The sequence below is a fragment of the Pleurodeles waltl genome, chromosome 3_1, assembly GCF_031143425.1.
Source record: "Pleurodeles waltl isolate 20211129_DDA chromosome 3_1, aPleWal1.hap1.20221129, whole genome shotgun sequence".
Classification (NCBI taxonomy): Eukaryota; Metazoa; Chordata; class Amphibia; order Caudata; family Salamandridae; genus Pleurodeles; species Pleurodeles waltl.
The window spans coordinates 1,536,724,939-1,536,869,117 of NC_090440.1; positions in this window are offsets into that span (position 1 = coordinate 1,536,724,939).

Consider the following 144,179-nt stretch of genomic DNA (forward strand, 5'->3'; position numbering starts at 1 on the left):
TGGGTAAGAATGGAGGTTAATGTATTTACTGAGCAAATACTGGCACAACAGCATGACTTGCTGAGTGACATGCATAGCTAAGAAGTTTACAAAATGCCTTGCAAACCTAATCAAATACCCAATTACAATGGCAATGTAATATGACAATAAACAAATAACTGAGAATCTGATTTAGAGTTCGGCAGACTGGTTACTCTGTCACAAATGTGACAGATACACAGCTGCCATATTCCAAGTGCGTTATATGCTATGGCTCTTAAAACATGGAGGTCGGGAAATCTGTCACATTTGTGACAGAGTAACCCATCCACCAAAATCTAAATCAGGCCCTGAAAGTGGATTACAAGTTGAGCAGAGCACACACCTTGTGTGATACCACTCCACTGGATTGTAACCGGTTAGTGTTCCCACACCTGGTTTTCCTGGGTTTGGCAACACAAATCTGATTTGGTGGCTGCAAATCAGTCAAGTGAAATTGCTTCATGCTTGGACCACAAGAGCACACTGATCCCTGCCTGAACCCTCTTATTTTTTGAGGAGCATGTCATGCTACCCTAGGCTAGGACGTGTAATACCTGTAGCATTTCACCAGAAGTACAGCCTGATTAAGGTCTGTTATACTAACCTCTGAATCAAGCTGAAGACTGTCATTCAGATGAAAATGATAACAGGGTATACTATTCATGAGTGTGACATACAATTGCATTTCACAGCCTAACATAAAGTAGGTTGAGATTTCCCCAACGGGGTTGTGGTGGGGTGACTGAAAAGTATTATGAATGAGTGATCATACTGACAATGACGTCACAGAATGCAGTGAAGCAAGTAAAGTTGCTGCACTGCAGTTCTTTTCTCTTCCTGCTCTAGTGCCCTTGTGGCTGCCATGCACTAATGTAGGCACCCTTACGCCACAGGTCAAGACTGTGCATGTTGTACTCAGCATAGTTTTTGTGCAGGAAGGGTACTCTTTCCACATAAAAACTATGCTTTAACAAATTCTCCTCTTTGTATCTCTTCTGCAGAATACTGCACACATGTAAAGAGTAGATGCCTGCCTCCGGGTATAATATAACTCAATTACAGGATATTGGTCAAAAGCAGGTAATCGGTTGGAACGGTCATAATGTTAAATCTCAGCATTACAGCATGGAACTGAGTAGCTTAATTATTCCTATATCTTAAATGTGCGCATTCAGAGTGGCTCTAAACTTATACAAGCACCAAAAGGGAATTTGAGGGAGCTATAAATGTATTTTGTAACAGCATAACTCCTTAAACTGATTTGGTATAGCAATGAGTGGCTAAATATGAAAATACATTTCAATATGGATACCTAAAACGGCTGTTTAAAAACATGAGCGGTATCATGGTTATGACAATTTGACTATTTCATTTATGGTCAAACCAGATGTTGACAGATTGATATACATCAAATGTTTTGGTTTATTAGCTAGGACCCTCATTATAATATAGACAATGTAATATACAAGATTGGCATATAAACTATTGGTGTTTTAGACAAATGGAGCAGAATCTATGGTCAATTATGGTGGCTTATCAACTATGAACTAAGAATTCATGACAGCATAAGGTTTATAATTTCAAAACAAGGGATCCAATGAGTAATGAAGGTCAGTCTACATTTTAAACATGGCAATATTCACAGGTGTGTGCATGTACACAGGGTGAACAATAATTGGGAAACAGGAAAATTCAGAATTTGAAAATTAACATAAGTACCACACACTATAATCAAGCTAATAGGCATAAAACCATTTTCAGTACTTGTTATCTTACAATTTAATATAGAGTCTACACAGAGGGTATTTTTTCACAGATCTATTTACAATAAGAATTTGATTGTCACCCACTGAACACCGCATGGTTAGTGCAATTAGTAACATTATAAATTGGTTATACTAATTGAGCTCTATGTTATATATTATCACAGCCCTGATGAAGTCTAGTGGGAGATTTCCCTGACGAAACACGTGTTTGCTGTTTTGATGAACATGAGGCTGATGTAACATGGAGATTTAACGTGCAATTTATATGATTTGAATGGATACCTAAAGGACTTATGTTGGACTTTGGAAATAAATTGCAAGGATCAATGTGGATGCCATATGGGCATGTATATGGATTGTGGGAAACTAATAAAATGTATATGAAACAAATTTGACAGTAGGGATGATATCATAGGAAAAAATTACTGTGAACAGTAATTTAATAGTATACACTGTCAGAGAGGATAGAATAATGAGATGGCTTACAATGAATACTGACGAGGTACTGTGAATTATATGAACTGTTACATTATTAGCTGGACGAGTGCCTGGAATTAATTTATTGTGTGTGACTTACCCTGACTAGGATTGTGGTCCCTACTTGGACAAGGGTGTATGCTTCTGCCAACTAGAGACCCAATTTCTAACACTAACCAATACAAATCACGATTTGCAATCGTTTGTAAATCCTATTTGAAGATTTTGCATTGGTTGCAATAAAAATGTGGCACAAACTCAAGGTCAACTTTTGTAAATCTGGACTGAAGTTTGTAAGTTCTAGTACTATGATAATAGCTCTTGAGGACCTAGTTGCTGAGTTCTCAGTATAACACAGGTTGAACAGAAGGCAAAAACACCCACTCCAAGAATACACAGCAGGCTCCGCCAGCACAGAGTGCATAGGGGAAATGCGCATGAAGCTCATTTATAAATATGGTCCTCAAATTTGCCTAGAGGGATGATAACTTGACCAGATCTTCCTCAATTAATCTCTGTCATAGTTATTCTTTGGGTTTCCTCCTGTTCTACATGGGTACCTTACTCTCGTCAAACAGAGGTGAGACCCACTTGTGCAAATTAATATCTGTGCAGTAGGGGACACCACTTGTACATCAATGACCTCGCGCTTCGCTAGGGATCTCTCATCCTGTAAAGCACATTGCAATGTTTGTATTCCTTCCTCCTCCAACCGCCACATGTGCCTCCTCTCATTAAATCCACTGCAATCCACAGCATCACATTTTTTCATCTAGCTAACCAGCTTAGGTGCTGTACCTTCTCAATGCTCTATTCAGCTGAATTTGTCAACACCTTAATGAACTTTAAAGGTTTAGAAACAATACACTATCTGTAAATGGGTTCGTTATCGGAAGGATGTAAGATATTGGAAGAATGCGACTGGCACCACTATTTGACGGAATAATAACTGTTTTATTTAAAGTTGGCCAATTCTCTCTTGTTTCTTTCCACAAGATTAGCCCTATTTTCTGTTTCCCCAAAGCCCTTCTTGGGTTTTACAGTCTCTGGTGGTGTCTTGGTTCCGTCTTGAGGCGGTCTGGTTTTTCCGTCCTCCGATCTCCCGTGTTCCCAAAAGAAAAAAAGAAAAAATAAAAGTAATCAGGTAAGTGAATAAAGTAGGGGCAAGACAAGGGTTCAAACAGGGGTTAGTAGGGTGGTGTGGGCGAGGTAGGGCTGGTGCTGGTGGTGGGTATCACTCTGTGGTTATTGTGCCCTTATTTCCTTTTTACTCCAAGAAAACCCCTTTCTTTTCCTTTTCTTAGGGTTTCTCGGGTGGTGTCCCTGTCCGTGGGTTAAAGCAGTTTAGGTCCCCCTCTCCTTTTCTGCTAAGTCCCCTTCTTTCACGAGGTCTTCCCGTCCTCCCTTTCTTCCCCCCCCCTCCCTCTTTTCCCTGTCAGCCAGCCTGACAGGGTCTGCCAGGCAGGGTATAGACGTACCTGGGAGGGCCACGTCCCTCCCGGGGCGCGGCCGGCACTTGGGTGGTCTCTCGATTTCTCTTCGTCTGGGCCGGGAGTTGCCCAGTGGTTCCTCCTTCCCCCGAGGCGTCCTGACTTCTGGGTCTCTTCCTCCGTCCCGGGCACTCGGATGGCGCTGCTTCCCCTCGCTGTAACCGACTCTCCGGCCTCGACGGTGTCCTTCTCTTCCTCCGGCCCCCTGGTGATGGCGGTTTCCCCTTCCGTTGTCGGCTCTCCGGTCACGGCGGTCTCTCTCTCTTCTTCCGATGCTCCGATGGCGATCTCCTCACTCCGGCTTCCTCGCGTTCTCGGCTCCTCCTTCTTTTTCCCCGATCTCTCTCGTCCGTCTTCTCTTCTGATGTTTATGACGCCCTCAGCGTCATACGTCATGGCAGGGAGGTTCCCGCTCGTGCCCCCGGGCCATTGTGTTCCTCCCCCGACAGGTGTTTGGGAGCTGTGTTCGGCGGCACTCCCGTTACACATCCCCTCCCTTGGATGGGGCTGTTCGAGCCCCCCAGGTCCCGGAAATCGAGACAAATAGTCTGCTTGTCCCATAAGGTCTCCAGGGAGATGGCAAACCTGGAAGGAGAAAGGTTGGAGCTCCATAAACCATCTTAAAATGCGAACGTTGGTGTCCTTATACCTCGAGAGCCAGGTAAGAGGGGCGTGGTCGGTATATAAAAGGAAGGACCTCCCTAGGAGATAATATTGAAGGCTTTCAACAGCCCATTTAATGGCCAGGCACTCACGCTCTATTATGGGATAGTTCTGTTCCCGTGGAAATAGCTTACGACTAATGAAGACCACCGGATGGCTTATCTCATTTTCATCTTTTTGGAACAGTACTGCACCCAGGCCTACGTCCGAGGCATCCGTTTGGAGATGGAAGGGACGACTGAATTCAGGGCATTTTAATACGGGTTGCGTGGTTAGACACCGTTGCAAGGTACGGTAGCTATGTGATTGTGGACCGGTTAGACTTGTGATGTTCTTGGGTTGACCCTTCCTCAAGAGGTCAGTGAGGGGGGCGGCCACTGTAGAGTAGTGGGGTATGAATCTTCGATAATACCCCACTAGTCCGAGGAAGGATCGGATCTCTTTCTTTGTGGTGGGTGCGCTTATACGTAAAATGGCTTCTATTTTACTCATTTGGGGCCTGATATTCCCCTTCCCAATATGATAACCCAGGTAGGGAATTTCATTGAAAGCCAGTCGGCTCTTGGAAGGATTGGCGGTCAATCCGGCCGCCGACAGTGCTTTAAAGATCTGTCCTACATGGTTTAAATGGTCTTCCCAGGTTTCGCTATGAATAACGATGTCATCCAGATAGGCGGCCGCGTATCTGGTATGTGGTCGTAATATAGTATCGATGAGTCTCTGAAAAGTGGCGGGGGCTCCATGCAGTCCAAAAGGGAGTACCTTAAAGTGATATAGACCGGAAGAGGTGGAGAACGCCGTTTTTTCTTTATCGGCTTTAGCTAAAGGAATCTGCCAGTATCCTTTTGTTAGGTCCAGGGTAGACATGTATTTGGCTTTACCGAGCCGTTCTATAAGTTCGTCTACCCTGGGAAGAGGATATGTATCAAATTGGGACACGGCATTGACTTGTCTAAAGTCGATACAAAAGCGTATGGATCCGTCCGGTTTTGGCACTAACACCACCGGGGAGCACCAGGGGCTTTGGGACGGCTCTATAATATCCAAATCTAACATCCTTTTTACCTCCTCTTCAACTATGACCTTCATCGCTTCGGGAATGCGATAGGGACGTAACCGGATTATTTTACCCGGTTGGGTTATAATCTGGTGGTGGATTAGCTCTGTTTTACCTGGAACAGGGGAAAACACGTGGGGGTGCGCATTAAGGAGTTGGTTTAGTTGTTGGTTCTGTTGCACTGTTAACTCTGCATTTCGGAGGGGTATATCGCCCTTTGAGGGGGGGTCTGTGGGGCACCACCCTATTTCTAGCTCTTTTACTGTGTTAACTAAACAGTTTATATTTTGGTCTACTTGAGATTCCTCCCATCTTTTTAGTAAGTTAACATGAAAGATTTGAAATCGGTTGGGATTAGTCGCGAGTTGTAGTTTATAGGTAACCGGAGTTACTGCTTTTATTATTTTATATGGGCCTTGCCATTTTGCCAAAAGTTTATTGTCTGAACTGGGTAAAAGCACTAATACTTGGTCTCCCTCTACAAAAGATCTCATTTGAGTGTTCCTATCGTAATAACGCTTCTGTTTCTCCTGAGCTTTTTCCATGTGCCCTCTCACATCTTCCCATATCGTTTGTAGTCGGGACTTTAACTCACTGGTGTACTCTAGGAGAGGTTTCTCCCCGCTTTCGTCTTCCTCCCATAACTCAGCTGCCATGTCTAATAGGGTCCTAGGCTGTCGCCCAAACAGCAGTTCGAATGGACTATGTCCTGTAGATGCTTGTTCATGGGTTCTGACGGCATATAACACTAGGGGAAGTTTCTTGTCCCAATCTTTACCTGACTCGGAGATCGCTTTCCTCAGAAGGGTTTTCAGGGTGTGATTATACCTTTCTACTAGTCCGTCTGTCTGGGGATGATAAACCGCTGTCCTTATCTGTCGTATCCCTAATAATTGACAAATCTGAGCCATCAAGTTGGACATAAACTGGGTCCCTTGGTCCGTCAATATTTCTTGGGGAAACCCTTTTCGTGAGAAGAAACCTATCATGGCGTTGGCGACACTTTTAGTGCTAATACTAGTTAGGGGGATAGCTTCCGGATACCTAGAGGCGTAATCGACCAATACTAGAATGTAACGGTATCCCTTGGAAGACGGTAGGAGGGGCCCGACTAGATCCATTCCTACTCTAGAGAACGGTACGTCAATAATGGGAAGAGGATGTAGGGGGGCTTTTTTCCTGGGTCCGGGATCTATCAACTGACATCTAGGACATTGCTGACAGAACTTTCTGATATGGGAAAAAACCCCAGGCCAGTAGAATTTCCTTAATAGGTATTCCTCTGTTTTTTCTCTCCCGTAATGACCCCCCCCGGCTGATTATGGGCTAGATGCAACACCTGCTGCCTATAGGGTTCGGGAATCAGTAACTGTTTCTTTTCCCCTCTCTCGTTACTGGTGATCCGATATAACAGATTTTTATTGATCACAAAGGAGGGACCCTTATCATCTATGGTTCGAGGTTTGGCACTTCTCCAGGCGTGGATCAAACTGGGATCGTCCCTTTGACTACATCGGAAGGGCGGAAGACCAACGAGGGCGAATACCTGTGCGTTATCTCTGTCGTGGTTTGTATCCTCTCTTCTATAGGACTTCCTGGCTTCTCGTTTTTCTCTTTTAGTGGGTTTATAGCGGATCGCCGGGGCTGGTATGGGTAATTCAGAAAAAGGGGCGCTTCCCAACCAGGCATCCAGGTCTTTCTTGCTCTGTGTGCTGTCCAAAAGGATCGGAAAGTCTTTAAAGTCTGTTCCTATGATGGCCTCTTCCACCAACCGTTCAACTACCCCCAGCCGTATGGGGGTATTTGTACCTTCCCAAAAAAGGGTAGTCCATATTAGGGGATATTCTCTTGTTTCCCCGTGAATACAACATATGGATACTGTGAAACCTGGGTCAAGCGTATGCTCGGCAATCAGATCCGCTCTGATTACGGACTGACTACATCCGGAGTCGATGAGCGCTACGGTGTCCCTCCCATTAATGGACAGTATCTTTTTGTATTGGGTATCTTTCCCCCCGGTGTAGAAAACCCGGCCTCTCGTAACCCCTATTTCCATGGGTTCGGGTTTTCCGGACTTCAGCGGGCAAAATCGGGCAATGTGTCCCCATTCCCCACAACTAAAACACTGGGGCTGCTGTCCATAGGGCTTCTCTATCCCTCGTAACCTTCCCGGTTCCTCTATCGGCCTTTTCCCCGAGGCTGCGGATTGTCCCGTGTTTTGCCTAACTGGTTGAGGTAACAACCGCGGAAGGGGTGTTTTGAATTCGAGGGAGCGGTGGAAAGCACAGGCCAGCTCAATAGTAGTATTCGTGTCGGGGTTCGGGTGCTGCTTGATCCAATGGCGAGTATTGGCGGGTAGGGCGTCTAGATACTGTTCTAGGAGAACGGCCTCAATAACATCTTCCCTATTCGTCCCTATGGGTCCAAGCCATTTGAGACCTAAATCTTTGACCCTAAAATATAAAGCTCGAGGGTTCTCAGAGGGGCCCCACTTGGCCTTCCTGAAGCGAACCCGATAGTGTTCTGTATCAAAGCCGACCCTTTCTAGGATGCTCTTCTTGATGTCCGGATAGGGTGTTGTCCCACCCGGGTTAACTGCTTGGTATGCTGCTTGGAGGGTCCCGGTTAATAAGGGAGCGATATATTGACCCCATCTTTCCTGCGGCCAGGTGGCAGAAATGGCGACGCGTTCAAAGTTAGTAAAGAAGGCGTCGGGGTCTTCGCCTTCCTGATATCTCTGCAAAACAGAACTAGGTACATTTGGATGTACCCGAGTTGCTGCAATGGTATCCGTCAAAGTCTTTATCGCGTTGTCATGTACCAACTGATTGTTGGCCATGATAGTAGCCTGACTTTTAAGCGCGTTTTGCGGAGCCTCCCTTTCCACCTTGGCTGCCTTCTGTTGCTCCTCCCATACAATTTGCAGATGGCGTTGCCCCTCAGCTAGTTGCTGCATCATCTCCGCCATTGTGGGCGTACCCTCCATTTTCTAGGGTTCTCCTGTCGCCTGTTCCAATATCCCACTTCTGACACCACTGTAAATGGGTTCGTTATCGGAAGGATGTAAGATATTGGAAGAATGCGACTGGCACCACTATTTGACGGAATAATAACTGTTTTATTTAAAGTTGGCCAATTCTCTCTTGTTTCTTTCCACAAGATTAGCCCTATTTTCTGTTTCCCCAAAGCCCTTCTTGGGTTTTACAGTCTCTGGTGGTGTCTTGGTTCCGTCTTGAGGCGGTCTGGTTTTTCCGTCCTCCGATCTCCCGTGTTCCCAAAAGAAAAAAAGAAAAAATAAAAGTAATCAGGTAAGTGAATAAAGTAGGGGCAAGACAAGGGTTCAAACAGGGGTTAGTAGGGTGGTGTGGACGAGGTAGGGCTGGTGCTGGTGGTGGGTATCACTCTGTGGTTATTGTGCCCTTATTTCCTTTTTACTCCAAGAAAACCCCTTTCTTTTCCTTTTCTTAGGGTTTCTCGGGTGGTGTCCCTGTCCGTGGGTTAAAGCAGTTTAGGTCCCCCTCTCCTTTTCTGCTAAGTCCCCTTCTTTCACGAGGTCTTCCCGTCCTCCCTTTCTTCCCCCCCCCTCCCTCTTTTCCCTGTCAGCCAGCCTGACAGAGTCTGCCAGGCAGGGTATAGACGTACCTGGGACGGCCACGTCCCTCCCGGGGCGCGGCCGGCACTTGGGTGGTCTCCCGATTTCTCTTCGTCTGGGCCGGGAGTTGCCCAGTGGTTCCTCCTTCCCTCGAGGCGTCCTGACTTCTGGGTCTCTTCCTCCGTCCCGGGCACTCGGATGGCGCTGCTTCCCCTCGCTGTAACCGACTCTCCGGCCTCGACGGTGTCCTTCTCTTCCTCCGGCCCCCTGGTGATGGCGGTTTCCCCTTCCGTTGTCGGCTCTCCGGTCACGGCGGTCTCTCTCTCTTCTTCCGATGCTCCGATGGCGATCTCCTCACTCCGGCTTCCTCGCGTTCTCGGCTCCTCCTTCTTTTTCCCCGATCTCTCTCGTCCGTCTTCTCTTCTGATGTTTATGACGCCCTCAGCGTCATACGTCATGGCAGGGAGGTTCCCGCTCGTGCCCCCGGGCCATTGTGTTCCTCCCCCGACAGGTGTTTGGGAGCTGTGTTCGGCGGCACTCCCGTTACACTATCCCTTGCTCAACTTGATAGCACTTTTAACACACCAGTTCTCCTTCCTTCAAAACCACATTTTTGACACCGTGTCTGCAGGTATAGTAGTCCTTGTAAATCTGTGTGCCTTCTTGATGGATTCTTTTACCACTTCAGTTGACCACTCTATGCGGCATATTTATACTCTGTTTGCGCGAATGTGCGTCCAAACTTTTGACGCACATTCAGCGCAAACCTTACCCCATATTTATATACGCCCGACCCCGCGAATGTCAAAATCCCTCTGTGTGCATCATGTTCTGGATGCAGGAAACCACCTTGCGTTAATGACATGCAAGGTAGGTGTTCCCATCCAAAAAATGACTTTAAGGCCTGTGCGCCTTATTTGTACTCCTGTGTCATTTTGACGCACAGGAGGGGGCGGGCCTTAAAAACAGCACACATCCTGATGTGCGCCGTTTTTTAACGCCTGGGTGAGGGCGGGCATTAAGGGACATGTGAGCCCACTTCCATGGTCTCTGACCATGTAAGCAGTCCAGAGTTGCCCTTCCGTGCCCCCAGGGACACCACCTACCACCCTTGCCCACCCCTAGAGGACACCCATGGACGGGGGGACCCATCCCAGGTAGGGACAGGTAAGTTGAGGTAAGTAATTATTATTATTTTTTTTAAGTTTAACTTGCGCCCCCCTACATGCCACTGCGCGCAATGGCCATGCCCAGGGGACAGAGTCCCCTGGGCATGGCCATGAATTCCCCTGGGCATGCCCATTGGGCAAGTGGGTATGATGCCTGTCTTTGCTAAGACAGGAGTAATTTCAATGGGGGCTGTGCGCCAAAAAATGTCGCAAGTCCAGTTTGAGGAACGATTTTTGACTCAAACCTGACTTGCACCATTTTTTGACGCACAACCCCCATTTTCCTCTGCGCCGGCGCTGCCTGGTTTGAGTAATTTGTTGTTCACTCTGACCAGCCTGCAGCGTTGCCTAATGTCAATCCTTAAAGAAGGCACCCGCTAGCCGGCGGTACATTTTTTTACACAAACCAGCGCCGGCGCTGATTTGCGTAAAAAAGTATAAATATTAGCCTATGTGTTTAATTCTTGACATGCAGACTAGATTGTCCTTGATAGACAGTGTTCTGCTTCAAAAAATGAAAAACAGGCTGCATTTTTCCACGACATGTGTAATGCAGTATGCCCATGTCGCAATCGTCATCTCAATCTCTAAACTTTATCACTGATTCTAGACAACTGTATGCCCCCTGTATGACCTTACTGAATCTCTCAATGGTTCCTATTAGACTTTTCATCCTTGGCGTGGTCACCCTTAACTTTTTGCCTCTGTTTCCCAGGTTGTTGATGTGTGCTGGTCTCTGTTTTTGCTGTTTTTGTTACTCTGGGCACTTTACCACTGCTAACCAGTGCTGAAGTGCAAGTGCTCCTTTCCAAAATGTGTATGTAATTGGTTCATCAATGATTGGCATATTTGATTTACTAGTAAGTCCCTAGTACAGTGCACTAGAGGTGCCAAGGGCCTGTAAACCAAATGCTACTAGTGGGCCTGCAGCACTTGTTGTGCCACCCACATAAGTAGCTCTGTAATCATGTCTCAGACCTGCCACTGCAATGCCTGTGTGTGCAAGTTTAACTGTAAATTCGACTTGGCAAATGTACCCACTTGCCAGGCCTAAACCTTCCCTTTTCTTACATGTAAGGCACCCCTATGGTAGGCCCTAGGTAGCCCCAAGGGCGGGGTGCAGTGTATGGTTAATGTAGGACATATAGGTGGTCATTACAACCATGGCGGTCGGTGTTAAAGCGGCGCTAAGACCGCCAACAGGCCGGCGGCAAAAAAAAATGGAATCATGACCATGGCGGAAGCCGCCAACAAAGACAGCCACTTTAACACTCCGACCGCCACGGCAGTACAAACAAACAGTGCGGCGGTCACCGCCAACAGACAGACGGGAGACAATGTACCGCCCACAGTATCACAACCTACCAATCCGCCACCTTTTCCGGGGCGGATTCACCGCGATCAAAAACACGGCGGAAACTGGACTTCGAGGAAGCCATGGAACCAGAGCTTCACATTTTTCCAGCCTTTATCTTCTTGCTCCTCTATCAGGAGCACGAACGCCGGCGGCGAAGACCACGGTGAGTACTGCACCTACGACACAGGGGAGGGGGGAGGGAAAAAACAGGCACACACACACGCAACACGCAACACCCCCACCCTCACCTACGACAACACACACACTACTACAGCATGATACATTAACATTACAGTTACACCCCTCAACCCCCCCAGAAGAATACAAAGACAAAAGAAAATTAGTGTAACCATTGTAATCTATTAAAATCCAGTACAGAAAAAAATATATACACTATAAACAAATATATACACCAAGAGTAGAAGTTCAGGCATTGCACCGTTTAAGTCAGTGGAACACTGGGCCCACACTGCATGGGCGAGGCCCACACAAGATACCCGAACATGACGGAGAGAACACTGCAGGGGCATGAGATAGAAATAAAACAGGCACCTCAGGGGGAAGGGAAAAGGGGTCACCTCAGCCAGTTGAGTGCACGACGCCAAATCCACAAGGGGGCCACATGCCCACTGTTCAATCCTGGGGAGTGCAAAGCCACAGTATCACAAGTCTCTACAGTGGGTGGTTTGCCCACTGTACAAACCTGGGGAGTGCAAAGCCACAGTCTCACAAGTCTCTACAGTGGGTGGTTTGCCCACTGTACAATCCAGGGGAGTGCAAACCCACAGTCTCTCAAGTCTCTACAATGGGTGGTTTGCCCACTGTACAATCCTGGGGAGTGCAAAGCCACAGTCTCTCAAGTGGATAACAGTCTCCACTGGTTTTGGAGTAAGTTTTGTGCCCAGAGTGCTTCATCCTGCCAAGGACAGAGGTAGTGGATGCCTTTCTCCACTGGTTCTGGAGGGGGCTTGGTGCCCAGAGTGCTTCATCCTGCCAAGGACAGAGGTAGTGGATGTAAATCTCCACTGGTTCTGGAGGGGGCTTTGTGCTCAGAGTGCTTCATCCTGCTAAGGACAGAGGTAGTGGATGCCTTTCTCCCCTGGTTCTGGAGGGGGCTTGGTGTCCAGAGTGCTCCATCCTGCCAAGGACAGAGGTAGTGGAAGTAAATCTCTACTGGTTCTGGAGGGGGCCTGGTGCCCAGAGTGCTTCATCCTGCTCGTGGCGGACTCAGTAGCGTCAGTGCTCTTGGCGCTCATGGGCCAGCGGTGCTGGTGGCGGCAGGTGTCCTTGGCAGCGGTGCTTGCGGTGACAGTGTCCTGTTCAGCGGTGCTTGTTGCAGCGGTGTCCTGTTCAGCGGTGCTTGTGGCGGTGGTGTCCTGTTCAGCAGTGCTTGTGGCGGTGGTGTCCTGTTCAGCGGTGCTTGTGGCAGCGGTGTCCTGTTCAGCAGTGCTGGTGGGGGCGGTGTCCTGTTCAGCGGTGCTTGTGGCGGCGGTGTCCTGTTCAGCGGTGCTGGTGGTGGCGGTGTCCTGTTCAGCGGTGCTGGTGGCGGCAGGTATCCATGGCAGCGGTGCTTGTGGCGGCAGTGTCCTGTTCAGCGTAGCTTGTGGTGGCGGTGTCCTGTTCAGCGGTGCTTGTGGCGGCGGTGTCCTTGGCAGCGAGTCAGCTGCTGGCGGTCCTGTCTGGGCCTGCGGGGCTGGTGCTGGCGGTTGCCTCCTGGCCAGCGGGGCTGGTGCTGGCGGTCCTGTCTGGGACAGCGGCGCTGGTGCTGGCGGTCCTGTCTGGGCCAGCGGGGCTGGTGCTGGCAGTCGCCTCCTAACCAGCAGGGCTGGTGCTGGCGGTCCTGTCTGGGCCTGCGGGGCTGGTGCTGGCCGGATACTGGGCAGCGGGGCTGATGGCGGTCTTCTCCGCCGTGCTGATCTTCCCAGACTTGCCGGGTTTCTTGTGCCCCTTCCCCACCTTAGAAGGTGTAGCAACTGAATCCACACTCCCACCTGTACCCCTGGGAGTGGCTTTGCTGGCTGTTGTCTCCCCCCTCTCCCGCCGGGCACTGGACAACTTTTGATACTTGACAGGTGGGGTATTGTCCGTGGTGTGGCTCCTTGCCACACTGGCTGCCCTGCTGCCTGGCGCACTCCAGAATCCGGTGACTATTGGCACCACTGATCCCGCCGTTGTTGTGGCTGAGGTGCTAGGTTGGGACCTGGGGAGTCGGGTCCTAGGAGACTGGGTGGGGGAGGTGAGGGAAAGAGGTCAAGTGTGGCCAGGAAAAGTTTTTTAGGAACACTGGGACGGGTAGCTGGAAGGGGTTTGGGAGTGGAGGAAGCGGTTGTGGTTGTAGGAGGTGTCCGTTTGGTGACTTTGGGTGAAGGTGCATGCGCTGGAGGCTGTCATGAGGTGGATGGCTGTTGGGTGGGTGTGTGGCTGCGTTTGTGTACCTTGGGAGGTGGCGTCACAGACACACTGGGAGAGGACACAGGGGATGTGTGAATGGTAGTGGGGGTGGTGAGTGCACGTGAGCGGGGTGTGGTGGTGGGTGTGCTGGTGATGGAAGTAGTGGCTGTAGATGTAGTGCATGCAGGTGTGAGTGGAGATGAAACTGGGAGGGAGGAGGGAGACGAGGAGGAGCGGGACACAGTGGAGGCAGTGGACGTTGCTATGTCTGCATGTGTGGGATGCTTGTGTGAGTGCCTGTGGGATGTGTGGTGCTTTTGTTTGCCTGAGCTTCCTTTGTGTGTTGCATGCTGATCTGATGGTGTGCTTGGGATAGGCTGAAGTACAGGGGATTGGGTCTGTGTGGAGGAAGTTGGAGGGGGAGGCTAGACCCAGGGACAATGGCTGCCATCAGTGCTGAGGCCAGAGTTATGAAAAGCTCACTGAAGGGCTGCCTGACCAGAATGTATGCCCTCCAGGAATGCATTGGTTTGTTGCAACTGCCTCTCTACACCCTGGATGGCATTCAAAATGGTAGACTGCCCAACAGTGAGGGACCTGAGGAGGTCAATGGCCTCCTCACTGAGGGCAGCAGGGGTGACTGGGGCAGGGCCTGAGGTGGCTGGGGTGAAGGAGAGGCCCACCCTCCTGGGAGAGCGGGCACGGGGTAAAGGCTGAGGGGCTGCTGGGAGGGCGGTGCTTGAGAAGGGGGTGGCGGCTGTACCTGTCGATGTGGGGGGCACAGATGGGGCCGCCACCACAAGGGAGCTCCCAACAGAGGACGAGTCCGTATCACTGGTGTCAGCTCCTGTCCCCGCTTTGGAGCTCCCCTCGCCCTCCGTCCCACTGCTGGCTTCAGACTCCATTGTTAGGGCCATGTGGGATGCAGCTCCCTCCTGCTCCGGTGCCACTGCTCCTCCGCCTCATGATGCTAATGCACACATGTACAGGGAGACCACAAAAAGGTGGGGGGGAGACAGAAGAAAGACATGTTCAGTGCATGCATTACCGCTACCGTTGGCGGACACGACAGACACAGAAGCCCCCTGCACTACGCCGCGCACTTGGGGTCCACTATACAATCCCTGGGACATGGCCAACAAGGCTATGGCTGACATCTGCACACATGGATGTCACAGGATCCTGAGTAGGTGTAGTTGACACTGTACCCAGGTGGGGTGGGGTGCCACAGGGTCTGCCTGAAAAAGGGGACTTAACTAGCACACTCGCCCTGGCCTAGGGAAACACACAGCCCACCTCCCCCACCCAGACACCTCCACTGTGCGCTGAATCAGCAGAATGAATGTGTACTCACCCCCTTGTTGCTGCTGTGATGCCCTCAAGTGCCCATCCAACTCCGGGTACGCCACCGCCAGGATCCTTAACATCAGGGGGGTCATGGTGCGACGGGCACCCCTCACACGTTGGGAGGCCATCCCCAGCTGGGCCTCCGCCATCTTCTTGCTCCAGCGGCGAATGTCCTCCCATCTCTTCCGGCAGTGGGTGCTCCGTCTGTGACAGACCCCCAGGGTCCTTACGTCCTTGGCGATGGCACGCCAAGTATCCTTCTTCTGGTGGGCGCTGACCTACATGAATTGTACAGGGGAAAAAGAGAAGTTATTACCAACTGCACCGTCACAGTCATTGGCCCGCATCATTATCCTTGCCATGTGGCACATGCACTCTCCGTCATTTCATGCACGCATCATTCTCCCCACCCCTATCTTTCATCCGCACCACTCCACACAGGCATTGCCCATACAGCATGCTCCCAGTGTACTTACCTGTTTGTCTGGAGGACCGTAGAGTAGCGTGTACTGGGGGAGGACCCCATCCACGAGTTTCTCCAACTCCTCCGTGCTGACGCACAAACCATTGTCTCTTTCAGACTGAGGTCACAGCAGCACTTGCAGTGTAGGTCCTCTCCTGTCGAAGATCAGGTATTGAGTGATTCAACAGATAGAAAATGGCGGTCACGTCCGCGGCGGTGCGTACCGTCACCGCTGGCGTACATCCTCATTGGCTCCTTTGACCCATAGGGTCCAATGTTAACCAATGCAGAATTGCACCACGGTCTTCGACCGCCTACCGCAGCGGTGTACAGCGCCAGCGCAGTTACCTCACATCCCATTGTCCCACTTTACAGGTCAGGCAGCAACCATTTCAGGGGCCCACATGGCTTTATTTTAACTGTGTTACACATACCTAGGCCTTGCCTCAACACTCATACAGGCAATATTCGGGTTATAAATGGTTTTCTGAGTAAGCTGTGTTTACGTAACTCTGAGTTGGTTGACTCTGTGTTCGCTGTTGTCCTTCATAGGCATCGTCTGCTGGGACATGTGAGGAGATGGCGGCATCCTCCGGTAAACAGACCGCTGGTGGACCTGTTGACAATGGAGGAAAGACATGTGATCATCACTTACAGGCTTGATCGTGCCACAATCCTAGAACTGTGTGCTCAGTTGGAGCCAGACCTGATGTCAGCTATCCGCCATCCCACAAGAATCCCCCTTCAAGTGTAGATGCTGTCAGTACTCCGTTTCCTTGCAAGTGGGTCTTTTCAAACTACAGTGGCCATAGCATCAGGGATGTCCCAGCCTATGTTTTCCTACGTGTTGTCCAGAGTGGTGTCTGCCCTGCAGAAACACATGCAGAGCTACATTGTTTTCCCTCAGGTGGAGGATTTGCCTACAGTGAAAAGTGACTTCTATGCCCTGGGACATATCACCAACATCATAGGTGCCATTTATGGGACACATGTGGCCTTGGTCCCCCCCGCAGGAGTGAACAGGTGTACAGAAAGCGGAAGAGTTATCATTCGATGAATGGGCAGATGGTGTGTTTGGCCGACCAGTACATCTCCCATGTTAATGCCAAATTCCCTGGCTCAGTGCATGACATTTACACCTTGCGGAATAGCAGCATCCCTTATGTGATGGGTGAACTCCAGAGGCACCGTGTGTGGCTATTAGGTGAGCACCTGGAAGCAAGTCAGTGGGAATAGTTGTCTGGGTCTGGGGATATCCCTACAGGTTAGTGTGTGTCTAACAGTTGTCCCTCGCCATTTTCAGCTGACTCTGGTTACCCCAACCTGTCATGGCTACTGACCCCAGGGAGGAATCCCAGGACAAGGGCAGAGGAACGCTACAATGAGGCCCATGGGCGAACTATGAGGATTATAGAGCGGACCTTCGGCCTCCTGAAGGCCAGGTTACGGTGCCTACATATGACAGGTGGTTCCCTATTCTACTCACCAAAGAAGGTGTGCCAGATCATCGTGGTCTGCTGTATGCTTCCCAACTTAGCTTTGCGATGACAGGTGCCTTTTCTGCAGGAGGATGGTCCAGATGGAGGTGTTGTGGCAGCTGTGGAGCCTGTGGACAGTGAAGATGAGGAAGCAGAAGAAGAGGACATCGGCAACAGGAACTCTGTGATCCTGCAATACTTCCAGTGAGACACAGGTAAGAAGACAAACCTGCCTACTACATGTCCTTTAACACTACTACCTCTCTACTGTCTGTCCTTTTCACCCAGTGTATGGTCACTGAGTTGTCACTATCCCTTACGATTTCACAGATGTGGGTCCCACTGTGTGACATCTGCTTTGTTTCCTCATGGACTAGAGCTGTGTGACATAGGTATATTGACATTACATTTGAAAGTGCATTTTGTCACTGTAATTGCTAATACACTATTTCGAAATCACAGACAGACTCCAGCTTGTTTTGTGCTTCAAGGGTGTTTATTTAAGTGCTCAATATTGGTGGGTGCTGTACCATGGTGAGGGGTGATGGTGGAGGAATGTCCATGGCATAGTCCAGTCTATTAGTCTCACAGGTGCATTGCCCAAAGGGGCATAGGAAGTGGAGCTGGGGCAGTTTGAGGATGGATAGGGTGACAAGGTGGGACAAAAGGATTGCATTCAAGGCGGTCTCATTTCTTGGCAGGGGTCTTGGCATTGTTCTCTGTCTTTGTCCTGGACCTCAGGGGCCGTTTGCGGGGTGGTTCTCCATCTGCAGGGAGTGGGGTGCTGGTGTGGTGGTCCTGTGGCGGGGCGTCCTGTCCACTAGCGCCGGCGGAGGTGGTGGGCAGTTCATCGTCCAGGCTAGGGTCAGGGGCCCTTTGTTGTGCCACAGTGTCCCTCCTGGTGTTGAGGACTTCCTTCAGCGCCCCTACGATGGTGCCCAGGGTGGAATTGATGGATCTGAGTTCCTCCCTGAAGCCCAAATACTGTTCCTCCTGCAGCCGCTGGGTCTCCTGAAACCTGGCCAGTACTGTTGCCATCATCTCCTGGGAATGATGGTATGCTCCCATGATGTTGGAGAAGGCCTCGTGGAGAGTGGGTTCCCTGGGCCTGTCCTCCCACTGTCGCACAGCAGCCCTCCCAGTTCCCCTGTTTCCCTGGGCCTCTGTCCCCTGAACGGTGTGCCCACTGCCACTGCCCCCAGGTCCCTGTTGTTGTTGGGGTGGTGGGTTAACCTGGGTTCCCTGTAGTGGTGGACACACTGTTGATTGACGTGTCCTGGGAACAGAGGTATGGGCCCGCTGGGTGGGTGCTTTGCTGGTGTTTCCAGAGGGGGAAGCTCTGTGGTGGCCTGTGACTGTGTGAGGGGAACCGACTGTCCTGAGGTCCCAGATGGGCCGGGCTGGTCATCTAGATCCAGTTGGACAGAGCTGCTGTCATTACTGTGGGCCTCTTCTGTTGTTGGTGTGGACATTTCTGGACCCTCCTGTGCGGTGACGTTGGGTAGGGGTCCTGCAGGGGTGTAAAAGCATGATTATTGCATCTGTATGTGCCATGGTGTGCAATGGGTGGGTGACCGTGTACCCCAGTGCTTTCATTCCTGTGTGGGACCTTGTGTGATGATGGTTTAGGGGGGTGTATGGGTATGTGCAGTAGCCATGCATTGGTGATGGGTGTCCATGCTTTGGTGTTGCATGCAGGGCTTGGTGTTGGGATGTGTGGTTTGTGATATTGGGACATTTGTGAGGAGTAGGAGTGATGGGGTGAGGGCGAGGGTGGGCGTATGTGATGGCATGCAGGTAGGATGGGGGATATAGTAGTTAAGGTTTGACTTACCAGAGTCCATTCCTCCAGTTACTCCTTTGAGGCCCTCAGGATACAGAATCGCCAAGACTTGCTCCTCCCATGTTGTTAGTTGTGGGGGAGGAGGTGGGGGTCCGCCGCCAGTCCTCTGTACCGCAAGGTGGTGTCTGGAAACCACGGAACGTACCTTCCCCAGTAGGTCGTTCCACCTCTTCCTGATGTCATCCCTATTTCTTGGGTGCTGTCCCACTGCGTTGACCCTGTCCACTATTCTGCGCCATAGCTCCATCTTCCTAGCTATGGAGGTGTGCTGCACCTGTGATCCGAATAGCTGTGGCTCTACCCGGATGATTTCCTCCACCATGGCCCTGAGCTCCTCCTCAGAGAACCTGGGGTGACTTTGCCGTGCCATGGGGTGGTGTGGGTAATGTGCGGGTGGTGTGTGTTGTGATATGTGGGGTGATATTTAGTGGTGTGTTGTGTGGGGTGCGTGGATGTTATGTGGGTGATGGTGTTGTGTGCCTGTGGATGCTTGGTTGTAGATTCTAGTCTCTCTCTCTGGCCTTCTTTCGGGATTTTGGTCAAAGGGGTTTGTGGGTGATGTGGGTGTGTGTTTTATATTGTATTGGGTGTGTGGGAGTGGTTTGTGTATGTGTATCAGGTGTGTGTATTTGGAATTGTCCAATGTGGATGTGTTTTGTAGGAGTGTGTGTATTTTGAGTGCGGCGGTGGTTACCGCCAATGGAATACCGCGGTTGAAAGACCGCCGCGTGGATTCGTGGGTCATGATAGTGTGGGCGTATTCCTGTTGGCGTGACGGTGGAGGTTTTGTTTTCGCCAGTTTATCACTGACTTCTGTGGGTGTCTCAATTTTGGCGGATTCGAGCTGTGGGTCATAATGGCCGTGGCAGATTTCCGCGGCGGTGTGTTGGCGGTCTTCTGCACGGCAGTAAGCGGCTTTTACCGCCAATGTTGTAATGACCCCCAAAGTACTGTGTTTTATATGTCCTGATAGTGAAATATTGCTAAATTTGTTTTTCACTGTTGCAAGGCCTGTCCCTCTCTTAGGTTAACATGGGGGCTACCTTCAAATATGATTAAAGTGTAGATTCCCTTTGGGAGCGGATAGAGATGTGGGGTTTGGGGGTCTCTGAGCTCACAATTTAGAAATACATATTTTACTAAACTTGATTTTAAGATTGTGTGTTTGAAAATTCCACTTTTAGAAAGTGAGCATTTTCTTGCTTATACCATTTCTGTGACTCTGCCTGTTTGTGGATTCCCTGTCCGGGTCAGTTTGACAGTTGGGCTGGTTGCACCTCACACTAGACAGTGACACAAAGGGAGCTGGAGTGTAGTCTGCATTTCCTGATGAGCCATCCATGTTAGGAGGGAGGGGAGAAGTGGTCACTGACACCTGAAAGGGCTGTGCCTGTCCTCACACAATGTAGTCTTCAACCCCGTGGTGAGTGTCTGGGGCCTGACCTGGTCAAGGCAGGATTTCAAGTTCAAGAGAGACTTTGCTTTGAAGTAGGCCTACTTCAAAGAAGAAAATGGGTATAAGAAGGGCACCAAAAACCACAGACTTTAGAATACTTCTGCAAACCAAGTGGAACCCCTGCCTGGAGAAGAGCTGAAGAGCTGAGGAAGAAGAGCTACCCTGCCTGTAACTGTGCTTTGTGGAGCTATCCTGCAGATGCTGCTTCTGTCAGACTAAGAGGGCAAAGACTGGACTTTGTGTGCCTTCCATCTTGTGAAGATCTCAAGGGTTTGATTTAGAGCTTGCCTCCTGTTGTTTGAAGTCTCAGGAATGGCAAAGACTTCTCTCTGCCAGCACCTGGAGTTTCTGGAGAGACTCCTAGTCTGCCAAGTGGTGCCCATCCAGTTCCTGGGATCCTGAAAGGAGAAGCTGGCAGCCTAAGAGGAAGAAATCCACACACTGACCGCAGTGTGGGGAAAAGATTGGCGCAACTCCGATCTGCGGCTGAAAAATCTACGCACCGCTGGCTTCACGGCTGAAAATCAACGCTCACCTGCAACGTGACAAGAAGATCGATGCCCGAGGCTGGAGAAATTACGCTCAGCATCGCTGATGGAGGCTGGTGAGATCGCAACCCATGATGTGTGTTTTTTGGATCATCGTGCGGCTGGATTTCCAACGCAAACACTGCTGGGCGTGTAAAAACAACACAAGGCCTGCCCGGATCCGAGAGTGCTGACCGGATCAACCCTTCGCTCTCCTGCAGAGAGAAGAAACAATGCACACCGACCTGACGAAAGGACAAACAACACAAGGTCTCGCTCGTGAGTGAAATCGACGCGTCGCAAGCCATTTTTGATGCACACTCGACTGTGCAGGGTTATTATTGACGTGCCCAAGGAACATGTTCACGCTAACAGTGTTAGTGTGTGTTTAAAACTACATGAAGACTCTTTTTGCATTTTTTGTGATAACTTGACTTGTGTATTGTGGATTTTTGTCATTGTGGTCTTGTTTTGTTTAGATAAATATTTTCTATTTTTCCAAACCTGCGGTGTCTCATTTTGTAGTGTTTCCATTAAGTTACTCTGTGTGTTGGTACAAATACTTTACACCTAGTACTCTGAAGGTAAGCCTACTGCTCGTGCCAAGCTACCAAGGGGGAAAGCAGGGGTTAGCTGAGGGTGATTCTCTTTTACCCTGACTAGGGTAAGGGTCCTTGCTTGGACAGGGGGTAACCTGAACTACCAACCAAAGACCCCATTTCTAACATTGGTGATCAGCGGTTGGGAGTGGACTTGTATTTTTCCTTGACATACAGTGATTAAGTGTACACTACTGTTTGAGTTCAGACCACAACGTGAACACATATCACTTGTATTGTGATTTTTGCTTTTCTCTTTGGGACTTCTTATTGTTCTACTTCTTGCTGATCCCTTCATTGACTTTTTTTTAAACTTCATTTGGGAACTTGTTTTTCTGCCTTTGGAACTTTGCACTTGTTTTAAATCTTCATCATGTCTCAGTCTGGAGATGCATCAGCTGGAGTTGCCTTTGACATAGAGAAAGTGGAGAGCTACACAGTAGCTCAGTTAAAGCAATTTTGCAAGGATTTGGCCTGTCCCATTAAGAGCTCATCCAAGAAGGAGGAGCTGCTAAAGGCACTGAGGGCCTGAGTGACAGCCAAACAAGCTGAGGGGCACAAAGAGGTTGAGCAGTAATGGGAGGAAGAGGTGCACGTCCATCACAGTGATGTAGTGGGTGGGCCTGGTCTGTCTAGGGAGAGAGTCTCTAAGGCAGGTAGCAGTGTGTCCTCCAAGGGTCTGACACCTGAAGAGTTGCAGGACAGACAGGCAGAAAGTGAGTACCAATCTAGAGATGGAAGAGAGAAGGAAGGCCATTGAGAAAGGAAGATGCTGCTGGCTCATGAGCTTAGCTTTTTAAAGGAGTTAGATCATAGGAGCCAGTCCAGTAGAGATGGTGGCAGCAACAGTACAGTGCAGCCTGAAAGAAGGGTACACATCCCAAAAGAATTAGTGAAGGATTACAAGAGGAAGGATGACATATACTTGTGGTTCAAGGGGTATGAGTATGCTCTCCACATGAATCCGGTCCCTGAAGCTCATCTGTGAAAGCACTTTGAGGTAGAGGGGAGGGATACACTGACAGCCTTAGGGGATGCTCAGAGTCTCACCTACACTATCATGAAGGATGCCCTACTCACAAGATATGGTCTCACTCCTGAACAGTATAAGGACAAGTTTTGGTCCTCTAAGAAGAAGGAATCCCAAACATGGTTGGAATGTGTTGATTCTTATTGCAGGTCACTGGATGGTTGGGTGAAGGGCAGTAAGGTAACTACGTATGAGGGGGCTTTACAATCTGATTGCTTGGGAACTCTTGTACAGTTTATGTTTTCCAAAGCTGCTCCAGCACCTGATTGACAGCAAGCTGACTGATACCAGGAAGCTTGCGCCAGAAACAGACTGCTGGGAGAGCACCAGGGTCCAAAAGAGGTATGAGGAGATCACGCCAAGGGTGGGCAGGGTCCCTCTCAGAAGAAAAGGGGGTGAGGGTAAACAGGGGGAGTTCTCTAAAGGGCCCCAAACTGATTCCCAGGGTAAGGATTCCCAACCCCCCAGAGAGAAGAATCCATGGTTCTCCAAAAGGAAGCCAGTGGCAGGGGGCCCCCACGTAAGTGCTATGCATGTGACCTGGTGGTTCAGGTGAGGGGGACCCCAAATGCCCCAAAAGTACACTGGCACCTACTGGTGCGCTGTCCATGGGTTCGGCCAGTGTAGTGCTTGGGGAGGAGTTGTTTCCAGGTTGGTGGGAGCCAGCTGAGATGACTCTTGTCTCACTAGGGGACAGTGAGATGGTCCAGAGAACCCTTGTGCCTGAGAACACTAAGAAGTACAGGCAGTGGATGACCATCAATGGACAGAGGGTGGAGGCTCTGAGAGACACAGGAGCCATTGTGACTACAGTGAGTAGTCAGCTGGTGTCTGAAGAGCAGATTGACCTCCGGGTACTTCACCAAGTAGTTGCAGTGGACAACTCAGAGCGCCAGTGCAGAGTGGCACAGGTTCCCTTTGAGTGGGGGGCGGTCTCAGGTTCCTTGAAGGTAGCTGTGAGTTCAACTATGCATGTTGATTGTTTGCTAGGCAATGACCTGGAGGATTCCCCATGGAAGGAGGTGGAACACAGGTCTCACTTGGAGATATTGGGTCTGCCTTGGTGGGTATGCGTATCCACCCGGTCAATGGCAGCCCCCCAGGGTGGTCAAGAGCCCCTGGAACCTGAAACAGCGGCCCAGGGGACCACCAAGAAGTGGAAGGGCAGGGGGCATGAGAAACCGGCCCCAGAAGTTCCCAAGGTCCGGGAGGAGGCACAGCCTTTGGGTAACGCCCTCGAGCCTACAGGGGGAACAGGTGGCTGAACTGGGGGAGGTCCCTGAGCTGTCGAAGTGGCAGCAGGAAGGGGGACCCACGAGGGAAGCATTCTGTGAAGCACAGAAAACTTGCCCTACTCTAGAGGGACTGTGGCTGATGAGGAGCCAGGTACTCACCTGATCTATTGGAAGGATGGCCTCCTGTATAGTGAGCCTAAGGTTCCTAAGTATGGGTCAGCTCGTATGCTGGTGGTACCCCAGTGCTTCAGGTCCTTCCCACTGGGGTTGGCTCGTGATGTGCTTTTGGCAGGGTATCTGGGGCAGGCCAAGAGCTATAAGAGCCTTGTCTCCCACTTCTATTGGCCACAGATAAGCAAGCATTCTGCTGCACACTGTAGGTCTTGCCCAACTGGCCAGACAAGTGGCAAGAGAGGGGGGAAATGTAGGGCTCCCCTCCAACCTTTACCTGTGGTTAGTACTCCCTTTGAGAGGGTAGGTATTGACATTGTGGGGCCTCTGGACCCCAAGACAGCCTTGGGCAACGGATTCATCCTGGTCTTGGTGGACTTCGCCACCTGGTACACAGAAGCCATTCCTCTGAGGTCAGTCACTTCCCCTGTGGTGGGTTGTGCACTGATGGAGGTTCTTACCTGTATGGGGTTTCCCAAGGAAGTGGTATATGATAGGGGTACCAATTTCTTATCCACGTATAAGAAGTCTCTGTGTAAAGTGTGTAGGGTGACCTACAAGTTCACCACCCCTTACCACCCCCAAAGTAATGGTCTGGTTGAGAGATTCAACCACACCTTGAAAGGCATGATTCAGGGCGTGTCAGAGCCCTTGAGGCGGAAGTGGGATGTCATCTTGCCATGCCTTCTGTTCGCTTAAAGGAAGGTGCCTCAAAAGGGACTGGGGTTTAGTCCCTTTGAGCTCATCTATGGCCACCCTGTGAGGGGACCTTTGAGTCTGGTGAAGGAAGCTTTGGAGAAAAATCTGGTAAACCCCCCATGATCTATTTAGCTACATGCTGGCTTTGAGATACCAGACTGCCCTCTTCTGGAGTCTTGCACAGGAGAACCTAGAAGCAAGCCAGGAGGATATGAAACGGTGGTATGACCGGAATGCCACTCTGGTTGAGTTTCAACCTGGATGGAAAGTGTGGGTGATTGCGCCAGTGGAATCTAGGGAACTCCAGGATAAGTGGACTGGGCCATTTGAGGTGGTGAAGCACAAGAGTGAAGGCACCTACTTGGTGGACTTGCAGTCTCCAAGGAACCCTTTAAGGGTCCTGCAAGTCAACCACCTCAAGCCACACTTTGAGCAGACTGAACTGTCCATGCTCCTTGCAACAGATGATGGGGTGAAGGAGGAGAGTGAGCCTCTTCCTCACCTCCTGTCTGCAGGAGAGAAAGATGGGTCTGTGGAGGGAGTGATCCTATCCCCTCCCTGACTGAGGAGCAGCAGAGTGACTGTCGCCACGTGTTGGGACAGTTCGCCTCACTGTTTTCCCTGATCCCTGGGGTCACACACTTGTGCAAACATGATGTGGACACTGGGGACAGTACACCCATTAAACCAAAAGTTTACAGGGTGACTGGCAGGGTCAGGGCTTGCATTAAGGATGTAGTATCCAAAATGCTAACCCTAGGGGTTATTGAGCACTTCAGCAGTCCTTGGGCCATCCCAGTGGTATTGGTCCCAAAGACTGCTGCACCTGGAGCCACTCCAGAACTCAGGTTCTGTGTGGACTACCGGGGACTCAATTTGGTCAGCAAGACTGATGCACACCCCATCCCCTGAGCTGATGAGCTCATTGACTGGTTAGGAGCTGCCAAGTACCTCAGTACGTTTGACTTAACATCTGGGTACTGGCAGATTGCCTTAACTGAGGGGGCCAAAGAGAGGTCAGCATACCCCATATGGACACTTTCAATTTAAAGTCATGCCATTTGAAATTAAGAATGCCCCTGCCACCTTTCAGAGGTTGGTCAACCAGGTGTTGGCTTGGCTGGATGAGTTCAGTGCCGCCTTCCTGGATGACATTGCTGTGTTTAGTTCAACCTGGGAGGGACACCTGCAACACCTATGGACAGTGTTAGAGGCCCTGCAGAAGGCAGGCCTCACTAATAAGGCAAGCAAGTGCCAAATAGGGCAGGGTTCGGTGGTGTACTTGGGACACGAGGTGGGGAGTGGCCAGGTGGCACCCCTACAGCCTAAGATTGATACCATTCTGGCTTGAGAGCCTCCCAAGACCCAGATTGAAGTGAGAGCTTTCTTAGGTCTCACAGAATAAAACAGGAGGTTTGTCAAGGGGTATGGTACAATTGTTACCCCCTTGATTGAGTTGACTTCTAAGAAGCAACCCAGGAATGTGATCTGGACAGAGGCTTGCCAGAACACTTTTGATGCCCTAAAGGCTGCCATGTGCACATCACCTGTGCTGAAGGCACCTGACTACTCCAAGGAGTTTGTTGTGCAAAATAGACACCTCAGAGCATTGTATTGGAGCAGCATAATGAAGAGGGCCTAGATCAACCTGTAGCCTTCATTAGCAGGAGGTTATTTCCCAGTGAATGGCAGTGGAGTCCCATAGAACATGAAGCGTTTGCTGTGGTCTGGGCACTGAAGAAGCTAAGACCCTACTTGTTTGGGACTCACTTCTGAGTTCAGACCGACCACAGGCCCCTCAGATGGTTAATGCAGATGAGGTATGCGAATCCAAAATTGTTGAGGTGGTCCATTTCCCTACAGGAGATGGACTTTACGGTGGAACACTGTCCTGGTACAGCACACGCCAATGCTGATGGTCTGTCCAGGTTCTTCTGCCTTAGTGATGAGAACTCCCATGAGGTTGGGTAGTTGCTCCCCACTTTCAGCGGGGGGAGGGACACGTGCTAGACTTTTCATCCTTGGCGTGGTCACCCTTAACATTTTGCCTTTGTTTCCCAGGTTGTGGATGTGTGTTGGACTCTGTTTTTGCTGTTTTTGTTACTCTGGGCACTTTACCACTGCTAACCAGTGCTAAAGTGCAAGTGGTCCTTTAAGAAGTGTGTATGAAATTGGTTCATCCATGATTGGCATTTTTGATTTACTAGTAAGTCCCTAGTACAGTGCACTAGAGGTGCCAAGGGCCTGTAAACCAAATGCTACTGGTGGGCCTGCAGCACTGGTTGTGCCACCCACATAAGTAGCTCTGTAATCATGTCTCAGACCTGCCAGTGTCTGTGTGTGTGCAGTTTTAACTGTAAATTAGACTTGGCAAGTGTACCCACTTGCCAGGCCTAAACCTTCCCTTTTCTTACATGTAAGGCACCCCTAAGGTAAGCCCTAGGTAGCCCCATGGGCAGGGTGCAGTGTATAGTTAAGGTAGACATACAGTAATGTGTTTATATGTCATGAGAGTGAAATATTGCTAAATTCGTTTTTCACTGTTGCAAGGCCTGTCCCTCTCATAGGTTAACATGGGGGCTACCTTCAAATATGATTAAAGTGTAGATTCCCTTTGGGAGCGGATAGACATGTGGAGTTTAGGGTCTCTGAGCTCACAATTTAGAAATACATCTTTTAGTAAAGTTGATTTTAAGATTGTGTGTTTGAAAATGCCATTTTGTGAGCATTTTCTTGGTCATACCATTTCTGTGACTCTGCCTGTTTGTGGATTCCCTGTCTGGGTCAGTTTGAAAGTTGGGCTGGCTGCACCTCACACTGGACAGTGACACAAAGGGAGCTGGGGTGTAGTCTGCATTTTCTGATGAGCCGTCTGTGTTAGGAGGGAGGGGAGGAGTGGTCTCTCACACCTGAAAGGGCTGTGCCTGCCCTCACACAGTGCAGTCTCCAACCCCCTGGTGAGTGTCTGGGGCCTGGCCTGGGCAAGACAGGATTTCACATTCAAGAGAGACTTTGCTTTGAAGTAGGCCTACTTCAAAGAAGAAAATGGGTATAAGAAGGGAACCCAAAACCATAGGCATTTAGAACACTTCTGGAAACCAAGCGGAACCTCTGCCTGGAAAAGAGCTGAGGAAGAAGAGCTGCCCTGCCTGTGACTGTGCTTTGTGGAGCTATCCTGCCGTTGCTGCTTCTGCCAGAGTAAGGCGGCAAAGACTGGACTTTGTGTGCCTTCCTGCTTGTGAAGATCTCCAAGGGCTTGATTTAGAGCTTGCCTCCTGCTGTTTGAAGTCTCAGGGACAGCAAGGACTTCTCTCTGCCAGCACCTGGAGTCTCTAGAGAGACTCCTATTCTGCCAAGTTGTGCCTATCCAGTTCCTGGGACCCTGAAAGTAGAAGCTGGCAGCCTAAGAGGAAGAAATCCACGCACTGACCGCCGTGCGGGGAAAAGATCGATGCAACTCTGATCTGTGGCTGAAAAATTGACACGCCGCCAGCTTTGCGGCTGGAAATCAACGCTTGCCTGCAACACGACCGAAAGATCGATGCATGCAGCTGGAGAAATAATGCGCAGCATCACTGACGGAGGCTGGCAACCCGTGCTATGTAGTTTTCGGATCATCGTGCGACTGGATTTCCGACGCAAACACCGCGGGGCGTGTAAAAAGTACACAAGGTCTGCCCGGACCCAAGAGTGCTGACCGGACCGACGCATCGCTTGCGTGCAGAGAGAAGAAACGACACACACTGACCGCCGAAAGGAGAAACGACGCAAGGTCTCGCTTGTGAGTGAAATTGACACATCGCAAGCCCTTTTTGATGCACATTCACCCGTGCTGGGATATTTTTGACGCGCCCAAGGTACATTTTCACGCTAACAGTGTTAGTGTGTGTTTAAAATTACGTGAAGACTCTGTGCATTTTTAGTGAGAACTTCACTTGTGCATTGTGGATTTTTGTAGTTTTGGTCTTGTTTTGTTTAGATACAGATTTTCTGTTTTTCCAAGCCTGTGTTGTGTCATTTTGTAGTGTTTCCATTAAGTTACTGTGTGTGTTGGTACATATACTTTACATCTAGCACTCTGAAGTTAAGCCTACTGCTCGTGCCAAGCTACCAAGGGGATAAGCAGGCGTTAGCTGAGGGTGATTCTCTTTTTACCCTGACTAGAGTGAGGGTCCTTGCTTGGACAGGGGGGTAACCTGACTGCCAACCAAAGACCCCATTTCTAACAGTTCCATTACCAGTAGGGTAACATAAAGAAGTGGTGTTACACTTGTGCCATTACAAGAGAAAACATCTCAAAGCACCCTGGCTTGAACTATGCTTCATTATTCCTTATTATTTGCTTAAGTAACACCTCTCTTTTGAAAGATTTTCCTAAAACTCTCTGTCTCTGCAACTGTCATTTTCACTATCTCTAAGTCAAGTCATTTAGAAAAGTAATCTAACATCACAATAATATATTTCACATAGATTTCACTGTCCCGTCAGTTCCTGAAATAGGGCATATGATGTCCACCCCTGCAGTGTCCCATGGCATACAGGGCATGTAGTGGGGCACAAACGAGGTTTAAGCATAGCCTGTGATTTATGAGATCTTTCTCACTGTCGTTTACACATCTTCCAATTATGGCATCCTTAGCTGGCCACCCTTACACCCCTTTCTCTTTCATTAGACAATGTCTAAAAGGCCCTCATGACATTAAAGAAAACTTTCTCCTTCAACAAGAATCCATCTTTTTCTTATTGCTCTCATCTTCCTCAAGAAGAATTCAACTTCTACTATCAACTACATTTATCATCCCAATATACTATGAAATCCTTCTCCAATACTCTTCAGAAAGGCCACTCGTTTCATAAACACATCACTACATTCTGAAGCAGGTCATCCATACTGCATGCATATTCCTGCTCTTTTTAGGTCGAGCCTCCATTGTATGATGTCTTCATTTTGTGGTTGCTAAAGACCTATTGTCAGTTTACCTATAGTTTACAAAGGGCTTGAAGCCTGCCCATTGCTTACCATTGTTTCGATTTATTGTCAGTCTAGCTTGCTTGCTTTTTATTACATGGCTTGCCTTGTTCTTTATGCTTTTTCCCTCCAATGGAGTATAGCCTCTTTATTTGTCTCCTCACATTGCTAATTTTTAGAAAGTTATTTTTTTCTTTTTGCTTAAACAGAGTTTGAAAGTGCATATGTTTCCAGCTGTCTCTTTCATGTGCTTTTCCACTCTGTGTTAATCTCTCTTTCCCATGTGCTTCTCCCTTTGTGATCTATGCTGCTCTTGCCTATGTGCTTTTCCCATTGCCCCTGTGTTCTTCTCTTCCTCGTGTGCATTTCACCATCCACTTCATTGCTTCATCCCTTGTTCATTTTTCTCTTACTCCCCCACTGACTACAAATACATGCTATACCATTGCCCTGTCTTCGTTTTGAAATATAGGCCCGTATTTATACTCCGTTTGCGCCGAATTAGCGTCGTTTTTTTCGACGCAAATTCGGCGCAAAACTAACGCCATATTTATACTTTGGCGTTAGACGCGTCTAGCGCCAAAGTATGGGCAAATAGCGCCATTTTTTTGCGTGAACGCCTTCCTTGCGTTAATGAGATGCAAGGAAGGCGTTCCCGTCTAAAAAAATAACGGCGACGCAAATGCGTCGTATTTATACTCCCGGGCAAAAATCACGCCCGGGAGTGGTCGGGTCAAAAAACCCCGCATTTGCGCCACTTTTTAACGCCTGGGTCAGGGTAGGCGTTAAGGGGCCTGTGGGCTCAAAATGAGCCCACAGGTGCCCTCCCATGCCCCCAGGGACCCCCCTGCCACCCTTGCCCACCCCAGGAGGACACCCAAGGATGGAGGGACCCATCCCAGGGACATTCAGGTAAGTTCAGGTAAGTATAATTTTTTATTTTTTGTAATTTTTTTTGGTGGCATAGGGGGGCCTTATTTGTGCCCCCCTACATGCCACTATGCCCAATGACCATGCCCAGGGGACATAGGTCCCCTGGGCATGGCCATTGGGCAAGGGGGCATGACTCCTGTCTTTACTAAGACAGGAGTCATTTAAATGGCGTCTGGGCGTCGAAAAAAATGGCGCAAATCGGGTTGAGGCGATTTTTTTGCCTCAACCTGACTTGCCCCATTTTAAGACGCCCTAACGCCATTTTCCCCCTACGCCGGCGCTGCCTGGTCTACGTGGTTTTTTTCCACGCACACCAGGCAGCGCCGGTCTGCTAGCGCCGGCTAACGCCATTCCATAAATACGGCGCCCGCATGGCGCTTCAGAATGGCGTTAGACGGCGCTAAATTTTTTGACGCTAAACTGCGTTAGCGCAGTTTAGCGTCAAAAAGTATAAATATGGGCCATAGCCTCTTTATTTGTGTCATTTAGGCCCGTATTTATACTCCGTTTGCGCCGAATTAGCGTCGTTTTTTTCGACGCAAATTCGGCGCAAAACTAACGCCATATTTATACTTTGGCGTTAGACGCGTCTAGCGCCAAAGTATGGGCAAATAGCGTCATTTTTTTGCGTGAACGCCTTCCTTGCGTTAATGAGATGCAAGGAAGGCGTTCCCGTCTAAAAAAATGACGGCGACGCAAATGCGTCGTATTTATACTCCCGGGCAAAAATCACGCCCGGGAGTGGTCGGGTCAAAAAACCCCGCATTTGCGCCACTTTTTAACGCCTGGGTCAGGGTAGGCGTTAAGGGGCCTGTGGGCTCAAAATGAGCCCACAGGTGCCCTCCCATGCCCCCAGGGACCCCCCCTGCCACCCTTGCCCACCCCAGGAGGACACCCAAGGATGGAGGGACCCATCCCAGGGACATTCAGGTAAGTTCAGGTAAGTATAATTTTTTATTTTTAAAAAAAAAAATTGGTGGCATAGGGGGGCCTTATTTGTGCCCCCCTACATGCCACTATGCCCAATGACCATGCCCAGGGGACATAGGTCCCCTGGGCATGGCCATTGGGCAAGGGGGCATGACTCCTGTCTTTACTAAGACAGGAGTCATTTAAATGGCGTCTGGGCGTCGAAAAAAATGGCGCAAATCGGGTTGAGGCGATTTTTTTGCCTCAACCTGACTTGCCCCATTTTAAGACGCCCTAACGCCATTTTCCCCCTACGCCGGCGCTGCCTGGTCTACGTGGTTTTTTTCCACGCACACCAGGCAGCGCCGGTCTGCTAGCGCCAGCTAACGCCATTCCATAAATACGGCGCCCGCATGGCGCTTCAGAATGGCGTTAGACGGCGCTAAATTTTTTGACGCTATACTGCGTTAGCGCAGTTTAGCGTCAAAAAGTATAAATATGGGCCTTAATGCTCAATTTTAGGGAAATACTTTTTTTTATTGAGTCCTCTATGGGAGTGCTTGTGTTTTTAGTGCTATTTCCCTCATGTGCCTTTTCTATCTGCACTCTGTGTTAATCTCTCTTGTCAATGTGCTTCTCTTCCCGATGATACATGTTGCTCTCTCTCACCCATGTGCCTCTCTCTCTGCACTCTGTATTGCTCCCACCTATGTTCTTATCCCTTTGCCCTGTGTTGTTTTCTCCCTCATCTGCATCTCCCTCACCCTACTTGTTGCACTCTTCCTCATGCACTCATTTCCCTTGTGAGGAAATGGGCAATTAGTTATGCTGCCTGAACAAGTATTAACTCCACATTCGCCCTCAACTGGAAACCAAACACCCTGTTGTATTGCTTGTCTCGCTCAGGGTAGCGGAGCAGAGCAGTCCAAGACCTAATCAACCAAGGTGGTGTGGGCTAGTAATCACCATTCGCTGGCATGCAATAATAACACTCAGTAAATAATTGTTCAGTCTATGATTTTCTTTGAAAAAGAAGATGTACATTTATTACAAACACACACACAGACAGACACATGCACACACATACTCCTCAATACTATACATTTATTTCCAAAAATATACATGAGGCTGGTGGAAATACCTTCAGCAACATTATATTTGACCGCTAAAGGATCATAACACCAAAGTTCACAGTATACCCCCATTCCCGTATAATATGATGCATAACCATATACGGGGTGTCAGTGGCATTAGGTCAATGCTGTCACGTTCAAGGCCAGAATCACAGGTAGCTGTAATACCTCATTCCATCACTGACTTCAGTAACCATAATTCCTCTGCACTTATCATGTATAATCAGGCATTGTAATAAGGCACTTGCATCAGCAATAATTAAATGTTACGCCCTCTCAGGAATATGAGCTACTGTTAGGATTTACAACCCTTTCAAGAAAGCATTGTAAATATTATGTTTAGATGTAGAATTACCTACGTTTGTTGTGAATAACACTTTTAAATGGGGTATGTCTAAATCATAGTGAATAACACTTTTCAAAAAAGTATTGTTCCCACCATACAAACACATATAAATATAGTATTTTCAAAGATGAACCATATGTCTGTGTCCTTTTTTAACAGTCATTAGGCCACAGAAACTGCAGCCATACTCCTAGCCTCTACAGAGCACTGCACTCTCAGCTATAGAGCTGAAGCTCTAGCTCTGGGAGTGTTTAAAATGGTAAGGAAATCATGGGCTTGTCCTTCCTTGCTTTACCCTTCAAACTTAGGGTCACTACTTTTAGTAAATTCCTTTGGGTGATGACTTTGGGGTCATTGGTGGTGACCCTGCCATCCTGGGTTACCACATCAACAAAACCTTGTGCTCACACCCACTCTGTAGAGCATTACGGGACACTCCCTTGCTGGGAAACATGCATAGCTGATGAGCTGCTCCAGCTACTTGTTTAGATGTGCTGTGCACCTTAGCACTACACAGTTTCCATTTTTCTTCTCTTTTTTCCTTTTGGGAGCGCCCGTTCCCACACGGGCACCTGTGTGTGCTTCATTCATTAATATTTTCTTTGCAGTCCGTGGGAGATGGCAGCTCTCCTCTCTCCCTGCCTCTCCTGCAGACAGGAGGTGATTGCTGTAGTGGCCATTCGCTCCAGGCAAACATGGGCATTGGGAGAGGGCATGCCCACCACTGTTTTGAGGAGTGCAGTGGCAATCACCGTCCATTCTTGTGGCTGCTGGAGTTGAGGCTCCTGAGACCCTCCTTCACCATTCGGGGAAGCACAATAATGCTTCCCAGATATCAGGCACATCAGGGCCTGGAGTTGGGGGTTCTCAGGCCCCCTAAATTAAAAATCTGATCTAGACGTTTGGAGCCCATGTCTCTGTTAGCTCTGGGTAGGGGGTCCCATGCATGCTCCACCCGTCATTTAATGGTGGAGATAGTTCATTGTGGTGAACCCTGGGCCCTGTCCCACCCCAGGGGCATGAATCACTCTGGCAGCAGAGCCTCAAGCACATCAGGCTTTGTTGGGAGGGGGGCAAAATTCAAAAGTTCCTCCAGAAGATATCACAGGCCCTGTTGGGCCATTTTACATATGTTTGGGACCATTTTGCTTTTATGGCAAGGCCTAGTTACCAAGATCCCGCTGCTCAGACCTCCTGGTTTCTTAGGTGGTGAACTTTGCAGGGAGCTGAGTCCACTGGTTCCCTGCCCCATCCTTTCTCCTTTGTATCTTCTGGCACTTCTCCTTGGCATAGAAGTACAGTTCCATTCCTGAACTTGTCCCTGGAGGGATAAACAGAGAAATGGTAGCAATGGTAAATTAACAAAATGCACTTCCCATTAGGGCTCCCAACTTACAAAGGTGGTAACCTCTTACTTCCGAAGTCCACCTAAGGTGCTAAATTGCTGTCTGCCCTGCTACAAACAAGTAGAGATAGGCATAAAAATACATAATAAATTCAAGGACAATACAACCGTAGCACACTGTAGATTGATAGAAGTCCACAAATATATCTCTTTGATCGATCCCAATGGTATTGTCAAGTCTTCTGTGTTTCAAGAAGTTTATACCATACGTAGTCAATACATATGTAGCTATCTTCTTTTATTCTGAGGAAAAGTATGTAAAACGTCATTGCTAAAAGCAGCCATACTAACATGAGTAAAATATGAAAACTAAAGTGAAGCTAAACGGAGCTAAAAATCGAGGGGACCCCAAAACCTCCAAGAGGTTCTCACAGCAGTATGAGTGGTTGTGACACTGTCTGCATGGGTGTGTGAATCACTGTTAAGTGGATGTATAGGTGATAAATGGGTGTGAATGGTTTCATGGGTGTGTTACTGAGTGTGTCTGTGACTGCCAGTGTATTTGAATGGTGAGTACATAAGTGCTTTTGTAGGAGTGTAACGGGGTGTGTAGGCGCCTGCCTGACTGAGTGAGCAAGTGCAAATGACATACTATTAAATTACAAACTTTAAGCAAGCAGTCACATCTAATTTCAAACACATTCATTCATGCTGGTTAATAAAATAACTCTATTTTTTGCATAGCAAATCCTCTTTCTCTTTTGATGCCCATTATATTTTTACCTAATGGTCTAATCCAACCATTTTATTTTGCTTTTTTACTGTAGTGTCTAGAAGCCACACATTTTCTTTCAGCTTATATACAGTTGTAGGTTTTTTAAATATACTTATTTTATAGTACAATCCAATTAACATACCAGCAAAATCTCTTTGCTCTGGTCCAACTTTTATTTTAATATCTGTTAACATCTGTTTCCACTGCAAATCTCAAGTCAGAAATATAGCAATCCTCCTACACTCTCAGTACAAAAGTACCAATAATCTCTACTCTTCCTAATGTGCTCTCACTCATACTGATTTAATTAACAAACCACAGACTTCCTTTCGTCTTTTATTTTTTATGCTACTTCTAATTGGTTACTATTTTTTAACCCTTTCCATGTTTTGTGTAAAGAAGCCCAATTTGGTAGGTTTTTGCAGATCCACTGATCCTCCGCAGGGCTCAGCGAGGCTCCTGTGTTGTCTGCGGTGGATTAACAGATCCCCACAAAGCCCTTAAAATCATTCAACAATCTGCTGTCAATGCTTTTCATTTAGATTTTACTTTGTGAAATATTGTTAATTTCAAGACAAGCACTCCCTACTGAGCAATTTTTGGACGCCCGTCTGCTTTTCAGATTTACACTTCAGTCTCTTTAGTTCCTACCTCTCCACACTCTTTTAGCTCTATTTCCCTAGTAACTATGTTTCAGAGAGTCTCTACCTACCAGTAGGTCAAACGTTTTCAAGACTTTCTCTCAACAGCATAGTAGTTTCACATTAACTTTGGCAGGTGTGGTTGACTGTTTGTAATTCCAAGCATATCTCAAATAACATACTTTTTTCATTTTCCCAAAGCCAATGTCAGCTTTGAAACTTTTTTTCTTAAAGTCACTACCTAATTTTAGTTCCTTGCACATCTCCATCATCCAATCATATATCGCAAAGATAGCTGAAAATATTGTCAACCAGCAATTGATGCAGTTTATTGAGACAAATGACCTCCTACATAAGACTCAGTCAGATTTCCGCTCACTTTATAGCACAGAATCTGCTCTATTCTTAGCGTATGAATCCCTTAGACGCATTGCTGATGAGGGAAACACAGCAGCGCTGATCATGTTGGATCTAAGCATAGCATTGATACAGTCTTACATGGCCTATAAATTGACCAAAAAACTTGGCCCTGCTGGATAGGGAGCTGTGTGTGCTGTCTTGCGCATGCTGTTTGGGCATCCGCCACTCATTCCCAGCGATCACGCAATAAGGCCCTCGCTTTTTAACAGAAGCATTTTTGGTGTATTTGTTCGTTTTTTTTTTAGTCATCACTGCCACAGATGATAGGTTTCTGCGGTTCTCTCTACCTCTATGCAAGTTTTTGAAGTTGTCTTTTTTTTTAATTATTCAAACTGCTTGCAGCTGGACTGCTGGACCTGTGGACCCTCTTTGACATGTAAGAAGTGGGGCCACCCACTCCGCGAGGGCTGGGGGGTGTCCTTACGCCCATGTACACAGCTTCTCCCAGCATTTTAACTATTCTCTGTGTGTGCAGGAACTTCCATTGCTGCTACTGACACCTGTCCTGGACCTGTGAACAGTGCTAGAGAAGCTTGCACTGCTCCAGGGCACTCTTTATCTGTGCAAGCAAGACCTGAATTAATTGCCATTGCCAATGCTTGTGTTTCATCGTGTGAATGGTTTTCATTGTCGTTTTGGTGTAGCATTAAAATGAGTGACAGACCAGTGTGTGATATTCTTTCTCCATCCTGCTGCTGTCTGTAAAAAACACACTTTTTTTAATATCACTTGAGTTCAGTTCACCTTCAAACGACAAAATCTTGCTTAGAGAATTGTGCTTTGGCACTGTGAGCTTTCTCTGATATCGCAATAGTCTCAAGGTTTTCTATATCAACCATAGCTCACTGAGGAACACAACCTATAACAAACAAGGGGCCAGATTTAAGATAAGTGGCCACTTTCCTTGCACCCCTTAATGCATCCCTAACGCCACCATGTGTGCGCTGTATCTAAGATACGGTGCACCATGGCAGTATTTAGGGAACTAGTGTCAAAATCTTTGAAAACAGTTCGGAGCTTTGCAGGATTAGTGTAAAAAATGTTGATGCTAATCCTCCAAAGCCCATTGAGGCCCATTGTAAATAATGGTGTGCCTCCCTGAGCAGGCATTAAAAGTGCCGAAAAAAATGACACAAAGAAATCTTTTAAATTTCTTTGCACCATTTTTTCGGCCCTCCTAATGGGGGAACACCCTCTTTGCATATATTATGCCAGGTGCAGGCATAATATAGCACAAAGGGTTACAAAGTGGCACAATGCATGCACTGCACCACTTTGTAAATATGGTGTGGGGAGAAGGCCACCTTTGTGCTGCTTTAGCATTAAAAAAATGACACTAATACGGTGCTAAAGTGGCACTAGGCCCTCTTAAATCAGGACAAATATATGTATGTCCACCTTGATTGAAATTTGTGATACTTGACCTAGCAGGGATGGTCAACGGGACCGAGAACTATATTAGGAGGAGAGGAAATGATTCAGTAATTGAATTGAGAATATGATTCCTGCTTTCCTGCCAAAGGTCAGAGAAAACATGAAAGGTCGTCTTCTACGTTTATTTGAATTGAACTGAATTGTAATTGCATTTATTTTGCACTTATTCACCCTAAGGAAGGGCAGCAGACACAGATAGATGTTCCTCGAACTCGAAGAAGCAGCACATCTCCTTCATAACTGTCACCCACTGGTTATTGGGGGTGGGCAGCACTAAAGGAAAGTACCATCTTGCCTGGCATGTTACCCCCATTTTTCACTGTATATATGTTGTTTTAGTTGTATGTGTCACTGGGACCCTGGCAGCCAGGGCCCCACTGCTCATAAGTGTGCCTGAATGTGTTACCTGTGTAGTGACTAACTGTCTCACTGAGGCTCTGCTAATCAGAACCTCAGTGGTTATGCTCTCTCATTTCTTTCAAATTGTCACTAACAGGCTAGTGACCAATTTTACCAATTTACATTGGCTTACTGGAACACCCTTATAATTCCCTAGTATATGGTACCATTACACGTGTGCACTACATATAGGTCACTACCTATATGTAGCTTCACAATGGTAACTCCGAATATGGCCATGTAACATGTCTATGATCATGGAATTGCCCCCTCTATGCCATCCTGGCATAGTTGGCACAATCCCATGATCCCAGTGGTCTGTAGCACAGACCCTGGTACTGCCAAACTGCCTTTTCAGGGGTTTCACTGCAGCTGCTGCTGCTGCCAACCCCTCAGACAGGCTTCTGCCCTCCTGGGGTCCAGCCAGGCCTGGCCCAGGATGGCAGAACAAAGGACTTCCTCTGAGAGAGGGTGTTACACCCTCTCCCTTTGGAAAATGGTGTGAAGGCAGGGGAGGAGTAGCCTCCCCCAGCCTCTGGAAATGCTTTCATGGGCACATTTGGTGCCCATTTCTGCATAAGCCAGTCTACACCGGTTCAGGGACCCCTTAGCCCTGCTCTGGCGCGAAACTGGACAAAGGAAAGGGGAGTGACCACTCCCCTGACCTGCACCTCCCCTGGGAGGTGTCCAGAGCTCCTCCAGTGTGCTCCAGACCTCTGCCATCTTGGAAACAGAGGTGCTGCTGGCACACTGGACTGCTCTGAGTGGCCAGTGCCACCAGGTGACGTCAGAGACTCCTTCTGATAGGCTCCTTCAGGTGTTGCTAGCCTATCCTCTCTCCTAGGTAGCCAAACCAACCCTCTTTTCTGGCTATTTAGGGTCTCTGTCTCTGGGGAAACTTTAGATAACGAATGCAATAGCTCATCCGAGTTCCTCTGCATCTCTCTCTTCACCTTCTGCCAAGGAATCGACTGCTGACCGCGCTGGAAGCCTGCAAAACTGCAACATAGTAGCAAAGACGACTACTGCAACTCTGTAACGCTGATCCAGCCGCCTTCTCGACTGCTTTCCTGGTGGTGCATGCTGTGGGGGTAGTCTGCCTCCTCTCTGCACTAGAAGCTCCGAAGAAATCTTCCGTGGGTCGACGGAATCGTCCCCCTGCAACCGCAGGCACCAAAGAACTGCATCACCGGTACCTTGGGTCTCCTCTCAGCACGACGAGTGAGGTCCCTTGAATCCAGCAACTCTGTCCAAGTGACTCCCACAGTCCAGTGACTATTCAGTCCAAGTTTGGTGGAGGTAAGTTCTTGCCTTCCCACGCCAGACTGCATTGCTGGGAACCGCGACTTTTGCAGCTACTCCGGCCTCCGTGCACTTCCGGCGGAAATCCTTTGTGCACAGTCCAGCCTGGGTCCACGGCACTCTAACCTGCATTGCACGACCTCCTAAGTTGTTCTCCAGCGACGTGGGACTCCTTTGTGCGACTTTGGGTGAGCACCGTTTCACGCATCCTTGTAGTGCCTGTTTCTGGCATTTCTCTGGGTGCTACCTGCTGCTGAGAGGCTCCTTGTCTTGCTCGACGTTCCCTCTGTCTCCTGACGCAATTTGCGACATCCTGGTCCCTCCTGGGCCACAGCAGCGTCCAAAAACCCTTACCGCATGATTTACAGCTATCAAGGCTTGTTGGCAGTCTTTCGGCGGGAAAACACTTCTGCACGACTCTCCAGTGCGTGGGGGATCCGTCCTCCAAAGGGGAAGTCTCTATCCCTTGTCGTTCCTGCAGAAACCTAAGCTTCTACAGTCCAGTAGCAGCTTCTTTGCACCCGCAGCTGGCATTTCCTGGGCATCTGCCCATCTCCGACTTGCTTGTGACTTTTGGACTTGGTCCCCTTGTTCCACAGGTACCCTCGACTGGAAATCCATTGTTGTTGCATTGCTGGTTTGTGTCTTTCCTGCAGAATTCCCCTATCACGACTTCTATGTCCTTTGGGGAACTTTAGTGCACTTTGCACTCACTTTTCAGGGTCTTGGGGTGGGCTATTTTCCTAACCCTTACTATTTTCTAATAGTCCCAGCGACCCTCTACAAGGTCACATAGGTTTGGGGTCCATTCGTGGTTCGCATTCCACTTTTGGAGTATATGGTTTGTGTTGCCCCTATCCCTATGTGTCTCCATTGCATCCTATTGTAACTATACATTGTTTGCACTGTTTTCTAATACTATTACTGCATATTTTGGTATTGTGTATATATATCTTGTGTATATTTGCTATCCTCATACTGAGGGTACACTCTGAGATACTTTGGCATATTGTCATAAAAATAAAGTACCTTTATTTTTAGTATAACTGTGTATTGTGTTTTCTTATGATATTGTGCATATGACACTAAGTGGTACTGTAGGAGCTTCACTCGTCTCCTAGTTCAGCCTAAGCTGCTCTGCTAAGCTACCATTATCTATCAGCCTATGCTGCTAGACACCCTATACACTAATAAGGGATAACTGGGCCTGGTGCAAGGTGCAAGTACCCCTTGGTACTCACTACAAGCCAGTCCAACCATTGGTTGTACAGCGGTGGGATAAGTGCTTTGAGACTACTTACCACTCTTGTCATTGTACTTTTCATAAGAGAAAAATATACAAAACAAGTTCAGTGTATATACACATAACCAAAAAGTTTTGCATTTCCTCTTTTCACTCTTTTCTAAGTGCTGAAAAGTACTTCTAAACTTTCTAAAAAGTTCTTAAAAGTTTAAAAAGTTTTTTTTCTGTCTTTCTAAAAGTTCTGAAAACTTTTTTTCACTTTTTCTATCACTTTAACTCTCTCTAAAAAAATGTCTGGCACAGGCCAAAATGTTGATCCGTCCAAACTTGCATATGATCACCTTAGCTGGAAAGGAGCAAGGAGTCTCTGCATAGAGAGAGGTTTGAGTGTAGGGAAGAATCCTTCCTTGGAATTATTGCTTAACATGCTTAGAGAACAAGATAATGCTAAAAGTGCCCCATCTGTTGAAAAAGTAGCTAATGGTTCCCAATCTGATCCAGGGATTCCCCGAGGAAAAGATTCAGGAAAGAAACTTCCAAGCCTGCCCATTACTAGACAGTCTAGCATAGTTGGTACTGATGTTGAGTCACACCATACAGATAGTGTTGTCTCACATCATAGCAAGAGCATTCATTCTCATCACAGTAGAAATGATGTTTCTGTTAGCCAAGCTGTTAGGGTGCCCTCTGTAAGGGACAGGTCTCCTTCTGTCCATTCTCATCATACTTCTGTTTCAAAACATGTCCCTCCCACCCACCCTGATGACAGATTGTTAGAAAGGGAGCTCAATAGATTGAGAGTGGAACAAACCAGACTGAAGCTCAAGAAGCAACAGCTGGATTTGGAGGGACAGACTTTCGAAGTAGAGAAGGAAAGACAGAAACTGGGTTTAGAAACCCATGGTGGCAGCAGCAGTATTCCCCATAGTCATCCTGCAAAAGAGCATGATTCCAGGAATCTGCACAAGATAGTTCCCCCTTATAAGGAGGGGGATGACATTAACAAGTGGTTTGCTGCACTTGAGAGGGCCTGTGCTGTACAGGATGTCCCTCAAAGGCAGTGGGCTGCTATCCTATGGCTATCATTTAGTGGAAAAGGTAGGGATAGGCTCCTTACTGTGAAAGAAAATGAAGCTAATGATTACAAAGTTCTGAAGAATGCACTCCTGGATGGTTATGGCTTAACCACTGAACAATACAGGATAAAGTTCAGAGAGACCAAAAAGGAGTCTTCACAAGACTGGGTTGATTTCATTGATCATTCAGTGAAGGCCTTGGAGGGGTGGTTACATGGCAGTAAAGTTACTGATTATGACAGCCTGTATAACCTGATCCTGAGAGAGCATATTCTTAATAATTGTGTGTCTGATTTGTTGCACCAGTACTTGGTGGACTCTGATCTGACCTCTCCCCAAGAATTGGGAAAGAAGGCAGACAAATGGGTCAGAACAAGGGTGAACAGAAAAGTTCATACAGGGGGTGACAAAGATGGCAACAAGAAGAAGGATGGTAAGTCTTCTGACAAGGGTGGGGACAAATCTAAAAATGAGTCTTCATCAGGCCCACAAAAACACTCTGGTGGGGGTGGTGGGCCCAAATCCTCTTCTAATCAAAACAAGGAAAATAAACCATGGTGCTATTTATGTAAAATAAAAGGCCATTGGACAACAGATCCCAGTTGTCCAAAGAAAAGCACCAAGCCTCCTACCACTACAACCCCTACTGCTACACCTAGTGTCCCTACTAATAGCAGTGGTGGTGGGAGCAAACCTACTAATAGCCAATCCAAGGGAGTAGCTGGGCTCACTTTTGGTAACTTAGTTGGGGTTGGTCTTGTTAGGGAGACCACAGAGGCTGTGTTAGTCTCTGAGGGGGCTATTGATTTAGCCACCTTAGTTGCTTGTCCCCTTAATATGGAAAAGTACAAGCAGCTACCCCTAATAAATGGTGTTGAGGTTCAGGCCTACAGGGACACTGGTGCCAGTGTGACTATGGTCATAGAGAAACTGGTCCACCCTGAACAACACCTACTTGGTCACCAGTACCAAGTAACCGATGCTCACAACAACACACTTAGCCACCCCATGGCTGTTGTAAATCTCAACTGGGGGGGGTTACTGGTCCAAAGAAAGTTGTGGTAGCCTCAGATTTACCTGTAGACTGTCTACTAGGAAATGATTTGGAGACATCAGCTTGGTCAGATGTGGAGTTGGAGGCCCATGCAGCAATGCTGGGCACCCCAGGGCATATTTTTGCTTTAACCAGGGCTCAGGCCAAAAAGCAAAAAGGACAGGGAAGCTTGGATCCTGGAACAATGGACCAAGTGCTCCCTAAAGCTAGGGCTAGTAGAAGTAAAGCACTTCCTACTATCCCTCCCTCTACAGTAAATTCTACTTCTGAGGAAGAAGAATTTCCACCCTGTGCAGAACCTACACCAGAGGAGCTGGAAGCAGACACTGCTGAGCTTTTGGTTGAAGGGGGGCCTGCCAGGGAGGAACTGAGTGTGGCACAGCAAACCTGCCCCACACTAGAGGGTCTAAGACAGCAAGCTGTCAAACAGGCTAATGGGGATGTCAGTGACTCTCACAGAGTTTACTGGGAGGACAACCTCTTGTACACTGAAGCAAGGGATCCTAAACCTGGAACTGCCAGGAGGTTAGTGATTCCTCAGGAGTACAGAAAGTTCCTCCTAACTCTAGCCCACAACATTCCCCTAGTTGGGCATCTAGGTCAAATGAAAACTTGGGGCAGGCTTGTTTCCTTGTTTCATTGGCCTAGAATGTCTGAGGACACAAAATAATTTTGTAAGTCCTGTGAAACCTGTCAAGCCAGTGGCAAGACAGGTGGCACACCAAAGGCACCCCTTATTCCACTGCCTGTGGTTGGGGTTCCCTTTGAAAGGGTAGGGGTTGACATAGTTGGCCCCCTTGACCCTCCTACTGCTTCAGGCAATAGGTTTATCTTGGTGGTAGTGGACCATGCCACAAGATATCCTGAAGCAATTCCTTTAAGGACCACTACAGCACCTGCAGTGGCAAAGGCCCTCCTGGGAATATTTTCCAGGGTGGGCTTCCCAAAGGAAGTAGTATCAGACAGGGGAAGCAATTTCATGTCTGCTTACTTAAAGGCCATGTGGAAGGAGTGTGGTGTGACTTACAAGTTCACTACACCCTATCATCCACAAACAAATGGACTGGTGGAGAGATTTAACAAAACTCTCAAAGGCATGATTATGGGTCTCCCTGAAAAACTCCGCAGGAGATGGGATATCCTATTACCATGCCTCCTTTTTGCCTACAGGGAGGTACCCCAGAAAGGAGTGGGCTTTAGCCCCTTTGAACTCCTTTTTGGACACCCTGTTAGGGGTCCACTAACACTTGTCAAGGAGGGTTGGGAACAACCTTTAAAAGCTCCAAAACAAGATATTGTGGATTATGTACTTGGCCTCAGATCAAGGATGGCTGAGTATATGAAAAAGGCCAGTAAAAACCTTCAGGCCAGCCAAGAGCTCCAGAAGCAATGGCATGACCAGAAGGCTGTTTTGGTTCAGTACCAACCAGGGCAGAAAGTGTGGGTCTTGGAGCCTGTGGCCCCAAGAGCACTCCAAGATAAATGGAGTGGACCCCACACAATAGTTGAGAAAAAGGGGGAAGTCACCTATTTAGTTGACTTAGGCACTGCCAGGAGTCCCCTTAGGGTGCTCCATGTCAATCGCCTGAAACCCTACTATGACAGGGCTGATCTCACCCTGCTCATGGCAACTGATGAGGGACAGGAAGAAGACAGTGATCCTCTACCTGATCTCTTCTCTTCCACAGAACAAGATGCTCTTGTGGAAGGTGTAGTTTTGGCTGATTGTCTCACTGCTGAGCAGAAAGACCATTGCATAAATCTCCTGGATCAGTTTTCTGAACTCTTCTCTACTGTGCCAGGTACCACTTCTTGGTGTGAGCACACTATAGAAACTGGAGACAGCTTGCCTGTCAAAAGTAAGATCTATAGGCAGCCTGACCATGTCAGAGACTGCATAAAGCAAGAGGTGCAGAAAATGTTAGAACTGGGAGTGGTTGAGCACTCTGAAAGTCCATGGGCTTCTACTGTGGTACTTGTACCAAAACCCCATTCCAAAGATGGAAAGAAGGAAATGCGGTTTTGTGTTGACTACAGAGGTCTCAACCAGGTAACCAAAACTGATGCTCACCCTATACCCAGGGCAGATGAGCTCATAGATACACTGGCATCTGCCAAGTATCTAAGCACTTTTGATTTGACTGCAGGGTATTGGCAGATCAAATTATCAGAAGATGCTAAACCTAAAACTGCATTTTCAACCATTGGAGGACATTACCAGTTCACAGTAATGCCTTTTGGATTGAAAAATGCACCTGCCACTTTTCAGAGGTTGGTGAACACAGTCCTGCAAGGGCTGGAAGCTTTCAGTGCAGCATATTTGGACAATATAGCTGTGTTTAGCTCCAGCTGGGATGATCACCTGGTCCACCTATGGAAAGTTTTGGAGGCCCTGCAAAAGGCAGGCCTCACTATCAAGGCTTCAAAGTGCCAGATAGGGCAGGGGAAGGTGGTTTATCTGGGACACCTTGTTGGTGGGGAACAGATTGCACCACTACAGGGGAAAATCCAAACTATTATAGATTGGGTTCCCCCTACTACTCAGACTCAGATGAGAGCCTTCCTACGCCTCACTGGGTATTACAGGAGGTTCATTAAGAACTATGGCTCCATTGCAGCCCCTCTTAATGACCTCACATCCAAAAAAATGCCTAAAAAGGTATTATGGACAGCAAACTGTCAGAAAGCTTTTGAGGAGCTAAAGCAGGCCATGTGCTCTGCACCTGTCCTGAAAAGCCCTTGTTACTCTAAAAAAATCTATGTCCAAACTGATGCATCTGAATAAGAAGTAGGGGCAGTCCTATCACAACTTAATTCTGAGGGCCAGGATCAACCTGTTGCTTTTATTAGTAGGAGGTTGACCCCTAGAGAAAAGCGTTGGTCTGCCATTGAGAGGGAGGCCTTTGCTGTGGTTTGGGCACTGAAGAAGTTGAGGCCATACCTGTTTGGCACTCACTTCATTGTTCAGACAGACCACAAACCTCTACTTTGGCTAAAACAAATGAAAGGTGAAAATCCTAAATTGTTGAGGTGGTCCATATCCCTACAGGGAATGGACTATACAGTGGAACATAGACCTGGGAGTAGCCACTCCAATGCAGATGGACTCTCCAGATATTTCCACTTAGACAATGAAGACTCATCAGGTCATGGCTAGTCTTATTGTCCTTCGTTTGGGGGGGGGGGGGTTGTGTAGGAAAGTACCATCTTGCCTGGCATGTTACCCCCATTTTTCACTGTATATATGTTGTTTTAGTTGTATGTGTCACTGGGACCCTGGCAGCCAGGGCCCCAGTGCTCATAAGTTTGCCTGAATGTGTTACCTATGTAGTGACTAACTGTCTCACTGAGGCTCTGCTAATCAGAACCTCAGTGGTTATGCTCTCTCATTTCTTTCAAATTGTCACTAACAGGCTAGTGACCAATTTTACCAATTTACATTGGCTTACTGGAACAACCTTATAATTCCCTAGTATATGGTACTGAGGTACCCAGGGTATTGGGGTTCCAGGAGATCCCTATGGGCTGCAGCATTTCTTTTGCCACCCATAGGGAGCTCTGACAATTCTTACACAGGCCTGCCACTGCAGCCTGAGTGAAATAACGTCCACGTTATTTCACAGCCATTTTATACTGCACTTAAGTAACTTATAAGTCACCTATATGTCTAACCTTTACCTGGTAAAGGTTAGGTGCAAAGTTACTTAGTGTGAGGGCACCCTGGCACTAGCCAAGGTGCCCCCACATTGTTCAGGGCCAATTCCCCGGACTTTGTGAGTGCGGGGACACCATTACACGCGTGCACTACATATAGGTCACTACCTATATGTAGCTTCACAATGGTAACTCTGAATATGGCCATGTAACATGTCTATGATCATGGAATTGCCCCCTCTATGCCATCCTGGCATAGTTGGCACAATCCCATGTTCCCAGTGGTCTGTAGCACAGACCCTGGTACTGCCAAACTGCCTTTTCAGGGGTTTCACTGCAGCTGCTGCTGCTGTCAACCCCTCAGACAGGCTTCTGCCCTCCTGGGGTCCAGCCAGGCCTGGCCCAGGATGGCAGAACAAAGGACTTCCTCTGAGAGAGGGTGTTACACCCTCTCCCTTTGGAAAATGGTGTGAAGGCAGGGGAGGAGTAGCCTCCCCCAGCCTCTGGAAATGCTTTCATGGGCACATTTGGTGCCCATTTCTGCATAAGCCAGTCTACACCAGTTCAGGGACCCCTTAGCCCTGCTCTGGCGCGAAACTGGACAAAGGAAAGGGGAGTGACCACTCCCCTGACCTGCACCTCCCCTGGGAGGTGTCCAGAGCTCCTCCAGTGTGCTCCAGACCTCTGCCATCTTGGAAACAGAGGTGCTGCTGGCACACTGGACTGCTCTGAGTGGCCAGTGCCACCAGGTGACGTCAGAGACTCCTTTTGATAGGCTCCTTCAGGTGTTGCTAGCCTATCCTCTCTCCTAGGTAGCCAAACCCTCTTTTCTGGCTATTTAGGGTCTCTGTCTCTGGGGAAAGTTTAGATAACGAATGCAAGAGCTCATCCGAGTTCCTCTGCATCTCTCTCTTCACCTTCTGCCAAGGAATCGACTGCTGACCGCGCTGGAAGCCTGCAAAACTTCTACATAGTAGCAAAGACGACTACTGCAACTCTGTAACGCTGATCCAGCCGCCTTCTCGACTGCTTTCCTGGTGGTGCATGCTGTGGGGGTAGTCTGCCTCCTCTCTGCACTAGAAGCTCCGAAGAAATCTCCCGTGGGTCGACGGAATCGTCCCCCTGCAACCGCAGGCACCAAAGAACTGCATCACCGGTACCTTGGTTCTCCTCTCAGCACAACAAGCGAGGTCCCTTGAATCCAGCAACTCTGTCCAAGTGACTCCCACAGTCCAGTGACTCTTCAGTCATAGTTTGGTGGAGGTAAGTCCTTGCCTCCCCACGCCAAACTGCATTGCGGGGAACCGCGACTTTTGCAGCTACTCCGGCCTCTGTGCACTTCCGGCGGAAATCCTTTGTGCACAGTCCAGCCTGGGTCCACGGCACTCTAACCTGCATTGCACGACCTCCTAAGTTGTTATCCGGCGACGTGGGACTCCTTTGTGCGACTTCGGGTGAGCACCATTTCACGCATCCTCTTAGTGCCTGTTTCTGGCACTTCTCCAGGTGCTACCTGCTGCTGAGAGGGCTCCTTGTCTTGCTCGACGTCCCCTCTGTCTCCTGACGCAATTTGCGACATCGTGGTCCCTCCTGGGCCACAGCAGCATCCAAAAACCTTTACTGCACAATTTGCAACTAGCAAGGCTTGTTGGCAGTCTTTCGGCGGGAAAACACTTCTGCACAACTCTCCACGGCGTGAGGGATCCGTCCTCCAAAGGGGAAGTCTCTAGCCTTTGTCGTTCCTGCAGAAACCTAAGCTTCTACAGTCCAGTAGCAGCTTCTTTGCACCCGCAGCTGGCATTTCCTGGGCATCTGCCCATCTCCGACTTGCTTGTGACTTTTGGACTTGGTCCCCTTGTTCCACAGGTACCCTCGACTGGAAATCCATTGTTGTTGCATTGCTGGTTTGTGTCTTTCCTGCAGAATTCCCCTATCACGACTTCTATGTCCTTTGGGGAACTTTAGTGCACTTTGCACTCACTTTTCAGGGTCTTGGGGTGGGCTATTTTTCTAACCCTTACTATTTTCTAATAGTCCCAGCGACCCTCTACAAGGTCACATGGGTTTGGGGTCCATTCGTGGTTCGCATTCCACTTTTGGAGTATATGGTTTGTGTTGCCCCTATCCCTATGTGTCTCCATTGCATCCTATTGTAACTATACATTGTTTGCACTGTTTTCTAATACTATTACTGCATATTTTGGTATTGTGTATATATATCTTGTGTATATTTGCTATCCTCATACTGAAGGTACACTCTGAGATACTTTGGCATATTGTCATAAAAATAAAGTACCTTTATTTTTAGTATAACTGTGTATTGTGTTTTCTTATGATATTGTGCATATGACACTAAGTGGTACTGTAGGAGCTTCACTCGTCTCCTAGTTCAGCCTAAGCTGCTCTGCTAAGCTACCATTATCTAGCAGCCTATGCTGCTAGACACCCTATACACTTATAAGGGATAACTGGGCCTGGTGCAAGGTGCAAGTACCCCTTGGTACTCACTACAAGCCAGTCCAGCCTCCTACAAGCACCCACACAATGGAAGCTGCCCTAGTATTCTCCAGAACGTCCATCTTGTTGTCCGCAATGCACACAGCACCACACTGTCCGCACTGTCTCCGAAGCTCCTACAGGTCTTCAGCCTCTCCGCCATTCTATTCTCTCGGCTCCAGTCTACAACCCTCCCATTTTGGGTTCCCCTGGTTCTACTTTGGTGCCACTCCACTCGCTCTGGACTCCATTGCCACTAATGTGCACTCTGTGGACATTGCGGACTTCTAGACTTTCTCCAACATCCTCAAAATGGAGTCCAGTGCCTGCCGCATCTCCCTTTGAGTCTTTACCAAGACTCTTTATTGCCCAGTCCCTTGCCTTTAGTGTTGAAGAAATAATTTTCAGGTCTACTCTGCAACCTGCTTACGACGCGTGCAGTGGGGTTTCCATGGCATCATATATGGTATATACACCCTACACAGTGCTCAAAATCCCTCCCCCTCTCTTCCGATCTCTCCCTGCCTTCCCTGTCCCAGCCCAGGTGGCCTGACAGTCTGTTGCCACTCTTGGCAGCCTTGGTTATGAAGGCGTAGTACTCAACTACTGGGCAGAGAGTGCCTGGCTTAGATCCATTCACAGCCGTGCACACGGTACATATTCTCTCGCAGGTTAAGTCCAACGGAACGTCTACCCACACCTCACGTCGCCCAAGTGTGAAAGAAATCTGCACTTCTGCAGAATAAGAAGTCTGAAAATGCTTATTAACGAAATCAAAAATATTCTGTAAATCGCGGAGCCGGGCAACAATGTGATCTCCTATCACCAGCGAGCATAAAAGCTAAAACACACAAGTACAGAGCGCGAGTTAATACGTTTTCATATGCAGGGCTCAAATGGAGATCCTGTGACAAAACGGAAACAAACGAGCTGTTCAGGGGCAGAAATCGAAATCGGTGGATGTTACACCGTCAACTTTCAGACTAATACAAAATAAAAACTTTCATAGCTGCGCAAGCTATTTTGAGAATATTATGTCTACAGTAGCATATGTGAGAGTGAGGATTAACTGTTAGAATTGGCTAGCAATGAGTATAAAATGGCTGCACCTCTCACAGCTACTGTACGGCAATATTTTAATTACACTCTTGGGACTTTGAGTGACTCTACCGTCTTCGTTCACTTTGTTCTGAAGGCTTACACACTGTTTGAGGGCCATTTGCAGGACTCCTTAAGATTTTAATCACTAGCAAAACGACTCTGTGTTGCAACTACCACCACAGTCCCCACCCAAGATGAAGGACAGAACCAGGCATACAAATTTCCAAGGGAGAGCGGCCATCTTGCCTAAATGTAGGCTCTGCCCCAGGACATGTCTTTCGGTTGTAAGAACTTACAGACCGCGCTCCTTCTCTGTAGTCTCCTCTGCCTGCCTCACCCTGTATGAACATCATGGATCTGTGACAGGATCATGGATGCTGCTACCTCTGCTTCTTTTCTGAGGAGCAACACTTAATGGAAGTTACTGGTGCAGATATGAAGACACACTGCCATGCACTCTGGACCAGCTGCATGGGTCAAGGAATACATACCACCTTGGCATGACCTAGAGATAGGCGTGAACCAGAAAAGAGGCAGCTGTGGCATCCATACCACAAGAATGTAGGGTATATGCAGGAAAAGACCTTTCCATCCCAGGAGACAGAGTCAAGTGCAGGGATATAGCCCTGTACCAACAAAGAAAACAAGCATTCACTATTATTCGGGCCCTTGTGTACTTAAATGATGATTGCAAGCGTGGAAATAAACGGAAATCGCGTTAAGTGAGCTGTACTGTGGCAATCGACAGGCTCGTTTTACCCAAACTGAAAGCAATAAACACATCTTCATTGATTCTTTTTGAACTGCATCTCTAAATCCTCCTCCACCTGTAGACATTGCTGAGAAAGAAGTTACATATCTGTGTAGGATAATCTAGATGTAATATAGGTAATATCCCTATCAATGGGACACTGCTTTAATGTATCAAAGACAAACAGTGTGAGGCTTTTTTCCTGCTGGTTATGAACTAACTGCCAGCTTCACATTTGTCTGTTTTTAATCAAGTCATGTGACTGTGGTATATAACTGAGCTGGGCTGTAAATCGGTTGTTTACAGCTTTTATTCATCGTTACCATGTATATAAATGTTGCCCTTTGGAAACATCTGCTGGTGAGATATATTTGCAATATGCATAGATACATGATAGGTATCCCACCGTAATATAAAAAATATGCTACTTTAGCTCCTTTAAGATTTTTTTTTAAAACGTAATATGTGTCCCCTTAATATGCAGTAGTATACTGCAATGTTCAAGAACGCTTCCTTACTTTAACAGACCTCACGATAAAACAATTACCTTTTAAGAAATGTAACAAAGTTTTAGGTCTGATATTAGAAAAGATCTTTCAATTTTCCTAAAAAGAGATAGATAGATAGATAGATAGATAGATCGATACACTTGCTTATAAGGCCTTTGATCCAGCCCTCTTCATCCTTTTTTCTGTTATTTTGCCATTTATAAATTTTTCCTCCCAGCGATGGAGCTATGGGTCAGCCTACTTCAAAGATTGGCTCACATCATTGTGAGTGAAAGTATTCCGCTATTTTACAAGGAGTACACCCACACACAAAATAATCACTCTTAATAGCCAGGGAATTCTATGGTAATGTGTGGGTTTGAGACCACAAAATATTTTTTATTTGAGACATTTAAAAAAAAAATAATGAAGGCCCAGCATCTTCCCCAACAATAAGGTTTTGCAAACACCTTGACAAAACACTAAACAAGCATTGACAAAGTCAAAGGCTCACGCCCATTGCCAGAGCTATTGGCTTTCCCAAAGCTTGTTTTTTTATGTTTTTGGAGGTGAAATACAATGTCTCTGGTAAAGACCAGTATCAAGAGCAGCTCATTGCACTGTGAGCAGGAACATCCAAAATGCTTTATGTAGTGATGGCCACCAAGTGTGAGCGTACACAGAAGATATCTCACTAAGCTACAAATACTGGAGTGCCAGTGACATTAGGGTGTTAGACATAAGCAGTGCTACAAATAGGTGTATAGCTTGGTCAGTAAAATTGTGGGTGGGGTTGGGTTGTGAACTTCACATTTCCTGACAATCAGGCTGGCATATAATGTAAAAATATATTATATGACAAGCAAGGTGCATAAGAGGGATTTAAAAGGCAGTGGAAAGGGAGAGGTATTCGTATTGGTAGGAGTACCAAGTGAGAGAAACACCATACGGTGTAACATAATCAACATTTTTAGAGTTTTCAAAAACAGAGATGAGACAGAGTGTGTGTGTGGTGTTGTCAGTGTGTGCATGCAAAAATCCCAGATGTAATCTGATAGATACCTCACCATACCCGGCCGAAAGCACCTGCACCCAACTATTCACCAGACTATACATTTTTTTGGAGGGGGGTATAACACCCCAAACAAACCCCCTGAAACTACGGCCCTGGCTACAACACAGCAGAAAACCAGATACATTCTGGTTCTGGCAGCTGTTCCTTCATGAGCTTTGTGAATCACGTCTCTTGTGTTTTGTCGTTTTGTTCCGGCACTAGGACTCGTGCACTGGTGCTAGCCCACGTTTACTGCCCTTCTCTGCAAGAATCATCAGATTTCAATTTAACTTTCAAGCATGACCAATTCAATACGCCCCACTTCACAGCCATTCTAATATCTTTTTTGACATAGTAAGGCCTTGACTAGGAACACTTGAAGGTCACACAGAATGCAGCTTGAATGTAATACCTGGTTAGCATACCCAGCAGCCTATAAGAAGAAGCAAATACATAACCTATAGTGGTACGCCACACGTTGCTAAGAGGTCAACGAAGATTTTAAATTGTTTTGGATTTCTCAGAATATGTGTCTATGTAAGATATATATGTCTATGTACACTGCATGAATGTGAGGTTCGTGTCCTTATGTGTAAGTACACAAATAGGAATACTTTATATAGCACACCAAACGAACATAATTAATCACATGTGACTACTATTACCCATTATATTCCTTTCAATCAACTTTAGAATTAGTAAAAAATGTTGAGTTAAATCCCGGAAACGTTCAATGTTATGCTTTTGTAGGTCACATGGAATTTTTTGGTGTGTGTGCACATCTCATTGAGTAATCTTACTAGGACAGTAACTGACCACTGACAGGGCACCCGAGCATTTTTGCAATAAAGCCTTTAATCTACTAAATTTCTTACAACGTTACACACCGTGGTCTGCAATATACAGATTAACTATCTATAGCGAATCACCACATAAAGCGGTCCCCACAAACTTCAGATCAGCTTTTTCCTATGAGCCTAATGTGCAGGGCCGGACTGGAAACCAAGAGCAACCCTGGCAAATTTTGTCAGACCAGCCCCTATAGGGAACATAGCAAGCGAGCCTGACCACTACAATGGGGTTCAAGGGTGTTCTACCCCCAAGAAAATTTGGAAACAAATTGCAAAAACTGTATATTTGACAATACATTTTTAATTATATATTCAATTGTATTAGTTTTTTTAAGCATGCTAAATGACCTGACAGAGCACCAGGATAAGGCAATCTTTATTGTTTAAATCAGTGTATAGAAAATGTTCTATAAGACAAGAGGGGCTACAAGGTGTAGGATTCACCTGTCATCCATATTGGTAGGCATTTTTTTAGAGTGCTTCGTCTGGGGAAGCATAAACTCAGGATTCAGAACGTAACACAGTGGTTAGGTTTGACTTTACTAATAACAACTTATTTCTACCCAAACAAACCTTTTCTTTGTAAAATTAGGGTAATCAAAGACTGGGAAAAGACATAACTTTCTAACCTGGATCATGCAGTTTGCATGCAGCTCTTAGATAGCAGTAGTTCACTCTGCTAGATTATGATTGTAACTTATGACATACACAGTAATAAAAGGATGTCTATGATAAATGCAGTATCCCACTGAGCTATGTACATAAAATACTGTTCTGTAATCTGCAGTACAGGTTCTTTGCAAGAGACACATTAACTTTCTGCGCTACCTTAAATGAGTCAAAACTGCCACTAAACAAATCTCCGATCTCTCTTCAGCAGGTACATTATTCACTACAGTTGTCTTGGCACGTTTTTTGTTGCCTGCAAATGTTCAGATATACAAGGAACTCTGCAGTGCTTTTAAAACTGCTGCTCTGCTACCAAACCCATCACTTCTTTAATACTTTGCAGAAAGGAAGGTATTGGGTCCCTGTTCATCGAACTAAGAGCAGGGGTTCTTTGTACCTTAAAATCGCCATGCCCCTTTCTCTTCTTTTGCCTTCAAGAGGACAGATCTTTAGAGACTGCTTCTCCAATATCATTTGTATTTCTGAGACAGCCATACTGCCAGACCCCTGAGGAACAGCATTAGAACAGTGCCTGGAAACACTCCATCTGGGATCATCAAAATCTTCTTCATAAGAACAAAGCATCAAAATAATGGTGTTAACGTCATTATTTGGATGCGTGAAACCTCCTTGTGTCAATGAGATGCAGGGTAGGCATCCAAAAAATGAATCAAACATCCTAGCGCCATACTTATCCACCCGGGTGAAAAAGACGCACAGGTGGACCCAAAAAATTACGTTAACACCGATTTGCGTCAAAATGTAATGCCTGGGTCAGGGCAGGCTTTAAAATGAGGCAAACACCGGCTACTTAAGGAATTACACAGAAGCAACATTGCAACCCACAGGACAAGATGGAGTTGATACTGATACAGTTTGCTAGACGGCGCAGAGGACAGCAACAACTCCAGCAATCACCACTACAAAGGCAACGCAGAAGGCAGGAGAGGCTCTTCAGAAGCAGGACAACCCTCCTTCGCCTCAGGGACCTGGACCTCATTAGGGATTATAGACTGAATCGGCAAGCCATACTGCACCTGCTACATCACATTGAGCTGCAAATTGCAGCCAGCCTGCAGACCCCACACAACATACCACCTATAACAAAGCTGCTCGCTGTCCTGCACATGTTGGCTAGTGGCTCATTCCACACAACAGATGCACTGGTTGCTGGTGTCTAACAGCTGTCGTTCTCTGTATTCCTGCCAAAGGTCCTAGATGCTATCATCTCCCTGACACCCCACCACATCAGAATCCCCAATACCCTGCAAAAGCAGGAGGAGAACACACAGGGGTTCTATCAAATCCATGGCTTCCCACATGTGCTCGGTGCAATGGACTGCACCCATGTCCGGCTCGTACCACCTGCAGCATCAGAGCACTTATACCGGAATCGCAAGCACACGCATTAGTTTAATGTGTAGGGCATAGTGGACCACTGCGGATTATTCATGAACACTTTGGCCAAGTATCCTGGGAGCATCCTTGACGCCTACATATTCTGGCACAGTACGATCAATGAACAGTTCCAGAATGGACAATTTGGAAATGGCCTACTTGTTGGTAAGTCTACAAATCTAGTAATGTACACACAACAGCCCAACCCTGTCGGACACACAAGACATACACCACTACAGTAACATATGGCCAGGGTTACACACATGTGCAGGTTATAACACATATTCAACATTCTGCAGTACAGCACAATCAGTGCACAACACCAATACACACACCCACATGTATGTAACACACCCAAAACTTGACAGGCACACCACAGGAGGGACAGGTGCAGACATGTCCCCTTTGAAAACAGCAGAACTAAACCCACCACTACAAGTGGCCTCAGTTTGCCCAATATGTACACTTCACACACACTACGCCACACAAACAATAGCACAGGCACATCAAGGGCATACACCATGCCCATGTCATGGAACTTCCAAATAGGCACAGAGGTCTCAAGTCATGTCGTGCTAATCACTGCCAGAACAAATATCAAACACCACACAACTTGTGCCAATACCTACTGCATCTCATCAACACATACCTAACTTACCTGTAGTGTGCAGATACATCTGCCTGACGCAGTAGCTCACACACATAGGAAGAGAAGATCAATCACCAACACATACCATGTGCCAGATGTGTTAGAAGTGGAACCACAGTCACTGTAGTGCAAACTCACATGTAACACTCACTGACTCACAACACCATCATGTCTATACCAGATACAAAAACTGGCCTAACAGGGGGCAGAAACACAGTCATAAAGTGCAGATCATGGATGTCATACTGGGACCCAGTAGGAGACAGCAGGACATTACTGACCTCACATGCACTGTGCCAAGGGACACATTTGCTAAGTAGCTGACCTACATCCCATAGCCTGCACTGTGCACACTAGTTATGTTGATCTTCCAGTGACAATGGTACACAGACACTTGGACACCTCATGGCTGACACAAACATTAGCTGCCACTCTGGAACACCAAGGGAACAATGTAATAGCCCACAGTTCCATAGTCATGGCCTGCACCATACGTACACCTTGGCAGATGACCACCTCTACATTACTTTAAGCCACATTCTAAATTAGCCACCCTCCCATGCTGCATGTAGCATGGAAGGGGTGTGCAATGTTTCTCGCTGAAGGTCTGTCACTACATGATACCTAGCATGAAGGTGCAGAATCACATGTTGCTGTTCCCTAAGACCTGAGGAAGTGCCAACAAAAAAATACCACCCCAGGGGTTCAGTATGCAGTTTTCAAATAGGAGGTAGATGGTGCTCAGATGAATGTGGAACAAATGCATGCTGCTTGTGGCTGCACACACAGAATGAGGCAATTGGCCATCAAAAAAGCATATGTCCAGGGTAGTGTACAGTACAGCACAGATACATCCACCTCCACATGGCATATAGCCAAGTACCCTGGTGTAGGGTAGGTAGCGTTAGTGCATGGCTACACATGTGCAACTGGCACTGTGTACAACAAAGGGTTGCCAAGTAACATGTCTACATGGGGCATCCTTGCACTGTTGAAATTTACACCTGTAATCTTTTGCAGCGGATTGGGTTATGGCATACAGTCATGGATAATGACCCCCATTTCACAACCCAAGCACAGCAGCAGAGCGTGCAGATAATGAGGGACATTGGAGGACACAGACCATTGTGGAGAGGACATTTGGCATCCTGAAGTCCATTCAGGTGCATGGACATCACAGGAGGCAGCCTCCTATGTGCTCCAGAAATGGTCTGCAAGATCATATTGACCTGTGCCATCCTGCACAACATATGTGTACAGCTGAACATATCATTATATGAGCAAGTTGATAACCCGCCTGAGGAGATGGAGGATAATGGTGGAGAAGTAAATGAGGGGGAAGACCACAACACAGCTGCTGGTATACGACGTAGACTGCAAATTGTACAGAACTTCTTCACATAATCATCACGTAACTGAACTTGTAAATTTTGTCAATAAACATCTCACTCATACACACAATCTGGCTTTGGTGTCTTCAATCTCTCCAACATATGCCTTAGGATTATTAGTCTAACCTCAGGGAGCATGTCACAAATACAAATCTGAAGAGTACTGTAGCAACATCACATGTGAAGCGTAAGAGTGAACTGCTACCATCAAACACATCACAATTAGCCCTATCACTTGAATGTGACAACTGAAGGACACAGTTTATGGACCACAACACATAATTTACATCCACGTTACCAACGTGTATAACAATAGCAAATCACACACAACAACATGTCTAAAAATGACCTAAATAAGGGGTCCAGACATGAAACAGCAGATGTCAAAATATGGTGAGACTGTAATGTTTGAACCGACCACTAACACAACTCAGTGTGAGATTTGCAATGGTTACATGGAGCATGTGTGACAAGGTGGGGACATCATGGGTGACAATGCCCAACATGATTATCCCACGGGACAAGCAATGGGAGACATGGAGCATGCACAGTACATCCATGGAAAACACACCTGCCAGTGCCATGGTGCTCAATCCTGTCACAGGGTACACATGACCTGACACTTTGCACGGACATGTCTATGGAATGCACATCAGAACGGATGAGAACACATGAAGCTATGGCTGCAGGTCCATCACAAAGTAATTGTAATTACAAAGCACAATGTTATGATTTTAAACTGGCTATTGTGTTCAATACATGAAAAGGTAGGACTGTAGGCAGAGTGTGTCAATCACAGTATGTAGCAAAGATGTACACATGTCAGACATATGTGAAGCTTACACACAAGTCATCCATATACTCGAGATCAGCATATGGAGACATTTGTCACATAACATTTGCCAATTTGCAAGCATCAGCCATCATCAACAATCCCTGAGCTGTGAATGTCGTCTGAAATGCTCTGTAAGACAACTACACACAGCACATAAGTGAACACAAATCACAATCACATACTATGATGCTTGCATAGTACTGACTGCCATACATATGTGGATACACTGTCACACATACAGACATATGCATGACGTGTATACATTTGCATGTTGTTGATTCTGTAACACACACATTGGTGTAACACAACAATCACACACGAATCACATTATACAATAGACTACCACATGTGGCCATATACAAAATGCCATACTGCAGCCCTGCATATACAATTATTATGTTGATAAAGGGTGCATACATCAACAAGTCTCAAAATCACATAATTACGATTAGAGTAAAAAAAAAAGACACAAATGCGTCAAAAATATCCGCAATCGCAAACTACATGACCCATGGACCCTTAACGTATTTTCCACCTTCACACTCCTCGCAATGCTCATTTACTGTTCAATCGACGCATAAAGGTAATGCGTCAATATAAATAGATGCACAGAAGTAATGCGTCAGATATACTCACGCAAATATTAGATGCGTCAAAAAAATACACACATAACATAAAAACGTGACACAAGGGCACAGGAAGTGATGTAATAAGATATCCTGTTTACAGACATGGTACAGTGGGTGTACTTTCACTTTCTCTTTACAGTTTGTGCCTTTTTGACTGTGTGGTTGTGTTTTGGAGTTGGTGGTGTCTTCTTGCGATTTAGTCTATCTTGTGCTGTCCCTCCTATTGCGTTTACTGTTGTATTTTATTGTCATTTGTCCCAGCTTATGTGAATTTGTTGTGTTTAGTGTATTTTACCTTGTACTTGAGCTGTCGGGTGTCTGTGTGGGTTAGTACAATAGGTAGGTTAGTTGGGTTATTGAATTTTTGGGTGTTAAGTTTCCTTCCATTACTTCTGTTTCTCCATTGTACTGTCTAACATATTTTTCTACCTGTACCCCAGTGCAACGTCTGGCAGGGGGAGGCTGAACAGAATGGGGGAGGAGGAGCTGGGAGGCTTTATTTGGCTGGTAGCCCACTATCTCCCATTGATGCTTGAGATGGGTGGCCGTGTGATCCAGGGCTACCGTACGAAGGCAAGGCGGCTGCATTGGGGAAAGGTGATCCACCACCTGAGGAGGGTGTACCACACAAGTTGCAATAACCATTAGCTAAAGCATCGCTGGGCTGACCTTTTGGGCAAGGAACAGAATCTTCTGGACCATCTTGGTGTGGTGATTAGTAGGCCTGTTAGTGAGTACCCCATTGGCTAACTAATTACTGTTCACTGCACTTGAATGCCTGCAGCAGGCGTGCTAGTATAGACATAGGCTTCACATATCTTAACATTTAACCAATACAAGTCAGAAGTTCGGATAGTCATGCACATCCATCACTAAGGCACACATTTCATGGCCCATGGCAACATCTGTGCCCCAGCACTGTGTCATGCATGATAAGGTTAAACACTGCCAGCATACCATTTGTGAGTGGATTGTGATAACTAAGTACAACAATCCATGTATGGTGGAATAATGTCAGAGTTTCACATACATCAGCCCTGACATTATGTTTATAAAGGGAGAATACCCGCCTTAGGGGGCACTGGCAATGGGCCATTTGATGCCATCAGCCAATTGTGACACATCAATCATGGATTACTCAATGCATGTAAATTGCAGAATAACTATTTAGCCACTTGTCCTGCACAAAGTGCCTCTGTGTGCCTTGCAGGACAAGCCAGAATACCTTAATCAGTTGTCTTGCGAAGCACAAGGGTTGTGTCATTTATCTGTCACCGAACTCCCCCTCATATCATGGAGTTACACCTTCTACAGATTGGCCACACATGGTTATTGCAGGGAGTAGCACTACATGAGTCTCAGGCCCAGTGTAAGAGTACAGATGTATGGCTCTTATACACCAGAGTGATAGTCTCATTATGAGTATGCAGTGGTGTGTCTAGTGCAATGTCCACAACCTGGATGAATACCTCACTCTTCTGAAATAGTACATCCTGCCATCTGTTGTCCACTAGTAATGACAGTGATGATACTAACCATGGTTTTCCATCCATATATTTCAGGTGGACCTCCCCCCTACACCATTGGTGAAGTGGCAAGATTTGAGGACCCAGACGTATCCTGTAAGTATGATTGTGTCTGTCCTGTGTAGTGTTGAAGTGTTTAGTGTGAGTGAGTCATGAGTTCAGCACACAATTCTAAGAGTGATGAGCTGTAAAATGATCAAAAGCAGAGTAGGATGGATGGTGACAATGTGTCACATTTAAGTGGATGCCAGGCACAAATAGAGAGTCATATTTTGTGAGGCTTCTGGTGCTCAATGGCCAGCATTGTGTAAACAATGGTGATGACAAGCCACATTTAGCTCCCTCTGTGACTTAGATGTGCACCGTTGTGTATGTAATGGCACTGGAACACACCGTCATTCAGACAACACAGTGATGCACCATTTTATTGACAAATTGGGGCATCCCTGTACTGTGATGTACATGTAGGAATATGTGGGCATTTGTCCACCAGCATGGTGACAATAATCTTGAAGTCCACCTATGTTACAACTAAATGGAATGTGATAGGTGTGCATGCAGGTCAAGTACAATTGTGTTCTGGCATGGTTATGGGTGTGTGAGGAATAGTATTGACTGATCGGGTATTGATGGGTGTCTACACCTGGACACATGAATGTAGAAGTGAGAGACCTATGGATAGCAGCTTCATATTTTGTCATCACCTAAATTATGGTCTACCCCCTGACTCTATGTATGAGTAGGCATGCATTGGTGGATGTCCTGGACAGTTGAGATGTTGATCTGCATGGCCATACCCCATGGGGTGCAGGGGGTGGGTCAACAAATGTGTGGGTAGATGTGATGCTCACTGTGTAGGTGTCAGTCCTTTAGATCAGGCTTGCATGTGTACCTATCAACACTGACCCCTTATGGTAAACAACCTCATCCCATATTCACAATAACAGCATTAAGTGTCAGGTGATGTATGTTTGAAAATTTGACACTTAAGAAGAGGAATAGTGGCCCTGGTCAATGTGAATTGGACGCTGCCTTAGCATTGTCACACATGGTGCAAAGTCTATGCACATCTGAATTTGTTTGCTACCTAACATTGTTGTGGATGGCTATGGTGTAATAGAAATGGTGCTAAGGCAGCGTTGTCCTTTCATCCATCAGGGCCATTGTATCATCTGGATTTTGAGTAGGAGTGCATGTGCTATTCGATGTTGATAGCAAGCAGATTTACTGTACATACTCCACACTATGCTGACACTGATGGTTGCCTGTCTCATTTTTACAGCTGCCAACACATATGAGAACCAACTCCATGCATTTCAGAAGAGGGCACTGCGTTATAGGCACATTTTGGCAGTGGAATCTGGGTTCAGGAGGATGGCACGCCGCTATCGCTTGGAGCGATTGAATGGTGAGTGGGGGAATTCAGCCAAGGGGGACCCACACTGCCCACACAGGCAGGACCAACCACAACTGCTGTGCAGGGGCCCATAGCTGCCAACATTACCATAGCTCCAGCTGCTGCACCCACAAGTACCATGACACAGCCAACCACATCAGCTGCCATCAACATGAGTACCATAAAAGATCTTCAGAGGGATGTACAACTTGTTCTCCAAAAGTTGGACTCCATTGAGTAGGAGGTGGCCAAGAATAGCAAGGCCCTCAAGAATATAAAAGAAAAGACTCAAAAGGGCCAACCTCTGAAAGACATTATGTCACTCCTCCCCACTTGACTTCCCTCCATCCTCTTTTTCTACCTTTGTTGTGGGTATTAGGGGGTTAGTTGTAGGTTAGAGTAGGTTAGTGGGTTAGTTATCATAAGTAGGTTTGGGGGGTGGGTTTACTACTTTTTATATTTGACTATGTGGGTGGGTGGGCGGGTGTGGGTGATGTTGGGGCTTTTATATGTTTATTAAAAAAATAAAAAAATATATAGATATATTTGTTTAGTCATAGTTAGTAAATGTGTAGTTTAGTGTATGTTGTCCTGCATGTGTCCTGTGATATAAAGGGGGTGGGGGGGTGAATGTTTAGAGTGTGTAGTTAAATATGTAAGGTAAGTGTAGCACAGAGTAGTTAGGGTCTGTTGTGGGTTGTGTATAGTTAGGATAGGTTAGATTAGGATAGGTGTTAATTACTATTGTTTAATTGATTTATTTATCATAATAAATGTTATTGGGTACTCCCTTATTTCATGTGTCATATGCTTGGGTCTCAGGGTCTTCCCATGGGTGTACAGGTGAAATTGTGTGTTGTCCTGGGGACTCCGTCCTGCATCCAAATCCCTCTCTTGACATTTTCAACACCTCCTTATGAGTGAGCTGTCACATTGGCTGCTACAACACATCTACTTACCTGCGCACCTGCCATCCAGTGTTCCCACCACTCGGGCTGACTATGTTGACCATGTATAGGACAGGATAGGTGTGGGAATTCAGCTAACATTGTATGTGTTTTGTTTTGGGATGTTGGGCACTGTGGGACATGTTACTACTGCCTCCATACCATTCCTATCCTGCTAAACTGACCAGTGGCAATAAGGGTTGAGCTTGAGTCCCTCTGTTGCACACCAATGTGTTCTAGTGGTACTCCCAGCTGACGAAATTGCCTGATGACTGTTTCACAACCATTCTTGCAGTATGTAGTGGGTGTGGCATACATGTTTTCAAACTATGTCACATATTCAGTGATTTGATTGTAGGGGATGAGGCCAACATCAACGTACAACATGTAGGTACCATGTGTATAGATATGTGCCCACATATACGTGCACTCTTGTACTGACACTCTGTGACTTGAGACATGTTACACACATCACAAACACTAGGCATAGTAGAAGTGTCACAACACATAAACATGCTGGTTGTGTAGGTGTTGTTTATTTACAAGTGTAACAGTGCAAAGTGTATACAATGTCCAGGTCTGTGGCCCCATTTGTGGAACCCATCCTATTGGGACACAACACAGGGTTGAGGGACATGTCACGGGACATGTTTGGGTAAAGTGTCTTTCATTGCAGGAGTACATAAATTGCAAAATGGAAAGTTAGGGACAATAGCACTCCATAGCAGAGTGGTCAACAGTGTGTTGAGGTGGAGTGCATATCTGTCAGAGTACCAACACTGGCATGATGTCAAGCACAGGACTAAGGAAAATACTGCCCATGTGGCATGGGCTGGTACTACCGGGAACTCCTACGGGTGAAGATGATCTGTTCCATGTCTTCATCTTCAATGTGTGTGGTGCCTCCTCTACTCTTGATGGAGGTAATGGGGAGGTAGAGGGGGCCACACACACCTCAGTGGTTACAGATGTGGACTCCCAATTCCTGGCAGCTGCCATCTGTGGCACTACATATGGCATCACTGCAGCAAGGAAGAGCTGCTGGTTTTTTAAGTATAGTTGCAACATCCCTGTGGTAGGCATCCATGTCTGCCCTGAGGGAGACCAATTCCAGGTGCATGGAGTCCTTATGGTCCTCAGACACACTGCTGCCAGTTTGGCAGGGCAGGTGTTGTGGCCTCTCCCTCCTGGCAGCAGCTATGTCCCTCAGACACTCCTGGACTCCTCGCATTAAGGGAGTGTGTGCGTAAGTTGGCTGCAGTCTGTTCTGTTGCCGTAACCATGCACGTCCGCATCCCATCAAGGCTGGCTGCTGTTGTTTGCATCCCCACCCGCACCTCCTTGGCCAGCTCCCGCTGCACTCCCACCACTGTCCTCTCGAAGCTGGTGCCTGTGTCCTCGGAGTCCTCTGCTGTGTCGGTGCTGACAGGTCGTACTCTTGGGGTGCTAAGTCGGGCCTGTGGGATGTCTGCTAATTCAACACTCCTCCTTGCGACCGGAGGTGGTGTCTGCATGTTCACAAGGACTTGGAGGGTCTCTTGGCTGATAGTTGCAGCTGGTCATCCAGGTCATCAAGGTACTCCAGGACAGGCAGATCCGCAGGAGAGCCATCACCCTCTGCAATGAGATGGTGTAAAATCAGACTATCTGTGTTATGACAGTTGACAAGTCACTCCACTGACTTGATATCTGAGGCTCATTGTCATAATAGGCCCATGTTGATGTAGAAGTGGTGCAGCTTGGTGCTGTGCATTAATAATCTGCGCCACACTTTTTCACTTTGATGACACAAGATTGCACCGTATGCAAGTGATTATGGGGCACCCCTGTGTTGTCTCCCATTCTGGTGCAAAATTCAGCTGCCAGTATAATTGTAGGCATCCTTGCACCATTGTGCAAGGATGTATGGGTTGAGGGGTGTGACTGTTAATGTGTGTGAAAGTGTCCTTTCATGCACATTAACAATGACCAATGGCACTGTGGCACTTCTGTGTGAGCTGTAGAATGCAGCACACTCGGAAGAGCCAAATCATCATTTACATATGATCATTTATGTTCATGGAGTTACACCTTCATGGTCTTAAACAATCATTTCTGGCATGCTGCAGATTGCATCAGACACAGGAATTCAGAAATTAAGGAGGTACAAATGTATTCCTCCTCCTTGCACCCTGCTAATGCCACCCCTGGGGCTAGCGTAGTAGGTTTGGCCCTAAACCAAGTTTACAATATTCCATTTATCTGAGGCAGCATTGAAATATATTGTGTGTTGCTGTGGCACACCCACAGCAACACCCATTGCACCACCTTCCATGTACTGTCATGATCAGGTGCCTATGTATTTACAAGGTGACATAATGCCATAAAAAGCGTCTTAACTCTACCTTGTCAATACAGCGCAGTGCTTAGCGCCACTGAAGCATCACAGCGCTTCAGTGGCGCTAGGGGCCTATGATGTGCCCATTAGTTCCAATGGATTGTTCCAGTACATCATAGCTGCAGTCTACAGCCCTATGCCCAACCTGCATGTCACATGAATGGAATCCCAGTTGCCACAGTTGGCTATGTCATATCTTCTAAGTGTGTTGTCTATCCTTCTTGTGTCTTGATGGCCTCTTATCTTGTTCTACCCTCCCTTGGCAACCATTTTCATGGTGTTGCCTTGCAATGTGTGTTGCTGTGCTCATGGCACAGCACCACACAAGGCAATTTTCACCTGTCCCAGTCTTACATGTTTCACATACACCCATGCTGTGCTAAGACCTTGCACCACCTCAGGGATGGCATAGTCGCCACACTGTGCTCTTGTTGCCATTGATGTCTACTCATGTTGTGATTTGTGTTTGTGTGCTACTTTGCATAGCACTTATGGACCTGGCAGAGCACTGATTCTACTCCTGTCTGAGTAGGTTGTTTACTTTACTGAACACCTATATCCTCCCCCTCAATGCAGCCCTCCTTGTTACATGAGTGCAGCATGGTGACAGTACAGCTCATGTGACAAAAGCACAGGTTTGAACCCAGGGATGGCCAATATGGGTATGAATTTCCTGCTGTGTACATCATTCTGTTTTTGACAGTGCCTGATGGTGTGTCTATGGACATTGCCAATTCTGAGGAGTTGTACTCAGGTCAGGGCCTGAGGTTCATATTTCATGTGCAACAGTCCAAGGGGCACCTGATTGCCACTGTGCAATTGTTCACCCCCTACAGCACAGGTGGTGGTGGCAACTGTTGTCAATATGTAATGCCCCATAAGCCAATGGCCTGGACATGACAGGTTACCAGCAGCTGAGAAACTGGTTATGACATCAGTCCTGTGACACCAGACCTGTGACACATTCAACACTACCCTCCGGGTATATTTCCAAATTTCCTCCAGCCTTTGCATGGTGGTGTAACTCCCATGAAATGATTGTTGGTGAAGTGGTGTGGTGTGCCCCTGGGTGGCCCTGCACAGCCCATGTACTTGGCATGGGTAGTGCAGGGTGTCCCATACCTTGGCCCTTTGCCCTTTCCACTTCCTGATTTGCAGGGCAGGGTGCAGCGTGTCCTGTTACACCCAATGCAGCCCACAACTGGCACTGAGTCTATTTGATCCATCTATGTTGTCAGTGTGTGTCCCACAGAGCTACCATGTGAAGACATATTACCAGCTGCCATCCCAACGTGTGACTCATACTGCCAAGTGCAGTGGGTACACTGCATTGGCAGTCTTACCAGCACCAGGCTTGCCTATGTACCATCCTCCGCCCGTTGATGTGGAATTAACCACCATTATGTGAAAGCCATACCCCATGTATTGTATGAGTGTGTTTATTTCTCAATTCCCATGTGCCTGACATGGTTGTGTCCAAATAGTTGTGGGCTCAGCCTGAGACTGTTGTGCCCTACTGTTTGGTATCTGTGGTACAAATTTTGTGTATTGGCACATTTCAGTTCAGCATCAATATGTGGTTGAACACAACTTCAGTTTAGTTGGTCTGGGTACTGGCATGTAACCAACGATTCCACTCCTGCCTGCTATTCCGTCAGCACCTGTTGAGTTAATTGTTCCATGCACCCAGGGGCACCCTGGCTGCGTAATGTTGGGATGGCCGCCTCATGTGGATGTGCTGCCTAAGTGTGGTGGTGCTACCGACACATGCCTGGGTACTGTTGGCACAGTTGCAATGACTAGTGTGCTGTGAGATGCAGCACACATGCGTTTGGGCAATGAGGCAAGGCTGTTACAAAATATTACAGCAAGAGACACCACTATATAGTAGCCCCAGGAATGGTGTTGACTGACTACCTGGTCTCTGAGGTCTTGGTCGTGTTAGTGGTGTTGATGTGAATACATGCAAGATTTAATGATATCACAACCAGTGGCACAGTGATAATACATTCCATCCATCCATGTGCTGTATTTGTACATGTGGGTATTTAGGCCTGGTGTTTTTAATATGTCCAGGTTGTGTATGTTTCAATGGTGTATGGCACTCCCAAGGCACAGGTACATGGATAAGCTTACGTTGGGATGGTGCAAGTTGCTTAGTGTGCATTGTAACCCTCATACATTGTGTGAGTTCTATGTGCCTCCCCCTTCTTGCAATTGACATTTAAGCATAAATTTCCCCCATGCAACTTACCCTGCATTTGTGGTGTTTCCTGGCATTCTGGTATTCTGCACTGTCCTGTCCTTGTATCCCTGTGACGATTTTTTCCGGGATGACCGCTGCAACCATCTCCTCCATCTCATCCATGTCCTCTTGGGGTGCTGGACTCCCACCTACAGTTTGCAGTGCTGCCCTCCTGTTCAGTGTCGTTTTTTCACTTGGTCCTTCTCTTGCAGTCATGCCAATGTTTCTTGCACTCAGTCACTGTTCTCCTAACCTCTGCCACACTGTTGGCCGTATCCACAATCTGCTGCCAGATTGCCTCTCTCCTTCCAATTGGCAATTTGGAGGTGACGAAGAGTTGATTTTGATGCTCCGTCACCTCTCTCATCAGTATTTCGTGCTCCTCTCCATTGAAATAACACTTTTTCTTCTCCCTCACCTAGGTCTTGTCTGTGTCCTGCTGGCTGGTTCCTGGTTGATTGGGGTCTCCCTGGGGTTTCATCTGGCTTCTGGGATCCATTTTGGGGCTTCTTTGCACTGTTTGCTCCATTTGCGTCTCTTTTTGATGCTATTGCAGGCAAAAATGGTGCATTTCTGCTTTGTTTCCATGTGTTTCCATTTCGTAAACTGGATTAGAGTCATTTTACTCCGTTAACGTCATTTTGCCTTACGAGAAGGCACAATGGGTAAAGTGGGAAAAATGACTCTAAACATTTATTAGCGCCACCCAGCGTCAAAGTATAAATTTGATGCCCGAATGGCGTTAAAAAACAGCGCTAGTCAGCGCTAACTTTTTTGATGCAAAACTGCATTAGCGCAGTTTTACGTGAAAAAGTATAAATCAGGGCCTAAATATCTTAGGTGAAGTAAACAAACTCACTGTCTGAAAAGGAGATAAACTAGTAGTTACCTCCCCCAACTCACTTATGAACTTCTGCACATGCTTGTTTCAGTAGAACGCCTATGGATTCTACTCTAGGTTGCCACAGCCTACCTGGAAAAGGTCAGGTCTCCTCTCATTTAGCTGCCTTGTTCCACTCACACCCGCTACTTTTCTCTTGCCACATAGTGTGAGGAGCAGCAGGGCCTCCTTCTGCCTTCACAGACATAGGAGAACAAACATAGAGACAGTAGCCCCATGTTACACTTACCCTTTGCCTAAAGAAAATGCAGCACATAAGGACCTCCGATAATCGCCAAGCCCTGCCACTCTCTGCACCACATGTCCATCAAATCAGAACCTTAAAATGCCTTCCCTGAGTCTATCTTCCATACTTGAACACCAGCAACTAGTTGCATCTGGTGCCCCACACACAGCCATACAGGGACAACCTTGTTCCTCTGGGATGCAAGCAGCAGGGGTCTCATAACACAGTGGGAGGTCCTATACTGAGGGAGGTGGGGAGGGAGCTGTGCAGATTACAGGGACTCCACTCCCATGGTGGACTGCCACACCTATCCCCAAAGTCAAATGAGCCTCTATGGGGCATATTTACAAGCTCCTAGTGCTGCCTTAGTGCTGCCACAGCGTAAATATTTTATGCTAAGGCGGTCTTTCCCCCATACCAGATTTACAAAGTGGTGCAATGCTTGCATTGCACCACTTGGCAACTCCTTGATCCACATTATGCCTCCGTCAGGCATAATGTATGGAAGTGGGGAGTTCCAACGCAGGGAGGCCTGAAAAAATCTTGCAGTGAAATTTAAATTTCGCTGCACCATTTTTCTGTCATTTTTAACGCCTGCTCAGAGCAGGCATTAAAACGATGCACCCATTTTGATCAATGGACCTCCCTGTGCTTTGCTGAACTAGCATCAGCATTTTTGATGCTAGTGCAGCAAAGCTCCACAATAGCGCCACACATTTTGACGCTACTGTCCTAACAACTGCCATACTGCACCTTATTGTCAATACGGCGCAACCATGGTGTTGTTAGGTGGGGCAGAAGAGACCAATGTGCTACTTTCTTGAAAATATGCCCTTATGTCTTTTATGTATTATTTTATTGTTATGTAATTAATTTTATATTATTTTCAATGCTTGCATATTCTCTGGTGATTTTACATCTTTATGTTTGTCATTGATGTACATAACAGCATGGAATAAATAAACCTTTGTCAAGCCTAAATAAATAAATTAGCTAGTGTACATCTTGAGAAATTGTAGACGACTTAGAAGACATGATCCTGCGTTCTGAATACGTTAAAAAAATTAGACGACCTCTCGCCAGCTCTTGTCAGCTTTCTGCGAGTAGTTAACAAAGTGTAAGGCTTTGTGCATCATACATAAGCCTACTACAATTGTGAATCTACCGTCTTAATATGTAAACTTAACTATCATGCACCCCTTCATAAACTTCCATTCTTGGAGAGAAAGCTTTAGTAGTTTCTCACAAACAATCAGCATAGCATTGTGCAATTTAAGCTAAATATTAGTGGTAAACTCCCTCTATTCACCTATAGATGTTTCTTCATTCAAACTATGGTTCACGGGGTCTAAGGTACTTCATTACCAAGTGACTATCTCTATAGTTTGCAAAGTTTGATAAGCACTAACATAATACAAACTATTGTACATAGAAACAAATTATTTCTTCAACAGAATATTAAATGAACATACGTAATCCTCAAAACACATTTAGAAATTGTGGGTTTAAATGTGATTAAATCTGATATAAATTTATTTTTCCCATATGCAATGTAGACTTTCCACTCTCCTCTACCACTTCCAAGAGCTATAACCTCACTGCGATTCCGATACTATGAACCTGGGACGTCTAACGTCCAAGTGACTCAAAACCATGACGGATTATCAGGAACTCAACAGTAGATATATTTTTACACAATGCATTTAAGTAGAACTTATTTAAATAGTCAGTGATTCTCATGAAAATCTGGAATGGGATTGCTTTCTTGTAATTGCTTTGGACGCCCCTGTCATAATCAAAGACAGATTTGTCGTGGTGTGCCCTTCGGACCAGCCTACCCAGGTACCAATCCTTCATTCTTAGTCTGAACATTTCAATCGGTGAAGAACCACGCAGTTACTTTGCAGCTCAGCAGGAGCCTGAAAATGACAGCTCTGCTCAAATACTAATCCACTTCACGCTGGTTTTAACAGGTAGCACATAAACTAAAACAAAACATTCTCATCACAAGAACTAGGACAGCTGTTGCCAGGGGAGACGATTTGGAAGCGCCTTTGAGGAGTGAAACGGCAGGGCAGACAACTGTCCAAGCCCAGCAGAGAATCCAATATTAAAACCTATAACTACCCCCACCCTCCCTGGCATTGCACAAGAATGCTATTTTTTAAGACATTTCACTGTGCAAGACGTCTTTCAAGCAAATCACTTATTCATAATTCAATATATTAAATCTTTAACAATGGCTAGAAATAGTTTCTAACTGGATCAAAGCAGAAGCGGACGTGGCTTGAATTCGCATCATTTATGAGGGAGAGGTTTCCAATCTCTACTTGTTTCTGAACATTTCCAAACAGTACAGTGTTCGCAACTGTGTTGTACGCTTTTCTGAAAGCTTACTAATAATATCGAGGAAAAAATATCAAGTGCCAAAATGCCAAAAGATAAGTGCATATAGAGGAACAAAGATTTATTGTTCCTTACTACACATCTATGTACCTTGAGGATATATATTGTCAAGGTACGTGTATGTGGAGAGAGGCATCGAAAATATATAGTTACTTACCTTTTGATTCTTCATTTCGAGATATTGTCCTAAATAGATCCATAGTACCTCAATATTCTGGCCCGTATTTATACTTTTTTTAGCGCCGCATTTGCGCCGCTTTTTGACGCAAAAAGGCGCAAACCTACAAAATACAATGGCATTTTGCAAGTTTGCGCCGTTTTTGCGTCAAAAAACGACGCAAATGCGGCGAAAAAAAAGTATAAATACGGGCCTCTGTCTTTGATATTCGCCATTTTTATTTGTATTAGCCCATTATACAAATTGTTAGGGTTGTGGCAAGGCAGCGAAAGAAATGCTAATGTTAGCAGCCTAGTGAAAACTGGTGCATCATAGTGAAATCTACGGGTGTAGCACATGCTCCTGCAACCCCTGTGATGCAGGGGCTCCAACTCTTCAGTGGACCTTAATCTTTTAGGGGTGCCAAAGGCCTATGCATATCTGTAGGATATAGAAGTCTCCAGTGCCTCTCTTCAAATTCTGCAGGTGGGTTGCAGGGGCATCATCTTACATAATGCCACTGGTGAAATCCCCAGGGGAAAGAACTCTTAATAAAGAGCCCCCTTAGAGGCATCCAATGCTGGACTATGCCAGGTGTGGCTTGGACTCTGAGTGACTGATACATTATCTTTTTCTGTAATAAAGAAAACTGCAGTGAGGTTCACTGAGTCTCAATGAATCCCTAAAAGTTGCTACCATAACAGAAGTACTACACAAATAATATTAAAGTGGCAGTGTTCTGGCAGAAGGAACCTAGGCGAGTGACTTAAGAATACATGCCACAGTAAAGTGACCCTTAGGCCCAGATTCTGGTAGGTGTCATGAATGCAGTGCAGCACCCAAAGTTGCTGTGCTGCGTTTCGTGACAATCAGAGAGCAGGAGAATGGCATATTCTCATAGAAATGGCACTCTCTTCCCCTTTCCCTAGCGCCGTTGTTGTGGGATAATCATCATGACACCAGTTAGTCCAAAAAGCCATTTATTAGGATAGGATTGCAACTAAAACATTCCAACATGTAACAACCAACATCTTAAACTCTTAAACATATCAACTATATTTCTCCTTTGCCAGTCATCACCATTGCTCTCCAACAATGCCTCATGCATTCTTTTTGCCCTTCACCCCAGCCACTTCCTCCATCACCGTCATCCTTGTCTCTTCCTTTCAAAACATCCTCCAACCACCACTTCATTCACCTGTTCCAGTCAACCTACCCCCAGATTCCCTTTCACCTGAACTCCTTACTCATTGTCCCAAGCGGTGGATTCACCTGCATCTGACTCTCCACCCCCATGTATCACCACCCAGAAGAAACCCCCAAAGGGGTGTTTTGCTGCCCCACCCATGAAAAGAAAATGCTACTGCAACAAATTCAATTCCACCTGTTCTTTTCACACCACAGCCATTTGTTCCACAAGCTCCCCAACGCACAAATAAAGGTGGACTCCATCATCCTGAAAAAGCCCCCGTCTTCCTCATGAATACCTCTGTGGGCCACCATCTTGATACCATGTCCTGCACAGAAAGCCCTCATTGCCCTGTTAACCTTCTTGGGGATTTTGTCGATGGCGGCGTGCTTGACTGCTCCCCTCCACCTTCTGTGTGGCACAAATTCTGTCCAGACCAAACATGTCCCTGACAATTTCTTCTTAAGGATCTCCAAGTCCTGCTGCATGTGTTGCAGTAGCGTCAAACCGGACAATTGCAGCAAATCATTTCCCCCCAAATGAATCACCAACATACCCGGACAACCCCATTTAGGCACCATAGAGGTCAGAGAAGGCAGTAGACCACCCCACCTCATGCCCGCTTTCCCCACCATAGCACCTCATTTTGCTTGCTGGCCAGTCCAAGATTGCGTCCATAAATCTTTTGTTCTGCATACTTTGCCACCCAGTGGACAAACGAGTGCCCAACTATCTAAATCACTGCTCTTTGGCACAATGAGCTACCCACACATCCTAGGAAAAGAGAAATAGATTAACTTCCAATCTGAAAACCTTTACCTCCCTGTATCCCAAGGCTCCCCCAACCTCCTTTATTTACGAACATACCGCTCACTGCTCTTTGAGTGCCACCTCCCAATCGGCTGTATTCTGTATGATCCCCATCCCAAGCGCCTCCAATGTCGCTGCCCCAATCTGAAAAGAATGAGTCCCGAACAATGCAGGATCACGACCTGCCGCCGCCACCGCCTTGCGCAGCACTGCCAAAAGCTGAAAAGCCATGACTCTGCTGCCATCCTGATCGCAAAAAAATGCCTGCATGGTTGAACCCGGGCCACTCAAGAAAGGCACGCCACTCCCACACCAGGCACACTGTGTCACATTCCCCTTCATTCAACAAGATCCACTTCCTCCTCCTGACCTGGTCTGTCTTAGACTTCCTCAACCATATCCCCACACAACCTGATTCCAATCGCACTTCATCATGCCTGATGCCCCTTTCACCTCCCAACACCTCAGACACTCTGAATGCTCCAAAAAACATCCAAATTATAGACAGATGAAACACCAACACCTCAAAACTGTCATAACAGCACCAACCCAGCCAACCCAAAATGTCACCCAACAGTTCAAAACAGTTCAAACGTAATGGCCTCCTGCAAACCTCTCTGTGCACACGGCCTCTCACTAGGCCAACCCTTCAGTACCCTGCTCAGCATGTCATCCCTTGCTAGGTAAAAAAAAAACAGAGCAATTTTCCATAAAAGGCGAGCCCAGCCAGTTTTCCAGCAATGGTCGTAGGACACAGGCCCTTATCCAGCAATTCCAAAGCAAAAAGCATCACTGATCTTTCCCTGTCAGCACATTCTCTCAGCGATGTCCTCCCTGCTCTCTCTTGGAACTTCTGGAATTCTGTCCAGGTTAGCCGATAGCCCCTCTTCACGGCGTCCACTAAAGACCTCAGAATAGCCTAAAACCTCTCAAGCCCCCCCACTCCCAGACCTCCATAGGGACCTCTATCTTGACCTCCTCTGTTCCCAGAGCCATGCTGCAAAAATGATGCCACTGTGATCGAGATAACGAATCAGCAATAACATTATGTGCATGTGTTGTGTTGTCTCAAAGACAATATTCTTTTGCAAACACAGCAGCATAAAGCATCTTAGCAGCCTCAAAACCCGCAAATCTCTTGCCCGCTGCAGGTTCACAAGCTCACCAACAGTCATGTTAATCACATGAAACATTACTGTTCTGTTGCACAGTTCTTTGCCCCACATTGTCAATGCCACTAGAAGACCTTGGCCACACTCAGGTCCAGGGGACCCTCCCAACTTGCACCCCCTGTCAAACCCCCAGCCTCCCTGACTCCTTTTGTTCTCCATCAGCCCCCTGAGGGACCCTCCCCCACCAGGGCCTTGCACACCAGCTGTCTGGTCCCAATCTCTGCATTTTCTGGGGCCAACATGAGGCTCGTAGGCATCCCTACAATCTTGCCCCCCCCCCACACCCCCAGGAGAAAACCTTCCTCCCCTTCCCTTTTGCCCCAGCTTTACCTTTGGGCTAGCTGCATGCCACTACAGCAGCAGCCACACCATTGTACGTTGCAAGGGTCAGTCTTTCTAGACCGACCTAGGCCTTCTGCAAAACACTAGGCTGCAACAGGTCCACGTTCCCGGCAGCTCCCAGCGTCAGCAGAGCAGCCCGCAGGGCTGCATTATTGGGCCATGCTGCCATTCTGACATATGCAGTACACCAACTTCATTGCCCTGTGTGTCTGTGTGAGTCTAGCATAAGTTTTGTACAGGAAGGATACCTTTCCTGTACCAAATACTATGCTTAGACTAGTGCAATGCTTTTCCCACATAGTATGTGAGCTGTACAGTGCAGCACACCTGCAAAGTTGGAAACAGAGGGAGAAATGAAGACATTTCTCTGTTTTGTGCCTGCTTTTCAAAGACATTAATTTTTGGTGCTATATCTTTTCTTCTGATGTTTCAGTATTGGGTTTAGCATCAGAATGCATGAGTTGTAGCACAGGTACGCCCATGCACCACCCATGTAACACCCCATTGATGCAAAGTTAGGCAAAGCAGTGTTTTGCACTGCTTTGCGTTACTTCGTCATACAAACCAATGCAAATACCTATTTGTGTTGCATTTGTGAATGCCAAAAAAATGTTAGCATTGGTTTAACGTTAAAAAAGTAACGCTAAGCCAATGTTAAACCTTTGACAATCTGGGCCATAGTCTCACATAGTGCCAGAATGAAGGGAAAGGTCTGTAACACTTAAAACCCTACCTGGAGCATGAAATGTGTCATGCTGGACTGCCTGATCTTTGGGGGTCATTGGTCAGGCTCCTGCTCGAAGGTGTAGATAAATGATCCGGCGACAAGATGGTGCTGATGATGGACACTGGGTGCTGCAAATCTGCCTGCTGTAGCTTGTTATAGGTCACCGGTCAGGAACAACACCTTGCCATATGGTAGGATTAACCCAGTAGGTTAATCGCACTATGAGGGAGCCCTACATTGACCTAACTCTTATGGAAGTTACACGTTTTCCATATAGATGTACATGATAACACGGATATGTTATCATGATGCCAGGCTAAACACACAGAGCGCTCTGTCGGCTCAGAGCTAGGACTTTCCTGTGATGAAGAAACATGCTAGATAGGTTGAAAGGGCGGGATGAAGCATGTCTGCCATGAGACTTCAATTCAAATTATGGTTTTCTGCAAAGAACAACCTTCTCTAAGGTCTAGGGTCTGAAGAATTCTTCCTATTTTTCCAGCGAGACTCTTAGGTAGAGCTGGTAGTATTTCAAAAAGGCCTTTCCTGAGAACCATGTATATGCAAGCAGAGACTCCAGAGGTGGATTCCAAAAGGGAAATCATTTAAAAAACATCAAACAGTCAAGTATAACCATTTAGAATAATAAAAATACACTATGCCAGGTGACTCTTTGGGTATTTTAACTCAGTTACCAAGCAGACTGCTTCATACATTGAGGAGGAAAAGGGGACTGGGGGAAGCACTATTAAGCTCTCATTAGGACCCCCTTAAAGGTCTCACAGGTTGTGTAACTCACCAAACTCACTATGAAGAGGCATGTTCAGCTGTCACAGTGGCTGAAATGTATGGTAAAGTCTGCTGCGCCATGGCACCCTGCAACTTCGATCCATAAAAAGATTAAATAATGGCCAGCCGTTCCTGAGCCATTGCACCTCTGCCTATCTAAATACGGGTACCATCTTGGAGGCAGAAGATGGTTTGAATACCTGATCCTATGTCTCTTGTATCAATCTAGTCTTCTTTGTCGCACAAGTCTTATCACTGTAGGTCCATGAGTTCTAAATTTCTCTGTATCCTATCATTTCATAAACACAGGTACTACCTGGGTGGGATTCTGGGACTATGTTCAAGACTTTGTTTGGAGGTGTGCCAAACAGAAGGTGCAATGGCAACTGGGAGACACAAAATCTCATGAAATGTTCAAGCTACTGCCCAGCCGGTTGCCATCTTCGAGGTAGAAGATGAAGAAGGGTTGTGTATTTATACTACGAACGGCTGGAGGCCACTGTGGCACATGTTGAATGTCCAGCTCTATGTCTCTGTGATCAAATCAGTCTTCTTGATGACACAAGTCTCATTGATGTAAGATATTTGCATTTAAAATCTAGTCACAATCAACCTTTACTGTGGTCAACATGCATATCAGTTGAAAACATACAAGCATTGCAGTGGTGTGCATCAACTGAGTAGGTCACTTTGCAGAAATGAATCCTTAGTGGACAATATTAAATGTGGTATTGTTAGAGAGACATTAAAAGTTCAGCTGAGGTGTCATAGTCTGTTACGGTACCTCATTTAACACAACATACACCAACCATGATTATTAATTTCACAAATAAAAAAAACACACAAATATATGCACATTTCAGAATGGTACAGTTATAGTAACCAAATAATAGTCTGTACTCATCAAGATTAAATAAACAACGCAAGCATATGGTGGTTACACCAGTGAATATATTTCCATGAGGAAGTCTGAACAATGTCTGGCACGTGAATGCAGATGAATGGGCAGGTTGAATAAGAGTAGATATGGTATTTGATAGAACTTGGGTTATTGAGTGAGGTGGGGTGAAAGCCCCACTCAGGAAACAACCACAATTCTTGTTAGGGTCAACCACAAAAGTAACTAAATGTATCCATGCTTAAAACTTCAGTAGCTCAGCACAAAATAAGTCAGGCTTAACTTAGACACAATGTTTAAAGTATTTATGCAGCACACAAACAGTAATAAAGTGAAAACACAACTCACCAAATATCCTAAACCAATTTAGAAAAGTAGAGTCAATTTTAATAAATAAAATGATAACAGGATGACGAAAAGTCATTCAGTAGAACCAGAGACATTGAATTTTTAAGTTTTTGTGTAAATACAGTGCTTAAAAGCACAAAGCTGTATGCTTTGGTTAAGGTAGACTTGTGGAAAGTCAAAAGTTCAAATTCACTACGATAGAGCACAGTTCAGATACAGAGACCAGTAAGCTCTTCTTAGACCTGTCAGCTGTTGGGAAGGTTTCCCCTGGCATTTTGCTTCTGACTTCCTGTTTTTGATCCTCTTTTGAATTTCATTTTTGCTGGCTTTAGGACTCTGGGCACTCTTCCACTGATGACCAGTGCAAGTGTGCAAGTGCTCTCTGTCTTAATTACATTGGTGATTGGTTTATCCATAATGGGCACATTTGATTTACTAATACGTACTTAGTATAGTACATCATGTGTGTCCAGGGCCTGTAGATCAAATGCTACTAGTAGGCGTGCAGCACTGATTGTGCCACCCACAGGAGTAGCCCTGTAAACATGTCTCAGATCTGCCACTGCAGTATCTATGTGGACAATTTTAAACTGGCATTTCGACTTGGTACCTGAACCCACTCGCAAGGCCCAAACCTTCCCTTTTATTTCATGTAAGTCACCCCTAACGTAGGCCCAAGGTAGCCCCGTGGGTAGGGTGCAGTCTATTTAAAATGTATAGCATATATTGCTGTGTTTTACATGTCCTGATAGTGAAATGCTGCTAAGTTCCTTTTTCACTATTGCAAGACCTGTCTCTCCCACAGGGTAACATGCAGATTTTCTTGAAATACCTTTTAAGTGTAATTTCCTATTGGGAGCAGATAGGCACATTGGGTTTGGGGTCTCTGACTCACAATTTAAACATATATCTTTTGGTAAAGCTGTTTTTTGAATTGTAGGTTTGAAAATGCCACTTTTAGAAAGTGGGCATTTTCTTGCTTAACTATTCTGTGCCTCTGCCAGTCTGTGGAATACATGTCTTGGTCAGGATGACAGTTGAGCTGTTTGTGCATTCAATCTAGACAGTCACACAAAGGGAACTGAGGTGGGCCCTGTATGTCCTGATGGCCCATCACCAGGCTGATGGGTCTTCCTGGGCTGAAGTGGTGGAAGGAGCTGCCCCTTGCACCTGAATAGGGCTGTGCCTGGCCTCACACAAAGCAGTCCCCAACCCCCTGGAATGTGTCTGGGGTGAGGGCAGGGAAAGGCAGGGTTTTGGGCACTACAAAGGCTTATTTTTTAAGTTTGCTTAGTTCAAAGGCAGAAATGGGTATATGTACTGGACCTCTGACACCACAGAGTTAAAACACTCCTGGACTGAAGACAATCTGCCAGGCGGAAGAGCTGAGAGTTGTAGGAGGGACTGCAACTTGGCCTATTGCCTTGTGCTGGCCTCCTGCTTTTGTCCTGGGAGTGAAAGAACTGGACTTTGCTTTCCACGTCCTGCTTTCCAAGGCTTGGACTCAGCTTGCCTCCTGTAAAGAAGTCTCAGTTCCATCAAAGACTTCACCTGCCAGTGCCCTGGCTCTCTTGCTGAAAGTCCTGACTTGCCAAGTGGTGCCAAACCCTGTTCCTGGGCCATTGGAAATAAACTCTGTTGCATCTAAGAAGAAACTAAGCACATCGACTCCAGAGCGACTTCAGCACAGGCATCTCTCTCTGATTCTGTGCTGCTGCCTTCATCAGAGCCATGGTCCCTGATGAGTGCAATGACCCCGACCTGCAACACAGGCCTAAGATTTCCACAGCATCTCCGAAGTCTCACCACAGCATGACTCCCAAGTGCTGTGCCATCAACATCTGTGACACCCAACTCCGTCACAGCACCTGTGGCCCCGTGGTATGACTGTGACACTGAAAAGTCGACGTCTCGCATCTTTACCTGCTTGATCCATCCACCCGCCTTGTCCTAAGGCACTGGTGCCTCATCACCAATGCTGCATCACCTCCCCTGCTGCCGTAAGGAATCAACACCTCACCTTACCTGCCTATCAGTAAGGAACGGCTCCTCACCTCCCTGGTAGCAGTAAGGAATGTATGCCCCACAAAGGCTCCAGCGACGCCTCACCTCCCGAACTCTGGACAGCATCTTTGTTTCCTCATCTTTTTCCAAGGTACTGTACTCGGGGTCGGTGCGTCTCCATGACCAGCCTGCACTCCCTTGTGAGTGGCATCAGACTGTTGGAAATGAGTCCGTCATGACGCCATGATAACCCCAGTTGAAGCAATTATGTTTGGAAGCACTATACTAAAATGTAATCTTTGAAAATTCGGATCTTTACTTGTGTATGTTGGATTTTTGTCCTTTAGGTCTTGTTTTACTCAGATAAATATTGGCTATTGTTCTAACCTTGTGTGGAGTACGTTTGTGGTATTTTCACTGTATTACTGTGAGAGTGTACAAATACTTTACACATTGCCTCTGAGATAAGCATAACTGCTTAAGCCAAGCTACCAAAGAGACGAGCAGGGGTTATCTTCGCTGTGTGAGTCTCTTACTCTGACTAGAGTGATGGTTCCTACTTGGACAGGGTGCAAACCACTACCAACTAGAGACCCCATTTGTAACAGGCCAACTAAATAATTACCTTCTCAAGTCTGGCGCATAGAGCTCCAGTCATGTTGGAGGAGGCCGCAAAGAGGAGGCTTTCAGCATGAAGCGCAGGTCAATCATCATGGGCAGTCATTGTTATAACACAAATATCGGGTTGTAGCTGGATTTCGTGGGCTGTTGTTGCTGTAGCGTGAAGTGCAGGTCTTGCATTACCAGTCAGCGTGAGCGTTATGAGGGTTCTGCTGCCATGAAAAGAAGGCATCATTGGAATCTCATATTGGTAGTTATCACAGGCCACAGGGTTTTGGTACAAACAGGCCCATTTGTGGTTGCAAGTAGCCCTTTTTCTCCTTACAGGAGCCCCCACTGTGCTAGCCAAGGATCCAGAACCTGGAAGGATACCTCTTGGGTATCAGGATTCACTCCAGTACAGTCCAGCAGCAGGGCTGAGGAAGACCCATGCAAGTCCAGTTACAGCTGGTCAGCTGGGCAGTTGCTGGGAGGCCTCTGGAAGCTTGTCATGTCCCTGTACTCACACAGGTCAGCCAACTGACCCTTGGAGTAACTCTGGGTAATCTGAGATTAAGGCAAATAGGTCCATAATTATTTCTTCAGACAGCAAAGTAGTCCTTCTTGCAGTATTGTACACTGTCTTCTGAATCTTCAACAGGTCCCTGAGTGTTCTAATGAGTGATTCTGAGAGTCATATTTTTATTCCTGGTACCAGCCTTTGGTGGGGGAATTTCCTGCCCTACTCCCAAAAAAGGTTCTGATCAGTTCTTCCCCTGGTCCATGGTCAAACTACCAAGGGTGACAAAAAGCAGAACAGGCTAGGTATCCGGGTCATTTGTGTGTGCTGTAGGCAAAGTCCCTTGAAGTGTAAGACAGGCTGGGTACATCCCCTCCAGAGCCATCCCGTCAGGATGGCCCATCCTGTCCACTCCTAAACCCACTTTATCTCATTTTCTGCAAGCAATACACAAACCTCAACAGCAGAGCCTTTCACAGTCCCGTGACCCAGCACACTGGCAGAAAGGCACAGTTGGTTGGGACAAAAAAATGGCACTTTCTAAAAGTGGTATTTTCAGAATTGTAATATAAAATCTTCCTTCACCATTAAAGAGGATTTTAAATTACCATTCATTTGAATGTAAACAGCAAATCTCTATCTGCTCCTAATCTGAAGATAACACTTATGGGAGAGACAGGTTTTACAACAGTCTAACATCTAAAACTTAAACACATATGTCTTAATTTTAAATACCATGCACAGTGCCCTATGAGACTTTAAGGCCAACAGAAGAGGTAATTTGTTAAAAGGTTAAAAGGAAGCTTTAAGATTGGCGATATGATCATTTTTCCAAGTCTAAATGGCAGTTGAAAACCGCCCTACAGGCTGCAGTGGCAGACCTGAACCATGTTTTATAGTGCTACTTTACTGAATGGCACAAACAGAACTGCTGCCCACTAGTAACATTTCATTTACATACCCCGGGTACAAATAGTAAAATTTACAAAGGACTTACATATAAGTTAGATTGTGAATTAGGTGTAGTCCAGTTTTGCTAGGTTTGAATGAAAGAGCATAAGCATTTTAGCACTGGTCAGCAGGGATAAAATGTTCAGAGTCCTACTGCCAGTGACACGTCCTCAGCAAAAGGAAAAAAGGTTTAGGGGAATACCACACCAAGGATGTCAGGTCTAACAGTTTTAATGACAGGTAGCCATTCACACATATTTCTCTGATATGCTAACATATTCACTGGCATATCTACCATAAGAGTGTGCTTTCTGATTAATGGGCGTTTCTACAAGGAACTCGAGGTCGTCAGGGACCTTAGGTAAACACTATAATACAAAACAATGGACCCTAGACATATGAATGCAACAATGCTACCAACCAAATGCTTATGTATTCAAAACAACTTTGAAGGAAATGTTTCTTTATAAAAGCATTCTATAACAGCTCAGTGGGTGTAAGTGAATAACATGCTAAGTGCTCGCTCATCAAGGGTACACACACGTGATAAAAGGGATCCAAAATACATATCTAAAATTAAAAACAATATGAACAATTCTTGGCTAATCAATAATATAGATAAGGGTCTGCAGTTTCAGTCTATGTTTCGATCCCTAAGGGGTCAACAGGACTTTAGATCAAACTGAGCCAGAGAACCATGCTGAAATAAAGAAAAGATAGATATAATAAGGGAACAAGAAATTGTGTGTAAGGTGTGAAAACTATATATAGAAGGAGCTCACAGAAAAACTGGACCTTGCAAAAGGATGAAAGAAAATGGAATGGGGGAGACGTGACCCTTATGGGAAAAAGTCATAGTAGATGAGCAGATTCATAAATAAACACTGCTTACCTCAAAGGGTAATGCAAAAATTAGTAGTCCATCAGGTACGATACCTGTGATTAAGAAGGGATCACTAATGGTAATGCTAGGAAAATGTACTACAAGACCAAAATAGAAAAATCCAAAGGCACCCTAATTACCTGAGAATAATGGCTAAAATGTGCAGAAGGAAGACATTGTCAGAAGGAGCAGTCCCAAGCCAAGGGATATGATTCTACACTGCCTGGTGTGCAGCTTGAGCCTCTCAACACAAAAGCAGTCCCAAATGGATAGAAAATTGGACGTGGCAAGATGGAAGCTGCATCCCTGTGGTCTGGTGAACATATAGTGGAAAGGAAAGCGACCGCTAATTTGATCCACATTTATGCCGGCGGTTTAGAATAATAATTATAATGAAAAAGAACCAGTACAGACCACATTAGAAGGAAATTGCCAGTGACTGCACGCATTTACATTAATGTGCAGTTTACATTAAGTGAAGTTTGTCAGTCACAACACAGACCATCAGTTGCATTATTTTCAATTTAGAGTTATAGTGCATCCCAAAATCTATATCCAAAGTATCCAGTGCTCATGCCAGTTCATGCTGGTTCTCATTGTGTCCAATTTCAAAATCCATCTGAGTTCGTCCTTTTTGAATCGATGCTCTATGTTGCTCCCCCTTGGCGTGGTCTTGTGAACCCTGGTGACTCACCAGCTCAGATAATTCTCATAATATAGTTGTTCGATGTATTGTTTCAACGTGCGGGGGGTGGGGGAGGGCAGAGTAACCCTCCTGAGGCGGATCCTAGTGGAAGTTGAAATATACAAATCCTTATCTTTTGTGTCTTCTGTCCTATGTGGAGCTTCTTGCACAGGCAGATTGTACCATACACAAAATAACAAGTACTGCAGTTAGAGAAAGATTTCAATGACATCCTGTTGTCTCAATGTTTAAGGGCTTTGGATTCGAGGTAGGAGTGTACGCTGCATTCGGCATAGTACAGATTACACAAAAGTTTTTTTTTAATTTTCACTCATCACTGTGGGCATCGGTTATATCTAGAGTCCTGATGATGATAACACTATCTCCTTAGTGAACGAAACATCGACTGAAATTGTGAGCCCTTATCTATATTATTGATTAACCAAAAACGGGCCTTGCAATTGTGATTTTAGATATGCACTTTTGATCACCATTGTCAAGGATGTGCATCACTGATGAGACAGCACCAAGCACGTTTTTCACTCACATCCATTGTGCCTTTATACAATGCTTTTATAACTAAACATTTTCTTGATTATTGTTTGGAATAAATAACCATTTTCTGGTGACATTCTTTGCCTAGGGCTCATTGTTTTGCATTATCCTGTTTAATGAAGTCCTACTTCCAGGAATAGGCACTTTCTCTCTGCTAGCTGCTCATCTCTAAATAGGATCCTGGAACATACACTCACACTCCACTGTAAGAAAGTCCATGCTGATAAAGAAATAAAAAGTAAATAAAGACATAACACATTTTAGACATGTTGTGGGATTTTATTAGAGATGTCACAGATTTAGCAACAAGCTTTAAACAACTTTACTGTTGTAGCCGACTAGTCTAAAGTAAGAGAGTGTTCAACATACCACTGGATCACAACTGTCAATGTGCTAGGACAGAATCGGTCAAGACTTGATCTGACAAGCAAAATGACGTCCTAAAAGTTTACGTTAGCTCTGTGGTTAAGACGGTTTTTCACCAAATTTCAGTAGGATCAGCAGTTAAGTCAAGACTGGGTGGTTCACACTCTTTTTGGGAAGCGCTGCTGAAAAAGGGCATCATTAAAGGCCCTCAAAAGACACACAATTCTGGACTGAGGCTCATACGCAATATTAGCAGAAATGATCAGGGGATGAACCGCGATCGTATGTTCACTGGTTAATGACAGTGATGGCGTATGGAAAATCCCTTGTTTACCTGCAACATGGGATCAACCGGCACATCCCTTATAAGCTGAAGGCAAACGTTTCTTTATGATCCCAGTTGTAAGTGAGACACTTGAGGAAGAGGCACTTAAGGGTCTTAGGCCCATATTTATACTTTTTTAGCGCCGCATTTGCGTCACAAAACGACGCAAATGCAGCGCTAAAGTATAAATATGGGCCTTAGACTGCTTTAGACTCTGATTGGTGGAATGCCATGTCAGCTTCACTTGGGAAGTTATCTGACCATAAGGTATTCAGAATCTTGGCTTTCACACAGAGAAATTACTGTCAGTAATGTTCACTCCCTTTTCTTTCCATTACAATAAGCGGCCCTTAAAGATGGTCGTCAGCAAAATGAGCTCCACAAAGGCGTGCACCTCAGTACCTCAAGCTGTCATGCCCCGGACTTATAGAGGCACTGGCTTATCCCCAAACCTACAGACTTCCCTGCATGCCAGGCTACTTCTGTCAGCATTTGGCCAGCTAGTCAATACAACCAGGGCTGCTGCTCCATTACCTTACTAAAGATAGATTTGGTTAAGTTAAAATGTGCGTGTGCGCGCTCAGCCTACTTCAAGTCCCGACCATCTGCATTTAGGCACCACCCGCAGCAGAGGCACAGCTCCCTCAGTCTCAGCTAAGTCGCATGCTGATTCCTGAGTGATTCAGATAGTATCTTAGATAGAGATACTGCCATGGTTGTTGCTTCCATATCACACATCACTTCCAATTTAAACGCTGAACGTATCCAATTAAAGTGAAGTCTCAATAGGCCGCTGTCTCCGCTTTGAATAAAGCCAAAATTGCCTTCGAAGTGACAGACGACTTTGTGCATGGAGTCCCCGCAGGCTCAAAATTATGTTTAATTCGCTCTGTTGTCGCTTAAGGCCTTCTGCAACAAATCTACTCGAAATGTAATTGGTAAAACGAAGTCCCTGTTTTCTTACCATACCTCTCTCCTTTCCCCATCCCCAACATCTCTTCTCACAAAAGGCACTTGAGAGCACGGTGCAAGCCTGCCTTGTTTCCAGTACCCTTCACCAAGGAAGTGACAACACAAGACTTTTGATGTCCACAGTGATAACACAGGACCTGAGATTGTCTGACCTTTGACCTCACAGAGCAGTAATTCGACTCATTATTGAAAATGCAAGAGGGCAGTATGCTAATAAACATTGATGAAGCAAAGATACGAACAACAATTTGCAAAAATAGCAAAAACTAAAAGAAGGTGTACTTTTGAAAGATTAGTAGATTTCAATCAAAGGGTTTTCCACGCAGTTCATAGAGAATGTAAATTGCAGCTTTGGCCCTCATTATCAGTGACCCAGTAAACTGCGATTTGTGCAGTAATTGGAAGTTATTTTATTGAGCTGATAAATTCGACCCAGAGGAGTCAGATTTAATTGTGTCCAAAACACTTGGTCACTCCTAATGAAGGCTTATGAGCAGCAGCAGACAGTCCCTAAGGGGAAAGGGAACCCCCCTCCATTTTAGCAGACATGTAGAGTTTCTGTCAGGCCAAGCAAAGATCAGCCTGACAGACATTTTTATGTTCAAGTCAGGCATCCAGGTGCTAGACATGCATTAAATGCGCAGGTACCCTGGTGCATAAGCTGAATTTTGCCGGGCTAAAGATGTCACAGCCTTGTGGACATCACCTCTTGAGCTTGGTAAAGTGCTCGTAGGACCTCCCCCTCATGACAAGGAGGAGTGTCTTTTATTGCCTCTGACCTGGGTTCTTCAGTTTTATGTTATGAAATGTTCACGGCTGTGTCTCTCTCATTGGCATCTCGACACAAGGAGGGATAGGGTACGCAAATCTCACTTACCCCATCCAACTCTGTAACAAAGTAGGGACTGCTGCCTCCTCTCATTGGCTGATCTAAGGACAGCCAATGACAGAAGGCAGCAATTATTTTTTTTTTCTCCTGATCCAGAGTGGCTCACAGTCATCTAATTTTAAGCTCTGACCATTGATACAGCTTTAGCTACCTTTATAGCCTGCTGCTTTCTAACACATCATAATGAAAACAAATATTACCTAGTGGCGGTCTCCACTAGATAGTTGTAGTTAGTATTATTTTTCCATAGAAGCAGTGTTTTTTTATTTGTTTCGCCGTTCCATGAATCTTCACAACATTTTCAAAATTCACATTTTGGTCAGTTCAGCTGTTGTCTTGAAAGTTTCAGGGTGATCTACCAAGCAGGGGCAGAGAAAAAAGGGGGCCCCAAAACACTTTTTCCCCATTCTATGTCAATGAGATTTTTCAATTTTTTTAACATGACAACAACCTGAACCGCTGAAAAAAAGTACCCCAAATTTCACAGAAACCTAGCTCGTGCTGTGTTCCACGGTGCCCACCCCGGGACATAACTGTTTGCTCCCACTTTGACAGCTCCCACCAACTCAGAGCAAACACTTCACTTGCAAATGTGCGTGCTGGGAAACCGATTTAACATTGCACCGGCAAGCAGGGAGCTACTATTTAAAGCAGCTCCCTGCTTGTGGGAGCAATGCTGGCTCCCACAAGATGCAGGGCAACGGCTAAGACCATGCAAGCCTTGAGGCTACCTCAACGGCCCTGTCACTCTCTCTATTTCCCCTCAATCCCATATTGGAATGGAAGAGAGAGAGAGAGATTGTTCTTGCAATGGTCTCTCCATACAGTGACTTCAAAGAGATAGACTAGTAAGATGTTTGGTAAGAATGTTATAGTTACTTTTGATGGACAGCAGACCATTGTAACTTCTGGCCTACTGTTAAAGCACTTGGAATGTCATTCAGTAGACTGAAGGCTCAAATCATTGTATCTTATGGAAATGTGTATGTTTATTTTTCAGTGTTTTGACTGTTAAACATTCCTTGTGATGTAACACTGAAGTCTTTTTCCACTCAAAATCTTTGGGATCGATGTCATAGCTAAGTCTGGACACCACATGCTAAGGAGTCACTTTTGGCTTAATGGTTATGTGGCCTCCCTCCACACAAAAAAAGCAAATGGGGTCCCCGCGGCTGAAAGCAGGCAAAGGCAGTGTGCAGCATGGGGTTGTGTGTTTAGAGGGGTTGGCCGGAGGGTGTGACCGGAGGTCAGACTTTATGGCCAAGGCCTTAGCACAAGGTTGAGTGGGTATAGGTTTGGCCGAAGGCCATGCGGGGCTGTGGTTTGATTAATGTCCCTGTAAACGTTGTTTTTTTTGTGAACTGCTATGTTTTTTTAAAATTCTATATCCTTACTATAACGTCTCTGTAACCTTTGTTTTTTTTCAGTGAATTTCTTTTTTTTTTAACGCAAAGTAATTTTCCTTACTATACATTAATCCAACCACCGCCACGTACAGCCTTTGGCTGTGTGCAGTGGTAGTTGGCTGCAGGGCCTGGTTGCAGGTAAGGCCCTGCAGCCAACCCTTATTGTCACCCAACCCCATGCTGTGCATGACGTTCGGCTGCAGCCAAACCCTCTAAAATCCCAACCAGTGCTATGCAGAGCCTTCAGCTATGTCAGGCCCTGTGACCAACCCCTATACCCACCCAACCCTGTGCTGCACGGCTGTATGTCCCCACTCCCCAGGCCGATCTCAGCCCTGGGGATTCCATCTGCTAAATGGCTAAATATTTAATTGTTTTTTGGGGAGTGGGGCAGTGCGGGTCCCCCCTTCCTAGGCTGATCTTGGCTCTGGGGACCCCATCCTCCAGGGCCAAGTCATATGACCAAGGGCACCCACTGACAATATTTGGGACCATGGGGGGAGCCTGAAGGCCCCCATGGTCTCAGTCGGCTCCCCACTACCTGCTAAAGCAGCTCCCTCTCTGTGTGAGCAGTTTCCTCGGTTTCCCTGCCTGCATCTCTGTGGGCAGGGAAACAGAGGAAACCTCTGCTCCCATGAAGTGAGAGCTGCTTGACAGCTCTCCCTTCATCCAAGCAGAGTGGTTGCTGTGACTTGGTGGGAGCTGTCAGCTCCATCAGGGAGGTGGCAGCACCAGGGCTGCGGGGGCCCCGGCAGCCCCCCACATTGTGTTTCATTAACAGCCCATGGATGTGGCAGTCCCCGGGGCCGTGGGGGGATGGGCAGCCCCCCCATAAGCAATATGCCAACGTGCATGGGTCCTGGCCCACCCGTAGCCTTCTCTAAAGCAAGCACGGATGGCCACACTTGTTTTTGTAATTTTAATTTTCGGTGGATCCACCTGCGGCCCCTACCTCATTTTTATTGTTTAAACGTTTTTTGCTCTGGGGGAGGGCTAAGGGCCAGGGTGTCCCAACCCTGGCCTCTTTTCTTATGTTTTACATTTTTTCAGGGCCTCAGCTGAAACCGAGTACCAACATGGGTTTCAGCCCTTCCTTTTTTAGGTGTTGCCAGTCAATCACATCTCAGCACAAGATTGTGAGGGTTCACAGAGCATCTGCATCCCTATATATACACATTTGGATATTCTTTACTTTATCAAAAACTAAGGATTGACACCAAATAACAAATAGGGCTCTTTCTGGACAAAGAGCTACATTTCTTCCAAATCTGGTGTAATTCCATCCAGTGCTTCGGGCACAATTGCTGTTCAAAATCCCTATTGAAAAAGACACAGTGGAAAAAGCCTTTTGGGGCACCCCTTTTTATCGGTCCCCACTTGATAGATCACCCCGAAACTTTACAGACAGACGCTGAAGTAAGTGTCATATTTTCTTGGAAAAGTTTGTGTACATTCATCAAGTGGCGCCAAAGTGCTTAGCAAAACAAAAAACACTTTCTCTATAGAAACCAGGTCCTAACTATAACTGCCTAGTAATGACTGTCCTCAAAAAGAGACTCGCACTCCCGGGTGCATCTTAATGAAAAACTTTATTTTGCAACGCGTTTCAACCACAAGATCTTCATCACAGCGATAGAAATAAACCAGTGAACAACCACCCTTAAAAACAATTCACAAACAGTGAACATGCTAGAGAGACTCACTGTGATTTCCAATAAAGTACATGTTTTCCTTGTTTGTTTGTACTCAAATTTTCAAAATAAATATAATTTCGTAGATATTGAAAAAATTTGTTTTCATAGCTACCAATGTGCAACAGAAAATATAAAAATAAATTTACAGCTTTTACATTATATTTAGAAAAATGATCTCTAAACACCGTCCAGTGGCTGTATCTCCATTGCCAGTGAAACCATGGTTGGCACAGCTACTACATTAAGGATAACATACAATTTGGTGACTAAATCAACTGCTCAATATCATTAAATCCAAAGCATCAAAATTGCACCAAGTGGCCAACTTTTCACTATAGAATATTTCCTTTGCTTATTTCTTTTTATTCAATTTTTTAAAATAAATATGATTTAATAAATATTGAAAACATAAATTTTTCATAGCTACCAATATAAAAATGAGTTTTAAACACCACCTAGTAGCTGACTGCGTGTATCTCCATCCTCAGTAAAACCAAGGCAGGCACAGTCACTACATTCAGAATATCATGCAATTCGGTGAATAAATCAACTACTCAGTATCATCTAATGCAGAATATCAAAATACTTTTCACTCTTAGCCCCTCTAACAAAATATGCAAATATATATAATATGTCAACACACAACACACAGCGCTGAGTTGTCCATGTTCAACCAATGTTAAATCATAGGCCAGTACATCAGCCCACTGTCTTGATTCAGGACATTCGACCCTGCAGGAGAGAGTCCTCCCACGTCCACAATTACTAGACATGACTTCCTGTGTGAGGGTGGGGAAAGGCAAGAAGCCATAGGAATTATGGGCATTCCACTGCAGGATAGTCCTGGGCGAGCATGGATAGAGATAAACTCCCCCAGAAGTAGAACAGTGATATAAAGGATTTTTACAATGAAGATTAGAATAGCACACTCCATGTGCCCCTGTGATAATTTAATTCCAGTCAGTATTTATCCCCCACTGCTTTCACTGGCTGTCTTGTGTTTCGAGTTATTCATTTTTCCTGATCACATGTGCACCGTTGTCGGACTGGGCAGTGATCTTCCATGAAAGGTCTGATGTGTCTGGATTGCTGGGCCCCCTTTTATTTGTAAAATGTTTAAATTCTTGAAAGATTCATTTTGCACGTAGCTGTGTTTACAATTAATGAATAAACAAATGAATACAAAAGCTGCACTCTTTGCCAATGTTTGTTTCCCATTCATTCTTGCTTAGCTGCTTTTACAACCACTGAAGAGCATTCCTGAAATAATACTGAGGCCTGAAAGAGATGCATGAATATCTCATGAGAGTTTGGGGTTCCGAGTTCCCAATGAACTTCCACTTTGGCAAACCTCCGACGGACTCAAACTTGCTCACCAATAAGAAATTCTTACCACAGGAGGAGCTGGTATACTGGCATGATAGGGCACAAGGGGAGAGTCATGGACTTACAATAACAAGGTTTGTGTCACCAAGAAGACAGGTTTGATGCCAGAAGCAAAGGTCTAGGTAATCAATACATGGTTTGGCATCGCCAAGGCAGTCGCTCCATTCAGCCCCCCAAGATCCCTGCCCCCTTCACACTCCAGGTCACACCCAGCATGGCATTACTTCACCTTTAATGACAACTCTTTGGGATTGGGAGTTGTGAACTCCCAGCCATATTTTGTTTTTAATAAAAACATAAAAAATTCAGTCAACACACTAATAAGAAGTAACTCCCATATTGTTTACACAGTATTCAATTTTTTAAAGATGCCTAGCCTTAACACAATCCGCTAATAAATATGTATTTTCTACCACTGACTAAATCAGTTCCTGCATATCTGATTTATCAATGACTGAGATTGTGATTGTTAGAAATGGGGTATTTGGTTGGCAGTCAGGTTACCCCCGGTCCAAGCAAGGACCATCACTCTGGTCAGGGTAAAGGAGAATCACCCTCAGTTAACCCATGCTCACCCCCTTGGTAGCTTGGCATGAGCAGGCAGGCTTAACTTCAGAAACAAAATGTAAAGTATTTGCACCAACACATACAGTAACTCAGTTAAAAAACTACAAAATGACACCACACAGGTTTAGAAAAAATCTAGACAAAACAAGACCAAAATGACAAAAAGCTAACATACACAAGTCAAGTTATGAATTTAAAAAGCAAAAGAGTCTTAAATCCTTTAGAAAACAGTGAGAATGTTGTTAGCACAGAAAAGTACCTGAGTAGTGCCAAAATAAAGCTGCATGAGCGAGCGCGTGTCGAAAAAGGCCAGAGATGCGTCGATTTCTCACTCGCAAGCAAGACCGTGCGCCGTTCCTCCTTCGGACGGATCAGAGTGCATTGTTTCTTCTCCTCCGCAAGAGAGCGATGTGTCGATCCTGACGGGCACCTCAGGTCCGGCAGCCTTTGCGTTGATTTACGGTGCCCAGCGATGTTGCGTTGAAATCCAGTTGCATGGTGTCAAGAAACCATGCTGCGTGGGGGCTTGCATTGTTAATAGCAGCTGCTCGAGTGTTGCATGTTGTTTCTCCAGCCACGTTGCTCTGCTCTCCCACCCATGATGCAGGTGGAGCATCGATTTTAGCTGCGACGCCTGTTGCAGCGTCGTTTTTCAGCTGCAAAGCGGGTGGTGCATCAAAAGTTTCCCCGCACGGCGGTCTTTGCATGGATTTCTGTCCTTTTTCACCAGCTGCACCTTTCAAGGGCCAGGTTAGGGCACCACTTGGCAGGAAGGACTCTCAGCAGAAAGCTCAAATGCTGGCAGAGAGAAGTCTTTGCTGTCCCTGAGACTTCAACAACAGGAGGCAAGCTCAGTTTCAAGCCCTTGGAGATTCTTCACCAGTGGGAAGTCTCACAAAAGTCAGTCTTTGTCCTCTCTCATGTAGAAGCAGCTACTGCAGGCCAACCCAGCAAAGCACAGTCACAGGCAAAGCGGCAGTACTCCTTCTCCAGACTCCCCAGCTCTTCTCCTTGGGGGAGGTTCCTCTTGGTTTCAAAAGTAATCTAATTTTCAGGGGGTTTGGGTGCTTTTCTTATACCCCTTTCTGCCTTTGAATTAGACTTACTTGAAAGAAACGTCTTTCTTGTTTGTAAGATCCTGCCTTGCCCAGGCCAGGCCCCAGACACACACCAGGGGGTCTGAGATTGCATTGTGTGAGGGCAGGCACAGCCCTTTCGGATGTAAGTGACCACTCCTCCCTTTCTTCCCAGCACAGATGGCTCATCAGGATAATCAGGCTACACCCCAGCTACCTTTGTGTCACTATCCAGAGAGAGGTGCAAACAGCTCAACTGTCAAACTGACCCAGAAAGGGAATCCACAAACAAGCAGAGTCACAGAATGCTTTTAGCAAGAAAATGGCTACTTTCTATAAGTGGCATTTTCAAACACACAATCTAAAAAACAACTTCACTAAAAGGTGCATTTTTAAATTGTGGGTTCCAAGACCCCAAACTCCAGATGTCTATCTGCTCCCAAGGGGGATCCGCACTTTAATAATATTTAAAGGCAACCCCCATGTAATCCTATGAGAGAGATAGGCCTTGCAACAGTGGAAAACAAATTTGGCAGTATTTCACTGTCAGTACATGTAAAACACATAAGTAAATGTCCCACCTTTAACATACACTGCACTCTGCCCATGGAGCTCCCTCGGGTCTACCTTGGGGGTGCCTTACATGTATAAAAAGGAACAGTTTAGGCGTGGCAAGTGGGTACACTTGCCAAGTCGAATTGGCAGTTTAAAACTGCACTCACAGACACTGCAGTGGCAGGTCTGAGCCATGTTTACAGGGCTACTAAGGTGGGTGGTACAACCAGTGCTACATGCCCACTAATAGCATTTGATTTACAGGCCCTGGGCACTTCTAGTGCACTTTACTAGGGACTTACTAGTAAATCAAATATGCCAATCATGGTTAAGCCACTGTACACAAACAATTTATACAGGGAACACTTACACTTTAGCACTGGTCAGCAGTGGTAAAGTGTCCAGAGCAAACAAAACAGACAGAGACCAGCACATAGAGACAACCTGGTAAGTAGAAGCAAAAAGTTAGGAGAGACCATTCCAATGATGCCAAGTCAAACAGAGATTATGACTGACTAGTAAGATACCTGTTCCCCACCCCTCCGGCTATAAGGCCCCAGGGGTAGTACCTCCATATAGGATTGCTGAAACCCCTACTCCAATAAATTCCAATTGCATGCAAACCATGTGGAAGGGGCCCTCCTGCCCACCAGGATACCTACCTCAGGCACCTCCTCCAACCACAGACTGTTGGGCTCTACCTCCCCCCCAGGGCTAGTGCTAGCTCAAGTCTGTGCGAATGCCTAGGTGATTGGCCCTAGGGACTAGATGCCAGCGACCCCTCGCAACCCCAGCTCCCCTTGCTGTCATTCTCACTTCCCTCCAGTACCCCCTGGAGGGTTGAATTACCGTGCCGTCCTGCTAAGGTAAGGAAAAAAGACACCTATTGTTCCCCCAGTCATGATCTCACCCTGCCAACCATAATAAAATACGACAAAGAAACTTTCATGCGAATGCCTCCATGCTGCTGGGACAAAAAATTGTTAGAATTGTTCACGTCAACATAGTCAAACCTTCACGTAGCACAACACAGGTAAAACAAAACAGGTCCAAACAGGTCCAATCTGGAACAAAATATAATCTATGCAAGGCCAAGTGAATGCCATGGGCGGAGGTGGGTGGGTGTTTTTTAAGGTCTCCTTCCTTGGAGTGCACTGAAGTCCTTAGGCAGCGAGCTGTGTTAGAGAATATTCGCTCACCGTCCGCCCCCTCCTTTTAAAGGGGGGGGAATGCCCCAGCGCATCATCAAGACGTGGGGCCCGGAAGCACCTAAGTGCTTCCATGCAGCATGTCCCTCTCAGCCAGTCCGCTAAAAAGGCATGACGGGGGCACAATGCACCCCCCTCCCCCGCCGACCACACTCAGTGAGCATTTTTGGGACCCCCACGATGGGTGAGGGCCCCTTCCATATGGTCTGGTATCGCCGAGGCAATCACTCCATTCAACGCCCCCCCCCCCCGAAGACTCCCGATCCCCATCACACTCCAGTTCACATCCAGCATAGCATTACTTCACCTTCAATGACAACAACGCTTTGGGATTGGGAGTCGTGAACTCTCGGCTGTATTTTATTTTTAATAAAAACATAAAAATTCTGTCAACAAACTCTTACGCAGTAACCCCCATATTATTTACACAATATTTAATTTTTCAAGATGCCTAGCCTTAACAGAGTCTGCTAATACATCAGAATTTCCTACCACTGGCTAAATCAGTTCCTCAATATCCAAAATATCAATGACTGTGGATGAAATCATGACTGACTAGTCAGACACCCTTTCTCCACCCCTCTGGCTATAAGGCCCCAGGAGTAGTATCTCTAATGGGATTGCTCAATCCCCTCCTCCATACAATTCCAGTTGCATGTAAACCATGTGGAGGGGGCCCCCCTGCCTGCCTGCCAGGATACCTACCTTGGGCACCCCCTTCACCCACAGACTGTCAGGCTCAATCCCCCCCAGGGGCCAGTGCTAGCTCAAGTCTCTGCACATGCGCGGGTGGTTGGCCTAGGGACCAGATGCCAGCGACCACTCGCAACCCCCTACACCCCCTGTTGTCATTCTCACTTCCCGCCAGCACCCCCTTGAGGGTCGAATTACCTTGCCGTCCTGCTGAGGTAAGAAGAAAAGGCACCTATTGTGCTCCTAGGCATCAGTTGAACCTGCCACAGGCTAGCATATTAGACCGACTATCTAAACCCCCCACACGGCACTTCTCTGATGTGGATGATGGACTAACCATGCCAATAAATCCTCAAGCAAAGTGTCATTCCCCACCCTAGTAAGGTGCACCCCATCCTGTAGAAAGAAACACTCCACTGTATCCGTCTGTGTGGGATGACAACCAACTTCATTCATCTGAACAACCTCACAAGTTTATTAGTGACCCTCCTCACTGAGTCGTTGAGCACTTTCACTGCAAGGCCACCCCTCTGCTGCAGTCAGGAGATGATGTTTGACCATGCAAGCATGGCCTGTGGAAAGTTTTTGGTCAGCCAGCTAAACTCAGAGAACACTAGCTCAAATAGCTTTTGTCGACCCAGGGGGACCAAGTAATTTCCCCTAACATACATTATGATGACGTCTGGTTGAGTGGACCCTCGTGGAATCATCAAGTCCAAAACAAATCTCATCTGTGTGAGGCACAACCCTCATCTCCCCAGGAAAGACAAAAAGAATCCAGCTTGCGCTGCTTGTGACACAATGCCACTCTTCACATGCCACTCAGCAGCGCGTCGGACATACAAGAGGCCAATGACCCACACTTCAACAAACCTTGGTGCTCCTGCGTAAACTGGAAACCTCAGGACCCCTAAAGGACAAAACATGACAGAAGGAGGGTGTAAACAACCAATGTTTAGAGCATGTGCAATCTCACATACCTCCTGCAGCAGTCAGAGGACCATTTACCAATTTTTTGAGCCACCGCACCCGACAAACCAATTGCCACTGCTGCTGTTGTCGCCCTGATTCTGAATGAGTGCTTCTCAAACTCAGAAGTATCAAAGCCTGCTGCGCCCAGACTGCGCTTCAGTACCTGTGTAAACTGGTACCTAGTTAGTGGTGAGCCATCAGCATGCATTAAGACATTACCATGTGACCCATTAGGGCCAAGAAGCTCTCTAAATTAGAAACTGGACACCACACATTGCCTGGGGCCCTACGCAGCAGTACATGGTCACCCTTTTCATCCTGGTCCATTTTGGAATGAGGGATATTGATCACCAAGGACCCAGACTCTGGTAGCCGGTGGAGGTCCGCCATCTGCAATCCACCCATGTTGTTGGCCACCAAATCACCCAATCTGAAGGCCGCATAGAAGGCTAATGTAAACACCGCCTTAAGTATGGCAATCTCCCACGGGGATGTACAGACCCGATCAAAGACACCCAAGAGAGCACTCAGCCTCCCTCTGTCAATGGGTCACCTAGTTTCAGACTTTACTCCTTGTAGCCGCTGCCAGCCCTTAATGGCCTTTCGTACCAGAAAAGATTTTGTTCCATCCTGCACCCCTTGCAACTGGGCAAAAAAGGAAATGGCATCTGTGTGGCGCCTAGCACATGCAACAGACCTGCCATTCTCCATCAATACGTCCAGGAAAGCCAAAACTGATTAATCATCCACCCGAAAAGGCCCTCCCCTAGGACCCAAGATATTCACATATGCCACCACGACCCTTTCATAAGCCTTTTTTATCTTAGGTGCTAAGCTGGCTGCCATGAGGTCTGACAGTTTTGGCCACCAATCTGCCAAAGATGCTCCAGGAAGGGCGGTGCACGTTCCTCTGCTTGTGGATGGTGGGACCTGAACACCTGCATCTTAAAACGGGAGAGGGCATCAGCAGCATTGTTTAAAACCCCAACACATGCTTTGCTCTAAAATTCACGTTCAATTTGAGACACAGCAAAACAATCATTATTAAGACTCTCAAAATCATTTTACACCTGGCAGCCTTTTGATTTATGCATTCAACCACCGACACATTGTCAGACCAAAAAATTACCGACTGAAATCTATTGTGCCAAATTGATAATGACACCAGAATAGAGAATAACTCAAGGAAACCAATGTTAGTCACAGGTCCAGGTCCTGCCCAGTCTGCTGCCCCCTCTGCACCCGCCATGCCAAGCCAAATATGGCACCAAAATCCTCACTTTCTGCTGCATCGGTAAAGAGGTCAAGCTCCTCACTGGACCTGGTTGGGCTCGGCCATATGACCGTCGCGTAGGAAAGATTCCCAAATTCTCATGTCCTGCTTAACCTCGCTCGATGGCCTAGAGTGATGGTATTTGACCTTCAGGCCCAACATGGCTTGAGCAATAGTCCGGGAGAAGGGGCGACTCATGAGAATGATGCGCAGGGCAAAATTGAGCTGCCCTACCAGCACTGCAATTGGTGGAGAGTAACTTTCTTCGCACTAATACAGGCTTGAAGTGCTTGGGAGAAGGCAATTGTTTTGTCTCTCGGCAGCCTGGTCACCCCTGCAACAGAAGAGGAAATAATTTAACTAGAGCAGAACCAACTGGTGCTTTGCGTCTGAAAACCCACCCCAGGAAGGTGCTAAATTTCTCAAAATGGGAACACGACACCGCACAGCCTGTAGGCATGCACCTGTCAAAGTAGTACTTCCCCTCAAACTGGAAACCCAATAGGCAGAAATCATCCAGGTGGACCAGTAGCAATCTGAAGGTGGTTTCTATGTCTGATTTAGCCATCAATGCCCTGGGCCCCAGCTCCAGCAGCATCTGAATTGCATGATCCAAAGATGCATACTTGACTGAACAGAGAGCCACATCAATCACAGATTGACCTTTGGGTGCCGACAGGTTGTGTATCAATCTGTACTCTCCTGGTTGCTTCTTAGAGACCAGCCCCACAGGGAAACAAACAAAATCCTGCATTACAGCCCTAGGAAATGGACCTGCTACTTGCCCCAGGCTTACTTCTTTGAGAATCTTTGCTCTTGCCACATCTGGGTTGGCCCTCAAGGAAAGCTGGTTCTTACAGTGTGGAGATCCTGTGTTGCATTGTGCTGGTATTCTGAAACCACACCTAAATCCCTCATACAAAAACCTGCAGCTGCTAATTGGGCTATAAATTCAGCCACAGTACTATAGCCAATAACTGAACCATAGAGTGTGCTTTAGCCAATAACTTTATAAGGAAAGCGGGCCTTGTTGTAAACCGAGTCACAAATTACACATCCAAGAGAACCTGGAGAGTGGCACTTGCTGCAGACTGCATCACAAATGACAGCTCTTTCCAATATCTTATTCTTGCTTCTTGTTCCCCTTATCTTGCGATCTCTTAAAACACTTAAACTCATGGTAGGAGGCCTGACCACAGAAGGCGCAGCAATGTTTAAACCGGCAGGTTCCCGCAGGACGGGTGCAGGCGCATCTGTTGAAATCCCCAAAAAGCCCCTTTCTTCGCTCTACTCCCACCGGATGAATTCGCTGCAGACCCTGAGCTTGCCTGAAAAGGCTGCACCCCATTCCCTTGTGGCTGGTTCTTGTGCCGCAACCACATGATTATGTCAATCCGGTCCCACCCCAAACTAGGTTTATTGGCCTTGATCCTTCGAAACTCACTATCATAGTCTTTCTAAGCAGTACCCCCGTACTCATCATGAGCACAGACAATCCTATTCTGATAACAGGCTAGCTGACCTCCCTGGTCATTGCAGCACTCCGCAATGATGGCCTGGAAAGTTGAGAAGGCCCTCACCAGTGACTCTTCTACCTTCCTCTTGTGAGGCCAGTGACCACATTCCCTTGAGTGCTCACACTCCTTACAATGCTTAACCTCATCCTTTTCTGATCTGTTAAACAACAGATCAAAAAATGTCAACGTAAGCACCTTTCCAAATGATTTCCTTAGCCTCCACTGGCACAAGCAACCCAAGATGCTCATGCTCAGAATGGATATAGCCAAGATCCAAGTGGGGGGGGGGGGGGGGGGGGGGGTGACAAGTATGCGTACCTGAATTCGCTGTTGTCTGAATAGACGAGGATGTCACAGAAGTGCTCCCCTCCGCTGTCGCCTTAGCTGGTTGTTAGGCAGCTACGGCTGGCATCTGTGCCACCTACTCACGGCCACGCAGGCCAATGCTGCCTCTTTTACACACTTGCTGCTAGCCCCCACAAGATCCCCTCTTGAGAACCTTTGCCGTCTTTTGAGGTGTTAAGATGGGCAAGCAAGCGTTGTGCCTTCTCCATAACATCTTCCCCCTACACCAGCCAGGGGGCCACTAACCAAGGTTTGGGACAGCATTCCCACCTCTGGAAACCATGGTAAAATGGATGCCAAATGCCAACCACATCCTGCTGCCCAATCCCCCACTATTGGTTGCCACTGTGGGCACTACCAGTAAACAACTCACGGTTGGCACCACCACACTCCCAGGTGCTGTCTGAATAGGGACCTGGCTGGCCCCAACCACATCCTGCCCTGCACTACTGCCGAGAGGTTCCACCACCACGGGCACCGCTGGCTGCGCTTGTGGGGTCAAGGACGCAGATAAACTATTTGGGATAAAACCAACTTGGATCCGGAATGACTATCCTGGCTATCCTGACTATCCTGACTATCCTGGCTCTGTCAATTCAGGCCTCTGCCTCACTTTTGTCCCTGAGCCTTTTCTGGGACGGGGAACTGCTTTCTTAGGAAGCACACCTGCCCGTTTAGGTCTGACTGCCCATTCACTGGAGATGGCAGGCTGAGACCTCAATGACGCTATGGCCTGGTCCATAGCATTCATACGAAAACATCAATGCTTCAAGCAATTCTTCTGTGCGCGAGCGCTTTTCCCCACTACTTTCACTAGCTGTCGTGGTGTAAGGATAACTGTATTACCAGGTACAAAGACGCCAAATCAAACAATCACAAACTCTATCTCCAGCTAGCCCCCACAGAATGGAATTCACAGGGTTGGAGGGCCACACTGTGGAAGGGCCAGGAGCAGGCCCCATGGCAGAAGGCATTATACCCACAGAGGGAGCCCCCATAGACAGCGTGGCGGGCTAGGTGGCTGGGCCTTGTAGCCAGGCCAGTCCTCCCACAGTGGTGCAGGCAGGCAAAGGGGGGGGGCAAGAAGGCTGGGGCCAAATGGGCCCCCACCAAACAGAGGGCCAAGAGTGCAGGCAGGCTGGGCGAGGGGGGTCTGGGGGCAGCAACCAGGAGACTGGAGCAGTGGGAGCTGGTGAGGAGCGACAAGGGACTTTGAGGGCCCCTAGGGGCCCACGTAGGGAAGCATATTCTGGCTGGCCAACCGGACAGCTGGTGGCACAGGACTGGTCCATTGTGGATATTGAGGAAAGGATCAGGGAACAGAGGAGGGTAGTCAAAGAGATGGAGGAAAGATGGGCCCAGCTATACAAGGGCAGGGCAGGGAGGAGGCCCTAGACAGGGAACGATGCCTGAAAAGGAAGGCAGGCAAGGAGGAAGTTGGGGGACCGAAGGGCCCTGGGTCTGGGTTGAGCACTTGGGTGTGGGTTCCACGGGAGGTGAGTTAAGAGGCTTGTGCGGCAGAGGGGTCCAGCTGTGTAACGGAGAAGAGTGGCGCATACGGCCATGAGTGGAGCGAAGAGTCAATGTCAGTGGAAAAGACTGGCGGAAGGAAGGTGGTGCCAACGGGGCGCAACACGGCCTCAGGACGTTGGTCTTAAGTGCTAGAGGGGTCTTTTGGTGGCCTTCCCTACACCGCAGGAACGTACTGGGCACAAGTATGGTGGACGCCATGAGGGACGCGCTCATGATGAATGGAATGAGACGTTGACTGGGTAAAGTGTGGACAACGAGTGTGAGATGGACGATGAAGTTGAGGTGGATCTGGATTACGAGGATGAGTCGGAAGAATGGGAAGAGGAGGAGATATGTGAAAGCGAGGTGAAAAGCAAAGGTGGGAGAGGTTAAGGGCGCAAGAGCGGCGCAACGCCCTCTTCGATTTTTGTATTACAGGAGCAGGCAGTCAGAAGAAAGGCGAAGACAACCTTATGCGAGGTGGAACGGGCTCGCCCAGCTCTGACATCAGCTAAGGTGAATGCTCCCTGGGTTCAAGGTAAGGAAGAATGGTGGTCCGTTTGGGGCGATGGTCAAAAGAAGGTTGTGACAAATACACACAAGTCAGTAGGCGTGGGCGATCATTCTATTCATGACATACATGGAGTCAGCGTGGCCCAGGTGGGGAACGTTACACAGGCAGTACAGGCTGTGGCTCCTGAAAATGGCATGGGGACACCTCAAAGAGTGACAGCAAGGATGGTGAGAACAAGGTCAAAGAGAGGCTTAGGAAGCGGCCCCCATATATGGGTCTTGCGATTCCTTTGGGTTATAACGTGGTGGAAAAGACTAAATCCAGGATTTGGAGTCACGAATATGTAGATGTATTCAAATTACTCCACAGGGACATACTGGCTAAGGAGGGCTTCAAGGAAGAGGAATGGGAGCTGGCACGTAGGCTCAGGGTGCCGATTATGATGGATAAGTATACGTCTGCATTTTTTATATATGCCAGTATCTATTGTGAAAAATGTCCTGATAGGGCCATTGCACTTTTTAAATACATGGACATTATACGCAAGGCACAAATGCATTTTGGGGGTTTTGCATGGTTGAACTATGATGAAGAGTTTACGTCACGGGTCAGCGTAAATCCAGAAAAACCCTGGGGGTATATTGAATCGGAATTGTGGATGCAGTGGATGGTTTCATCACATTCTGCTGCATCCATGCATACCGCCAGTGGTCTACCGGTGGTGTACAAGCCCTTTCAGGCGTGTCCCACCCAAAGGGGGGCGGGCGCTTCACAGCAATCACAATTGTCTACTTCTGGGGCATGCTGGAACTTTAACAAGGGGTTATGCGCAAGACATCCTTGTATGTTCAAACACAAGTGTTCCAAATGCTGGGAATGACACTCATGCAGTGTTTTTCCCTCACAAGTCCAGCAGAACAGTGGAGGTCAGCCAGGGGTAGAGGAACGCAGGGTGCTCCTGCGACAACAGGCACCTATGCCAATTAAGCTTGAGTTCTTGTTGCCATGGTTGCGTATGTCCCTGGACAGGGACATAGCATGCAAGTTGGAGTGGGGTTTCAAGTAAGGGTTTCGCATAGGTTATCAAGGGCCGAGCCAGAGGAGGTAGGCAGACAATTTGCGGTCTGCTAAAGCAGTGCCACATGTGGTAGCGGAAAAATTGGCGAAAGAAGTCACAGAGGGCAGAATTGCAGGTCCATTCTTTGACTGGCCTCTGGAAACATTGGTGTGGTGCCTAAGAAAACTAAGGGTGAGTTTTGCCTTATCCATCATTTGTCCTGGCCTGAGGGGTCATCGGTCAATGATTTAATCGCACAGGAAGACACAAGGGTGGTGTATGCTTCCGTGGACGATGCCATTCGGGTGTGGCAGAGAGGTGGAGCTGGATAAATGTGACATTATGGCAGCCTTTCAGCTCTTGCCCATCCATTGTGAGGATTTTTCACTCCTAGGGATGCAGCTGGATGGGGCAATCTATGTGGACGGGGTCATTCCAATGGGCTGTGCTACTTCATGTGCACTTTTTGAGGCCTTCAGTACGTTCCTGCTGTGGGTTTTTGTAAAAGTGTGCGGGCATAGAGAGGTGACGAATTACTTAGAAGATTTCCTTTTTGTGGGATGTGCTGGGTCCCCGTCTTGTAGCATGGCATTGGGGGGGGGGGGGTTTCAAGGACTGGCCAGAGAGATGGGGGTTCCCTTGGCTCCTGAGAAGACCAAAGGTCCTAGTTGTATTTTAAAACTTCTGGGAATTGAGTTGGATACAGAAGCGCTGGTGGCATGATTACAGGCAGGTAAGGTGATGGAGGTTTTGGACTTCTTGAGACAGGTGAGGTCCTCGAATAAGATTGATTTGCGCACAGCTCAGCAACTCTTAGGTTTTCTCTACTTTGCATGTAGAGAGGTAAGCGGGGGTAGGACATTCTGTAGGCGCCTGGGGCTCACTATGTCGGATGCCTCCCTCCCTCACCACAGGATCCGTCTGTCAGTGGGGCTGTGGGAGGACATCAGAGTATGGGAGACTTTACTGGCAACTTTCAATGGGGTTTCTATGAATTTTTAGGAGGAGGACTTGATCTGGCAGGTACAAATCTTCTTGGATGCAGCAAGAGCCTTGGGGTTTGGCCTTTTTAGGGACGGCAGGTGGTGTGCGGAGCAGTGGCCAGCATGTTGGCCGAAACAAGGCAGGAGTATTGCTTTTTTGGAATTCTTTCTTCTGTTAGTAGCATTGACTGTATGGGGTGACGAACTCGCCAACAGGACGGTAGTTTTTCACGTGGACAACATGATGGTAGTGGAACGGGTGAACAGAGAAAGAGTTAAGGACCTGAGGGTGTTGCGTTTGTTGAGATGTTTTATGCTTAGATGTTTATCTTTAAATGTTATATTTGAAGCAGCGCACATTCATGGGGTGAACAATACCATTCCAGATTCCCTGTCTCGTTCACAATGGCATCTTTTTCGCAACTTGGCGCCAGGAGCAGAGCAACTCAAGACAGAGGTCCCGGCAAACATTTGGGAATGGGGATTTGATGGTCATTGGGCTGGTGGAGATTTCTTCAGCAGAATCAACTCGGAGGAGTTATCGACTAGTATGGTCGGAATTTCCGAGTTTTGAACGTTGGGAGGGGGATTTTTGGGTACAGAATACTGACATGCTGCATTCTTGCACTTTGTGCTCAGTTTTGTTTTTGATTCAAAAGGGGTTGTCGCCTGCAACGATTGAGGGCAAGCTTGCCAGCGTCTCTTTTTATGTAAAATTGTTTTTCAGTTGCGACCCGGCAAAGGATGATATGTTATGTCATGTTATGTTATTGCTTATATAGCATCTAAACTGCCCAGGGGCCTCGTAGCGCTTATACTGCAACGCAGAATCGTCACTGTTCATAACCGCATAGGAAATCACGCTCTAAATAACCAGGTTTTTAGGGCCTTCCTAAAGGGGATCTCTTGAGAACTTAATCTAATATTAAGAGGAAGACTATTCCAAAGAATAGCACCTTGATAAGACAACGACCTTCCTCACCATCTTGCCTTCTTCACTGTTGGAACTGTGACTAACATAGCTGAGGAGGATCTGAGAGGTCTGCCTGGTGTGTAAAAAGAGGCCAGTGTTTTGAGCATTTCAGGGCCTTGATTGTATAAAGCTCTATGAATATGGCATAATGCCTTTAATTGAATCCTTTTGGCTACTGGGAGCCAATGTAAAGAGGAGATTCCGGTCTGTGTGGATTGTTGCTTGGGTGTTTTTAAAAGCACTTGTGCGGCTGCATTTTGCACCCTCTGTAGTCTTTGTATTACGTATCTTGGTGATCCTACAAACAGAGCATTGCCATAATCAAGGCACGATCCTATTAATGCCTGAATAACCAATCTTCTGGCTAGAAAAGGCAGGATTGCTAAAACCTTCCTCAAAGTCCTAAGCAGGGCAAAGGAAGTTCCAGCTCCTCTGTTGGCATGTTGCGACATTGACAGTTGAGGGTCCAACCATACCCCGAGACTTTTTATAAGGTCTTTAGGGGGAGGGAGAGTGGTCACTCCTTTTGTTATAATTGGATTAGCTAATTAATTTTTTGTTTGCCCAAAGAACATAACCTCAGTTTTTCCATCATTGAACTTCAATTTACTTCCTGACATCCATACAGAAACTGCTTTTCCCCAGATCCGGTTTTGTGTTGGAGAGGGAGACAATAAGTTGAATATCATCTGCATATGATACTAAGTTCAGACCAAATGACTGAACAATCTCCGCTAATGGCAGCATATAGATATTAAAAAGCAGAGGGCTCAGGGCAGAACCCTGTGGGACTCCACAGCTGCTTATGATACGTTTGGATGTACAAGATATGTCCAACACCTGGAAGGATCTTCCATGAGTAAATGATAGGATCCAATCTAAGGCTACTCCAGAGATTCCAATCCCCTGCATTCTATCTTTAAGAATGTTTAGGTCAACCGTATCGAATGCCGCACTCAGATCTAGGAGGATGATGGCTGTTTCAAATTCCTTTATCCATCCTCTTTTTTGCTTCCTCCGTAATAGCAATCAGTGCGGTCTCTGTCCCATGTAATGGCCTAAAACTCATCTGTGTGGTATGTTAGATCTTTCTCTCTTCCAGAAGAGCAGAGAGCTGAGTATGTACATGCTTCTCTGCTAGTTTAGCCATTATAGGTAGCAGTCGGTAGTTATTCAATAGCTTTGAATCCAGATTAGTTTTTTTTAAGAGAGGCTTAACAAGGGTCTGTTTCCATAGGTCTGGCACTACTCCAGAAGATAGTGAAACATTAATAAGACTTGTAATTACTGGACCTAACACTGGCACTCCCATGAAGATAATCTGAGGAGTTGCAGGGTCCAAAGGAGAGCCTGATTTAATGGATCCCAGTAATTTTGTTCCTCTATCCGTACTAATAGGAGTAAAGTTCGTTAGAATAATCTCTTCCCTACCCTCCTGATCCCTGACGGAGTAGTCTCCTTTTGGAGTATTAGAAAAGGATACATAAATATCCTGAATCTTTTCATGAAAAAAAATTGCAAGATCACCAACATGTTGCTGCGGGGAGTCCATAATTTCTGACTCCTCAGCGGGGTGGGTAAGATCTTTTAAAGCCTTAAAGATCTCCTTTGGAGAGTTGGCTGCTGCTTCTATTCTTGAAGAGTAATATTTAGCCTGTGCATTTTTAATTTCAGTATGATAGACTCGAATCAAATTCCTATATTCCTTGTTCATGGAGTCATCTTGCGTTTGCCTCCATTTCCTCTCTTGCTTCCCACATTCTCTTTTCTTCTCAAGTAAGCTTGAGGTGAACCACGGGGAAGACTTCTTCCGTGGCCACTTTCTAGAATCAGAGAAGTGTATGAGTTCATCCAGGCTATCACTAATCCATTTATTAAAAGAATGTGTTAAGTCTGTTAAATTATTTTTATTTATATTTTCTGATCTATTTTTTTGCAGTGAGTTAATAAACTCAGGGGCATTTAATTTGTGCCATTTTCTTTTGCATGGGGGGGTCCTGGCACTTATGATCTTATACAGAGGAATGGTTAATTCTCGTTCTAGCAAGTAGTGATCAGACCATGCTAGCGGACGGGATGATAGAAATTCTAATCCTGAAACGTTAGAGAATAGAAGAACAAGAGTGTGACCTTTGTTATGAGTGGGACCTTGAATTAACTGTATTAGGTCACATGCCTTCATGTCTGCTATTAGCTTCTTTGCAGAGACATTATCAGCATTTTCTGCATGTAAGTTAAAATCCCCAAGCATTATAAAATTTGATTTAGTACATGCTAGTTTCAAAATATTCTCTGCCAGTGAGGCCATAAAGTCTTCCATAGGGTCCGGTGGACGAGAGACCAAAACACCAGACAGGGTATGATGAGGGTTCGCACTAATAGAGAAAGACATGCTCTCACAGCCTTTAATCAATGTAGGAGTTGTTGTGACCATGCATATATCTCTATAAACAACTGCAATACCGCCCCCTCTATTAGGCCTATCAATTCTGCTAAGTTTGTAGCCAGTAGGTAGTGCCATCACAATGTCGGAACAGAACTTTCATCCAACCATGTTTCCGTTAAAAATAGAGCCATTGGTTTTATTTGTTCCAAAAGAAGGTGGATGTCCGTTTTATGAGCCCCTAAAGAGCGGCAGTTGGCTAAAAAAATAGAAAGTTTGTAACACTCCTTAGTCTTTTGTAGATCAGTACAGAGTTGGAGGGACCAATCACATGCAGGGCACCTATATGCCCTACAACTAAGATCTATAATCTGGGCACATAGACTTTGAGACTTATTGTTCATAGAAAGCAATGCGTCTTTGGTGTATTTAATAATTACCTTCTCAGCAATGTTTAATTCAGAGTTTCTTGGCTCTTGGCATGGTCTGGCGCGGACGGGCGCAGACAGGCTTGCCTTTGGCGCACCTTCGACGCATCAGCGGCGCGCCGGCTGCGTGTCGCTGTCAATAGGGCTTAAAATAGCCCAGCAGCAAAAAGGCTTGGAGCGCTAACCCCAAAGATGGCGCTCAGAAGGAGAACTCAATCCCAAGGGAAAATGGCGGCGATTTCCGACCCGTCCCCTCCGCCAATAACTAGCTTTCAACACAGGCTAGAGTGCAGTAGGGGGAATGAGCAGGTAAAAAGATTCTAGGATTAATTATAAAAGCAGTAGTCTCGTAATATGAAAATATTAACTCCTAAAGGAGCATGGCACTATTTAAAAAAAAAACATGGACATCTGAGTTAAAACATACTTCGATAAAAAACATATATTAAATGTGCAAATGAGCAGTATACAAAAAGGAGACCAGATTCAGACAGTTAGGAACAGTGAATTACTGCGTGCAGCGAGCATGGGTAGCAGATCAAAAAACGTTTCTGACTACCTTCCGCTGCGTGTCGCGGTCATTAGGGCTTAAAATAGCCCAGCAGCAAAAAGGCTTGGAGCACTAACCCCAAAGGTGGCGCTCATAAGGAGAACTCAATCCCAAGGGAAAATGGCGGCGATTTCCGACCCGTCCCCTCCGCCAATACCTAGCTTTCAACACAGGCTAGAGTGCAGTAGGGGGAATGAGCAGGTAAAAAGATTCTAGGATCAATTATTATTAATTATAAAAGCAGTAGTCTGGTAATATGAAAATATTAACTCCTAAACGAGCATGGCACTATTTAAAAAAAAAACATGGACATCTGAGTTAAAAAATACTTCGATAAAAAACATGTATTAAATGTGCAAATGAGCAGTATACAAAAAGGAGACCAGATTCGTACAGATATCTTGGGTAGGATGTTGAAGGGGTGGGGGAGAGCGAGGGTGGACAGGGGCAAGGCGGCAAGGGAACCCATTACTTTTGAGTTGTTGGAATTGTTGCATGTGTTGTCAGTTTGTTGTGCTGACCCTCGCGAGCTGGCTTTGTTTCGATTGTTTATGGTCTGGATGTTTTTTTAAGCATTTCGGGTGTCTGAGCTTTTGGGTGTGGGGAAGGGCGTAGGTGTGAGGAAGGATGAAATTTGCCTGAGGGAGGAGCGTTTGGGCATATGGCTCAGAAGGTCCAAGTCAGACCAGCTGGGGAAAGGAAAGTGGGTATGGCTGAAGAGGGGGAGGATGCAGCTGCTTGTCCAGTTGTTGAGTGGAGCAGTTTTAGGGCTACATGGCTGACTGGTGAGGCCAGCGTTTTTAGCCATACGAATGGCGAAAAGCTCACTGTGTTCCAGTTGCAGGCTGTTTTGCGAATGGCACTGCGAAGGATTGGGCAAGAGGCACAGTGCTATGGGACTCACTCTTTCAGGATTGGGGCGGCTACTGCCGCAGCACATCTGGGTTGGGATTGGGCAGCAATCAGGCGAATTGGGAGGTGGCGATCGTGGTCCTGCGAGCGTAATGTGAGGGCTTGAGTGGGGGGTAGGTATTGGAGAGTGGGTAGTGGCAAGGGGGCTGGGGAATGGGGGAGAGCGGTGAGATTTGTGTTATAATCTTTTCTCTTTGCAGGTTATGTGGCAGGCCTCAGGAGTGGGAAGATGGTTACTTGGATGGTTGGTCAATCATTCATCCAGTGGGCAGCGAAATACACGCAAAGGCAGATATATGGACGCTGATTCGGATTGTCAAGTGGACGTCATGAAGTGTTGTGGTGGGGGAAGAGCGGAATGAGGTGGGGCAATTTGCTTCCTTTTATAACATCAATGATGCCCAACTGGGGTTGTCTGGATATGCTGTTATTGCATTTAGGGGAAAATGACCTGGTGAAACTTTCAGGGCTCACCCTACTGCAACATGTGCAATGAGATCTGGAGTTGCTTTGCCAAAAGATGCATGATACCTGCATAGTATGGACTGAGTTTGTACCTCGGAGGAAGTGGAGAGGGGCACTGAAACATGGGGCTGTGGAGAGGGCTCAGAGGAAGCTAAACACGGCGATGAGGGTTTTCTGCTAGGCACATGGTATAAAGGTGTTGAAACATTAGGACATTAAGGAAGAAGAGGTGGGATGTTCAGGTCGGATGGTGTACACCTCTCCGAGCTGGGTAATGCCTATTACATCATGGAGCTCTGATTACTGTTAGGAGATTTGTGGAGAGGGAAGATGTGGCTCAAGGAGATAGCCTAAGTGTGCAATATTGCCGTGGGTTTGCTGGTGGGGCAGCAAAATGCCTATCGGGTTTGTGCTGAGAGGCAGTAGACACGGGAGGGTGGAGAGTCAGATGCGGGCTTGGCCACCCGTCCAGGGGGGAGAAAGAAACAGGTGAATTATGATAGCGTGGGGGATGCTCAAAGCAGGCAGGGGATGAAAGGAAAAGGGGGATGTCTGGGTGAATTGAAGTGGAAGATGGATGAATGAAAGGCTAATGAAGGGGAAGAGTGAAAAGAGGAATGGGAAGAGGTTTCAAAGGGGTGGGGGGTTTTGAAGTTGGTTAAAGATTAGTTGTACAATGTTATTATATGAGACGATCCTGTCCTAAATAAATGGCCTTTTACACTTTAGGAACACTGTGTCACTGACTGTGTCCTGACTCAGACTATACAATGCCGTCTACAAGAGGCTTGTCACTTGGGGTGCTAAATTATGTGCAGTGTGTTAACAGGAGACCTTGCAGCCGAGAGGAGGGAAGCCAGACGAGCCTGGCTGCCCAGGGTCAGTCAGGTACAGAGGGTCAGCCAGGTCCAGACGGTACAGGGAGTGCTTGAACACATTTACATGCAGCATCCCATTAAGAGTGTCCCTCGGGGACCACCGTCCACACCTTTCCCAGCAGTGTTGACGCACCATGAATACTTCATGCGAAACTATTCACGGTAAGTAGAGCATAGTTCAGACACCTTCTACTTGCAATGATGCTGAGAACCAGGTGTTGTCAGAAGTAATCACTAAAAATGCAAGCCTTAATTGGCAGGGGCAAAGCCAATCCAGTGACTTTCCAGCCCAGCGAGTTGCAGTTCATAAATGTGCGTAAGGGGGCTTGAACGTTAGCTGGTGCATGTATTCTGATGGTATGAAACCGAAGATTTTCGTCTCTGCCACACGATTGTGGCATAAATGAGCAGTTAAGCGTTTGTTGGGCTTTTTTTAAATACATTTTTTGAGCTGAAAAAATTCTGCTATTTACATTATGTCGAGAATAAACAGCAATTTATGTTTTTTGCCTCACATTGTGGCTCGAAATCTCTTGAAAATTCACCTTTCACATTAAAGAAGTCAATTAAAAAAGTTAAATTGTGTAAGGGATGGACTCACAGACAGAATACAGAAGTAATGAGATACGTACAATTAAGTGAAGTCTCGCCTCCCTTTAAAAACACACGATGTCTGCATAGTGTAAAAGGTGCAGGTACAGGCGTATAGAGCCGTACCAGGTGTACCAAAACTCTAGTACTGTGCAATTAATTGAGCAAAAAGATCAGTATATTTATGTAGCATGGTTGGTTTTATTTTTTAGGCTCAGCACTAACAGTAGCCTTTAATCCAACTATTGCATGTAAATAAAACATATTTGATTGTCTTGGAACTCTGATATGGATACAGTCTTCCTGTTCCTGTGCTGTTCACCCTTGGATTAGAGACCGAAAAACATTACTTGAGATAGGAAGGAATGAGGCCGACTAAACATGTTCTTCTCATCATTCAGAATATTTGTGCTTAAACATCCCTTAGTAATCATCACTTAGGTGGTCATTCTGACCTCGGCGGTAAAAGGCACCTACCGCCGGTCAGAAATCCTCCATAATTACGCCGCGGTCGCGGTAACCCGCCACGGTCATTCTGACCCGCAGCAGCCAAACCTCCAAAAATCCGACAGCCACAACAGACCGCCAGACCAGCGGTCGGCGGAAAAGTGGAGGTGACCAAACCTCCACCGTCACGCCAACAGAAATACGCCCATGCCATTACGACCCACGAATCCACGCGGCGGTCTTTCAAACGCGGTTTTCCATTGGCGGTACACACCGCCGCGGTCAGAATACACACAAACGAACAAAACTCAGCCACATTGGACGATTTGAATTCCACACACCTGATACACATACACACACCACTCCCACACACACAATACAATATAAAACACACACCCACATCACCCACAAACCCCTTCGACCAAAATCCGAAAAGAAGCACTGAGAGACACAGCAGCGATCACAGAATACCATCACACAGAGGCACACTACACCATCACCCACACAATATCCACACACAAAACAACACACATCACCACACTCAACACACTTAACTACACATACTCCACCCCACACATCATACACACCACTCCATGGCACCCCAAAGACACCCCCGCTTCTCAGACGAAGAACTCAGGGTCATGGTGGAGGAAATCGTTCGGGTAGAGCCCCAGCTCTTCGGCACACAGGTCCAATACACCAGCATTGCCCGGAGGACGGAGCTATGGCAGAGGATTGTCGACAGGGTCAACGCTGTGGGACAGCACCCCAGAAATCGGGAAGACATCAGGAAGCGATGGAACGACCTACGGGGGAAGGTGCGTTCCATGGTATCCAGGCACAACATCGCCGTGCAGAAGACTGGCGGAGGACCCCCACCTCAACCCCCACAATTTTCAACATGGGAGGAGGAAGTCTTGAACATCCTGCATCCTGACGGCCTCGCAGGAGTCGGCGGAGGAATGGATTCTGGTAAGTTGAAGCTTCAATACTTCTTCCCCCCCACCTGCATGCCAAATCATACCCCAACCCTCACCCCCACCCTCACCCCCACCACCATCCTCACCCCCACCCCCAGCACACCTATTCCCTGCCAATGTCTCACCATCACAACCCACACATCCCAAAACCTAGGCCTGCATGCGTCCACTAAGCATGGACACCCATCACCAAAGCATGCCCAATGCATATACACATCCCCCCCACAAGCCACCCTCACCAAAGCCCCCACACACGAATGCCAGCACTTGGGGACACGGGAACCCACAGATACACCCATATGGCACACATTGAAACTATAACTATACCTCTATACCCCTGCAGGACCCGACCGCCAACACACCGCCACGGAGGGCCCAGAATTCTCCACACCCCCCACCCAAGAGGCCGTCAGCGATGACAGCAGCTCTGTCGACCTGGACACTGATGACCAGCCCGGACCATCGGGGACCTCTGGACAGTCGGTTCCCCTCACACAGGCACAGGCCACTACAGACCCAAACCCCTCTGGGAACACCAGCACAGCTCCCATCCAGCGGGCCCATGCCTCTGTCTCCAGGGCGCGTCAATCTGCGGTGTGTCTACCACTACAGGGCACCCAGGATAACCCACCACCCCAACAACAACAGGGACCTGGGGGCAGTGGTAGTGGGCACACCGGCCAGGGGGCAGAGGCCCAGGGAAACAGGGCAACTCGGAGGGCAGCTGTGAGACAGGGGGGGGACGGGCCCAGGGAACCCACTCTCCACGAGGCCCTCACCACCATCATGGGAGCATACAACCGCTCCCAGGAGACGATGGCGACGGTACTGGCCCGGTTCCAGGAGATCCAGGTACTGCAGGAGGAACACTATCGGGGGTACAGGGAGGACATCAGAGCCCTCACCTCCACCCTGGTTACCATGGTAGGGCTGCTGCAGGACCTCATCAACACCAGGACGGACATCCAACAACAACAAAGGGCCCCTGCCACTAGCCTGGACCAAGAACAGCCAACCACCTCCGCCGGCGCTAGTGGACAGGAGGCCCCCGCACAACAGCAGCCCACCAGACCCCCACCTCCTGCAGGAGAAGAACCACCCCGCAAGAGGGCCCTGAGATCTCGCAAGAAGACAGAGTAGGATGTCAAGACCCCCGCCAGCAAAGGATACCACCTGATGTCATCCCACTGTCCCACATTGTCACCCTGTCCATCCTTGAACTGCCCATGCTCCATCTCTCCACAGGCCTATGGACAATGCACCTGTGTGACTGTTACTCTGGACTCTGCCATGGACATTCCTTCACCATAGCCCCCACCCACTTGAAACCACCCATCCCATTTTGAGCACTGAAATAAACACCTATTTTGCACAAAACTATCTGGAGTCTGGCTGTGATTTCAAAATATTGTAATTGACATGACAGTGCAAATATGTCCTTGTACATAGTGAAGTCAACAAACAGCTGCCACAAAGCTGTAGTCCATGGGGAAACGAAGCACAGGACTCGTAGTGGGGACCCCAGATCTGAAATAGGGAGGGAAAAGCCACAACTCAGTTATCATACACTGGGGCAAATAGACAGGCAGCAGAGATGCAGGAGAGTAGTTCACATTTACTAAATTATGTTTGAATTGTTACCTGTGTCCTATTGGAAATACTGTTCAATGATTCTGTCCCTGTTGTCTGTTTCAGCCCCGTCGTCTTCCTCCTCGTCACTCTCCACAGGTTCCACAGCTGCCACAACACCACTGTCTCGACCATCATCCTGCAGGAAAGGCACCTGGCGGCGCAAAGCCAGGTTGTGAAGCATGCAGCAGGCCACGATGATGTGACACACCTTCTTAGGTGAGTACATTAGGGATCCACCTGTCATATGCAGGCACCGAAACCTGGCCTTTAGGAGGCCGAAGGTGCGTTCGATCACCCTCCTAGTACGCCCATGGGCCTCATTGTACCGTTCCTCTGCCCTGGTCCGGGGATTCCTTACTGGGGTCAGTAGCCACGACAGGTTGGGGTACCCAGAGTCCCCCAATAGCAATACACGGTGTCTCTCTAGCTGTTCCATCACGTAAGGGATGCTGCTATTCCTTAGGATGTAGGCGTCATGCACTGACCCAGGGAATTTGGCATTTACATGCGAGATGTACTGGTCAGCCAAACACACCACCTGGATGTTCATGGAATGGTAACTTTTTCTGTTCCTGTACACCTGCTCCCTGTCTCTTGGGGGAACCAAAGCCACATGGGTCCCATCAATGGCACCAATGACGTTGGGAATATGTCCAAGGGCGTAGAAATCACCCTTCACTGTAGCCAATTCGCCCACCTCAGGGAAAATGATGTAGCTCCTCACGTATTTCATCAGGGCAGACAACACTCTGGATAACACCTTCGAAAACATGGGCTGAGACATCCCAGAAGCAATTCCCACTGTTGTCTGAAATGACCCACTTGCCAAGAAATGGAGTACTGACAGGACCTGCACCAGAGGGGGAATCCCTGTGGGTTGGCGGATGGGGGACATCAGGTCGGGCTCCAGCTGGGCACACAGTTCTTGTATAGTGGCACGGTCAAGCCGGTAGGTCAGGATAATGTGGCGTGCTTCCATTGTCGACAGGTCCACCAGCGGCCTGTACACGGGAGGATTCATCCGTCTCCTCGCCAAACCCAGCGGACGGTGCCTAGGAAGGACAACATGGAGCACACAGTCAAGCAACCCACAGGTACGTACTCACAGCTTGCACAGTAAACGATTCTCTATGCAGTGAATGGCGTGTCTGAGTGGCTATGCAAGGCCTAGGCCTGTGTGACGCAGTTGAAATTGAGCCATGTGGACCCTCGAAATGGCGGCTGCCTGACCTGTGAAGTGTGACAATGGGATGTGAGGTCAATGCGCTGGCGTGGCACACCGCGGCGGTCGGCGGTCGAAGACCGCGGCGCGAAGCCGCATTGGTTAACATTGAAGCCTATGGGTTTCAGGAGCCAATGGCGAAGGGCGCCGGCGGTGGCGGTACGCACCGCCGCGGTACGCACCGCCGCGGACGTGACCGCCATTTTCTATCTACTTATTCACTTGCGACTTGAACTTTCACAGGAGAGGACCTATACTGCAAGTGTTGCTGTGACCTCGGTCTGGAAGGGACAATGGCTGCTGCGCCTGGGGAAAGGGCCCCTGCCTTCACTGGAGAAGAGTTGGAGAAACTTGTGGATGGGGTCCTCCCCCAGTATGCGCTACTCTACGGTCCTCCAGACCAACAAGTGAGTTTAATTCAATATGGATTTGGGGCCACTGGCTGGCTTGGGGGCCTGGCGGGGGGCCTGGCGGGGATGGGGGGCATGTTGGGCCTGGCGGGGGGCCTGGAGGGGGGCCTGGCGGGGATGGGGGGCATGTTGGGCCTGGCGGGGATAGGGGGCATGTTGGGCCTGGCGGGGGGCCTGGCGGGGGGCCTGGCGGGGATGGGGGGCATGTTGGGCCTGGCGGGGGGCCTGGTGGGGGGCATGGCGGGGATGGGGGGCATGTTGGGCCTGGTGGGGGGCCTGGCGGGGGGCATGGCGGGGATGGGGGGCATGTTGGGCCTGGCGGGGGCCTGGCGGGGGGCCTGGCGGGGATGGGGGGCATGTTGGGCATGGCGGGGGGCATGGCAGGGGGGCCTGGCGGGGGTGGGGGGCATGTTGGGCCTGGCGGGGGGCCTGGAGGGGGGCCTGGCGGGGATGGGGGCGTTGGGCCACTGGCAAAGAAAATGAAGACAAACTTGAACATGGTATTTCTCCCTCCCTGTACGTGTCACATAGGTCCGCGCCCATGAGAAGATCGGGATTTGGCGTGCCATCGCCAAGTAAGTCCGGACCCTGGGGGTCCACCATCGACGGGGCACCCACTGCCGCAAGAGGTGGGAGGACATCCGCCGCGGGACCAAGAAGACCGCCGAGTCTCTGCTGGGGATGGCCTCCCAATGTAGGCGGGGTGCCTGCCGTCAACTGACCCCCCTGATGTTCCGGATCCTGGCGGTGGCCTACCCTGATTTGGATGGGCGCGTGAGGGCAGCACAGCAGACACAAGGGGGTGAGTACAAGCATTATCTACTCTGTTGTCGCGCAGTGGAGGTGTCTGGGTGGGGGAGGAGGGCTGTGGGTCCCCCTAGGCCAGGGCGATATCTGTAGGCTGGGCACCCCCGTAAGCCCCTGTGTCCCCAGCCACCACCCTCAGTAGTGTGTCAGTACAGCCATCCCTGGGCCGTGTCATCCATGGGTGCAGTTGTCAACTCTAGGCGTGTAGGGCATGTTCCACGGAATGCGTAGCGGACCCCAAGTGCGCAACTTAGTGCAGGGGGCATCTGTGTCTGTCATGTCCGCTAACTGTACCGGTGACCATGTACTCAAAATCTCTTTATTTCTCTCTCCCCCCCCCTTTTTGTTTGTCTTTCTGTGCTTGTGTGCATCAGCATCATCAGGCGGAGGAGAAGTGGCATCGGGGCAGGAGGGAGCTGCATCTCACATGGCCCAGGAGGGCCATGCCACAGAGTCTGACTGGACCAGTGAGACGGAGGGCGAGGGGAGCTCCACAACGGGGACGACTGGACCCTGCAGCGACACGGACACGTCCTCGGAAGGGAGCTCCCTTGCGGGGGTGGCACCATCCGTGCCCCCCGCCATTACAGGTACAGCCGCCACCCAGCGCACCATCTCCGCCCTCCCAGCAGCCCCTCAGCGTTCGCCCCGTGCCCGCTCTGCCAGGAAGCCGGGCATCTCCTTCGCCCCAGGCACCTCAGGCCCTGCCCCTGTTACCCCCGCTGCCCTCAGTGAGGAGGTCATTGACCTCCTCCGAACGCTCATTGTTGGGCAGACTACCCTTTTGAATGCCATCCAGGGGGTGGAGAGGGAGGTTCATCGCAGCAATACGTACCTGGAGGGCATTCATTCGGGTCAGGCTGCCCATCAGCGATCGTTCCAGGCTCTGGCCTCAGCACTGACAGCAGCCATTGTCCCTGTCTCCTGCCTCCCTCTACTAACTCCCTCCTCCCAGTCTCCTGTTCCTCTGCCTGTCCCACCCACACCATCAGACCAGCCTGCACACACCTCAACACCCAAGAGCAGCTCATCCAAACACAAGCACCACAGATCACGCAGACATTCACACAAGCAACATTCCGATGCAGACATGCCAACAGTCACTACCACCTCTGTGACCCCCACCTCCTCGTCTCCCTCCTCCCTCCCTGTGACGTCTACACTCACACCTTCATTCACCTCACCATCAGCCAGTGTTTCCATCACCAGCACACCCTCCAGTCCAGTCCGCAAACGTGCAGTCACCACCCCCACTGCCATTTACACGTCCCCTGTGTCCTCTCCCACTGTGTCTGTCACCCCCTCTTCCACACCACACAAACGCAGCCACCCACCCACCCAACAGCCATCCACCTCACGACAGCCTCCCGCTCCTGCACCTGCACCCAAAGACAGCAAACTTGTCTCGCCTACAACCACATCCTCTCCCTCCACTCCCATACCCACTGTACCTACCACTATCCATTGTCCCAGGAAAATCTATCTCTCTACTGCTACCTTCTTTCCTGACCCTGAGCCCCCCCCCTCCTTCTCGTCGGGGTAAGAAGAGCACCTCAGCCACCACCAGCCCTGCAGCCCCCTTGACAAGGGTGCAGGGGTATTGGAGCCCACCAGCCCGCAGGTCTGGATCTTCGCCCAGCAGCAAGGGGACAGCCAGCCCACCCCCTGGGAAGAGGAGCAGAAGGCGGAAGGGCCGCCGCCGGAGCCCGGGTTCTATATCCCCCCAGGACACTAGCCAGCCACCGTCAACAGCCACAGCTCCAAAGGGAGGAAAGGGCCACAGACTCCCGACTAAGGAGGGCAAGGGCAGCAAGGCGGAGAAGTCAGGCAGCAGGCCTGCTGCCCATGGAGGACCCGTCACAGCTGCCCAGGAGGAGCCCGCAACCCCCATAGCCGCTGCCCAGGGAGGAACCGGCACAGCTGCCCCGGGAGAGCCCACCACCCCCATAGCCGCTGCCCAGGGAGGACCCAGCCCAGCTGCCCAGGAGGGCCCCACCACCCACAGCCCAGGTGGGCATTGAAGGAGCACCATCCCCGCTGCCCAGGAGGGCACCACCAGGCAATGAGCAGTTGGCCATAGAATGGCCGCCGTCTCCAGCACCGCTCCGCTGGGGACCGCCGTCTCAAGAACCGCTGAACTGGGCCCTTCAAGGCAAGGACCGCTGAACTGGGCCCCGCCGTCTCCAGCACCGCTCCGCTGGGGACCGCCGTCTCAAGAACCGCTGAACTGGGCCCTTCAAGGCAAGGACCGCTGAACTGGGCCCTTCAAGGCAAGGACCGCTGAACTGGGCCCTTCAAGGCAAGAACCGCTGAACTGGGCCCTTCAAGGCAAGGACCGCTGAACTGGGCCCCGCCGTCTCCAGCACCGCTCCGCTGGGGACCGCCATCTCAAGAACCGCTGAACTGGGCCCTTCAAGGCAAGAACCGCTGAACTGGGCCCTTCAAGGCAAGGATCGCTGAACTGGCCCTTCAAGGCAAGAACCGCTGAACTGGGCCCTTCTAGGCAAGGACCGCTGAACTGGGCCCTTCAAGGCAAGAACCGCTGAACTGGGCCTTTCAAGGCAAGGACCGCTGAACTGGGCCCTTCAAGGCAAGAACCGCTGAACTGGGCCCTTCAAGGCAAGAACCGCTGAACTGGGCCCTTCAAGGCAAGAACCGCTGAACTGGGCCTTTCAAGGCAAGGACCGCTGAACTGGGCCCCGCTGTCTCCAGCACCGCTCCGCTGGGGACCGCCGTCTCAAGAACCGCTGAACTGGGCCCTTCAAGGCAAGAACCGCTGAACTGGGCCCTTCAAGGCAAGAACCGCTGAACTGGGCCCTTCAAGGCAAGGACCGCTGAACTGGGCCCCGCCGTCTCCAGCACCGCTCCGCTGGGGACCGCCGTCTCAAGAACCGCTGAACTGGGCCCTTCAAGGCAAGAACCGCTGAACTGGGCCCTTCAAGGCAAGGACCGCTGAACTGGCCCTTCAAGGCAAGAACCGCTGAACTGGGCCCTTCAAGGCAAGGACCGCTGAACTGGGCCCTTCAAGGCAAGAACCGCTGAACTGGGCCCTTCAAGGCAAGGACCGCTGAACTGGGCCCTTCAAGGCAAGAACCGCTGAACTGGGCCCTTCAAGGCAAGAACCGCTGAACTGGGCCCTTCAAGGCAAGGACCGCTGAACTGGGCCCTTCAAGGCAAGAACCGCTGAACTGGGCCCTTCAAGGCAAGAACCGCTGAACTGGGCCCTTCAAGGCAAGAACCTCTGAACTGGGCCCTTCAAGGCAAGGACCGCTGAACTGGGCCCCGCCGTCTCCAGCACCGCTCCGCTGGGGACCGCCGTCTCAAGAACCGCTGAACTGGGCCCTTCAAGGCAAGAACCGCTGAACTGGGCCCTTCAAGGCAAGAACCGCTGAACTGGGCCCTTCAAGGCAAGAACCGCTGAACTGGGCCCTTCAAGGCAAGGACCGCTGAACTGGGCCCCGCCGTTTCCAGCACCGCTCCGCTGGGGACCGCCGTCTCAAGAACCGCTGAACTGGGCCCTTCAAGGCAAGAACCGCTGAACTGGGCCCTTCAAGGCAAGAACCGCTGAACTGGGCCCTTCAAGGCAAGAACCGCTGAACTGGGCCCTTCAAGGCAAGGACCGCTGAACTGGGCCCCGCCGTCTCCAGCACCGCTGCGCTGGGGACCGCCGTCTCAAGAACCGCTGAACTGGGCCCTTCAAGGCAAGAACCGCTGAACTGGGCCCTTCAAGGCAAGGACCGCTGAACTGGCCCTTCAAGGCAAGAACCGCTGAACTGGGCCCTTCAAGGCAAGGACCGCTGAACTGGGCCCTTCAAGGCAAGAACCGCTGAACTGGGCCCTTCAAGGCAAGGACCGCTGAACTGGGCCCTTCAAGGCAAGGACCGCTGAACTGGGCCCTTCAAGGCAAGAACCGCTGAACTGGGCCCTTCAAGGCAAGGACCGCTGAACTGGGCCCTTCAAGGCAAGAACCGCTGAACTGGGCCCTTCAAGGCAAGAACCGCTGAACTGGGCCCTTCAAGGCAAGAACCGCTGAACTGGGCCCTTCAAGGCAAGGACCGCTGAACTGGGCCCCGCCGTCTCCAGCACCGCTCCGCTGGGGACCGCCGTCTCAAGAACCGCTGAACTGGGCCCTTCAAGGCAAGAACCGCTGAACTGGGCCCTTCAAGGCAAGAACCGCTGAACTGGGCCCTTCAAGGCAAGAACCGCTGAACTGGGCCCTTCAAGGCAAGGACCGCTGAACTGGGCCCCGCCGTCTCCAGCACCGCTCCGCTGGGGACCGCCGTCTCAAGAACCGCTGAACTGGGCCCTTCAAGGCAAGAACCGGTGAACTGGGCCCTTCAAGGCAAGGACCGCTGAACTGGCCCTTCAAGGCAAGAACCGGTGAACTGGGCCCTTCAAGGCAAGGACCGCTGAACTGGGCCCTTCAAGGCAAGAACCGCTGAACTGGGCCCTTCAAGGCAAGGACCGCTGAACTGGGCCCTTCAAGGCAAGAACCGCTGAACTGGGCCCTTCAAGGCAAGAACCGCTGAACTGGGCCCTTCCAGCCAGGAACCGCTGGCCCTTTGGCAGACGTGGCAGGGCAGGATCTGTCTCGGGCAGGGCTGCAGGATGTCCTCTGGCCAACATGCCTCCTCCAGTGGCAGTGGAGTATGTTATGGACTGTATGGACTGTGGCTTTGCTCTCCCCAGGATGGCCCAGTGGGCAGGCCACCCACTGTATGGACTGTTTGGACTGTGACTTTGCTCTCCCCAGGATGGCCCAGTGGGCAGGCCACCCACTGTATGGACTGTATGGACTGTGGCTTTGCTCTCCCCAGGATGGCCCAGTGGGCAGGCCACCCACTGTATGGACTGTATGGACTGTGGCTTTGCTCTCCCCAGGATGGCCCAGTGGGCAGGCCAACCACTGTATGGACTGTATGGACTGTGGCTTTGCTCTCCCCAGGATGGCCCAGTGGGCAGGCCACCCACTGTATGGACTGTTTGGACTGTGGCTTTGCTCTCCCCAGGATGGCCCAGTGGGCAGGCCACCCACTGTATGGACTGTTTGGACTGTGGCTTTGCTCTCCCTAGGATGGCCCAGTGGGCAGGCCACCCACTGTACGGACTGTATAGACTGTGGCTTTGCACTCCCCAGGATGGCCCAGTGGGCAGGCCACCCACTGTATGGACTGTTTGGACTGTGGCATTGCACTCCCCAGGATGGCCCAGTGGTCATGGAGTCCCCTCGTGGATCTGGCGTCGTGTACTCAAGTGGCTGAGGTGCCCCCCCTTCCCTTCCCCCTGAGGTGCCTGTCCTTTTTTCTTTCTGATGCCCCTGCAGTGTTCTCTCCGTGGAGTTCTTGTCGTGGGACTGGGCCTTGCCCCTTTGCTCAGGACCCCTGTGGTCCACGGACAGTGGTTGGACTACATTTAGTAGCTGTATATATTTTGTACATAGTTTATTTATTTATTTGGATTACTGCTGTCCATTTTTCAATATATCTGCCCGTTTAAGATCTCTTCTTTTGGTCTTTGCATTATTTCGGAGGGGGGGGTTTGTGGGTTGTGACAGTGATCTGTGGGAATGCATTGATGTGTGTGTTGTAGTGGGTGTGGGTGGGTGGGTGTGTGCCGGTAATCTTTTCCCTCCCCTGTGTCGTAGGTGCAGTACTCACCGATGTCTTCCGCGCCGCCGGGCGTGCTCCTGGTACAGGAGCAGGTATAGGAGTGCGGGGATGACCTGCAACTCGGGTTCCATACTGCCGGAATCTCGCGTGGAGTATGTGGAGGTGAGCGTTTTCCCGTTCGTAGTCTGTTTCTGCCGTGTTTTTATCGGCGGTGCTCCCGCCCCGGAAAAGGTGGCGGATTGGTGGGTCGTGATAGGGTGGGCGGAACATTGTCTGCCGCCTGGCTGTTGGCGGGGACCGCCGCGCTGTTTGTTTGTTCCGCCGTGGCGGGCGGAGTGTTAATGCGGCGGGCTGTGTTGGCGGTTCCCGCCAGGGTCAGAATTGCATATTTTGGACCGCCGGCCTGTTGGCGGGTTGGCCGCCGCTTTATCACCGACCGCCAGGGTCAGAATGAGGGCCTTAGTCTAGAAGGTTCCAAAGCATATAAGCCTTTTTTCTCGATCCGCACTCAAGCAAGGTGCTTTCTTAAGTAAGCTCCCGGAGCCTGACTGGGAAGTGCGCAATGAGACATGAGTGAAGGAAACGAAGTAGGGGCATGATGGGGTGTAGTGTTACTTCTTCACTGTTCTTTCAAATTTAGTTTACCTTTTAACAAACTTTGGGCCTGATTTAGAGCTCTGCGGACAGGTTACTCGCCACAACCGTGACAGATTTCCCATCCTTTCTATTACAAGTGCATTACATCCACTGTCACTTACAGAGGTGGCTGGTTTGTATTTACAGTGGGTGGAGGGGGATACAATAATAATAGTTTTTTTTAAACAGCACATACCTGATCTGACGGGTCTCCCTCTCTCTCACTGCATCCTCCACGTCGTGACTCCAACGTGGACGAGGAAACAGCGCTACCAAATCCTGATGCTAGTTTCATGCTTGGTAACCAGCATTGGGATTAGTGGGAGCGGCCTCTCTCTGAGCTCTTACGACACCTGGGTTGGAGAAGTTTAAAGAGTGCATGGCAGGCTGGCCATCGCAAGACGGTCGGCCAAAGAGACATTCACACTTTAAACAAAAGTGCACAGCTCCCTGCTGCTCAGCAGCAGAGCAAAAGTCGCCCGCCCCATCCTGACCTTCCATTCAACATAGTGTGCTGAAAAATAAAATGGTAATAAAGAAACTTTATTACCATTTTTTTTCAGCTCTGGGGCATTTTTAGGGCATTTTTTTTGTGGGGCAATGCTCTTCTGCTCACGTGGGGGCCACCTCTGGTCACTTGTAGTACGTCGGACGGGATGTCCATTTCAATTATCATGGAGTAACTCGTCTGCCAAACTCTTAATCAGGCCCTTTGTTGTAGCACTTTTCTGCCTGTCCCCCGGCAGCTTGACCGTTCACGAGTCGAGGGGCGATCTCCTCGGAGGTATATTATTTCTTCATACTTGCTTAGGCCTACGTGTGGCATGTGCCGGATTCAGGTTAGCCCAAATACAAAAGAATGAGAGGTGTGGCTAGCATTAGTGCAGCAGGTGCAGCTGCAAAGGAGGATGGGGACGACCACCCTGATGGGGCACTTAAACCCTATAAATTACTATATTTTACTATCCAAACTGCAGTCAAAGGAGACGTTTTCCTTCTTTGCATGGCATCCTTAATGCACTACTGAACAAAATAACTACCGAAGGGCCTTATTTCAGAGTTTGTGACCTTATATATTTTTGATGTGCTTTTCAATAAGACAATGGAATATTCCTTGTTAAAAGATTAGATCTTGTGACTGACTAGTACACAGAGCTCATTTGCTGAGACAGAAGATGCTGGACAGTTGTTTTCCTGTACTCTGTGGGATACACCTATGTTCTTACTGCTACTTTGCACTTCCTTACTTTATTATACAGGCTATGATTATGGGTAGTAAAAGAAGGATGTTGGTCCCTCAACTGTTCTATGGCAAACAAACACCGGCACCATCCACGGAAATGCCATCTGAACCTGCTACCTGAAACAGTTACTCATAAATCTCTCCCATCAGGAAGGGTGTTTCAGGAGGGCAGGCTTTTTTTATTTGAGCTGTTCCTGCGTTAATATTATTGGCTTTATGGGAAGTTTTATTTTCGTGTGCCATAAGTACATGCATTCCAAATCTATGGAAAACTGGGGCAATCTTAGGGAAGATTTTCACATTTCTGGGTGAAAATGATGGTAAACCTGTGGACTCAATGGTGCAAAAATCAGATTAACGTTTCTTAGGATAATGTCAGATATAATAAGAAAAGTATGTCAAACTGAACTCATGGTAGATATTGTCAATATTCTTGAATGTTTTAAAAAATATGTGGCTCCCTCATCCACATCTCTTGTTGGCTTCATTTTGTGAGTCTCTCTAGTGGAACTGATGGCCTGATTACAAAGGTAAATGTACTTTATTATAATTTTACGATTTTTGGAAATCACAAAGGAATTTTATGAGTTGCATCTACATTAGTGCAGAGTCTCAGCACTTGTGGCAGAGCCTCCATACATAAAAAGATAGTCAGTCGTAAAGATACTACTCATAAAACTCCTTTGTGAACTGCAAAAAATCATAAACTTACACCAAAGTATATGTTTACTTTTGTGAATCAGGCCCTGTGTGTTGCTTGATTTCTTACCAGAGCAATTGCGATAGATGGAAAGTACACACTGTACTGCTATTGGAATGACTTTTTGTCAGTGGTGACATGCAATTTTTGAACGCCACCTTGATGTCTGCACTAGAGCACCATGGTTGAAATCTACTAGCAATGCATCTGGGACTAGTGATGCATGGAGGAGAGCACCAGAAGGGCAGCATTTCATTATTATCTTCTTGCACAATTGTCTAGGAGCAAGTCAGTGTTCTTATGATATTTAGCAAGACGTTTGTGAAGTATTGTTGGAACTCAGAGTGCAGTCTAAAGTTCCTGTATTTGCAGTGGGCACTCCAGAAAGCAAAGGCTAAGGAAAAGGAATAGGCCAGGGAGTTCTAGAGGAAGAAGCTGAGATTATCTCACCATACACAAGCAGAAAAGAGTAAGGAGAGACAGAAAAAATCGACCCATGAAGAGAGTTAAATGGAGCGAGGAAGGAAAAGGAAGGCAGGAAAGGAGAGAGAGATGGAGAGAGGAAAGCTAGCTTTAAAGAAAGAAAAGCTTTAAATGAGTGCTGGAACAGATAACTCTGGGAAAATGTATTCCATTTCTAACTCGTCAGATTTTCCTGAAAAGATTCTAAAGGAGCTTATGCACATATATGTGAAGAAGAAAATATTTTGGAATGGTTTGTAAGTTTTGAGATTGGTTTTAGTGCTCAGGCTTTTAATGGTGTGTTTATTGCAGCCACTCTCCTAATTCGCTTACACATGAATGAAACAGCAGTCATTAGCGGAACAATTTATAAGCAGAAGTAAGCGGATCTAATTAGAAGGTTTGAGATGAAGCCGGCTCAGTAACTGCAAACGTTTAAGGATCAGAAGAAAGCAGATGGTATACCATCTGAGACTTAGTTCCATAGAGTATTGAGTGAATGGAATTAGTGGGAGAGGAGGATGGAGTCCAAGGATTGTCATTCCCTTAACCAGTAAATGGTGAAAGAGAGACTCATGGGTTAGTGTCCCACCAAACTTAGACAATACCTGTCAGATCCGATAGAAAGGAATCCAAACAATCTTGCAGCATTTGCTGAAAATGTTTAGCTAACAAGATTAACAAAGGGCTGGGGAGTGTGGCCTAGCCAGTCATGATAGCAAACTCTTAAACCTGAGACTCAGCTGTTCTCAACACCTAATGCTCAACAACATTGTAAATGATTGGCCTCCGTCCATCTCATGCATCACAAACCAATGTCCCATACCTGGGGACATGGTGTAGTGTAGCCATTTTTTAATGTAGCTTTTGCGCGTTTGCTTACAGTTTTAGGCCTCTGTGCACTCTGTCCTAGATGCATTTTATTTAGCCTCGCACTGTTATTTTTCAATAACCAGTTTCACGGTCTTGTTTTATTTTCTTCTATCACACTGTTTAGCCTACTTCAGCACTGGAGTTCTCAAACAATACATTCTTGCTCGCTCTGTGCTTCAGTCAAGGATACAGTCCGGTACATTGCCGATAGACGTGGTAGAAGTTTAGTCTTTAGGGTTCGAAGAAAGTACACATTCTTACGTAGGGACGTTTCTTAGAACACCGGCGTGTTAGTTATAAAAACACTTCCTAGTCCTGGTACACGTAAGAGGGAGATTCCGACCAGGAAACCACAACTAGACGCTGACTGCCCTGTTACAGATGCTGATCCTGATCACAGGCCTTTGCTCAGGTATGAGGGTTGATGTCCTCCCGGGGGAACCTGAAAGGCAGGCTTAGAGCTTAACATGCTGTGCTCAAAATAGAACTTAGAAGAGAGAACGTAATCTAGTAGCACTATGATAGCGTTATTCTTATGTTTCACTCTCCTCGTTACTATTTCAATCCTACTGTGTTGTATGGTTCTGGTTATTGCGGCTCACGCCTTGTTATCTAAAATGCAGTTGTTTTATCAAGCCAATCTTTAAAACTCAAACTGCCTTTGTCATTTATATATGAGACCACACTGTGTATGAGAGAACTGGTTGGGATCTGAGTGACCACGTCTTAACTGGGAAACACTAAGATGTCATGCGCTCGGCTGCCCAATTGTCTCTTGCTTTTGGGAGAGATGAGGCACTGCTAGTTAGCCGGAGCTCAACCCTGATTTGGAGTGACAAGGGTCCTTCGCCGTGGGTTAGACTTAGTCTCCCACATTGAGAACGATCCTGCCACCCAAAAAGCCAGTAGTCTCATTAGGATAATGAGAGACTACGCGACAATGGCAATGCCTCTGAAAGTTCTGTTATGGAGCCAGCAGCTGTGGTGGCACACAGCTCTGGAGCAGGAGGCATGCTTGCGGCCTAGCGAGCTGGTAGAGAGACACACATAGGCCTACATCTAAGGCAACCATGCCAGTTGTGTGTAGTTGCATGAAGCTGGTGTCCGATTGTTACTAAAGAATACTCCAGGGAAGTGGTGACTGCTTGATGTTCCCCCTCTCTTGAACCTTCATGGTTATGGGATTCCTGGTTGTAAAGAGAGCCTTGCCGCGATATTGGCAAAACAAACACACCCCTACAGTTAGGGAGTGAATTGGGGGCATTATTCATTGTGCCAAATTTGAGAAACTTGTGTATACAGCCCGTGGGGTGCATGACAAGCACAGGACAGTTTGTGACCCCTGGCATAACTCTTCTTCAACAGAGTGACTTTGGACACATATCAACAGTGTCATTGTCATTTGAATACTGGGCTACAATTGTAGCAAGTGCAGCTGAACCTGACGCCACATTATGTAAGAATTTAAACTGTTGTGTACATAAGCCTATAGTTTGTATAACTGTTTGTTTATTACTACTGATTCAATCTATAAAATCAATAAAATGAATTATAAAACAACAAAGAGCTGGAACTGCATGGTTCTAAGCATAAAGAAAAAGGGAACTCTCAACAGACTAATTCCATATCGAAAGGTAAGGGCAGGAAAATCCCCAAGGCTCAAAAGGGGGACAGAAAGAAGAAAATGACTTGGGTTTCAAAACACGAACAATGAAACGGAAAGGTAGGGCTGGAAGGCTCTTGCAAGTCCAAGGTGAATGAATACTTGCTTTAAGGATCACAATTGGACATTAGAAAGGAGACAGTCAGATGAAAGACCCTATACCAGTCGCACCCAACATACCTAGTGTGTTTTCTACAGAGAAACTGACTCAAGAGGGCCCTGTGCACTTAATCTATGCTATAGGGGCATTTGGGAGAAGGACCTAAATGTCTTAAAGCACATGCACCCAAGCACAAAGGGGTTTGTATCAGAAGTGAGTATCATTAGGAGAAAGGTTCATGCCCTGGGAAACACGGAAGCTCATAGAATTATGGTTCAAAGGAAGAAACTGAAACGCAATGAGATTCATCCTGGTGCCAAAGGAACATGCTTAGAATCCAGTGGAGAGGTCACAGAGTATCTGATTGCCCGACCTGAGGGAGAAATCAGTGGTAAGTCGGCCAAGGTTGTTGAAGGTGTGGGAGAGAAGCACAATGAATTTCTCTTGAGGAATGATTTGATTGCCCCTAGCTTAGTTCCAGAATTAGAAGTCTACATGGCTGGGACAATGTCATCTTTGTTGACTAGCACACAGGCTGCACCTGGGACCATTTTTGATTTTGAGTTACCAGGACAAGATAGTCAGCTGATCAGCGAAGGCTCTGAAAGGCACTGGTGTGGCAAATCCGGGAATGCCGGCCATCACACAAATTTACTGTGAACCGGGCAACAGGCCTGCGTGATCCCATGAAGCACCTTTTTCTAATTGAGATGGGCGACTAATAGGAAAGGAAAGCCAGTCCGGTTTACCTCCAGTAAGTGACTGATGACGTTCTGACTGTGAGCGCTAGATCGTAGGAGCTGGAAATTTGTTTTGCCTTTGTTTTCAGTTGGAGATATCCATTGATTAAGTAGGTCCTGAAGAAGCGTCAGGGGATCCTGTTGGACCATAAGAGACGCGAAACATGTCGACCGCATATTGACCTTATATTGAGGGATTTCGGATAATCACCGTTTTCCTCTATCCTGATTTTTGTGTGAGTGTCTGAGCATTATCTCTTGTTTCACTCCGTTGTTACTTTTTTAACCTTGACCATTTCCCAACAGCAAATAATAAAGTATTTAGTGAGGGTCTTGAGCCAATTTTACTTTTTCTTCTTGCTTTTCCTCCCTCGTTCTTGGACCCATACTTGGCTCCGCGGCATCATCGCTAACAAAAAGATCTCCGGCAAAGAGCCCCCCCTCGGGGGTGCCCGTCAGGCATTGCAGCGCCTGCCTGACGAGGAGCTGTCCGATGATGAAGCATGACACCAAATGTGGTGTGTGAGGACTTTTGCTCCTGACTATCAGGACTCCCTCTCTCTTTCCTCCCGCTAGTTTTTGGAACAGTGTATTATATATTATCAGGTTGACTGGAGGGCATACACTGGACCTCAAATCCTCCTATCCCCATCTTTATGTGTAAGTGGCATCCACTGCCCCTGCTACAGGTAGAAAGGAGAGTGAGATATGTGGACTTGATTTTGGAGTCTGAATCACTTCTAGAGCTGCAGGGGTTGTTAGCTGCTGGAAGACCTAAACTAGAGATATTCTGCAAGGCACAAGTTAAGAGCTCTATACATGTGGGACTTCAGAAAGAAGGTCATAAACAGGGCAGCAGAGGAGGGGCCGGAAAAAAACTATGCTGTCTGGGAGGATGGTGCCTTGTATGGTAAGCAGGAAAATATTGAGCCAAATGCTAGCAAGAGGCTACAGGTTCCACTAGAGAATAGAAACTTCCTTTTGCCACTGGTTCATTACGTAAACTTTGACAGGACACTTGGGCATTAGAATGTCATAGAACAGGTTAAATCATCTGTTCTACTAGCCAGGGATGCTGAGAGAAAGATAGATTTTGTAGAACCAGCCCAGATTATCAACTGAGGGATAAGTCTGTAGGTAAGACCAAGTCACTATTAGTGCCTATTCCAGTTGTAGGTGTTACATTTGAGTGGCTAGAGATTGATATTGTTGGCTCATTTGACCCAGTCTAAGCATCCAGCAAATAATACATTTTGATTGTGTTGGATCATGCTGCCAGGAATCCATAGGAAGTACATCTGAGGAGCAAAACAGTTAAGGTGGTAGCTAGGGCTCTCCTGGGGATTTTTTCTAGGTTTGATTTTCCTAAGACAGTGATTTCTGACTGGGAATCAACTTTATATCTTCTTACATGACAGAGATGCGAGAGCAAGCTAGTGTGTCATACCACTTCTCCATAACATACAATCCACAAACCAGTGATGGAGAAGTTTAATAAAACCCTTAAGTGCATAATGCAAAGTAGCTGAATACCCCGAGGACAGCTCTGCAACCTGAACCAGTGTCTTACTGACAGCCAAATTCTCCTCTGAAGGAACACCTGCCTAACTCTCCTGGACCACCTGGAAGTACCCCAGCTGAGAGAAGATTAAAGGAGCAAACTATCTCTGTAGGAGGAGCTGATTACCAGCAGGAGCAGCTGACTCAGGAACTGGGGGTCCATCCACAAAAAACACTTGAGAGGGAGATTAGAGTCTCCTGGATTGGCGCCTATCAACTTCTCTGGAGTGGAAGATCTGCACACTTGCTGGAGTGTGCCCAAGCAGATCGCCCCTGGTCTGCTGCTGCTGGTGTGTGCACTAGCCCAAATTGTGCCCAAACAGACCACTGTCAATGCAGACCGTGGCATTTCCCCCAACTTTTCCAGATTGGTCTGCGCTTCTGAAGAATTGACTGTTTCCAATGTTGTAGCACTTGTTCAAGTATGCCCAAATTAACTTTGAAGCAGTTAGCATATGGGATTAGCCCAATATGTACCAAAGCAGACAACATTACTGTAACTGGATCTGCTACCTTGATGCACTTGCCTACTGTCTGCCTGAGTGAACAGTGTACTGCAGCCCAATTGTTGCCTCCTGGACCCAATATCTGAAGTGCAATGTATTTCCACCTTACCCCACAAGAGGTCTGCATATAAATGGTACAGGTATCCTGCCAAGACCCATGGGCTCTGACTTCCTGCTGACTGAACATGTGCCTCGAAAGGGCCAACACTCCAAAGCTAGCCTGCACTTCTGCTTGCATCTGCCCCCCAAGTTTGCTGCGTGAGACCTCATTTTCTTCAGAGTTTTTAGAAGAAGGCTGGTATACCCATGGCTGGTGCATCTTACTCCTGCCGAGGCATGACACAAATTAATGCATACTATGGCCTGGCTAAAGATACACAGTTGAAGAGAAGCTTAAGACTGAGAGACTGAGTGCATGCCTCTGCCTGAGAGGATAGGGGCATTTCACATGTGCCTTAAACCCACACCAGCTTTGCCCTATCATAGAGAAAGAGAGCGGAGGTGAGCATTGGAGCCAACCCTTCCCATGGTACAGTGGTTGTGTGCCAGAAACCGTGAGTACCTGCATTTTGTATTGTGTAGTATTATGTTTAAAGTGTCTTAAAGAACTTCGCTTTTATAAAAACAAACACTAGGCTTGGAATTCAGTTATTATGATGTGGCATATTTGTTCAGCGCAGATTTGTTGGCATATTCACACTAACCTGCAGAAGGTGCATGTAACTGCTCCCTATCAGTACTACTGACCGTCAAGAAAGTGAAAGAGCTGTTCTTGGCCCGGTTTCCTGAACCTTAGTAGGATGGGCCCCCAGTACATCAGAGGCAATTGATCTCAGCACCCAGGGCTGAAGAATACTAGTCCCTTCTTGCCTCATAGCCTCCTGAATTGAGTCTTGCCTCCCCATACTATTTTTTTTCAAATCATAAATAGTATACCTACATTGGGGGCTTTTCTTCAGCAGGCCTCATTCACTGGTCTGTCCGACTGTTATATTCACAGTTTGCTTCTGCCCAACACTTCATGGAGCAATGCGTCCCTTGGCTGTGAGTTACTGCACAGAGCCTTTCTATTTTGTTCACATCCACTTAAAAAGAGTTTCTTACACTTCAGTAATATAGCTGGTTCAAAGTATGTTTATTTTTTTATATTAACTATAAATGCCAGCTATTTGTTTTCCTGCAACCCAGGTATTAATTTAGATTGTGATTTATTTTCTGTGTGTTTTTCATTCAAAGTTGGCGTTATAAAGTGTTTAAGTAAGGTTGTAACATTGTAGCTGCCTGCAGTTTAAGTGCTTTGGTAGGTGGTGTTTCATGAATTTCTCCTTCTAAAATACTAATATTAAAACTCATGGCAAGGCACAAATGAAAGGTTTTTTATTCAAAAACATCACTAGTAAAATGGCCTAATTGTGAAATGCTTTTCAATTTAACCTTTTGCCAGTACGTGACAGCCATGTTTATGAGGCTACATATTTTCGTTTTGATTTTGTTGTGGCATATGCTTGCAGCTGGCCAAGGGGCTTTGTGAATGTTTCCTAAGGGCATAACATACATGATCAATAAGTATCTCGTTGACGTGTGTGTTAAGTGTGCATGGCAGTGCCCTTGCTTGTACTCCAAGAGGGGGAGGTATTGCGAGGTGCACTTCAGCATTTTTGACTTTGGTAGTGACAAACTGCAGCACCAGCACTGGCCCTGAACATTGGTCGTACTACTGCCTTAACTAGTGCTTAATTTGTGCTTATTGTTTGTGGTGCTGCTTACGGGCACTTATTTTTGAGGGCCGGCCCTTATTCTTCTGCCTTAAGCATTTGCTGCGAGCAAAAGACACATATGTGAAAGTCGTCAGAAGAGAAAAGAAAAAGCGTCACAAAGGTAGAAAGCAGAAAGCTGCAAGAGTGAGCTGAAGGGGCAGAGTGGCTTTAAATGGATTGAAGAGGCCCGAGATGGCTTCAGCATTACGCTGTCTCAGTATTCGGTGCTCGCACATTTAAATGCACCAGCCGCGTGTTTAAGAAGAGGGCTTTGGGCACCAGCGCGTTTTTATTTACAAATTAAGCACTGGCCTTAACCATGTGAGAGGATGTAATGTAACTGCCAACAGTGGAACTGGGAAACCAGGGTCGAGTTTCAGCATTGGCTCCACGTCCTGTGACTGCGGGCAAATCCGTTAATCTTCCAGTGTTTAGAAAAATAAATGTGTCCTTGTGTAATGTAACTGGTGCTCATGTAATCACACCAATACCTTCTGGTGGACCTTTTAATTAGCATCTTGACACCGTACCATGTCTCCCACACGTCTATTTACAGTGCCAAAACGTGTCCGAAAGGAGTCATGATTGTTCTGTATAAAACATCAAACTGAAAGACTACTTAAGTGACCTTGAGAAGTGTGGCCTTACAGGGCGACTTGTCCTCACTGTAACGTTGGACTGTCGTCCTACAAACTGAAGTGCTTTCAATGCTCTTTCCGCTCAGTTTTGAAATTGCTTCAGGCTTCTCTGCACTCCCGTAACAAGGTCTTGGACTAACTAGGCTCTCTGGGGGAGCTGCAGCGTATCGATTTTTCTTTTCCCAGGAGGTGGGGCCACGTTTCAGAGCTTGTCAGGTCCTGTGCAAATCACCACTGCAGCTCTGTCATTTTTCCATTCTCCAACAATTGGGCAGCACGCCTTCCATTACACGGCAGGGGGGAGGCCCCGAGACAGCTGAGCAATCATCTCAAAGAAAGACTGGTGGCAAATTTACCAGTCAATTCAAAACTAAGAGGCAGTGGGTAGTGTGCTTTATGGTTTAAGCACACGCTTTGGTGCTCATAGGTCCCAGCTTGGTCTCGCTACTTTCCTATGTTGGACAAATATGTATATAGCTGTGGGCTTGAATTGCTTGAGTTGTAAATGAGGGAGCGGAGGTGTTTTAGGCATCTATAAGCGATACAGCAAAGGTTCTTGAGCTGGAATGGAGGTGGTGGCTCAGGGGGAACACAGACTACCATATTGTATACAGTTCAGAATGGATTCTACTGCCTCTCAACAAGTGAAGATGGGTCTCTCAATTGCCTGGAGGTTTGTTTATGCATGCATGTATAGTTGCATGTTTGTGGTATTTATAAACCATAAACTTCGCTAGAGGAGTCAGAAGATCACTGCACAGAGACACAGACAAAGAATTTAAGCTGAGAGAGTTCCCGAGATGGAGCTTGCTGAGTCCTAGGGAGTGAAGGTTACTGCTGCGGCATTGATGCGAGTGAGCACTCTTGAATCTGATAGCAGTGCAATCTTCCAATTCCTTGTTCATTTATTCTGTTGATGTTGGTATACTATGTAAATCGTGAATGTGGTTCTTGCCCGAAGCGCGTAGCTGTCAATTTTAACTTCGTTAAGGCAGCCATCTTGTTTACATACGCTGCATAACAACCACATTCACTAGCAACCACAAAAGGATACAAAAGGACAAGTATGGCCAAAGGATACAAAGGCAAAAGGACACAAAAGGACAAGTATGGCTAGAGAAGAATATTCTGCATAGTAGGTCTGTAAATGTAACTTACTCTGTTGGCCCTTTCCGTGATGAGCACGGTATGTGGAAACAGACTCCATGGGTCACATGTATCAAATGGCTGCTGTCTGACAACGTGTTGAATGTGTAAAAAATATTTAGCTTGAAAACAACAGACTCTTTATAGCTTTGCAACTCAAGGTGGGAGGCTTTTCTCCTTGCTGGCCCCTCCTCCCTGGCTCTTGGATGACGGTACACTGAGTCCCTCAGTCCTTCACAGTTGAACAAAAATGAAACAAGAGTCTAGCCCACAGGGAGAGCAAGATGTGCTATATGGCATCACAGCTCGCGGGGGGAGAGAGGCTTCCCGCTTGCTGCCCCCTTCGCCCTGGACTATGGGACAGTGAGTGTCTCAATCCTCCACAGTTGAAAAAAGATGAAATAAGCCTCCCGCGCCATGGGAGAACAATAGGCACTCTATAGTGTTGCAGCTCACGGAGGGTGGAGGGGGGAGGTCTTCCCTCCTTGTTGGCCCCTCCTCCCTGGCTCCTGGATTATGAGACAGTGAGTCCTTCAGTTCTCCACAGTTGAAGAAAGATGAAACAAGCATTTCCATGGGTAGGGGATCTCTGTTTGTATTATAGTTCCAATTCTGCATAATTTGTTTTTAGCATACGTTTTTCTATCTTTTGCTTTTATATGGTTTTATCTCTGTTTTATATTTGTTGTATCTTTATGGTCATACTGTTTGTATACGGAATAAAGATTTATTTGACTTTGACTGAGCTTGGAAATAAAAAAAGATTATTTAACATTGACACAAAAAAATAATTACATTGCAAAATAAAAAGAATAGAAGAAAATTAAGCAGAGTAAAACACTTAACAACAAAAATGCAAATGAAATACGCCACCCTTAGGATAGATAGTATTTTGCTTTGCCAACTGGAATTTTGTATAATACGTAATCTTATGATTGCCTGATTGGGGCCTTGTGGGAAAGCATAACCACAATCCAAGAGGCCGCAGTTGGTTATGGTAACAAGCCAATGATAACACCTAGAGACCTGATTGGTTTTCTAGGAAAAAGTATTTCCGATGCCATATGTCTGAACTGTTTATTATGAAAAGCTTTGATAAGCATGTTAGCCCTGACATATTGATTGTGTAAATCATATGTTAATATCAGGAGGTATTTAAGGTTTTTATTTCTCTGTAATAAATCCTACAGATAGGTATTTTGTTACATTAAATGTGAAAAGATTACATTTATAGGAAGGGTTTTGATGTAGTTTACTGACTTTGTTAAGCCCTTAGGGCATAATATTTGCACTATAATAATACTTGCTAGAATCTCTTGAGAAGGCCTTACATGCTTAGCTATCTGCTAGGATCTTGCAATTAAAAAATCATTAAACATGCATACATCAGTCTATATATATATATATATATATATATACATATATACATATAGGTACATAGAGGGCATTCGGGTCATCTCCATTCTGCTGTTGGTCTATCTGAGTGGCATGTACTTTATGCATCCATCTATAATAGAATATTGCATTGGGTAATGGTTCAGTCCACATCAGTCGTGGCTGGCTGTCTTGCTCTGTGAATTATGGCATTTTTTGATCACATGTGGACATCCACCTGAAAATGAGTGCATTTTTGAGTCAGGGCTAGTTCATCAGTCTGTTTGTTTTCAATTTTCTCCTTTTATAGGTATAGTTCCCCTTTCATCTATTTGCTTTTCCTCTTTTAATTTTAATGTTTCTTAAGAAGATATTACAACTGTCCAGGAAGTGCTAACTAATCAATTGAATGTGGTTCATTTCATTTGCAGTGTGCTGCATCGTATGTGGCCACATCCTTCAAACCAAGAGACCATTATGGAATGCTGTTACCCTTAATGTATCATTGTTTTGCCATTCCAAGGTGGCCAACTCGTTGGTTCTAAATGTGGCATTCATGCTGGAGCTTTAAAACAACAGTAGACTGTTTAGAATATCTCCCCAAGATAGGGTACTGCTGCTTTGTTTAGTTTCACTTCCAAAAGCATAGGCCCGCCTTATTTAGACAGCTTCATCCTTTCGTCTTTCTACTTCTGTTCTTTTAATTTATTTTGAGTATTCTGTTGAGTGTGTGTTTTGTTATTGTGATTCTGTTGGAGGGTAAATGCAAGAATGAGTTAGTGGATGGATGAATGGATGTGAGTGCAAAGATCAGTGGCAGAGACTGTGTATGATATAGTGCCTAAATGTATCATTGACACAAAAGTCACTTTCATTTAGAAGTCAAACATATTCGCTTTGCCAGTGCTTGGTATTATAAGTGATAAATAAAATAGAATCCCTCCAGCAATCTATAATCTGACCGGATGATAAAAACTAGAAAAAATATTGAGTCCAAAGCCTCAGCTAGTCCTTAAAAATAGAAACTGGACATCTGTTAGAGTCTTGCTGCCATCAGTTTTAAAGCTATTAGTGCGATGTATTACCTTATTACTTTCTCAAGTGTTACTGCCTGCTAAATGTTCTTATGATGGAAAATCAAAACACGAAATTAATGCTTTCAAACTTTCTTCTGCTCTGAATCAGCAATAATCCAATCGTTTAACAACGATTCTAGCTCAAAAAAAGAAATGTAGAGAACGGCCTTAAGGAAACACATTTATTTCATACAACCTGTTAATCGTATTATGACTCTGAAATTTCAGCAGCAAAGAACTCCCCAATCGAGATTTATAATATTGTTTAAGCCTTAATTAAGCCCAGCTCTTGCATCACGCTAGCTTCTGCTTCTCAGCACTCGTGGTTTATCTGCTACTTTCTTTGATGGGCCAACCGACATGTTAATAATATTTTATGGGCACCATTGCTTCTCAGAGGCCAATGCTCAAGAGGGAGTTACCCCAGTCCCAATGCTTTTAACTTTACTGTCCTTCAGAGTTTACCAGTTTGCTTTTACTATCAGTCAAGCCATGCAAGGACGTCGATTCACCAAAATGCTAGGATTAGCAGAAGTATGTGACAACGCATCACCTTCAACCTTGATGACATCGCTGGAAGTAAAGTTGTGATATTTTTCTAATGAAGCCAGTGATACTGACAATAAGGGACTGGATGTAAAAGAACTAATATATTTGGAAACACAAAAATACCAAAAATATGTATACCAACTCATAGCAAATATTTAAATCCACATACTCATGATCAGGTCAGCTGTTTGTGCTGTCTAGATTTGCATTATCTTCTATGGAAATGTATTAATAATAATCAAAATTCAGCCAGTTAATGCATGGCACATAAATGGCGCCAAAAGGCAAATAGATTTACATTGTTTTACAAAGCTTAAGGTGCTTTAGTTGGTACTCACCTCACACGACGATGTCATGCATTGTTTTCATGACGTCAACTTTATCTAAAACTGTATTAGGGCTAGAAAAGGAAGTGGGAAATAATGGAAGGAGGATACTGTCAAATTAAACTCTCGTGATTTTATTGTATAGTATCTCTCAGGTAAATTATATTGGAAATCATGGGAACAGATTAGCATTTCAATTTCAACTTTGTAACGGTATCAAACGTGTTTTACTGGCTAACTGAAATGTCTAATCAGTTTTCCAGTTTGATCAGCTCCTCCATGGCTGACTGTAATGCTTAAAGTGTGATGCCACACTGCATCCTTTAACACAAATGGTGATAACCCCTTCCACCCGTCTGACAGCTACTCAGACACTCAACTTTTTTTTAAGGTAAATCAGCTTTATTAAGATCGGACATATACAAAACGTATATTAATAGTAATTAATGCTAACCTCAAAAATAACATTTTAAGTACAAACAATGTGAAAAAGAACGGAAAAAGATATTTAACCTTTTATGGGGGCTTAACATTTTCAGATAAAGTACAGTTAGTAAATTTGCAAGCAACAGTATCAAGATAAGCAGTTAAAGGCAACCACAATATATCTCTATTAATCAAAGGACAACATAGAGAGGTAAATGGAGTATCCAACCCATTGTAGTGATAAACATTGTACCACTGGGCTTTATAGGAAATATTAGAAGAATTTTTCCAATTAAGGGCAACTTGCTAAAAGGCTAAAGCTAACATAAGATCTAACAACCTCAAGTTATCAAAATCTCAATAAATATCTTCGGATAAACTGCCTCAAAAGAGCACGGAGGGAGATGATTGGGAACGTAAATCAAAAATTGGGATGAGCTGATGCCAAACCTTTTCCTAAAAGGAGGCAGTAGGAAGGCATTTGAAGAGGATATGCATAAGATCGCCATTGTGGTCTTCACATGACCAACAATTTGAAGTAGAGGATATGGAAAATTGAGCTATGATCGAGGGGGTGAAATATAATCTATGATATAGAAAAAATAATGATTGTGAAGTAGAAGCCGACCTAGAAATCTTATATGGCCTATCCCATATCTTGTTCCAGAAAGGAATAGTCCAGGTACATCCCAATTCCAATTCCCATTGAGATTCAATTTTAGATTTAGGCCTTGTCAGAAGAGGCAAACAAAAAAGATTATAAATATTCGATGCCTTGGGAAAAAAGGTAAAAAAGGAAAATGAAGATGAGTGCCATGGCGAAGAAGGTGGGAGAGTTGGCAATGAGAAGAAGGTGTCAAGAATAATATTTATAAGGCGGGGCTACTTAGGCATGAAGGAATTAGGACAATTAAATAGTTGTTGGAACTGTGAAAAAGAAAGTGGAGTGTCATTAGAGAGCAAGTGTTTGATCCATTCTATACCTGTATGTCTCCAAGACTTCCAAAGTATTGATTTTTTATTGAGAGTAATGAGTTTGTTATGCCAAAAGAGGAGAATTTAGAAAAAAATGAATGAGTTACAATTGGAGATAAATAGTAAGTTCGTAGAGGAGCACAAGTATGTTTAAGAAGTAGGGAAGATATAATAGAAGTAGTAGAAGAAAAGGACACCACCTCTCAAGGAGAGAACGGTAGAAGAAAAGAACATTCAGTATCCAAACATAAGGGGGTAAACACAGAACTTGACAAGGGAATCCATCTAGAAGTTTGTTGTAAACAAAAAGATTTATGATAAAGATGAAAATCATGAAAGTTAGTTCCACCTTCCTGTTTAGAGTGACAGAGAAGACCAACAGAAATTCTAGGTTTCTTATTATTCCAGATGAATTTAGATAATATTGAGTCAAGTTGTGTGAAAAAAGTAGCAGATGGAGGGATAGGAATCATGTATAAAACATAAAGAATGATGGGAGAGATCATCATTGTGATGAAATTAAGACAGCCTTACCAAGATAAATATAAAGGATTCCATAACATAAGGGATCTGTCGATCTTCTCTAAACAATCAGATATATTTTCAGCAATGGAATCTTTAATAGAAGAGGTAAACCAAATACCTAAATATTTAATCTTGGATGTATTCATATGAAAAATAGTGATAACAAATGGCTGTCTAAAACAAATTTTAGTTAGAGGGAGGATTTCAGTTTTGTCTGAATTGATCTTATAACCTAAGACTGAGGAAAAATCGGCTATTTCCTGGAGTAGAGTAAGTATCGAGAGTTCAGGATTAGAAATATATAAGAGTATGTCATCTGCATAGGCAGGATATTTCAGATGTTTCTCACCATAATGGAAACCTCCAATTTTAGTATTGTTTCTAATATGGGATAAAAAGGGCTCTAGGGAAAAGATAAACAGAGGAGGGGATAATGAACAGCATTGACGAACGCCACGATGTAATTAAAAATATCTAGAAATTTTCCCATTGACCAATACTGATGCCATTGGACATTGATAAAGCAAAGACATAAATGAGATGACATGGGGACCTAAACCATGCCAGGATATGGCTTTTAATAAAAAAGACGAGTCTATATGATCAAATAGTTTTTCAGCATCTATGGAGATTGCTGCTAAAGAATACGAAAGAGTGGAGGCTTTGCTTAGTACATTGAAGAATGTTCTAGAATTTTCAGAAGCAAGTCTACCATTGACAAATTCGGTTTGCTCCTTTCCTATCATTGAAGACAAAGGGGGATCAAGACATAAGGCTAACATTTTAGCAAAAATGTTATAGTCTATATTAAGCAAAGAAATTGGTCAATAGTTTTTACAACATGTACGGTCTTTACCCTCCTATGGGATAAGACATATAGGGGGTCATTCTAACATTGGCGGGCGGCGGAGCCCGCCAATGTTCCCCCGTCAAAATACCGCTCCGCGGTCACAAGACCGCTGAGGGTATTTTGAGATTTGCCCTGGGCTGGCGGGCGGCCGCCAAAAGGCTGCCCGCCAGCCCAGGGCAAATCTACCTTCCCACGAGGACGCCGGCTCCGAATGGAGCCGGCGTAGTGGGAAGGTGCGACGGGTGCAGTTGCACCCGTCGCGTATTTCAGTGTCTGCTTTGCAGACACTGAAATACACAGTGGGGCCCTCTTACGGGGGCCACTGCAGTGCCCATGCCATGGGCATGGGCACTGCAGGGGCCCCCAGGGGCCCCACGGCACCCCCTACCGCCATCCTGTTCCTGGCGGGAGACCCGCCAGGAACAGGATGGCGGTAGGGGGTGTCAGAATCCCCATGGCTGCGGAGCGCGCTCCGCAGCCATGGAGGATTCACCCGAGCAGCGGAAGTCAGCGGGAGACCGCCGACTTTCCGTTTCTGACCGCGGCTGAACCGCCGCGGTCAGAATGCTCGAGGGAGCACCGCCAGCCTGTTGGCGGTGCTCCCGTGGTCAGTGACCCTGGCGGTCACCGGCCGCCAGGGTCAGAATGACCCCCATAGAGTGTCATTCTGACCGTCCGCCGCCCGCCTGGCGGGAACCGCCAAATGGCCGCTCTGCGGTCAGAAGACCGCGGAGGCCATTCTGACTTTCCCGCTGGGCCGGCGGGCGCCCGCCAAGGGAGCGCCCACCGGCCCAGCGTGAAAGGCCCTGCAACACAGAGGCCGGCTCCGAATGGAGCCGGCGGTGTTGCAGGGGTGCGACGGGTGCAGTTGCACCCGTCGCGATTTTCACTGTCTGCAATGCAGACAGTGAAAATCTCCCTGGGGCCCTGTTAGGGGGCCCCTGCACTGCCCATGCCGGTGGCATGGGCAGTGCAGGGGCCCCCAGGGGCCCCACGACACCCGTTCCCGCCATCCTGTTCCTGGCGGTAAAAAATGCCAGGAACGGGATGGCGGGAAGGGGGTCGGAATCTCCAGCAGCGCCGCCATGGAGGTTCTGCCCAAGCAGGGGAAATCCGGCGGGAAACCACCGGATTCCCTTTTCTGACGCGGTCAGATTGGGCAATGAAGCACCGCCAGCCTATTGGCGGTGCTTCCGTTGCCCCCAGCCCTGGCGGTCTTGTACCGCCAGGGTCGGAATGAGGCCCATAGTAGCTTCTTGAAAAGTTTCCCCCATATATCCTGATTTTGAGAAGAACTGAAAAAGATGTAAAAGTCTGGGAAGTCTGATATTTGAAAAGTGAAGGAAAAATTCCAATGTGAAGCCATCCAGACCAGGAGTTTTACCTTTTTTAAGGGAATGAAGGGCTTGAACAATTTCTGCCAAAGAGATATCTGATTAGAGAGAAGAAAAACCAATTGGATTCTTATTGGGATTTTGAACCTTCTTCAAATAGTCTTCTATCTATAAGGGGCATGGCATCAACTCAGGAGTATAAAGAGTATAAAGAGTTTGATAATATTTGACAAGCTCAGCCAAGATTTCCCTATCCTTATAAAAAGACTTAACTGTGTCAGTGTTTATAAATTGCACTGTATGACGTTGCTTCCAAACTTTTACTTTACTTTTAAATAATTAGCAAGAAGTTTTCCCATTTTATTTTGACCCCTATAATAGCGGACACTGCTACGCAAAAGAAAAGAAGAAGCATTATCCAAAGATATTTTATTAAATTGTAAATTAAGATTAGTAGAGGAAGAGTGATATTGATGCTTTAAATGCTTAATTTCTAGTAGTACAGATTGGTCTTGTTTGTTATACTCTTTATTCTTTTTAGAAACAAAATCAATGATATAGCTTCATGCTGCAGCTTTCAATGAATCCCCTTACAATTGAGGGGCAATATCAGAATTATTGTTAATTTTGAAGAATTCTTCGGCAAAAGCAATAAAAGATGAGGAAAAGGTAGAATCAAGCAACAGAGAGTTGTTAAATCTCCTCCTATTAGATTTGGGATGTACTGGGAGTAAATCAAAGTCTGTAATAACTGGTGCATGATCAGATATGACAATAGGTTCAATGTTGTAACTAATAAGGTTTTTGGAGAGTAATTTTGAGATAAAAATGTGATCAAGCCTAGATAAGGAGCCATATGATGGAGAGTAAAATGAAAAGTCCTTAATATCTGGATTACAGATGCACCATGAATCAACTAAATTATATTGCGATAGGAGTGACATAAACTGTTTATGCATTTTATGAGGAATAAATGTAACTATGGATTGCCGATCTACAAAAGGATCAATTATTTTCTTACAATCTCCTCCTAAGATAAAGAAATTATCATTATACTGCATACACAGGCCAAAATAGATAGTCTGATTGAGTAGGATCATAAATGTTACCAATTGTTAATGAAATCCCATTAACAATTAGTTTCACAAATAGCTGTCTGCCATCTGAATCAGAGTCTTGAGAAACAACATCCACTGATAATTTCTTATGGCAAAGCAACATTACTCAATTTTTCTTTGCCGATGCAGGAGAGATAAAAACATTACCCACCCATCCACGTTTAAGTTTCAGTGCTTCAGGTTCAGTTAGATGGGTCTCTTGTAAAAGGAAATGATCTGAATTATATTTAGCTAAATGGAATACAATTCTCTGCCTTTTTATTGGATAAATAAAACCCTTGACATTCCAAGAAATAACTCTGAATGGTACAACAAAGAACCATATATACAAAAGAAAGGTCTTGTAAAATATTAAACTTAAGAGACATAGAAGGATTAGGGAACACGAAAATCAAAGGGAAGTAAGAGGGAAGAGAAAACAATAAGAAAGAAGATGGAAGATGATCAGAAAAAAAGAAAAGACAGTACATGCCAAAAATTGATGACTGTAAAAGCATACCTGATATGGATGAACAGTAGAGTAGTGGTAATGATAGCACAGGGTGAAGATGGCACAGCAAGGGAACAGAATGCACCAATGGACAAATGATGCGAGCAAAGGTAATAATACAAAAAACACCAGGAACTTGAAAAGAAAAAATGTTAGCAATTAAGACATATTATAACATTAAATATATAAATCATAAATGAAGGTCCATCAATTGTAAATCAGTAATTAGGAGTTTATGATGGACACATTAGATAAAAACAAGTTATGCAGTCAACTTGTAGAAGGGCCAGCTGTTTCCATTGAACTTATAGAATGCACTCGTAGAAAATCTCGAAGAGCTGTTGAAGAACCCAAAATGAGCTCCCAAACAACAAAGTTTTGGACGAAGATCCAAAAATTGTTTCCTTCTGGCTGCTGTGGCTTTTGAAACATCTTGCAAAGTGGAAATCTTGCTTCCCTGCCAGGAAATCTGTTTTTTGGACTTTGCTGCATTAAGACTTTTAAAAAGTCAGTGAATTCAGGAAATAAAATGATCATTCCTCTTGGTTTAGACAAAGAAGAAGAGTTTTGGAGACACTGGCTTAAACAATGTGTCCTCTGAATGTTTAGTACTATAGAAGATGGTAAGCCCACTAACTCTGGCAACAAGAAGCAAAGAATGAAGTCGGATCATTTCCTTCAAGCCCTTTCAGTAATTCATAAAGGTGAAGATTATTTAGCCTGTTTCTATTTTCCAAATCCTCAGAGAGTGCTTTCAAAGTTATTACTCCCTTCTCCAAAACTTTATTTTCTTCATCCTGTACATCACTAACACGTTGCTCCAGTGCAGAAACAATTATCTCCATTTGAAACAATTAGTTGTCTAAATTTTAAATCTGAGAATTATGCCCTCATTACAACTTTGGCGGGTGGCCAAGTTTTAACCGCCGCGCGGCCGCCAATGCAGCCACACTTCCGCGGTGGCCATTTCAACATCCTCGCTGGGCCGGCAGGCGTAAACCAAGTTTCTGCCCGCCGTCCCAGCGGGGAAGTCGCCAGCAACACGGGAGCCGGCTCCAAATGGAGCTGGCGGTGTAGCGGCGGTGTGACGGGTGCAACTGCACCCGTCGTGCTTTTCACTGTCTGACAGTGAAAAGCTCCATTGGACCATGGCAGAGGGGCCATGCACTGCTCAGGCCAAAGGCATGGGCAGTGCAGGGCCCCCCGGGGGCCCAGCGACTCCCCTTCCCGCCAGCCTTTTCATGGCGGTTCCTACCGCCATGAAAAGGCTGGTGGGAGGGGGACTCGTAATCCCCTGGGCAGCGCTACAAGCAACACTGCCCTGGAGGATTATAACCTCCGGGACCAACGTGGCGGTAATCCCAAGGATTGCACCACCAGCCTGTTGGCGGTGCAACCGTCGAAACAATTGTAATGAGGGCCTTAGTTTCTTCATAAATGGATGTAATGCATGTATTTCGTCAAGCACATGTTCAAGAGATATTGGAGGAGGAGATTTTGCAAGAGAAGGCGGGTCTTGCTTGACTCTTTTATAAGTAGTTGTAGATATAGTCTGAAAGATTTTAGGCGAAGAGGAAGGTGACGAAGACATCTTTGAAGTAGCGAGGTAGATGTTGCAGGGCAATTGTCTAACTTTAAAAACTGTGAGAGTTTATTAATAGAGGACGACAACTGATGTAAAAGAGATTTTTTTTTTCTAGTTTGCGTATATGATGCATAAGTCCTTCATTAAGAGCGAACTGGGAAAAATTTAAGAATGAACCATCCATTGAAAACAAGCCACAAGAGAACAAAACAGGGACTCCAGTCATCTATTGTTGAAACAGTGCAGCCAGGAGAGGTCTTAACAGAATGAAGAGACTCTTCTACACTGGATACCAGTAGCTGACAGATACCATTCAATAACAGTAAAAAAAAAAGATGGCCGCTGCCGTGAGTAGAATAAAAGTAGTCATATTAAGAGTCTTCAAAAGGTGCAAAAGCGGCATCCAAGCATGTAATAGTGCTCACCCATAAATCCAGTAGCATTTAGAAGGATCATTTAACATTGTTAAAATGGTTCTGGTGATCGAAACTCGTCTGACG